General features: G+C 45.0%; 1 non-coding gene across 1 annotated transcript; it reads right to left on the minus strand.

Annotated features, from left to right (window-relative positions):
* Window positions 1-133,495: 133,495 nt before the first annotated feature.
* Window positions 133,496-133,570, minus strand: Trnat-ugu (transfer RNA threonine (anticodon UGU)). Its single transcript has one exon. It is a non-coding gene; the product is annotated as a tRNA-Thr (tRNA).
* Between the last annotated feature and the right edge of the window lie 10,609 nt (window positions 133,571-144,179).

Here is a 144,179-nt window from a genome sequence, read left to right on the forward strand (position 1 = left end):
TTACAGTTTGTTGCAAAGTGCTCTCATTGTCAAGAATTAGATTATTACAGTCTCGGAAATTTGCGCTTCATTTTAAGCAAACCCAAGTTTTCCACGCATCTCAATTTTTAGAATGTCATATTTGGAAATTTGTGGTAGGGGGCCATACTACTTAGGCCATCAGTGCCTAAGCTCACACACTACTTAATCTAACTTAAACTAACTTACGCTGTGAACAACACACACACACGTCCGAGGGAGGACTCGAACCTCCGGCTGGGGAAGCCGCGCGGACCGCGACAAGGCGCCCCAGACCGCACGGCAGTGTCGTATTTCCCAATCTATGTGCCGTAAGGCGATATAATTTTGCGGGGACATTCAGTGCTGTACGTATATACTGTCTGCAAAGTATGTTGCGTATGCAGTTAAGAGGTTAGCAGTAACAAATCAGAACGTCATGTGGGATGTTGATTCTTTACTGCATGACATTTTAAACGGAACGTAGTTTTTCACTCTTCTTAATGTCTATGACGTCATATCTCCCGGACCACATGATACGATTTTTCAGGTACGGTCAGTGGTATATCTGGATGCTGTCTGCATACTGTGTTCCGAATAGAGTCGGCAGTAAAGCTACCAGGTATAATGCTTAAGTACTACTGCGGGAGCAGTAAAAATGTTGTAAGCGATAATCTTTCTTTCATTCATCATTTTGTGGGATTGAGCAGGCAGGCTAGGAGGGGGACAGCAGCAGGGATAGTTGAGTACAGGTTTGAAATTAAATAGCGTGTAAAATTTTTTGAAAGTTACTAATGGCTCTCATTCTTGAATACAGGATGAGTAAACTTACTCTGCCTCAAGACACACACACACTTTCTTAGTACAATACTTGTCTTCTTGCATTACAATTTTGATACAACGTTATACCACTTAATGATAACATTATGAGAACATGTTAAATTTCTTAATCAGTCAATAATCGCGCGCAACATTGAGAATAAAATATCTGTTGCTCTGGAATCCGTTAGCCAACCAATCCTCAACTGGTATTGGTTTCCGGGTTTTGAGACACTCGCTTAGTAATGGAGATTAATGTTAGATGTGTTGGGCACTGTTGCTTGTCAAATGACTTGTGGTTGGATTTTAGCTTCCTCTGTGACCCTCAAATCCTGTATAAAGCGCCACGCACAAATTTCACGAGCACGCTTCACTTTTGAACAACACAGTGTTGGGTAAGAGGCCCCCTTCTCCAATTCCGTTGGAGATAAGAGCGTCTTACTCATAGCTCCTTGGTGTGGGGATCCATTGGGTTTGACTTCAGTTCCACGGTGGCAGTGATTGAGGGAACCCTGACCCCTCAACGGTACACAACGGATATCGTTGATGCTCATGTGTTACTTCTGACGCAACAGTATTGTGGTGTCATTTTTCAACAGGACAATGCTCGCCCACGCGTGGCACTTGTATCTATATGGAACACCTGCGCCATGTGGAGACACTCTCGTGGGCAGCAAGATCCCCAGATCTCTCCGCGATAGAAGATGTTTTGTTACGAGCCCGAGCGCAAACTTCCTACAAGCACCAATTACAACAACTCTGGACCAGTTTGTCTTAGGGGAGGATTCAACACCTTTATGATACCCTTGTCAACCAAATCAGTGCACGTATCCAGGTCAGACGAGGCGCAATGTCATACTGAACACTGGTACTTCCCTGCTCAAGTAAGAAATTTAACATGTGTAGTTAATAATCAGAAAATTGCTGTCAAATGTATGACACCTCTTAATGTGAAGACTAATCATAATTATGAAATAACTTTATCAAGTGGAGATTGGCACTCGTCAGTTACAGCATAAAAAACAAATGTATTAGCCACAGTCCAACCAAAGGCAAAAATGAAAACTATACAGATATGGGTAAAATGCATAGCTCAAGGTGTTGAGAGGGATGCATACACTGAATGTAACAATGGATGATTTTTGTCATTACATTGCTTCATTGAAAATAGTTGTCTGTTTTTCATATTCAGATGATTCATGCCAGCACTGTATGGATTGTATCCTTTTTTGGTAATATTTATGGCATATTACATAAAGGAGCCCAGTTCATTGAATTTTGGCAGTTTTTTTAGAGTTTTTTTGTCATAAAGTAAGTGGGCTCATATTCTCAAGCTTTTTTTTTTTAAAATTGAATCGGTCTTGCAATCACTGAAATAATACCAGATAACCTTTCGTCGTGTTAAGTTTCATTTTGCTTCCACTACCATTGTGGATACGTAACTTTTTTTGTTTGACAGACTAGACCTTTCGATGGTAGAGCACATACATGGCATATGTCTAAAAAACACATCAACCTCTAAATCGACATCTACAGTGCACACATCTCCCAACATACGAGAACTATAAAGGACTGAAGACAACAACTAAATATTGCACCATGCTGATAAAAGTTGGCATCACGAATCGGCTTGAAGACACAGAAATATTCGAACGTAAAAGCAATTCACCACATCATCTTCTCAATGGTCGGGGTTGAGTTAACTGATTCAGGACTTCCATCGAATTTTGTCGACCCCTTTCCCACCTTGGACAATAACTAAGTCCTAAAGCGTAACAGCCTGTTAAATCGCGTAACCTATTTTTCTTGAGTTACTACAGTAGTTCACTTAATTTACACTTTAAATAAACTATCACATAATTAATATAGTATTCACTGCAACAATAGTCATGTTTGTATGGTATTATCACATGTCTGTTATAGACGATGGTCAGAAGCGGTATGATAAACCTGGTAAGGGTTTTGCAGAATAGGTTGTGCTGAGTAATAATCGCCAAGAAAAAAATTTTGATACACTGCACCGTTTTCAAGCAAATTAGCATTGACGTCAGCCAATCAGACTGTTGCACGTGGAAATTCAAGCCGCCCTCCAGATACAATTACTGTCAGTTGCTTTCATAGGGCGTCAGGCTGCTAAGCCTTTGGCTTGGATTCGAACTTTACTGACGTCTTCAAATTTTCTTTGCTTATTAAAATAATTAAGTAATGTCTTAAATAAATAAATTCATTTCTCTTACTTGGCGCCCTCGACAATAGCTTTGTGTGTAAGGTCCGTTCTCATTCTTTTACTCCACCATGGGTATCTCTTAAAATGGAAACTTCTTTTATTGGACTTCAAAAACATATTTTAGTCACCGAAGAAATGGTTCGTACTAGACTATTTATGTGCTTCTCAAGAATAAGGAGCCTTACACCATGTCAAGATGAATTACAGCTGAGGATGAATTATAAAATAAAATGAAACAAATATTAAGTAATATCACTATATGGGTGAACAATAAATTTACAATGAGACGTACATTAAGCAAAATACAAATGATAATGACGGTTTGCCGTATAAATCAGCAGTTATCACACAAAAACGTCCGGTTTCGCTCGCTTCTAAAACAATAAGGTGCCGTCCCCCTCACAAAAACAACTGAGGGACGTAATTTTACATTTGTTTCTGCGTTTGTATCCAACAGTCGATACAACCGTCTATAGTACTTAACTTTCAAATTTGGAAATTTGTGGTAATGAGTTATAGGACCAAACTGCTGAGATCATCGGTCCCTAAGCTTACACACTACGTAATCTAACGTAAACTAGCTTAGCTAAAGACGACAAACACATCCATGCCCGAGGGAGGACTCGAAACTCCAACGGAGGGAGCCACGCGGACCGTGACAAGGGTCCTAAGACCGCGCGGCGACACCGCGAGGCACTTAACTTTCAATTAATAATTTATTTGTTTATTACGTTTCTCATACTTTGTGCGTAAAAACATCTCTTCCCGCAGATGTACCTTTAAACCTCCCAAGTAAAATTTTTGTATCGCTCTCCTCTTCGGTATTAGGAAACCACATTTGGCAACACCGACTCTGGCGGGTTTCTTGAATTTCCGCGCGAAACCACCTGATTGGCTAACTTCAGTGCAAATGAACTCTAAAACAGCGGAACGTCTCGAACTTTTTGTTTAACAATTACTTCTCACCTCTGCAACACCCTTACAAGCTCTTCAGACTATTTCCGACTACTCTGTATATATACAGGGTGATCCATTTAAATGTTTCAGCGCAAGTATCTCTGGAGGAATATGGGAATCAAGAAAGTGAATACAATGAGACATTCTAAAACGGAAGCATTTAATATTTTCAACGCAAACATAAGTTTTTTTTTTTAAATGTACGTCTCATATTATTTCTTACGCAATCAATAATATGAAAAATCACAAAAAGGATAGCGTAGATTGTACTACGACACGTCAATCGTATCCTAAGAAATTGCAAAGTGACATTGGCGCTTGAAATAAACGAAATACGTCGCTACCGTGAAGCAAGAGTTGCAAGTGTGAGCCCCACATTGTTCGTAATCGCTATATGACTGACGTACTACGATGCAAGAAATGCTGTATCTATTACACTGTTATTAAGTGGACTGGAAATAATACAGATATAGAGTCACACAACTACGTACAACACTAATACGTGAAAATATCGTTTACCCCTCTGTTAGATCCTCGGTCAGCAAGTAATTATACACTCCCGGAAATTGAAATAAGAACACCGTGAATTCATTGTCCCAGGAAGGGGAAACTTTATTGACACATTCCTGGGGTCAGATACATCACATGATCACACTGACAGAACCACAGGCACATAGACACAGGCAACAGAGCATGCACAATGTCGGCACTAGTACAGTGTATATCCACCTTTCGCAGCAATGCAGGCTGCTATTCTCCCATGGAGACGATCGTAGCGATGCTGGATGTAGTCCTGTGGAACGGCTTGCCATGCCATTTCCACCTGGCGCCTCAGTTGGACCAGCGTTCGTGCTGGACGTGCAGGCTGCGTGAGACGACGCTTCATCCAATCCCAAACATCCTCAATGGGGGACAGATCCGGAGATCTTGCTGGCCAGGGTAGTTGACTTACACCTTCTAGAGCACGTTGGGTGGCACGGGATACATGCGGACGTGCATTGTCCTGTTGGAACAGCAAGTTCCCTTGCCAGTCTAGGAATGGTAGAACGATGGGTTCGATGACGGTTTGGATGTACCGTGCACTATTCAGTGTCCCCTCGACGATCACCAGTGGTGTACGGCCATTGTAGGAGATCGCTCCCCACACCATGATGCCGGGTGTTGGCCCTGTGTGCCTCGGTCGTATGCAGTCCTGATTGTGGCGCTCACCTGCACGGCGCCAAACACGCATACGACCATCATTGGCACCAAGGCAGAAGCGACTCTCATCGCTGAAGACGACACGTCTCCATTCGTCCCTCCATTCACGCCTGTCGCGACACCACTGGAGGCGGGCTGCACGATGTTGGGGCGTGAGCGGAAGACGGCCTAACGGTGTGCGGGACCGTAGCCCAGCTTCATGGAGACGGTTGCGAATGGTCCTCGCCGATACCCCAGGAGCAACAGTGTCCCTAATTTGCTGGGAAGTGGCGGTGCGGTCCCCTACGGCACTGCGTAGGATCCTACGGTCTTGGCGTGCATCCGTGCGTCGCTGCGGTCCGGTCCCAGGTCGACGGGCACGTGCACCTTCCGCCGACCACTGGCGACAACATCGATGTACTGTGGAGACCTCACGCCCCACGTGTTGAGCAATTCGGCGGTACGTCCACCCGGCCTCCCGCATGCCCACTATACGCCCTCGCTCAAAGTCCGTCAACTGCACATACGGTTCACGTCCACGCTGTCGCGGCATGATACCAGTGTTAAAGACTGCGATGGAGCTCCGTATGCCACGGCAAACTGGCTGACACTGACGGCGGCGGTGCACAAATGCTGCGCAGCTAGCGCCATTCGACGGCCAACACCGCGGTTCCTGGTGTGTCCGCTGTGCCGTGCGTGTGATCATTGCTTGTACAGCCCTCTCGCAGTGTCCGGAGCAAGTATGGTGGGTCTGACACACCGGTGTCAATGTGTTCTTTTTTCCATTTCCAGGAGTGTATTTACCCTGGCCGATGATATTCGGTTTTCGTTACCGTTATGTCCAGTCTAGTACTGTAATAGAGATCAATGAAGTACAAACGAGCAAACCCTTTCCTTATTTTTCACTACCGTTACTATGTGACTGGACGTCTGTATTGTTACCACGCCACTTACAGCATTTTTTGCAACGTAATCCGTCAATCGTATTGCAATAATAAGCAACATAGGGTTCACACTTTCATCTCATGATGTACGAGTGTTTGAACTTAAATAATTGCCACTATTTATTCGCAACCGATACAAAAGAGTTACCTGTTTGCACCTGTTACTGTCCTTCAGAGTAGTCACCAGCGTTGTGTAGACCGCGTTGCCAGCGACGTGGAAGGCATAGGATAACGTTAGCAGAGCCTGTTCCGTTGATGGTGCGAATCTGTCTGTAGAATCTCTGGAACAGTTCTGGAGAGAATGCCACCAAGTGGTTCCTTCATCTTTGGAATCAAAGTCACAAGGACTTAAGTCCGGGGAGTATGGTGGGTGGTACAGTACTTCCCAGTCCCATCGACCGAACAGAGCAGCCACAGCTTGCGCTGTATGCGCCCGCGCACTGTCATGCAAAATGATGGCTGGGTTGCGCAGAAAGTGTCGCCACTTCTTTTGCAAGGCCGATCGCAGGTGATGCTCCAAAAACGAACAGTAATACGACTTAAGTCCTTGTGACTTTGATTTTATTCTGAATATGAAGGAACCACTTCGTGGCATTCGCTTCAGAACTGTTTCAAAAATTCGACAGGAACTATGCTGCTCCATTCGCACCATCAACAGAGCAGGCTCTGCTAACTGTATACTACGCCTTCCACGGGTTCTACACAACGCTGGTGGCTACTTTGAAGGTCAGTAACAGGTGCGACCATGTAACTCTTTTTTAGCGGTTGTGAATAAATAGTTGCCACTATTTAATTCCAACCCTCGCACAATGCCGGCCTGTTTCGTTTATTTCAAGCGTCAACTTCACTTTCTAATTGACGTGTTGTGATGCAACCAATTCCATTCTTTTTGTGATTTTTCATATTTTTTGTTGCGTAAGAAACAGTACTTGGTATCCATTAAAAAAACCATTAGTGTGTTCAATATGATATTTGCTAACATTTTAGAATGTTATTGATTGGCGACTCCAGCCGGCCGAAGTGGCCGTGCGGTTAAAGGCGCTGCAGTCTGGAACCGCAAGACCGCTACGGTCGCAGGTTCGAATCCTGCCTCGGGCATGGATGTTTGTGATGTCCTTAGGTTAGTTAGGTTTAACTAGTTCTAAGTTCTAGGGGACTAATGACCTCAGCAGTTAAGTCCCATAGTGCTCAGAGCCATTTGAACCATTTTTGATTGGCGACTCCATGTTGTCCTGTGCACTACGACCAGATAACAGGTATACTTGAAAAAAGAGACAGCATTGGTCGTATATTTTTTACTATAGCAAAATCGATTTTCTGTCACTGCGTGACCATCTTCAGTGCTATATTGTATAACTTAAATTAGGATGCACTGTTGTCACTAAGCTTACGGCAATCACATTGAGTCTATGTGATTGCCGTAAGCTTAGTGACAACAGTGCATCCTAATTTAAGTTATACAATATAGCACTGAAGATGGTCACTCAGTGACAGAAAATCGATTTTGCGATAGTAAAAAATATACGACCAATGCAGTCTCTTTTTCAAGTATACATTTTAGAATGTCCCATATTTCTTACTCTTATGAGCCCCTGCCTTACATTCATACCCGTGAAAGTCGTTTATCAATATCAATGGTTGTTCCAGAGATATTTACGATGAGACGTGTAAATTATTCCAAGCTATCATAGAATCTATTTCGATAATATTAGTCCATCCATGCTCCATATAACTTTTGTGTTTCATAAACTTTAACAGAACGACTATTTGCAGAATATTTTTATGATGAACTGGCTTTTTTTAATTTCTTCATAGTAGTCACAATTAGTCGTCATTCAGTGCATATGGCATTTACTTTAACATCTATGCCCTGCAAATTTTCGGTTCACAACTTCTATGTAAATATCGTAAACACTCTGGCAGACACTTTTTTCGGCAGTTTTCACCTTGTAAATCGTTACCTTTGTAAATAAACGTCCGAGTCGCCGAAATACTTGGGGGCGGCTGTTGTGTGTGTGTGTGTGTGTGTGTGTGTGTGTGTGTGTGATATCCTTGGCGTAAGCTCAGGGACCGATGACCTTACAATTTGGTCCCATTACAACTTACCACAAATTTCCACTTTTCCTAAGTAGAGAAATTGTTAAAACTTTCCTGGCGGTCGGCGAAATTTGCGCTTCTTGGATAGCAGTCAATAGTACAATAAAAGAACTTACGATTTCCCGTGTAACACAAAACTACTCCGATTCTTATTTTTGGAAGCTACTTACATTGTTGTAATTAATTTTTAGTTGAATTTACAGTAAAATACTTCTTTTTCTTACATCATTTTCTACTATAGGGAACCTCCAGCCCAAGGTCTTTTCGGTAATGTCAGTGGACATCGAATGAAGATCATAACATAACTTCAAAAGTCAACAGCTAACTGTGGATGAACCTGTCTGCTCTAAACCGATATCGGAGCTAATTGCCGGTCGGAGTGGCCGAGCGGTTCTAGGCACTACAGTCTGGAACCACGCGACCGCTACGGTCGCAGGTTCGAATCCTGCCTCGGGCATGGATGTATGTGACGTTAGGTTAGTTAGGTTGAAGTAGTTCTAAGTTGTAGGAGACTGATGACCACAGCAGTTAAATCCCATAGTGCTCAGAGCCATTTATTTCGGAGCTAATTATCACTAATAAACAGCATTATTTGGAAGCTGCAGGTTGCTGTTGTTACTTGATTGTAAGAGTTAACTCGTAAACCATGTAGATTTTCTGGGCGATTCGTTACTGCAAGTACCAGACAATCACGTGACTGTGACGTTGCTGTAGCCACAGAGCCACGTTTCTTTCTTGCCGGTATTTATACGTTTTTTGCAACAGTTTCATGTTCTGCCGTATGTGCGTGCTGACAGCTGGCGAGATAGCTTGCACGAGAGTGTCAAACATTTTTGCGGAATAAAGCCGAATGCAGACACAGAGAGAGGGAAGTCAAATGGTGGGCTAATGGAGACGTATAGTCGGTCTGCGGCACGTGTTAGCGCTTGTTGCTTTTTGGCAGCGGTGCGAATATTGACGCTGGCGGTGGCAGCGTTGTGCAGGGGAGGGGCGAAATGCAGACGCGACCGTGATTTACTACCGAAACGCACAGCGCCGTGCTGGTGGGGATTTTGTCTGCACGTGCGAACAAAATATACCGCGTGCTGCTCCGCAACACGGAATTTGGACTCCAGCTGTTGACAGGGTGGTAGGGCATTAGCTGCCACTTAAACATAAAATTAATTATGATGTTTATTGATCGGTATCGCAATATAATGTAATAACAACTAGATGACAACCGGTTTTGGTTGAGTAATAACCGACCCAAAAATTTTGAACACCATATAATCATTTTAGGCAACGCCCTTGCCGCAGTGGATACACCACTTCCCGTGATATCACCGAAGTTAAGCGCTGTCGGGCGTGGTCGACACTTGGATGGGTGACCATCCAGGCCGCCATGCGCCGTTGCCATTTTTCGGGCTGCACTCAGCCTCGTGATGCCAATTGAGGAGCTACTCGACCGCATAGCAGCGGCTTCGCTCAAGTATACCATCATAACGACCGGGAGAACGGTGTGCTGCCCCCACGCCCCTCCTATCCACATCCTCAGCTGAGGATGACACGGCGGTCGGATGGTCCCGGTAGGCCACTCGTGGCCTGAAGTCTCAGTCCTTTTTTTTTATCCAATCATGTTATAAAAAAATGAAAGTAATAAAAGTCCTGCATTGCTTGCAGTGCAACTGATACATAGTTGTTTTCTGTTTATTTCCGTAGACCTAAATCAGCTTGCCACCCAACTGCCATCGTTTATCATCTGATTCATTAGAAATGGATTGTGAAAGCCTGCGACACTGAAAAAATGTGCTTTTTTATAAGTAACTTTTCTCCTACCAGTCACTGTTTTATTTTATTTATATTCCACCCGACGCATTACGTGAAATTATTCTCATTTTCAGGTGCTGTTTACCATGTAATTTTTCGTTCTGTTATTGACGTCTGAGGTTGTGCATCGTACTTTTCTTTTTTGTGGTCCATTTACGCAGAGTCTCGTACATATTAACCACCATACGCAGTTTTCTGTGGTCAGTATACATCGAGAACGACGGAGTTACATACAAGTTGACAATTATTGAGCTATACGAAAAGAAACGTAAACTGATTACAAACTACGGCGTGCACACAATTTATTCAACATGCAAACGCCACTACGGATATTCGGTTCAAATGGCTCTGAGCACTATGGGACTCAACATCTTAGGTCATCAGTCCCCTAGAACTTAGAACTACTTAAACCTAACTAACCTAAGGACATCACACACACCTATGCCAGAGACATGATTCGAACCTGCGACCATAGCGGTCGCACGGTTCCAGACTGTAGTGCCTAGAACCACTCGGCCACCCCGGCCGGCACGGATATTCGGATTTAGGTTATGACACGTTGGATACGCCTGCCATCATTGGCGATGATATGGCGCAGCCGAATAGGGAAATTCTGCGTGAGCCGCTGAAGTGTCTGAACATCGATGCTGTCGATGACATCCTGAATTTCTGTTTTCTGCTCAGCAATGGCTTTTGGTTTGTTGCTATAAACCTTGTCTCTACTATAGCCCCACAAAGAAGGAGTCGCACGTGTTCAGATCAGGAGAACATGGCGGCCGATCGAGGCGTACGCCATTGGTCTCTGGGTACCCCAAAGCTAGAATGCGGTCCCTAGAGTTCTCCTCAAGGACATCTCACTCCTGCTTCGATGGGGTCGAGCTCCGTCTTGCATGAACCACATCTTGTCGAAATCAGGGTCACTTTGGATAATGCGGATGAGATCGTCTTCTAAAATCTTCACGGGCCGTTCCGTAGTCACCGTGCCATTTAAGAATATCGCACCGATTATCCTGTGACAGCGCATTGCACACCAGGCAGTCACCACCTGAGAATGAAGAATCTTCTCGGTCGCCAAATACAGATTCTCCGACGCCCAAATGCGCCGATATTGCTTATTGACGAACCCATCCGAATGAAATGGCTCTGAGCACTACGCGGCTTAACTTCTGAGGTCATCAGTCGCATAGAACTTAGTACTAATTAAACCAGAGTAACCTAAGGACATGAGACACACATCCATGCCCGAGGCAGGATTCGAACCTGCGACCGTAGCGGTCACTCGGCTGCAGACTGTAGCGCCTAAAACCGCACGGCCACTCCTGCCGACCATCCGAATGAAAATTTGGAAATTTGTCATTAGTTCTGTGGGACCAAACTGCTAAGATCATCAGTCCCTAGACTTACACATTACTTAATCTAACTTAAACTAATTGACGCTAAGGACAACACACACAACCATGCCCGAGGAAGGACCCGAACTTCCGACGATGGGTTGGTGGGGGGGGGGGGGGAGGAGGGGACCCGTGCGAACCGTAGCAAGGTGCCCAAGACCACACGGCTACCCCGCGCGGCCATCCGAATGAAAGTGGGCTTCGGCGCTAAACCAAAGCACAGTGCGCACACTAGTTCCTATCAAGCCTCGCGGAAAACGGCGCGGTTTCAATGTCCTAACGCAAACCGTTCAGAAGTTATGACGACTTTATTTCGTATAGTTCAATAATTGTTACCCTGTAAACAAACAGTTTTGTGTGTGTTAGATTCTGCACAAATGGATCACAAGAAAGTCAACAGGACAATGCAGAACCTCAAACATCAAAAGAATTATGAAAAAATGGCATTGTACACAGAGAAGAACGCACTTGAAACCTTGAATGATTTCCGGAAACGCATCGTTTAAAATGTAAGCAAAAGAAATAGCGACTGGTAGCAGAAACGTTATTTGAAAACAAACACATTATATACCACGTAGTTGTTATTACTTTGTATTGCGATCAAGACGAATAAAATTTATAAATTATAATACAGATCGTTGTGTCTTCCTCACCTGACAATGTCGGGTCATACAAACGGAAAACTGTTTTTACGCGTTTCTCTGTTGTGACGTTGCTTAATAGCGGTCTCGTAAAATTGTAGTTTTATTTTTGGATTAAGACGTGTCTATGCTGTTGACGTTAATTCTTCCCAAAAAGTCACATGCAGTCTTCCACAGTAAGCAACTTAATTATTTTTATTGTGATACAGTCATACGCTCACGAATTATCATGTTTCTGGAAAATGAAAACCTGTAGCAAAAAAAAAAAAGGTGATTCCGCGAAAAGAGTAATCTTATGGAACACAGTTGTTTAGGGTTGATAAAAATATGGAGAAATGCATGTTCGAACTTAATTGCGGTACCTAGACAAGCCTGCAGGTTGTTCTGTTGCATTTGACCAGGAACGGCACGAGTGTGCAATGGCTTCAGTGCCTTGTGTATGTCAGTCATAATCAGTTCTGTGTAATGGTGAGTGCATTATATCGGAGCTAAGAAACGACAAACGTGTGAAAATTGTTGGGGTTGGTAAGGTGGGTGCTTTCGTAATCAAACTAGCCGAAGTATTTGAGGTTTGAAGAAGCAGCGAATTGCATAGAGGAAAAGCGGCAAAAGGTCATCCGATATTTAACAATGTGGACGAAAGTGAGTGTTAAGCGTCCTTGACAGTCTGTTATTGGACAGCATTGTGACGAAAAATAAGAGGACGACAGCTGCAAATGTCACGACAGAACTCAATGCGAATACGCTACGTTATCAAAAGTATCCGGACACCCCCAATTACATACGTTTTTCATATTAGTGCATTGTGCTGCCACCTGCTGCCAAGTATTCCATATCACCGACCTCAGTAGTCATTAGACATCGTGAGAGAGTAGAATGGGGATCGCCACATAACCCACGGACTTCGAACGATTGGGTGTCACTTGTGTCATACGTCTGTACGCGAGATTTCCACACTCCTAAACATCCCCACGTCCACAGTTTCCGATGTGATAGTGGTGGAAAAGTGAAGGGACATGTACAGCACAAAAGCGTACAGTCCGACCTCGTATGTTGACTGACAGAGACCGCCGACAGTTTAAGATGGCCTTAATGTGTCATAGGCAGGCATCTATCTATACCATCACACAGGAATTCCAAACTGCATGGGGATCCACTGCAAGTACTATGACAATTAGGCTGGGCTGAGAAAACTTGGATTTCACGATCGAGCTGCTGCTCATAAACCACACATCACGCCGTCAAATGCCAAATGACGCCTCGCTTGGTGTAAGGAGCGAAAACAGTGGACGATTGAATAGTGGAAAAACGTTGTGTGGAGTGACGAATCACGATACACAATGTGGCGATCCAGTGGCAGGGTATGGATATGGCGAATGCACCGTGAACGTTATCTGCCACTGTTGGAGAGCAACTTGGGAATGGCGATTGCTTCTTTCAACACGATAGAGCACCTGTTCGTAATGCCCGGGTTGTGGCGGAGTAGTTACACGACAATAACATCCCTGTAATGGAGTGACCTGCACAGAGTCCTGACCTGAATCCTACAGAAGACCTTTGGGATGTTTTGCACCGCCGACTTCGTGCCAGGCCTCACCGACCGACATCGATACCTCTCTCCTCAGTGCAGCACTCCGTGAAGAATGGGCTGCCATTCCCCAAGAAACCTTCCAGCACCCGATTGAACGTATGCCTGGTAAGGTGTGATCAAGGCTAAGGGTGGGCCAACACCATACTGAATTGAACCATTACTAGTGGAGGGCGCCACGTACTTGTAAGTCATTTTCAGGCAGGTGTAGGGATACTTTTGATCACATAGTGTAGGTACACGATTTGGAATTCCAAAATCACTCATCATTAATAGGTATGTTCATTACAAAAATATGTGGTGTCGGAGCCCTAAAACCTGTACTACGGAGCGATGAAAACAACTCGTTTCGTCGTATGAGTGTTGTTTGTTGTGTAAACTATCATACTCAGAGGGAATAATAAGGGATGACGGCTACCACCTACCACATTAGAGAAAAACGTTTTTCACTACATGGTAGCTCGCCTGTGTAAGCTTCTAGCAGATGAAACGGAAATAGTACGAGAGTCATGCATTCTCAAAGAAGTTGTAACAGCCAGTGTTTTTAACAGAAGCCTAATTACGCAAATTCTCAAGATATACAAAAAACAAGCAAGGAAAGAAAAGTTTATTACGTGAAATGTTATGTCGGTATTACCGAAAAATTAGTGCGCACTTAACCTAAGCAGTGCAAAATAGAATTTCGAACTGCAGGTCAGTGACGGTTTAAACTGAACATACGAGTAAAACTGTAAAAAGTGAAAAAATTACTATGTGAGCTGATGTGTGCAGATTACACTGCGTAGTATGCGCTCGTTTTTCTGCAGGCCAAACTGATCGGTATGTTGTTACTAGAAACAAGGAGCCACAACACTGCTTTTGGTCATAATTTGCGGAGCACAATACGTAAAGTTAGACATATTAGAAGTGTGGTGTCACCGCCAGACACCACACTTGCTAGGTGGTAGCTTTTAAATCGGCCGCGGTCCGCTAGTATACGACGGACCCGCGTGTCGCCACTGTCAGTAATTGCAGACCGAGCGCCACCACACGGCAGGTCTAGAGAGACGTACTAGCACTCGCCCCAGTTGTACAGCCGACGTTGCTAGCCACGGTTCACTGAGAATTACGCTCTCATATGCCGAGACGATAGTTAACATAGCCTTCAGCTACAGCTGCTACGACCTAGCAAGGCGCCGTATTCAATTGCTACAATATTTCTGTATCATCAAGAGCAATGTTCTACAAATGTGGATTAAAGTTAAGTATTCCAGAAGCTACGTACTTTTCTTTATAGCATTCATTACGTATCCTGTTTCAGACCTCACGCCAGACTGCTTGAGTTTAACGCGTGCATTTCGGCCTTCTCTAGCTATACAACAAGAAGAATGGAAAATATAGTATAAACGGACGTTTAAGGAGCTGGACAAACTGATGAACGAACAGTCCGAATTTAAATACAATAACTTTTTTTACTCTTTTTAAAAGCGATTCATGATTGATGACTCATGATTCAGTAAAACAGGTAGCTTATGAGAGATGAGTAATTTTAAAACAGTGCGATAATGTGTGAGACCCTTACCAGTACAACATCTATGTACTTTGTTGTAGGATTATGATCTCTGAGTGACATTGTGTTCGGGCACGCAATAAAGAACTGAAGGCGTCTGTCAAAATTTTATGTCTAACCCACCAGAGACACCTATAGAATTTTGAATTCATCAGTACTACATCTACATCTACATCTACGTCCATACTCCGCAAGCCACCTGACGGTGTGTGGCGGAGGGTACCTTCAGTACCTCTATCGGTTCTCCCTTCTATTCCAGTCTCGTATTGTTCGTGGAAAGAAGGATTGTCGGTATGCCTCTGTGTGGGCTCTAATCTCTCTGATTTTATCCTCATGGTCTCTTCGCGAGATATACGTAGGAGGGAGCAATATACTGCTTGACTCTTCGCTGAAGGTATGTTCTCTAAACTTTGACAAAAGCCCGTACCGAGCTACTGAGCGTCTCTCCTGCAGAGTCTTCCACTGGAGTTTATCTATCATCTCCGTAACGCTTTCGCGGTTACTAAATGATCCTGTAACGAAGCGCGCTGCTCTCTTTTTGGATCTTCTCTATCTCTTCTATCAACCCTATCTGGTACGGATCCCACACTGCTGAGCAGTATTCAAGCAGTGGGTGAACAAACGTACTGCTTGTACGTCATCTGGCATCTGCTTTACCGACGATCAACATTATATGATCATTCCATTCTAAATCACTCCTAATGCGTACTCCCAGATAATTTATGGTATTAACTGCTTCCAGTTGCTGACCTGCTATTTTGTAGCTAAATGATAAAGGATCTATCTTTCTGTATATTCGCAGCACATTACACTTGTCTACATTGAGATTCAATTGCCATTCCCTGCACCATGCGTCAATTCGCTGCAGATCCTCCTGCATTTCAGTACAATTTTCCAGTGTTACAACCTCTCGGTACACCACAGCATCATCTGCAAAAAGCCTCAGTGAACTTCCGATGTCAACCACCAGGTCATTTATGTATATTGTGAATAGCAACGGTCCTATGACACTCCCCTGCGGCACACCTGAAATCACTCTTACTTCGGAAGACTTCTCTCCATTGAGAATAACATGCTGCGTCCTGTTATCTAGGAACTCCTCAATCCAATCACACAATTGGTCTGATAGTGCATATGCTCTTACTTTGTTCATTAAACGACTGTGGGGAACTGTATCGAACGCCTTGCGGAAGTCAAGAAACACGGCATCTACCTGTGAACCCGTGTCTATGGCCCTCTGAGTCTCGTGGACGAATAGCGCGAGCTGGGTTTCACATGACCATCTTTTTCGAAACCCATGCTGATTCCTACAGAGTAGATTTCTAGTCACCAGAAAGGTCATTATACTCGAACACAATACGTGTTCCAAAATTCTGCAACTGATCGACGTTAAAGATATAGGTCTATAGTTCTGCACATCTGTTCGACGTCCCTTCTTGAAAACGGGGATGACCTGTGCCCTTTTCCAATCCTTTGGAACGCTACGCTCTTCTAGAGACCTACGGTACACCGCTGCAAGAAGGGGGGCAAGTTCCTTCGCGTACTCTGTGTAAAATTGAACTGGTATCCCATCAGGTCCAGAGGCCTTTCCTCTTTTGAGCGATTTTAATTGTTTCTCTATCCCTCTGTCGTCTATTTCCTACTACAGTAACGGTAGTTTCAGTTAGACACATGGCACATTCCATTTCTAAAATTCTTAGGGAATTCAGTATTTCGAGATCCAAGTGTCAAGAGCGTGCTGATAATACCAGACTTCAGGCGTCACCTGTCACCACGGATAACGCAGTGGCCGACGACCTTCACTAAACGACCGAGAGCAGCGGTGCTTGAGTCGAGTTCTCAGCGCCAATAGAAAAGCAGGAGCACGTGAAATAATTGCACAAACCAATGTGCGACGTATGACAAATGTATCCGTTAGGAGAGCGCACTGAAATGTGGTGTCAATGGGCTATGGCAGAAGACAACCGACGCGAGTGCTTTGTTAACAAGACGACATCGAACGCAGCGCCTCTCGTGGGCTCCTGACCATACCGGTTGGACTTTAGACAATTGGAAAACTGTGGCCTGGTCAGATGAGTCCAGATTTGAGTTGGTGAGAGGTGATGGCAGGATTAGAGAGTGCCGCAAACCCCACGAAGTCATGGAACCAAATTGTCAACAAGGCAGTGTGCAAGCTAGTGGTGGCTCCATAATTGTATGGGATGTGTTAACGTGGAGTAGACCGGGTCCTCTGGATGTTCGGCTACTTATAGACCATTTGCAACTATTAGTGGACGTCATGTTTCCAAACAACAGTGGAATTTTTATGAATGACAATACGCCATTTCACCAGGCCCAAATTGTTCGGAATTTCTCTGCAGAACATTCGTGACACGTTGAATAGTTTGGCAGTCCAAATCACCCGATATGAATTCCATGTAACATTTATACGCTATATCCGAGAGGTCAGTTCGTACACAAAATCCTGCACATAAAACGCTTTCACAGTCATGGACGGCTACAGAGGCAACATGGCACAGTATTTCTACAAGGGATTTCCAACGACTAGCTGAGTCCATGCCACGCCAAGTTGCTGCACTACACCGGACAAAATGAAGCACGACACGACAATCGTAGCATCTGAGCTGGTCTGATGTCAAAACGAATGCATGATGTACAGCGAAACATAAAAAGTGTAGGCATGTCACAAAATATTTGTTGCACTGCTGAAATGCGTGCACGCAAAATGTCTGTATTTAATGCTTTGTTAATGATTTCGTATTTTCCAATATCGGTAACGGTTTGAGAATGAACGAATAGTTGGGAAATAGTCACTAATAAATACGTTATTTGCAACTCTTGACATGCACCTTAATTGTCATGTCCATTATAATTATCCGGGCTGTTATGCCGGCCGGCCGAAGTGGCCGTGCGGTTAAAGGCGCTGCAGTCTGGAACCGCAAGACCGCTCCGGTCGCAGGTTCGAACCCTGCCTCGGGCATGGATGTTTGTTATGTCCTTAGGTTAGTTAGGTTTAACTAGTTCTAAGTTCTAGGGGACTAATGACCTCAGAAGTTGAGTCCCATAGTGCTCAGAACCATTTGAACCATTTTGTTATGCCGTGGTCGGTTGATGAATTCTGTGTCGATTCCCAACGTTTCGTCTCCGACTGCGGGAGACATCTTCAAGGGGGTCCGTAGCTCAATGGAAGGTCCAACACACCCACTGGCTCGCTACTGACTGACTAGTAGCGAGCCAGTGGGTGTGTTGGACCTTCCATTGAGCTACGGACCCCCTTGAAGATGTCTCCCGCAGTCGGAGACGAAACGTTGGGAATCGACACAGAATTCATCAACCGACCACGGCATAACAGTCCGGATAATTATAATGGACATGATATTTCCAACCGTGAGAGTCTACATTTTAGTATAAACCTTAATTAATAAATTACAAATGCGTTTTTCGTAGAGGCGACGTATTTTCACGAAATTTCAATAATCACCTTTCTCCTCTGATTATAAACATATTTTGCTGTCGCCATCTTCCGCACGGAGACATGATCAGAGTAATAAAAGAAGAGATATCTCGTGCAGAAATATTTAAGTGTTCACTTTTCCCAAGTGGCGTCAGAGAGTGGAACGGTAGAGAAGTAGTGTGAAGGTGGTTCAAAGAACGCTATCCGAAGCCCTCATGTGAGAACTGCAGAGGAATTGTCTAGATGTATATGTAGAACAGGTCGTCCGTCGTCTACGGTTACGTCATCAGTCTGACAAATGGCTGCTCGAAGCATGCACAGTGCCACAGATACATGCCAGTGAGGGTAGAGGGCTGGGAAAAGGGGGGGGGGGGGAGCAGCATTATTCTATACAGGACGGTCACCTGGGGCCATTATGCGACCTGTGTTGTAATCGAAGGCACCTGAGAGTTGTGGACTACGTAACTGTTATCCAGTCCCACCCGCAATCCTTCCTGCCAGATGCTTTCCCTGACACCAATAGCATCTTCCAGCTGGATAACAACTGTCCCGTGCCTCAAAGCAAAAGTCGTGCCACGGTGGTTCCAAGATCATGATAGCGAAGTAATGTTGAGGGCTGGTCTACAAATTTCGCGTGATCTGAACGTTATGGAACATATCTTGCAAGCTATTGGCTGCCAGATTCTCGCCTATAAATCACCCGTCCGAAATTTATAGCAGTTGCGTGACCTACGCGTTGAAGTGTGGAGCATCATATGCCCCCAGAAATTACAGAAACACCAAAGACACAACACATTACCGAGCCTAACGAGGCGTACGGAAACCACTGGCATTGAAAACAGCTTCCAGTCGTGTCGAGATGGATAAATACAGATCCTGAATGGTTTTCAACGGAATCTTACGGCATTCTCCCGGCAGAAAACTGGCAAGTTTAGGTAACAATGATGGAGGTCGATAGTTGTCAGGCATCCTTCCCTCCAAAGTACGCGACAAAGGCACAATAATATTGAGTCGTGGTGTCTGAGGTGGCCAGGAAAGTTGCAAAAATTCATAAAACCAGACCTGGGAAGTTAGAGCTATGTCGTCTTACAACACAACATCACCACTGGGAAACAAGCATTGGGGAACACGCATTGTACCACAGGATGGATCTTCTCGGTAGTCGGGTGGCAGAATAAATGAAGGTCAGATTCGCACCTTACATGAGAGTTTTATGCATCACAATGGGAAGGTGAATATGACAAATAACTTAATTCCGCAGTAATGAGCAAATTTGCCTATCAGCATGTCATGCAAAAAGGGGTGACAATCGACGATAATTAACACACTGATCCTATTATGCATGTTTGAGCAGAAGGTGAACCAAGCAGTGAGAGGCGTTTTCGTTTGGAATTCAGAGGGACGAGGGCAGAGGTAAGGCCGCACTACAGGGGGTACCATTGAAACCACTTAAAGGGGTGTCCCAGGCATAAAGTCAACGACTGACCTGGTGACTCAGACACGGAGAGCGGGTGTAAGAGCCCATCTGAGGGAGGACAGAAAAAAAAGCTTTTAGAAAACTGCATTTCGGAATTCCAAATGGATACGAAACAAGACCAGTGTCGCATTTTCGATCCAGCAAGTGTTACACATGTGAGACAGCCAATGTATGCATTTAGGCGTCTGGAATGGACACAAATGTCCGATTAGAAGAAACGCGCTAGGAAGGAGAAAAGATCCAAAGTTTCGACGCAATTTAACGGTATGGAGCTTGCGATTGGTAGAGAGAGTTTCCTCCAAATTAAGAGGAACGCTCCTATTGGTCAAGAAAAGCTGTGACGTGATGAACGAAAGAACCCAGGTGGGGAAACAGATCGGCTATGAGTGAGACAAGACAGAAATTTTCGTGGACTCTTCTCTGAAATGGCGTCAAGTGCAGAACAGAGCGCATAACGTACGATGCAGAGGAGGAATTCGTGTGAACACTGCGTTCACAGCGACTTATATCCAGCTAAAAATTAGCTGTAGCATCATTTAGCTCCAACAGTGGAGAAACGAACCAGCCAATTAGTTATCTGTTCTTACGAGAACTGAGAGAGCACTACAGGGCTATTACAAATGATTGAAGCGATTTCATAAATTCACTGTAGCTCCATTCATAGACATATGGTCACGACACACTACAGATACGTAGAAAAACTCATAAAGTTTTGTTCGGCTGAAGCCGCACTTCAGGTTTCTGCCGCCAGAGTGCTCGAGAGCGCAGTGAGACAAAATGGCGGCAGGAGCCGAGAAAGCGTATGTCGTGCGTTCAGTGCGAAACTTGTTTTCAGTGATGAAGCAACATTTTTTCTTAATGGTGAAGTGAACAGACACAATGTGCAAATCTGGGCGGTAGAGAATCCTCACGCATTCGTGCAGCAAATTCGCAATTCACCAAAAGTTAACGTGTTTTGTGCAATCTCACGGTTTAAAGTTTACGGCCCCTTTTTCTTCTGCGAAAAAAACGTTACAGGACACGTGTATCTGGACATGCTTGAAAATTGGCTCATGCCACATCCGGAGACCGACAGCGCCGACTTCATCTTTCAACAGGATGGTGCTCCACCGCACTTCCATCATGATGTTCGGCATTTATTAAACAGGAGGTTGGAAAACCGATGGATCGGTCGTGGTGGAGATCATGATCAGTAATTCGTGTCATGGCCTCCACGCTCTCCCGACTTAACCCCATGCGATTTCTTTCTGTGGGGTTATGTGAAAGATTCAGTGTTTAAACCTCCTTTACCAAGAAACGTGCCAGAACTACGAGCTCGCATCAACGATGCTTTCGAACTCATTGATGGGGACATGCTGCGCCGAGTGTGGGAGGAACTTGATTATAGGCTTGATGTCTGCCGAATCGCTAAAGGGGCACATATCGAAAATTTGTGAATGCCTAAAAAAACTTTTTGAGTTTTTGTATGTGTGTGCAAAGCATTGTGAAAAAATCTCAAATAATAAAGTTATTGTAGAGCTGTGAAATCGCTTCAATCATTTGTAATAACCCTGTATAATGTGCACACCATATGCGTGTATATCGCCACATTCTAAACTACGGATGAGAACATGTTCTCTCACATAACGAGAAACGTAGGGAAAGTTTCTGATAGAAAATTCAGCATAGGTGTAATTAGTTTTATAGGAATTTCAGCGGAAGAGAGCGGCCTAGGAGACGACAGCTCATCGCAACTTTAGGTAAATACCGCGTGCAGAGGCGTAAACGTGTTGCTTCACCAATTTGCATCCACTGTAAACTCGAGCGACCTACGGTAATCTTTTGCTCAATTTGTCACATAACTAACCACCCACTGTCGACCGGATTGTCATCATAAAAACAGTACCGAACTGGAATTTTAATAGTACTGACCAATATGATAACGTGAGTGTAAGAACAATTTTGTAAAGAAACTTCTAGTTAAGCTCTAATATTGTCGTGTTTAGGATAATTTAACCTTCTGAAAGTTAATATTTAATACTGTCGTGTTGTAAGATTATTTCTATTTTTGATGTTGACGAGACGCGTTATCCTGACAACTGTTTTTGTTGCTGTCACATTGAAAACTGTGTAAAAGCGTATATTTCTGTGCTAATATTGCGACATTAAACATGGCATTTAAACTTACACAGTTGTCTTCAACCCTAGAATAAGTAAGCCACAAATAAGGCACCTTACACGGTCAAAATGGGCACATAACCCCTTATCAGTACTGCGACCCTGCCGAGTGACAATGGGTCCAATGGAATACTCTCAACATATTTCAGTCCTGCGTTATAAACTCGGCCAGAAGTTGAAAACACTGTGAAACGAGACTCATCCGACCAAATGACTTTCTTTCATAATTCTGTTCTGTTCTGTGGTTTAGGTACCACGTGTTCTTGCTACGGGCATTTGCATCACTGATGAGTGGGTTTGGAATTCCAGCTTGCCCTGTAATGCCCTGGTTATGGAGCTTCTTTGATACTGACTGTGTTCCAGAGTGCGACATTCTGCAGTGAAGTTTGCAGCTGCTAGACAAGTATGTGCCTAGCAAAATATAGGGGAGGGAAACGATCCACCTTGGTACAGCTAACATATTAGGAAGTAGTTGACAAAGCAAAAAAAAAAAAATTTGCACAGTCGTTTTAAACGTAGTCACTGTCCCACTGACAAACAGAAATAATCTGAAATGAAAACAGATATCAAAAGGTCAATGAGAGATTCTTTTAACGAATTTGAAAGCAATACCTGCAGATTATAAAAACAGACCCCAAAAAATTTTGGTCGTACGTAAAATCTATGAACGCTACAAATAATTCAATACCTACTTTTGCTGAGGGTACTGGTAATGTAACTGATGATGATAAAAACAAGGCCGAAATTCTGAATCTACCTTTCAAAAACTCGTTTACGGTAGAGGACTGCAGCACCATTCCCCCTTTCAATCATCGAAATAACGCAAGGATGGCTGACGTGGTGTCTAGTGTATCTTTGATTGTGAAACAGTTAATACCTTAGACGCCAGAAAGGCATCTGGCACAGACGGTATCCCCGTAAGATTTTATGTTGACTATGCTACAAATATAGAACCATTCTTATCCATCATCTATCAGACAACATTGGAACAGCGGAAAATTACATGGGACTGGAACAATGTCCAGGTCATAGCAATCTATAAAAATGGTAGAAAATCGGATGCACGTAATTCCCGGTCAATTTCATTGACATCGATTTGTTGTAGAATCATGGAACATACTTTGTGTTCAGACGTAATGACCTTTCTAGATCCTGAGAAGCTCATCTGCAGGAACCACCACGGTTTTAGGAAACAGCGGTCATGCGAGACGCAGTTGCACATCTTTGTGCATTATATTCAACAAGCTCTAGTTACCGGCTCCCAAGTTGATGCCATATTCCTCGACTTTCGAAAGGCGTTCGACTCAGTTCCACACTGTCGATTGCTCCAAAAAGGGCGCACTTACGGCCTATCCGATGACATATGCGGTTTGATAGAAAGTTTTCTAACAGGCTGGGAGCAGTATGTCGTTCTGAGCGGGGTGACTTCAACAGAAACAAGCGTGAATTCAGGTCTGCCCCAAGGCAGTGTAATAGGTCCGCTGCTTTTTACGATTTACAGACACGATCTGGTTGATGGTATTGACAGCGGCATTAGACAGTTTGCCGATGATGCTGTAATCTACAGGAAAGTAGTATCACACGAAAGTTGTGAACAAATCAATGAGGATTTGCAGAAAACAAATCCGTGGTGTAATGACTGGCAGTTATCTCTCAATATTAGTAAGTGTAACCTACTGCATATAACAGGGCTAAAATCCCCATTAAGAGTACGAAATAAATGCCCAGTCTTTGGAAGCAGTAACATCCGTCAAGTATCTGGGTGTTACTACTCGAAATGATCTCAAATGGGATGATCACATTACAAAAGTAACGGACAAGGTGAACTCTAGGTTGCGGTTTATTGGTAGAATCCTGAAGCGACTCAGTCCTTCAACAAAGGAAACAGCTTACAATACGATAGTTCGTACAGTCTTAGAGTACTGTTCGTCTGTATGGGACCCTTACCAGTTGGATCTGATTCAAGAGATTGAGAATGTCCAAAGAAGAGCGGCAAAATTCGTGACTGGTTCATTTAATCGCCGTGAGAGCGTTACAAATCTCATAGAAAGTTTTAAGTGGGACTCACTTGCAGATAGACGACGCGCTAAACAGAAGGGACTGCTCACTAACTTCCGAAATCCAATCTTCGCCGAGGATGTAGAGCGTATATTATTACCAGCAACTTTTAAATCACGCAGTGATCACCATTCAAAGACAAGGGAAATTAGAGCTCGTACTGAGGTGTTCAGTCGGTTTTCCCTCGTGTGAACTGCGAGTGGAACAGACGGGGGGAAATATGAGTTTGGCGCGAATTGTGCCCTCCGCCACACACCGCTTGGTGGCTAGCGGACTATATATGTAGATGTAGATGCCATCCTCTTGTTTTTCGTCAGAATCCCCTTCAATGACCGTCAGTCACGATCACAGTTCAAAGTTTCGCCCGCTTTGTGACTTATCGGACGATGTTTCTCCGCTTTCCCCATACGCCGTAGACGTCTTCGACACGGTGCCTCTCGATACACCAAGCACTTCACCTACCTCGGTTACGTAAGCACCCACCATACCAGCACCCCTAATTTGCCCATGTCTCAATTCACGTCGCCTTGACGGAATGCACTCAGAACTACACAGAACACTGTTCTGACCAGGACATTGCACAAGTACCGTTAGTGGTCAAATACAGCATCGCAAACTGTACACCCATTAATGTTAAAGACTGTATTTCTCAAATACAGAATGGCAATCTGTATACCCACTAATGTTAAAGACTGCGTTTCTCGTGGTATTACCATATTTTTGTCTAAGCCCTGTAACTTGGAAGTATTTTTATGCAGTTCGGTTTTACCTTGCATTCTTGACTGAGTCGTGAGACTTATACCACAGAAATCAAGGTTGTGGTTGTTGAAGCCGGCCGGAGTGGCCGAGCGGTTCTAGGAGCTACAGTCTGGAACCACGTGACCACTACGGTCGCAGGTTCGAATCCTACCTCGGCCATGGATGCGTGTGATGTCCTTAGGTTAGTTAGGTTTAAGTAGTTCTAAGTTCTAGGGGACTGATGACCTCAGAAGTTAAGTCCCATAGTGCTCAGAGCCATTGTGGTTGTTGAAAGGTGACATTTGTTGGGAAGCAAAATAAGAGTTGCGACCAAGAGTGTCCTATTTATCACTGAACTCAGAGAGGGTACGCAGTTTTAACATCCAAACTAAAGAATACAGTTTAATGTTCTTTCGAAAAACAAGGTCATTAGATGTAAAGTACCACTTCGTACAGTATCAGGGTGGGTAGTGAAATGATTACCAAATTAAGCATCTGGGTATTTAGCTTAAGTGAAACAGGAAATTTGCAGAAAACAGAGAAATGGACAGCCACACGAGAATCTGAATTCACCTCCTCCAAAAGATTCAATTCTTTGCAAATGGCCTCCTCCGCTGACAGTCTGAGCTAGAGTAAAATACGGTATGGTCAGGCATATCAGCTTCTGCGTATTTCAGTATGTCCCTCGTCACTGGATACTAAACTTATAAATTTCATCGCTGAACCATCCACTAAGTAGCATGTATTTCCGTTCGTTTTATAATCTATTTTTCCGTGAGCATTGGAAGCTCTTACGGGTCGAAATCGCGATTACAGAAATTGAGAAGACTTCTGCAGCAACTTTTTTTTCCCTTTGTCAAGGAAACGACTCTTTTCTTCCCGAGCTTCATTAACAGTATTTCGTCGACGAAAAATCTGACACATCTTTGTGCAGCGAAAATTTTGTGTGGCAGTTTCAGCGTCCAGTCCGCCACATCGTCTCTCTCTCTCTCTCTCTCTCTCTCTCTCTCTCTCTCTCTCTCTCTCTCTCTCTCGCTCTAGCTATCTATCGCTCTCTTCCCATCTCTATTATCTCTCCTCTATTCCTCATTAACTCTCTTATTCAGTGCCTTTCACTTTCACTCAAACACTTTCTCACCCTTATTTACTCTCTGCCAGTCACGCACTTTTTCTCTCTCACTCACTTTTTCTATCACTCACTGTCTTCTTCCTTGCTCCGAATTAACATTCATTCCCTATCTCTGTCTATCTTAAACTCTTCGTTCTTTCTTCTCTCTTTGTGGCACAGGGAACTTTTTTTATTTGAGTCCGCTGCCCCAGTCAGCTGCTGCGCGTGCAGATTCGGACGGGCCCGAGAATTCTGCGACGAGTTATTCGCGCACAGCGGCTGGTCCGGGAGCTAACGATGTTAGCACGGGGCGTTGCCTAACGAAGCTGGCAACTTCTGCCGCGCTGGCGCCTCCGCAAAGACCTGCCCTGCCCTCTGAACTCCCGCTGCATTTCGGCCTCCCTCTAAATGCGCCGCTCTTTCCGCTTGAGAAAATAAGAGTACCGAGTCCACGTCGTACTTTGTAGCTGTGAACGTGGGGGTAATGGAGAACTTGCGCTGAAGAAATTGAAGGGAGTGGCAAGTCCACGTTACTTTTGAAAGGTATTCACGCAGTAAATGCAAATCAACTCAATTTTCTTTGTAAATGTCGAAAATCGTTTTCCTCCTGTCATATAGTTGTGCCATTGCCAAAGCTGCTGGATTTAGGACAGGAAGAGGAGCTAGAGATCAAATTCTTAACATTCGGTGGATTATGGAAAAAGCGAGAGAATTCCAGAAAGCCGGCCGCGGTGGTCTCGCGGTTCTAGGCGCGCAGTCCGGAACCGCGCGACTGCTACGGTCGCAGGTTCGAATCCTGCCTCGGGCATGGCTGTGTGTGATGTCCTTAGGTTGGTTAGGTTTAAGTAGTTCTAAGTTCTAGGGGACTGATGACCACAGCTGTTAAGTCCCATAGTGCTCAGAGCCATTTTTGAATTCCAGAAAGACGTGTTCAAAAAATGGTTCTGAGCACTATGGGACTCAACATCTTAGGTCATAAGTCCCCTAGAACTTAGAACTACTTAAACCTAACTAACCTAAGGACATCACACACACCCATGCCCGAGGCAGGATTCGAACCTGCGACCGTAGCGGTCCCGCGGTTCCGGACTGCAGCGCCAGAACCGCACGGCCACCGCGGCCGGCAGAAAGATGTGTACCTCTGCTTTATTGACTACGCCAAAGCCTTTGACTGCGTCGATCACAACAAATTATGGAACGTACTGAAAAACATGGGTGTACCAGATCACCTCATTCATCTGATACGGAGTTTATACCTTGACCTAGAAGCCACGGTGAGAACTATGTATGGAACAACGAAATGGATAAAGATTCAGAAAGGGGTCCGGCAGGGCTGCATACTATCACCGTACTTATTCAATCTGTATGCAGAACATGTTATGAGGAATGCGAGGCTAGATGAAGGAGAAACAGGAATTAGAATAGCTGGAATAAATGTAAACTACCTCAGGTACGCGGATGATACGATCCTGTTGACACAAAGTGAAGAAGAATTGAGAGCACTCTTACTGAAGGTGAACGACGAAAGTGAAAAGGCCGGTCTTATGCTGAATGTGAAGAAAACGAAAATTATGGCAACTACACCTACCAATTCGTGGGATATAGCAGGAGAAACCATGGAGGTAGTGACCACATTCAGTTATCTCGGTTCCCAGATCTCTGCTGATGGCGACTGCAGCCATGAAATCCGGAGACGCCTGTTGCTCGGTAGACAGGCGATGTCAAACCTTGACAAGGTTATAAGGTCCCGAGATATAACACTAGCAACAAAGATCCGTATTGTGAGGGCTATGGGGTTTCCAGTTGTGATGTATGGATGTGAGACCTGGACCATTAGAAAGGATGAACGGCGAAGAATTGACTCCTTCGAATTGTGGTGTTGGAGGAAACTTCTTAGTGTTCCATGGACTGCAAAGAGAACCAACAGATCAATATTGGAGCAAATTAAACCAGAATTCTCCCTGGAAGGTCTAATGTTAAAACAAAAGCTGACCTACTTTGGACACACAATGCGAAGGCATGCCTCGCTGGAAAAAACATTAATGCTGGGGAAGATTGAAGGAACTAGAAGACGTCAGAGGATGAGATGGATCGATGACATCACAGAAGCAATGTGGTCCAACCTGGAAGGTCTACGGGAGAAAGTGCAAGACAGGAAAAAGTGGCGTGATTTGGTTCATGGGGTCACGAAGAGTCGGAACCGACTAAACGAATAGAGAAAGAGAGAATAAATATTTCAGATCATATATCCACTACATGGTCTCGAAATGGTCCCACAGCACAGGCCTACATACGAGGTGAGTCAGCTAAGACAGGCCATCCCACATATATCCAGAACGAATAAATCTATCGACGTGCGGTTTTCAACAAGATATAGCGGACAATATGGCGAATTTCCTGGCGTTTTCAAGTAATTTTCATCGAATGAAGACACCGACTTCGTTTTCTTCTAATGCCACTAAGTCCTGTCTTCTCTGGCATTTCAAAGAAGCTTCTAAGAGAACTTCAACGACATAACATCTATGAGATTTGATCAAATAGTATCGAGATAACAGAGCCATAACTATTGTCCTGCAATTTTGTACCAAATGTAAACAAACACGTAACTCAGGTGCGGTTCTCGTGTTTTCCTGTGCGCAAGAGGCCCCTCAGTCTGTGTTCTGCTGTTGTAGCAATTACAGGGTGTTTCAAAAATGACCGGTATATTTGAAACGGCAATAAAAACGAAACGAGCAGCGATAGAAATACACCGTTTGTTGCAATATGCTTGGGACAACAGTACATTTTCAGGCGGATAAACTTTCGAAATTACAATAGTTACAATTTTCAACAACAGATGGCGCTGCAAGTGATGTGAAAGATATAGAAGACAATGCAGTCTGTGGGTGCGCCATTCTGTACGTCGTCTTTCTGCTGTAAGCGTGTGCTGTTCACAACGTGCAAGTGTGCTATAGACAACATGGTTTATTCCTTAGAACAGAGGATTTTTCTGGTGTTGGAATTCCAACGCCTAGAACACAGTGTTGTTGCAACAAGACGAAGTTTTCAACGGAGGTTTAATGTAACCAAAGGACCGAAAAGCGATACAATAAAGGATCTGTTTGAAAAATTTCAACGGACTGGGAACGTGACAGATGAACGTGCTGGAAAGGTAGGGCGACCGCGTACGGCAACCACAGAGGGCAACGCGCAGCTAGTGCAGCAGGTGATCCCACAGCGGCCTCGGGTTTCCGTTCGCCGTGTTGCAGCTGCGGTCCAAATGACGCCAACGTCCACGTATCGTCTCATGCGCCAGAGTTTACACCTCTATCCATACAAAATTCAAACGCGGCAACCCCTCAGCGCTACTACCATTGCTGCACGAGAGACATTCGCTAACGATATAGTGCACAGGATTGATGACTGCGATATGCATGTGGGCAGCATTTGGTTTACTGACGAAGCTTATTTTTACCTGGACGGCTTCGTCAATAAACAGAACTGGCGCATATGGGGAACCGAAAAGCCCCATGTTGCAGTCCCATCGTCCCTGCATCCTCAAAAAGTACTGGTCTGGGCCGCCATTTCTTCCAAAGGAATCATTGGCCCATTTTTCAGATCCGAAACGATTACTGCATCACGCTATCTGGACATTCTTCGTGAATTTGTGGCGGTACAAACTGCCTTAGACGACACTGCGAACACCTCGTGGTTTATGCAAGATGGTGCCCGGCCACATCGCACGGCCGACGTCTTTAATTTCCTGAATGAATATTTCGATGATCGTGTGATTGCTTTGGGCTATCCGAAACATACAGGAGGCGGCGTGGATTGGCCTCCCTATTCGCCAGACATGAACCCCTGTGACTTCTTTCTGTGGGGACACTTGAAAGACCAGGTGTACCGCCAGAATCCAGAAACAATTGAACAGCTGAAGCAGTACATCTCATCTGCATGTGAAGCCATTCCGCCAGACACGTTGTCAAAGGTTTCGGGTAATTTCATTCAGAGACTACGCCATATTATTGCTACGCATGGTGGATATGTGGAAAATATTGTACTATAGAGTTTCCCAGACCGCAGCGCCATCTGTTGTTGACAATTGTAACTACTGTAATTTCCAAAGTTTGTCTGCCTGAAAATGTACTGTTGTCCCAAGCATATTGCAACAAATGGTGTATTTCTATCGCTGCTCGTTTAGTTTTTATTGCCGTTTCAAATATACCGGTCATTTTTGAAACACCCTGTAGATAACATACTCATAAGGCTATTGATACATCCACAATACATGAGACAGTCGAAAAAGTGAACATCGCTTGTGGCGAAAGTCGCCTAACTGTTAGAGTAGCGCTGCAGTTATATGATGAATAGTATCCAGACATTACGAAGTACTCGCGATCTGTCTTTGGAAAGATATATATACCGCATATTAAAAAAATACCAGTTTAATTTTATCCATATTTTGTAGCTTAAAACGTGACAGGATTCAAAACATGGAGGTATGAATTAAACAACTCGTCACTTGTGACACTGAAAAGTTGACTGAAGGCGTTGTTTAATTCATACATAAAAAAAACCCTAGAACCCTGAAGTGCGGAGTGTAAAAAAAGGGAAGCAAAATAATAAGCGCAGATAATCAAAGAAATGTAAATCTCATTTCAACAGCAGTACCACAAATGCAACGGGAATCGCGGAAGTACGAGAAGGGTCAACCAAAGAAGTATTCTGCGAACACTACATTCCATAGTATTGCATCCTCTTCACACTTCTAAAAGTGGTTACAGTTCTGAGAATTTCATCTGCGAAAAGTGCAAAGTGATGCAGCACATCTATGCAAAATTACATTTAAGAAAGAAGCATCATTTACAAACCCTCTAAGGCAACGTTAGCAGTGCGCACTAATCGTCAGTTGAAAGGCCGCTCTAACTTGGGGTATATAAATGCCCTCAACTATTTCTGGCTCCTAAGACATTCTGCTGTCACAGTTACTGGAAGGCGTACCGCTGAACATAACGCAATTAGTGTGCTGCCAACTTGATAGACGTCCCTCCCATTCCACACATGTAATGAGAGACCCTCTGATGAGAACTTAGAAGGGCATTGGAGCGGTTTTGCAGGAAACGCATGTTTATCTACACACTCGACTTCTATACTTATTATCCGTGGCGAAAATTAAAAAGAGAGATCTGTCAGCACGACTCCCGATGGCATAAAATGCCTTATAACACGGGTATGTGCTGCCGTTAACTCCAGAATCATTTTGCAGAGAGTATAAATGCTCATAGTCAACATTTTCAACACTTGTTATGATAGCTGTGATGATAAACGTACAAACAGTACTTGAGTTCAAATGTTCAAATGTGTGTGAATTCTTAAGGGACCAAACTGCTTCGTTTATCGGTCCCTAGTTTACACACCACTTAAACTAACTTAAACTAACCTATGCTGACAAGGGAACCTCCCCATCGCACCCCCCTGAGATTTAGTAATAAGTTGGCACAGTGGATACGCCTTGAAAAACTGAACACAGATCAGTTAAGAAAATAGGAAGAAGTTGTGTGGAACTATGAATAAAATAAGCAAAATATACAAACTGTGTAATCCATGCGCAAGACAGGCAACATCAAGAATAGGCCGAGCTCAGGAGCGCCGTGGTCCCGTGGTTAGCGTGAGCAGTTGCGGAACGAGAGGTCTTTGGTTCAAGTCTTCCGTCGAGTGAAAATTACAATTTTTTATTTTCAGACAATAATCAAAGTTCAGGCACTCACACATAATCAACTTCGCTCTCCAAAATTCCAGGACATGTTCAGATTTTCTTGGACATATGCAGGATTTGACGGTCTACACACGGAAAAATTTGAAAACGTTAAAAACATATGTTTTGACAGAACACAGGGAAAACTGTGCGACTGTGAAACTGTTGCATTCATTTGTTGCAGTGTATATGACAAACTCTTATGTTCTCATCACTTTTTTGGGAGTGATTATCACAGCCACAAGAAAACCTAAATCGGGCAAGGTAGAAGAATCTTGTTACCCATTCGCGAAGTGTGCAAGTTAGTTGGGTCGACAACATATTCCTGTCATGTGACGGACATGCCATCACCAGTGTCGTATAGAATATATCAGACGTGTTTTCTGTGGAGAAATCGGTTGACCTATGACCTTGCGATCGAATGTTTTCGGTCCCCACTGGAGAGGCACGTCCTTTCGTCTACTAATCGCACGGTTTTGCGGTGCGGTCGCAAAAAAAAGACACTAACTTATTACAGTGAACAGAGACGTCAATGAACGAACGGACAGATCACAACTTTGCGAAAATAAAGAAAGTACGCTTTTCACTCGAGGGAAGACTTGAACCAAGGACCTCTCATTCCGCAGCTGCTCACGCTAACCACGGGACCACGGCGCTCCTGAGCTCATACTATCCTTGATGTTGCCTATCTCGCGCATGGACTACTCAGTTTGTATATTTTGCTTATTTTTTCGTAGTTCCACACAACTTCTTCCTGTTTTCTCGATTGATCTGTGTTCAGTTTTTCAAGGCCGATCCACTGTGCCAACTTATAACTAAATCTGAGGGGGGTGCGATGGGAAGGTTCCCTTGTGAGAACAACACACAGGACTCGAACCTCCGGTGGGAGGGGCCGCGCAATCCGCGACATGACGCCTCAAACCGCGCGGCCATTCCGCGCGGCAGTACTTGAGTTATGCGTCTGCTCACCCTTTATATAAATGGGCAGGCGTTTGTGGAACGTCTTCTTCAGACAGCAGGACACACATTTCGGCGTTGTTACCACGACACTGTTCCATCGACTCTCATACACGTTATGAACTCTTCTTTCAAATGCCACAGAAGAAAGCATATAGTTTTATAGCTTGGTGAAAACCACATATACACACACCAAAGAAGTTTTGGATCACCTCGGAACGTGTACAGAAAATTGGAATAGGGCTAAACATAAACACCATTTCCGCCCTTTTTGTTACTCATGAAAACCACACATTGCATGTCGTACCACCATACAGCGAGACCTTCAGATGTGGTAGTCCAGACTGCTGTACAAACCGGTACCTCTAATACTCAGTAGCACGTCCTGTTGGATTGATGCATACCTGTGTTCGTCGTGGCATACTATCTACAATTTCATCAAGGCACTGTTAGTTCCTCAAAAGCGATTAAGCGTAGATCCCTCAGAGTGATTGGTGGGTCATGTCGTCCATAAACAGCATTTTTCAATTTATCGCAGGCATGTTCGATAGGGTTCATGTCTGGAGAACATGCTGGCCACGACGTCATTAACCTGAAGGAAGTCATTCACAAGATGTGTACGATGGGGGCGAAAATAGTCGTCCATGAAGACGAATGCCTCGCCAATTTTCTGCCGATATGGTTGCACTATCGGTCGGAGGATGGCATTCAGGTATCGTACATCTGTTACGGCGCTTTCGACGACCACCAGCGGTATACGTCGGACCCACATAATGCCACCCCAAAACAGCAAGGAACCTCCAACTTGCTGCACAGGCTGGACAGTGTGCCTAAGGCGTTCAGCCTGACCGGGTTGCGTCGAAACAGGTCTCCGATGATTGCCTGGTTGAAGGCATATGCGACACTCATCGGTGAAGAGAACGTGAGGCCAATCCCGAGAGGTCCATTCGTCATGTTGTTGGGTCCATCTTTACCGCACTGCATGGTGTCATGGTTGCAAAGTGGACCTCGCCATGGATGTCGGGAGTGAAGTTGCGCATCATGCAACCTATTGCGCACAGTCGTAACACGGCGTCCTGTGGCTGCAAGAAAAGGATGTTCAATAGAACATGGTGGCCTTGCCGTCAGGGTTTCTCCGAGCCATAATTCGTAGGTAGCGGTCATCCGCTGCAGTAGTCGCCCTTGGGTGGCCTGAGCGAGGCATGTCATCGACAGTCTCTGTATCACCTCCATGTCCGAACAACATCGCTTTGGCTCACTACGACACGCCTGGACACTTCCCCTGTTCAGAGCCCTTTCTGCCATAAAGTAACAATGTGGATGCGATCCAACCGCGGTATTGACCGTCTACGCATGGTTGAACTACAGACAACACGAGGCGTGAACATCCTTCCTGGAGGAATGGCTGGAACTGTTCTGCTGTCGGACGCCCTCCGTCTAATATGCGCTGCTCATGCATGTTTGTTTACATCTCTGGGCGGCTTTAGTGACATCTCTGAACCGTAAAACGGACTCTGTGATACAATATCCACAGTCAAGAATTCTGGGAACCGGGGTGATGCAAAACTATTTTTGAAGTGTGTATGAAAGGTGTGATTGGACCCTAAGATGTTATGTTTCAATTTTCGGAATTTCCAAGGAGTTCAGTCCACTTAGCTCCTAGTCTCGTGGTGACGTCATTCTTTGACAGTACTTACCACCTGCTGTGTCTGCATGAGTTTCTGTTGAAAATACCTCATGGACTTACAGGAGCCTTTTCTAAATCCTTTTTAACCTGCTGGCCCCTGGGTATGATTCTGAGTTGTCCTAAGTATGTCGTAGTTTTCTGAATGAGTCTTGTTATCGAGAGTCTGCGATTATGCCCATAAAATATAAATCTGCTTTTTCTCAAGTCTGCCGCAATATTCATAGATTTTCATTAGTTTTGCGGGATTGTAGTCCGTATACATCTTCTGTTTTTTTTTTTTTTAGAGTTTTGCGTTCTTCTTTTAACATCTACATGGATACTCTACACATTTAAGTGCCTGGTAGAGGGTTCATACAACCAACTTCAAAATTCTCTATTGTTACACTCCCATATAGCGCGCGGAAGGAACGAACACCTATACCTTAACGTACGAGCTGATTTGCCTTATTTTATCATGTTGATTGTTTCTTCCTAGATAGATCGGTGTCAACAAAATATTTTCGCATTCGGAGGACAAAGTTGGTGATTGGAATTTCGTGAAAAAGATTCCGCTGCAACGGAAAACGCCTTTGTTTTAATGATGTCCACCCCAAATCCTGTATCATTTCACTGAAAGTCTCTCCCTTGTTTCGCGATAATACAAAACGTGCTTCCCTTCTTTGAACTTCTTCGATGTACTCCGTCAATCCTATCTGGTAAGGATCCCACACCGCGCAGAAGTATCCTAAAATGGGACGGACAAGCGTAGTGTAGGCAGTTTCCTTAGTAGATCTGTTACAATTTCTAAGTGTCCTTCCAATAAAACGCAATCATTGGTTAGCCTTCCCCACAACATTTTTTACGTGTTCCTTCCAATTTAAGTTGTTCGTCATTGTGATTCCAAGGTATTTAGTCGAATTTACGGTCCTTAGATTTGACTGATTTATCGTGTAATCAACGTTTAAGGGATTCCTTTTAGCACTCACGTCGATGACCTCACTCTTTTCGTTATTTAAAATATCTTCAAGATCACCTTTTCTGCGGAATGTAAGCCGTTCGATAGCGCACTAGACTTCAGGTTTGATAACTGTTTCACAGTGTTTATGGACAAATCTTTTTTGTTGTATATTTTACCGTAAGCTTCCATATGCTTTTGTGTCCGATTTATATGTACATATATCTGTATGCACAGAATATAATTTTAAAAAAACGAAAATATGGAAGCTATGACAACTTTTGGCCTACACACACGACGCAAACTTGGTTTCGGAAAAGAACTTTACATCTCTCCCAGTAACATGTAACTGAAGGTTTGCTTAAAAAATTGGAGACAGGGCTATAGAGGTGACGTTTCTTTGGTTGAAAGTATAAAATAACTTTTTCTATGATCTCTAACAATGACGTTTCTGTTCCTATTCTCTTAATACGTGTCCTGCGCATTCACTAGGCTTGATTGAGCACCACACTACTTTTGAGTACATTATGGGCCTTTACACTCAAACGGGAAAGTAAACCCCGTGTCTTTACAGCTTCAAGAAGTCAAAATATACAATAAATGCAGAAAATAACAACCGCCATCTTCGGTAAGGATTGTGATACTTCGAATCATGGTTTGTCTCACTGTGCATAATATTCTGTGTTGCCCTTGTATGCTAGCAAACGAACTGCAGCTGAGGCCAGTAAGCTTACATATTGTTCTCAGCAGCATGGATGAAGAACGGCCTTTCTGCCTCACCCATCAAGTAATCGCAAAGAAGAAATCGAGTAGTTGAAAAGAGCCCACAGAGATTTCCCAAGAGATGGCTAATGTGACTGCTGAAGTAATAAAAGAATAAACTGATTTCTATGCGGAGGACATATATGATCTAGTATGGCAGTTAGATTTTTATAGAATTTTGTGGTAAAACAAGACACTATAAATATGTAACATCCTTTTGTCATCTCTAAAAGCTTTCGAGGAAGTAGCAAACAAACAATTTTTCAGATTAATGGGTGCGACATGTAGGACTGGAGAGATATATCATTGGGATTCCAGAAGAATATTATTTGAGTAACTCCAAAGTTGCAACGGCATTTAGATACAACCATCCGGACTGATCCTGCATCCGAGTATTAAACCAGCATAGTGTGCACGAAAGGACCTGTCAAATAATGATTAATTTACCTTTACGAAAGGTAAAGGCAACACACTGGAAGTTCGTTAATAATGGTTGCTAATCAAAAAGAGACGAGAAAAACCATGACTGTTTCAAGTAATCGATCAACCTATATTAGTCGTTTGCCCGTACGTAATGTTGGAAGATGCTGGGTATCCGTTGAAAAATACATGTGTGATATAGGTAAAGACTAATAATGTACAATATGCACCAGAAGTAGGAAATAAGAATAATGAGAATAATGGAAGAGCGAGAGAGAGGATCTCGGCTTAAATAGGCGAAGAGTGCAGTCCTTGCCTTCTGCAATGTATCCTGTATCGAAGAAGCTATTAAAGAAATAAAACAAAGGTTCAGAAACGGGGCTAGACGGGATTTTATGACATATGAAGACCTACTGCATGAAGGCAGAATATCGATAAATAAAGACAAAGTAATTAGGAGCAGAGAAACGAGATTAGCAACTAATTTATATATCGTAGGTGTTGACTGCATGCCCCTGAGTATTCGCGTCCGGTGTGACACCTAAAGGCTAAGGATGACACGGCGGCCGGTCGGAACCGTTGAGCCTTCAAAGCCTGTTCGGACGGTGTTTGTTTGTTTACACATATACTTCAGAAACAAAATAACGCTTCAAGAGCGCGACGTAAAAAATAGGTCAGGAGAGAATGTTTCTGATAAGGAAAGTATTCACTGTTTCAAATGTGGGATTTAATCTGACGGATAACAGTTCCTGGGTGCATTACGTGTTCCCCCCTTTCCCCAGCATTGTAGGACATGGTCATTTTGGTGGTCAAGGTGTTACGGTGTGGGGACGCATAACGTTGCATGGTTTTACTGACCTCCAAATCTGTGAACACGGAACACTGAAAGCTCAATGTTATTGTAACACTGCACTTCTCCATGTGCATATACCTTGGGGATGTATTCGCCCCTCCTCTCCCCATGGGTATCTACTGAGGCTGCATTCGGCGCTGACTTCATTTCTATGGGTGACAACGTGCGACCGCGCCCACCACTCACTCATGGTGGAGGAACTCTGAGAGCGAGAGGAAATTCGGCGAAAGGACTGGCCTACCCGTTCCCCCGACTTAAACCCCATCGAGAACCCGTGGGATGCGTTGGGGAGACGCATTACAGCCCGTCTACACGCACCAACGACAATCCAGCAGTTGTCAACGGCGACGGTGGAAGAATAGAACGCCCTACCACATGAATTCCTTACCCAGCTAGTGCACAGAATGGAAGCACGTTGCATGGCATGCATTGCCGTCCATGGCGATCAGACGCGCTGTTAAAGACCATACCACGCGTTTTGTAATGCCCAGGGGACCACCATACATCGCGGTGGCAACTAAAAGAAATGAGGCGAATAGAACTGACGTTTTTATGAAAGAGGACACTGACGTCTATAAAAGAAATGAGCTGAATGGGACTGACATTTTTATTGAAAGAGAACAGTGACACATTGTGTGATCAACTAGAGCGGTTCTTTATATGTATGGTCTAAGTTAAGGTATGTTAGTTGGCAGTGACACATCAGACGAAAACTACTTTCTTCCGTAAGTTTTGCACCGCAGTATAGAAGTAGATGAATAAACATGGCGTTGCATCTTTTTGAAAATCTGAACAAACCCGTTACACGAAAAATACATACCACAAAAATACTGCCGGTATTTATTACAAACGACTTTAGGACGCACTGCTTTTCTCACGTTCACTCTATGGTCTGCACAGGTTTCTGTCTTTTTTTCTGTTCAATCCAGTTTTTATGCTGTTCACAAAGAGCAACACCTGCTAAATGTTTCACCCAAGTTAAGGCGGTAGAGGCATAGACTTTTCTGGATGCACATCTGACCAAAAAGGGCTGGAGTCGGAGTTTTTTGTTAGTTCCACCTTTCTTCTGCTGCACATACTTATTTACTTCTAACCAAGAGGTGAAATGCCAGTATTATTGGATTTAGATGTAAAAATGTTTCACTTTAAAGAAATTATTTCCTAAAATTTTCCATTCCCTTCATCAGCGCCTTGGGGTTTGAATTTCCAACAATACATAAATAGGCGTTTTTATCGTATTGATTTAGCTTCGAAAACGCATTCATGAGGAATTGTTTCCATAAAAACATTTCATCCCCAATATCAATATCGACATCTCCGGGGTTAAATTCCAAAAACAGTGAAAAATGTGTTTCTAACTCAGAAGCCACTTCTTATAGAAATATTTTAATTAAACTTTTCAACCACTTTTTCACTTACGGGTTGAATTTGCAAAACACTGAAATATTTATTTTTTTATTTCTAGCTGGGAAGTCGAATTGTAGTTTTCGTATATGCTGCTTTAAAAATGTTAGTTCTTTAACCAGGATCTATTTTCAAAAGTATCCTTCAGCTCCTATTTCACTCCCATGGGGGATAAATTTCCAAAAAATGCTGATACATTTCTTGCTTTGCTTCTGAGTGTGAACTCTAATACCAGTTTTCGTACTTACAGCTGCAAAACTATCTTAATAGTTCTATATTTTCCAAAAAACTTCTAATCCCATATTTCACCCCCTCCCCCTTAAGGGTAGAATTTCGAAAATCCCTTTATCAAATCAACACCGTCTCGAAATTTCAGGCTTCTATGCTTAGATATTTGGGCTGAGTCAAGACGAGTGTGTATGTGTATATGTACATACCAACTTTTTTGGATTCAGCTGTAAAAATGATTTAATGTAGCGAAATATTTTCATAAAAATATTCATTCTCTATTTCACTGCCTTGGGGCTTTATTTACAAAAATACATGAACTTGCATTTTTTTTTAAATTTCTAACAGGTAAGTCAAATACAAATTTTCATTGATTTAACTTCAAAAATGCTTTAATAAGGAAATATTTTCATCCCCAGTTTCTCTTTCTTAGGGGTTGAATTTCTAAAAAAAAAAGCGAAACAAATCTTTTTATTTCTAAGTCGAAAGGCAAATACCACTTTTGTATAGATTTTGTTTTCCAAATGCTTATATATATGCCCTCTGCATGCATACCCAGGGCATACTCGACTGTTGATCTTCGCCGCTGAGCTGAGCACACTGCTGATCTCCGCTCCACCCTCACACACAAACACCCTTCCGCCACGTCGCGGACTCAGTATTCAGCAATGCACCCGGTGGCCGGCGCTTAGTTGCTGGCGGGCTGGCGGCAACAGCTTGCCACCGTCCCGTGTTACCCCAGGGGACCTCCCCCAGGCGGGGGCCAGAGGCCGCAGTGGAATGGATTAAAAGCGTCGCCCCGCCCCAGGGACGGGCCTAAACTGGTCCCATCTGGAGACGCCGGCCGCATAACAGATCTCTCCCAGTAACGGATGGCAGCTCGGAAAGGCCCAGAGACGGAACAGCGTGACGCCTCGCCTGCAGTCTGTAGACGTGGCGGAACGAAGAGTCCTTAGCGACTGGGAAAACGCGCAGGTGTCCTCATTTTCCAATTACGGTCGTTGGATCGACGCGCGAAATATGCAGGGTGGTTATAATTAAACTTCCCCTATTTAACACATTGTTGTTGTTGTTGTTGTGGTCTTCAGTCCTGAGACTGGTTTGATGCAGCTCTCCATGCTACTCTATCCTGTGCAAGCTTCTTCATCTCCCTGTACCTACCTACATCCTTCTCAACCTGCTTAGTGTATTTATCTCTTGGTCTCCCTCTACGATTTTTACCCTCCACGCTGGCCTCCAATACTAAATTGGTTATCTCTTGCTGCCCCAGAACATGTCCTACCAACCGATCCCTTCTTCTAGTCAAGTTGTGCCACAATCTCCTCTTCTCCCCAATTCTATTCAATACCTCCTCATTAGTTATGTGATCTACCCATCTAATCTTCAGCATTCTTCTGTAGCACCATATTTCGAAAGCTTCTATCCTGTTTTTCTCTAAACTATTTGTCGTCCATGTTTCACTTCTACACAGGGCACACTCCATACAAATACTTTCAGAAATGACTTCCTGACAGTTAAATCTATACTCGACGTTAACAAATTTCTCTTCTTCAGAAACGCTTTCCTTGCCGTTGCCAGTCTACATTTTATATCCTCTCTAGTTCGACCATCATCAGTTATTTTGCTTCCCAAATAGCAAAACTCCTTTACTACTTTAAGTGTCTCATTTCCTAATCTAATACCCTCAACATCACCCGACTTAATTCGACTACATTCCATTACCCTCGTTTTGCTTTTGTTGATGTTCATCTTATACCCTCCTTGACACTGTCCATTCCATTCAACTGCTCTTCCAAGTCCTTTGCTGTCTCTGACAGAATTACAATGTCTTCGGCGAACCTCAAAGTTTTTATTTCGTCTCCATGTATTTTAATACCTACTCCGAACTTTTCCTTTGTTTCCTTTACTGCTTGCTCAATATACAGATTGAATAACGTCGGGCATAGGCTACAACCCTGTCTCACTCCCTTCTCAACCACTGCTTCCCTTTCATGCCCCTTGACTCTTATAACTGCCATCTGGTTTCTGTACAGACAGTTTTAATCTGCCAGGAAGTTTCATATCAGCGCACACTCCGCTGCAGAGTGAAAATCTCATTCTGGTTTCTGTACAAATTGTAAATAGCCTTTCCCTCCCTGTATTTTACCCCTGCCACTTTCAGAATTTGAAAGAGAGTATTCCAGTCAACATTGTCAAAAGCTTTCTCTAAGTCTACAAATGCTAGAAACATACGTTTTCCTTTCCTTAATCTTTGTTCTAAGATAAGTCGTAGGGTCAGAACTGCCTCACGTGTTCCATCATTTCTACGGAATCCAAACTGATCTTCCCCGAGGTCGGCTTCTACCAGTTTTTCCATTCGTCTGTAAGGAATTCGCGTTAGTATTTTGCAGCTGTCACTTATTAAAGTGATAGTTCGGTAATTTTCACATCTGTCAACACCTTCTCTCTTTGAGATTGGAATTATTATATTCTTCTTGAAGTCTGAGGGTATATCGCCTGTCTCATACATCTTGCTCACGAGATGGTAGAGTTTCGTCAGGACTGGCTCATTATATCACGGAAACTAATTACCATACGAGTAACAAACTTTGTAGTGTTAATCCAGTTCCAACTAGGGCCACCAGGTTCCGTGATCAGTCACCGTGGTTCATAGCCTCACACACCTGACCAGTCACAGTGCACATGAGCTTGGACAAAAGGAGAGGGCGTTGTTGGGGAAGGTCTATTATCAAAACAACTGTAATGCTGCAGCTGCACTTCGAGAATATTCAACAATTACGGAAGGGTCCTCTTTCTCCACCTGCTGTGCGGAGCACGATCAAGCAGCTCGAATGAACTTGTAATGGTACTTGAATTACGTAACCATTACGGCACCTCACCTGAACCTTTCGATACCAGCAATATTCTACTGTGTTTCTGTAAAGTAGTTGACATATTTCTGAGACAACACTCAGATTTGATTTCATTAATTTAGAGGTACTTTGATACATCGATATGTCTATATTACAATGATATTATTCGTATGTGTATTCTTTCTTTTGTCATTGTGATCTTTGACGTACTTGTAACTCGATTTTTGGGTGCGTAAACGATTATTAGTTAGTTAGAGGCGGACCCTGAAAAAGTCAAGTCTTGGACGTCATGTTGGAAAGACGCATATTGTAGTCAGCTTATAAAATGTAAACTTTAACAGTGAGGAATGCTCAAGTATGTTTTGTATTGTGAAGTGATGTTTTGTGTGTTACGTGATATAGCAACCAAAGCAATAAAAAAGAAGTGTAACTTAAATTGGGAGTGCTGATTACTTTTTTACACCACCATTGTCCTGCAAAAGTGTAATCTTCAAGAATGGTTTGTGAAGCGCATCTACAAAACTTTTGAATATCGCAGAATAAAACCTAGGCGTCTTTGCATCCGAGCTTGGAATCATCACCACCTAGATTTTCGACTATAGAGCCATGATTTTACGACGAGACCAACGTGGGAAACACGAGAAGATAAGTGCCTAGTTTATTTATTATTACATGAAATGACTTCATTAACTGTGCTCTAAAGACACCTGCCACATAATGACTTTGTTGCTGCCAGAAATGCAGTATTTAGCTGCGTGAGCAACACCACAATCATTATTAAATTTTGACATTTTTTGTGGTAGGGTTGTTAACAACTGGAGAACAGGGCGTCGCTCCGGGAAGATGCCGACCACTGGTTACACCACAGGTGTTTGATGAAATCGCTATTGCTATGGCAGACAACGTCGTGCGAAATTTCTGATTGTCAGGCAGTGAGCGTGCTGTGTCACGACAGTTGAACATCCCGTGGTCTTGCACCGAAGGTACTTCGAACCATTCTCAAGTGGTATCCGTACAAGATCCATATCGTACAGCAGCTTGCACCACAGGATGCACAACGCCGGCCGAAGTGGCCGTGCGGTTAAAGGCGCTGCAGTCTGGAACCGTCAGACCGCTACGGTCGCCGGTTCGAATCCTGCCTCGGGCATGGATGTTTGTAATGTCCTTAGGTTAGTTAGGTTTAACTAGTTCTAAGTTATAGGGGACTAATGACCTCAGCAGTTGAGTCCCATAGTGCTCAGAGCCATTTGAACCATTTGATGCACAACGACGTGTTGACTTGGCTCTCCACTTTCTCGTAAGGATTGAAGTTGACCAGGGCTGACCCTGGACCATCTTACAGACAGACGATGCCCACTTTTCTCTGACGGGTGAGGTGAACACACAGAATTGCGGACTGTGGGGATTTTCCCCTCCAGTCACTGTAAAAAATGGCTCTGAGCACTATGGGACTTAAATTCTAAGGTCATCAGTCCCCTAGAACTTAGAACTACTTAAACCTAACTAACCTAAGGACATCACACACATCCATGCGCGAGACAGGATTCGAACCTGCGACCGTGGCGGTCGCGCGGATCCAGACTCTAGTGCCTGGAACCGCTCGGCCACCAAGGCCGACCCAGTCACTGTACATGAAGTTCCGGCGTGATTGTCACTGTATTATTATTTATTTTATTTAGCGTATGGCTAATACAGACATATCATGATATTACATATACATATGTACATATTGACACACAAGAAACTTAACTTTGTCTTTACAACTGAATATCCAGTCCTTCAATCCAGCGCACTGCATCTGGAGTTGCTAGCAAAAAGTCCTCTTTGGCGCCGTGATAGGCTCGAATCCTGCATTCACTGACAGTGTGGTGAACAGTCTGGTATGGAGCCCCGCAGTCACAAGCTGGATCAGGCAGCTTCTTCCACTTAAAGAGAGCATCCCTGCATCGTCCATGGCTGGTACGGATTCTGTTGACAGTAGACCAGGTCTTGCGTGGTAAGTCGAATCCACTTGGAAGTTTAGCACCTGAGAAGATGTTATGCAAGTGCACATTTGTCACTGCTTCCCACCGACCTTTCCATTCATCAAGTGGTTTGAAATTCTTAGCAACCATGTCAGCAGCATCGCACAGAGTTGGATGACGTGATTTCCGTCTCTTGCAATTTAAAAGTGACAGGTCGCTATGTACGGGTATGTTAGAATTCCTGGAGATCTTGTGGAATTCTCTCATAAGGGCAGTACATCTGCGTAGATGAGGAGGCATTATACCGGTTAACAGTGGAAGCCAATAAACTGGAGTAGATCTGATTGTGCCAGATATTATGCGGATTGTCGTATTCAGCTGGGTATCAACAAACCTTGTATGATGACTATTCATCCAAACAGGTGAACAATACTCAGCACTTGAGTACACCAAGCACAGAGCTGAAGTTCGCAGGGTGGTTGCTGAAGATCCCCAGGTAGTTCCGCATAGCTTATGGACGATGTTGTTCGAGTCCTCAGCTTTTGAGCTAAGTTAAGAAGGTGTTGTTTGAAGCATAGTGTACGATCCAGGATGACACCAAGATATTTTGGGTTCCAATTGTAACGAAGAATTCTGCCTCTGAAACTTACTTCCAGTTTTACGTTCGCCAACTGGTTATTTAGTTGGAAGCAACACACTTCTGTTTTACTCACACTGGGTTGGAGTCTCCAGATTTTGAAGTAACTGTCTAATGCAGACAGGTCATTGACTAAAATCTCTTCTGTTGTCTTCATTTCCTGGTGTTTGACGGCTAGAGCCAGGTCATCGGTATAGCAGTATTTTCTGGACGAAGTGTCAGGTAGATCAGATATATATACACTACTGGAAATGGAAAAAAGTACACATTGACACCGGTGTGTCAGACCCACCATACTTGCTCCGGACACTGCGAGAGGGCTGTACAAGCAATGATCACACGCACGGCACAGCGGACACACCAGGAACCGCGGTGTTGGCCGTCGAATGGCGCTAGCTGCGCAGCATTTGTGCACCGCCGCCGTCAGTGTCAGCCAGTTTGCCGTGGCATACGGAGCTCCATCGCAGTCTTTAACACTGGTAGCATGCCGCGACAGCGTGGACGTGAACCGTATGTGCAGTTGACGGACTTTGAGCGAGGGCGTATAGTGGGCATGCGGGAGGCCGGGTGGACGTACCGCCGAATTGCTCAACACCTGGGGCGTGAGGTCTCCACAGTACATCGATGTTGTCGCCAGTGGTCGGCGGAAGGTGCACGTGCCCGTCGACCTAGGACCGGACCGCAGCGACGCACGGATGCACGCCAAGGCCGTAGGATCCTACGCAGTGCCGTAGGGGACCGCACCGCCACTTCCCAGCAAATTAGGGACACTGTTGCTCCTGGGGTATCGGCGAGGACCATTCGCAACCGTCTCCATGAAGCTGGGCTACGGTCCCGCACACCGTTAGGCCGTCTTCCGCTCACGCCCCAACATCGTGCAGCCCGCCTCCAGTGGTGTCGCGACAGGCGTGAATGGAGGGACGAATGGAGACGTGTCGTCTTCAGCGATGAGAGTCGCTTCTGCCTTGGTGCCAATGATGGTCGTATGCGTGTTTGGCGCCGTGCAGGTGAGCGCCACAATCAGGACTGCATACGACCGAGGCACACAGGGCCAACACCCGGCATCATGGTGTGGGGAGCGATCTCCTACACTGGCCGTACACCACTGGTGATCGTCGAGGGGACACTGAATAGTGCACGGTACATCCAAACTGTCATCGAACCCATCGTTCTACCATTCCTAGACCGGCAAGGGAACTTGCTGTTCCAACAGGACAATGCACGTCCGCATGTATCCCGTGCCACCCAACGTGCTCTAGAAGGTGTAAGTCAACTACCCTGGCCAGCAAGATCTCCGGATCTGTCCCCCATTGAGCATGTTTGGGACTGGATGAAGCGTCGTCTCACGCGGTCTGCACGTCCAGCACGAACGCTGGTCCAACTGAGGCGCCAGGTGGAAATGGCATGGCAAGCCGTTCCACAGGACTACATCCAGCATCTGTACGATCGTCTCCATGGGAGAATAGCAGCCTGCATTGCTGCGAAAGGTGGATATACACTGTACTAGTGCCGACATTGTGCATGCTCTGTTGCCTGTGTCTATGTGCCTGTGGTTCTGTCAGTGTGATCATGTGATGTATCTGACCCCAGGAATGTGTCAATAAAGTTTCCCCTTCCTGGGACAATGAATTCACGGTGTTCTTATTTCAATTTCCAGGAGTGTAGGTTGAACAGTAAGGGTGAGACAACTGATCCTTGAGGCAATCCGTTGTTCAGCTTCCTCTCCTTACTTACGTTGCTTCCAGTGATTACCTGGAACTTCCGATCACTTAGCATGCTGTTAATCAGTCGAGCCATCGTTCTGCAGGGTATGATGCGGAGAAATTTGTAGATAAGGCCTTCCCTCCACACAGTGTCGAAGGCGGCAGTTAGATCAACAAATGCCACAGATGTTTTCTGCTTCATTTGGTATCCTGACTCTCTGAAGGATGTGAGAGACAATACTTGGTCGCAGCAGCTGCACCCTGGTCTGAAGCCTGCTTGATCAACTGGAACGTTCTCTAAGCGCTACTTATTCTGTTATATATTAGCCCTTCAAAAAGCTTGTAGCAGCAGCTGAGTAGGGTGCTGTCACCGTATGGTATGGCTTCACGGCTATATTCATCATTGGCCCATTCTTTTTGGAACAGGTTGGCACTCAAGGACCAAAGACGTGCAGTGTGGCTGGCCAGCGTTACTGTGATATGGTTCGCCAGAATGGCATACCCGTCCCACGGGAGAAAGACGCACTGAACTCAAACAGTTTTCATGTTGCTATTCCTCACTGCACATCGCTCGTGAAGTTCACTTGCTTCTCCGAAACTTGGAAATGAGCGAATTATCAGCCGATCGTTTCCAAATGCTTGGCCTACACGATCGCCCGAGCTCACTCGGTGAGATTTCTTGTTATGGGGCTACCTGCAGGACGGGGTTTACCGGGGGAACATTCATTCACACATGTGCTGATCTGAAGCGCAGAATATCAACACAGGTCGCCAGCATACCTATGGACACGCTTTGTTCAGCTGTGTAGAATACAATCCTGCCCTTTCAGACTCTTCTGGACACTAATTGGCACCATATTGAGCCGCGTTTGCAGCAGCTATAGTATCGGCTTATAATGATGTGATGTACCGCAGCAGCACATTAAGAGTGTTTCAACTGAAGTGATTCTGTATTATTTCTCTTCCCTATGACCTTGACATTAATACTACAAAGTTTCCGTGTTATAACCTGTTAAATAGGGAAAGTTTAATTATAACCACCCGCTAGCTCTATAATGAAGATGCAGTCTGTTGTAAAATTTTCGATTCCTTTTTTTTTTTCTCGACACTCCGCTTCCGTAACTAAGTGTGAGGGCGACTGATTGCCGTCTGCAGCTCGAGGTCGTGCGGTGGCGTTCTCGCTACCCGCGCCTGGGTTCCCGGGTTCGATTCCCGGCGGGGTCAAGGATTTTCTCTGCCTCGTGATAACTGGGTGTTGTGTGATGTCCTTAGGCTAGTTAGGTTTAAGTAGTTCTAAGTTCGAGGGGACTGATGACCATAGATGTTAAGTCCCATAGTGCTCAGAGCCATATGAACCATTTGATTTTTGACTGATTGCCATGCAGGCGAACTGGTTTCGATTCCCGGTTCTGCGAGGGGTTTTTCCTTGCTGGGAGGACTGGTACGGTGTCCACTCGGCCTCGTGAGGGTGACACGGTGGTCGACCGGTACCGATTAGGCCGCCTAGGGGCAGACCGCAGATCTTACCTTTACCTTTATCTTTGGGTATTAGGATCTTCCTGAAAACCGAAAATCGCCTGTATAGGAAATCAGGACATCAATATCGATTCCGCAGATAACGATCGTGTGAAGTCCAACTCGCTATTTTCGTCAAAGGGATCCAGAAGGGCGTAAAAACTGGAGCGTTCAAGTTTATGCCGTGTTCCGGGATTTCAAGAAGGAGTTTGCTCATTTCCGCACTGTTTGGTAGTGAATAAACTATAAGTGCACGGAATATCAGACCAGCTTTGTGATTTTATTCCTTGCAAAGAGAACACAGCATGTCATTCTTAACGCAGAGAAATCTTCAGAAGTAAAAGTACGAGTAACTTCAGGCATACCACGACGAAGGGTTGTACGACCATTGTTGTTGACAGTAACAGTATTAAATTAGTAGTAGTAATAGCAGTTTTATTTGTGTGTAGTCCACTTTTTACAGGAATATTGCACATGTTTTGCTATAAAAATTTAAGAACAACCAAAATAACGTTACCCAAATATAAAGGCGCTTACATACGAGTACACACTGATTCAGCTGCCCGTACCCAGGAGTTTTATGAAACACGCAACGCCTTCATAAAACACGCTTGAGATTTTCGTATTCTCTGACTCAGTACATGCAAATTGTTAACCCAACAGAAAACATTAACAGGACAATTCTATATGAAATTTTAGATATATAGATTTTTTTCCTGGGATACGATTTCGTTAGAGGCCGAATTTTTGTAATTATTCAAGGAAAACGCAGAAAAGTGTGGTTCAGACACGTTTTTATCGAATAACTCGAGAAGCTTAGCCTTCAGCGAAAACGTATCCCGGCAAAAAATTTAACTACATTAAATATCCTAACAACAGGCCCTATTCAATTTTTTGTGCGAGTAATCGTTCCCACGTAACGAGGGAGAGTATAAGAAAATATTATGCACTGTTTTTGAAGGCGTTGTGTGTTGCATAAAACCTATAGATATGGGCAGCTTAAATACCCAGCACATGCGCAGTTTTTGACAAGGATGGCTTTGATTTTGTGAAAGGACCCATCCCGACACCTGACTCAAATGATTCAGGGGAACCACTGGAAACCTAAACCAGGAAGAAGGGAAGTTGCAATGCTAGAAAAATCCCACTAAAAGCGGAAACACCTTTAGAGGATCCAAGTGCGGTGCTGCAACACAGGCTGATCCCGAATACATTAAGCACGAATACGTCGAATGTCTTTTTATGATTATACTATTGGTAAAGGGTCACATCAATTAGACAGTTGAGAGTATGCTTACGATTCGACTGAAAATGGAACGATCACATAAAACTAATCGCAGATAAGGATGTTTACAGATTGAGATTCATTGAAAGAAATGGTTGGAGGTACAGTCCACATATGAAGGAGGTAACTTACACAACATTCTTTCGAACGATCAGTATTGCTCGTTAGTCTAGGACCAATACCTGATAGTACTGACAGAGAAAACAGAGAACTTCCAATAAAACGCAGTGCGCATCGTCACAGCTTCCTTTAGTGAGAGGCTATGTGTTAGGGAGATGCTCACACTATAGCTGTAACACACGTTGCAAGATGGACATTGTCCATTACTGGTGATAAGGGGGACTGCCATCGCACCGCACCTCCCCCCCTCCCCCCCCCCCCCTCCCATACACACACAGAGTTAGTGGTAAGATGCCACGTTGGATAGCCCGTCAAAAACTGAACACAGATCAAGCATGAAAACCGGAAGAAGGTATATTGAATTATGAAAAAAGATGCAAAGGAAACAGTGAACGGTCCATACTTAAGATTTTTTACATAGGGCGGCGTGTAATGATAGTGGAGGGTCTTGGTCATGAGGTCACGGTGTTGGACTGCAAAGAGAGAAATCCAGCTTCATATCTCACTCATGCCTCGTCTTTTTTTTTCCACTAAATTCTGACCTATCCGTCCGATCATTGACGAGACGTCGCTGTATTCAAATTTGTGTTTGTATCGTGCTACAACGTCAGGCTGCAACAGCGACGTATAACGGAGAGACATCTATACGTACGTACCTCCTATTTGTTTTACACAAGTAAAACATTTTATGACTATTGCTTTCCGTTCTGGAAGTTTTCACTCTAGGATCCCTTCTTTGTAACATAATTCACTCCCGTTTATTTGTTGTTTTCATTGCTGTGAGAGGTAAGTTAGGCATCTCGCCTGCTCCGACAGTTCATCACATTTGCTTGTATAACCGATGTACAGCACGACAACTGCCAAGACTGCCCCTCTTCTAACAGCCGTGTACCGCAAGTCTCTAGAGGAACGGAAGGTTCCAAATGATTGGAAAAGAGCACAGGTAGTCCCAGTCTTCAAGAAGGGTCGTCGAGCAGATGCGCAAAACTATAGACCTATATCTCCGACGTCGATCTGTTGTAGAATTATAGAACATGTTTTTTGCTCGAGTATCATGTCGGTTTTGGAAACCCAGAATCTACTATGTAGGAATCAACATGGATTCCGGAAACAGCGATTGTGTGAGACCCAACTCGCTTTATTTGTTCATGAGACCCAGAAAATATTAGATACAGGCTCCCAGGTAGATACTATTTTCCTTGACTTCCGGAAGGCGTTCGATACAGTTCCGCACTGTCGCCTGGTAAACAAAGTAAGAGCCTACGGAATATCAGACCAGCTGTGTGGCTGGATTGAAGAGTTTTTAGCAAACAGAACACAGCATGTTGTTATCAACGGAGAGACGTCTACAGACGTTAAAGTAAACTCTGGCGTGCCACAGGGGAGTGTTGTGGGACCATTGCTTTTCACAATGTATATAAATGACCTAGTAGATAGTGTCGGAAGTTCCATGCGGCTTTTCGCGGATGATGCTGTAGTATACAGAGAAGTTGCAGCATTAGAAAATTGTTGCGAAATGCAGGAAGATCTGCAGCGGATAGGCACTTGGTGCAGGGAGTGGCAACTGACCCTTAATATAGACAAATGCAATGTATTGCGAATACATACAAAGATAGATCCTTTATTGTATGATTATATGATAGCGGAACAAACACTGGTAGCAGTTACTTGTGTAAAATATCTGGGAGTATGCGTGCGGAACGATTTGAAGTGGAATGATCATATAAAATTATTTGTTGGTAAGGCGGGTACCAGGTTGAGATTCATTGGGAGAGTCCTTAGAAAATGTAGTCCATCAACAAAGGAGGTGGCTTACAAAACACTCGTTCGACCTATACTTGAGTATTGCTCATCAGTGTGGGATCCGTACCAGATCGGGTTGACGGAGGAGATAGAGAAGATCCAAAGAAGAGCGGCGCGTTTCGTCACAGGGTTGTAACCGTGATAGCGTTACGGAGATGTTTAACAAACTCAGGTGGCAGACTCTGCAAGAGAGGCGCTCTGCATCGCGGTGTAGCTTGCTCGCCAGGTTTCGAGAGGGTGCGTTTCTGGATGAGGTATCGAATATATTGCTTCCCCCTACTTATACCTCCCGAGGAGATCACGAATGTAAAATTAGAGAGATTAGAGCGCGCACGGAGGCTTTCAGATAGTCGTTCTTCCCGCGAACCATACGCGACTGGAACAGGAAAGGGAGGTAATGACAGTGGCATGTAAAGTGCCCTCCGCCACACACCGTTGGGTGGCTTGCGGAGTATAAATGTAGATGTAGATGTAGAAGAACAGGCACGTCAGTGACCAGCTAGACGGTTCATAAATTTGTGGAGAAAAAGGGGCACGAGGTAGATTTGATCCCGTACTCCCGCTTTGCAGTCCAAGAACGTCAGCACACAACCACGACGCCACGGTTCTTGCGAGTCGCTTGAGGTTGTACATCTTGAGCTTGAACCATTCACTGTTTTGTTTATTTTGCTTCTTTTTTTTTGCAGTTCAATGCACCTTCTTCTTATTTTCATTCTTGATCTGTGTTCAGTTTTCGATGGAGTATCCACTAGTCCGGCGATGCGATGTGGCAGTTTCTCTTATGAGATTCCATGAGCCTACCAACATTTGTCTGACGCACCCTTCATGTCTGCAATGAGGCTGTGAGGATGTGACAGTGCTACACGAGGTACCTCCGTCCACTCCTCACTACCACCACCACCACCACCACCACATGTGGCTTGCACATTATACAGGGGTGGAAAAAATACGGAAACACCAAAACAACAGAACATTACCGTACCTAATACGATCTAGGAAAAAAAATTGTCAGTTGTAACAGCTTCCAGTCTTCGCGGAATGCATACACACTTTCACGCTTTTAAAGGGAATCTTACACAATTCTTCCTGTAAAATAGCGTCAAGTTCAGGTAAATATGGCGGAGGTGGACAGCGATCAAGCAACCTTCTGTCCGAAGTTCAGCACAGAGCCTCGATAATGATGAGATCTGTTGAGTGTGGCGACCAGGGAAGATCCAACTATTCAACCCCGTGCTCACAAAACCAGTCCTGGACGCTGCGAGGTGCATCAACACGGCCATGTCGCCTTGGAACATTGCGGAGAAAACGCTATACCGCGCAGTTCAAAAATGGTTCAAATGGCTCTGAGCACTATGGGACTCAACATCTTAGGTCATAAGTCCCCTAGAACTTAGAACTACTTAAACCTAGCTAGCCCGAGGCAGGATTCGAACCTGCGACCGTAGCAGTCCCGCGGTTCCGGACTGCAGCGCCAGAACCGCTAGACCACCGCGGCCGGCTATACCGCGCAGTAGATGCCATCAGTCAAAATAATGACATAATCCTTGGCGGTACAGCAAACTTACAGAGTAGACAGGGGCAACGCCATACAACGTGGTGGCTTCCCAAATCAGTACGGTACCCTCGCCATGTCTCACTCTTGGGACGTATACTCGCCCAGATCTGGGAACAGTGTGAAACAATTCCGACCAAATGACTTTCCTCCGTTGCCCCATGCTCCTGGTTTAATGGCTTCGGCACCACGCTTTACTGTTACGCGCATTTGCACCACTGATGTGTGGTTTTGGAATTCCATATCGCCCGGAAGGTTATGAAGCAACCTTCATGTTGTTTCGATGCTGACAAGGTTTGCTAGAGCGACATTCAGTTTCGCAGTGACTTTTCCCGCTGACATGTTCTCATTTTTCGTCACAAACCTCTTCAATGAACATCCGTTGGTTGGTTGGTTGATTTCGAGGAGGGGACCAACCAGCGGAAGGCAGCCGTACCCTTTCAAAGGAGCCAGCCCGATATCTGCCTGAAGGGGTTTCCCTAATCACGGAAAACCTAAATTATTGTGGCTGCAGGCATGTTTGAATCCTCGTCCACCCGTATGCGAGTCCAGCCTGTTAACTACTGCGCCACCTCATTCCATTGAACATCCATCACGATGACTCAAACATACACTTTCGTCTGCGTTGTGACTTACGGGATGAAGTTATTCGCTGTCCCTGCAAAGGGTATAGATCCTCGATACGGTGCGTCTTGAAAAACCAAACATTTCGGCTATCTTAGTTCTGTAGCAAGTTTCAGCTAGTAATAGCGAATACCCTGTTCAAGAATCACAAGAGGAGGAGGCATACTTGGAAAAGGCCGGGAGATACGGGAAGATTTTCAATTAGATTACATCATGGTCAGACAGAGATTCCGAAATCAAATACTGCATTGTAAGGCGTACCTAGGAGCAGATATAGACTCAGATCACAATATAGTAGTGATGAAGAGTAGGCTGAAGTTTAAGACATTAGTCAGGAAGAATCAATACGCAAAGAAGTGGGATACAGAAGTACTAAGGAAAGACGAGATACGTTTGAAGTTCTCTAACGCTATAGATACAGCAATAAAGAATAGCACAGTAGGCAGTACAGTTGAAGAGGAATGGACATCTCTACAAAGGGCCATCACAGAAGTTGGGAAGGAAAACATAGGTACAAAGAAGGTAGCTGCGAAGAAACCATGGGTAACACAAGAAATACTTCAGTTGATTGATGAAAGGAGGAAGTACAAACATGTTCCGGGAAAATCAGGAACACAGAAATACAAGTCGCTGAGGAATGAAATAAATAGGAAGTGCAGGGAAGCTAAGACGAAATGGCTGCAGGAAAAATGTGAGGACCTCGAAAAAAATATGATTGTCGGAAGGACAGACTCAGCATACAGGAAAGTCAAAACAACCTTTGGTAAAATTAAAAGCAACGGTGGTAACATTAAGAGTGCAACGGGAATTCCACTGTTAAATGCACAGGAGAGAGCAGATAGGTGGAAAGAATACATTGAAAGCCTCTATGCGGGTGAAGATTTGTCTGATGTCATAGAAGAAGAAACAGGGGTCGATTTAGAAGACATAGGGGATCCAGTATTAGAATCGAAATTTAAAAGAGCTTCGGAGCACTTACGGTCAAATAAGGCAGAAGGGATAGATAACATTCCATCAGAACTTCTAAAATCATTGGGGGGAGCGGCAACAAAACGACTATTCACGTTGGTGTGTAGAATATATGAGTCTGGCGATACACCATCTGACTTTCGGAAAAGCATCATCCACACAATTCCGAAGACGGCAAGAGCTGACAGGTGCTTAACAGCTCATGCATCGAAGCTACTTACAAGAATAATATACAGAAGAATGGAAAAGAAAATTGAGAATGCGCTAGGTGACGATCAGTTTGGCTTTAGGAAAAGTAGAGGGACGAGAGAGGAAATTCTGACGTTACGGCTAATAATGGAAGCAAGGCTAAAGAAAAATCAAGACACTTTCATAGGATCTGTCGACCTGGAAAAAGCGTTCGACAATATAAAATGGTGCAAGCTGTTCGACATTCTGAAAAAAGTAGGGGTAAGCTATAGGGAGAGACGGGTCATATACAATATGTACAACAACCAAGAGGGAATAATAAGAGTGGACGATCAAGAACGAAGTGCTCGTATTAAGAAGGGTGTAAGACAAGGCTGTAGCCTTTCGCCCCTACTCTTCAATCTGTACATTGAGGAAGCAATGATGGAAATAAAAGAAGGGTTCAGGAGTGGAATTAAAATACAAGGTGAAAGGATATCAATGATACGATTCGCTGATGACATTGCTATCCTGAGTGAAAGTGAAGAAGAATTAAATGATCTGCTGAACGGAATGAACAGTCTAATGAGTACACAGTATGGTTTGAGAGTACATCAGAGAAAGACGAAGGTAATGAGAAGTAGTAGAAATGAGAACAGCGAGAAACTTAACATCAGGATTGACGGTCACGAAGTCAATGAAGTTAAGGAATTCTGCTACCTAGGCAGTAAAATAACCAATGACGGACGGAGCAAGGAGGACATCAAAAGCATACTCGCTATGGCAAAAAAGACATTTCTGGCCAATAGAAGTCTACTAATTTCAAATGCCGGCCTTAATTTGAGGAAGAAATTTCTGAGGATGTACGTCTGGAGTAGCATTGTATGGTAGTGAAACATGGACTGTGGGAAAACCGGAACAGAAGAGAATCGAAGCATTTGAGATGTGGTGCTATAGACGAATGTTGAAAATTAGGTGAGTGATAAGGTAGGGAATGAGGAGGTTCTACGCAGAATCGGAGAGGAAAGGAATATGTGGAAAACACTGATAAGGAGAAGGGACAGGATGATAGGACATTTGCTAAGACATGAGGGAATGACTTCCATGGTACTAGAGGGGGCTGTAGAGGGCAAAAACTGTAGAGAAAGACAGGGATTGGAATACATCAAGCAAATAATTGAAGATGTAGGTTGCAAGTGCTACTCTGAGATGAAGAGGTTAGCACAGGAAAGGAATTCGTGGCGGGCCGCATCAAACCAGTCAGTAGACTGACGACAAAAAAAAAAATAAAAAAGTTACGGATGCATCGACTATATGAGAGCACACAATTGCGCATATTTGGATGCACTTAGCTCCAACATAATGCACTCACAACTACACAGAATACTGTTGGAACGTATTAAGGACATTGCACAGATGCCGTTCTTCGTGAAACACAACTCCACAGTCTGTAGGGCTCTCTAGCATATCCATTTATGTCGACCATTCAATTCTCGCAGTGTTTTTGCCCAACGGCTGTACCAGTAATAGAAGACGTTTTTGTGGACATTAGGCGTGTTTCTATTCATAATACTTCGGTATCTACTGAGGACCCATACTAAAACGACGTTACTTTATTTTCAGACGTTGACTTGACTCGCCAACCGAAGCGTTCTTTTTCCCAAAACACAGTATACTAAGCCAGGCATATTGTTGTGAATATTCAGGCTGTGTACTAGCAGAATACCTCCAGTATACAGCAGGGCAGGTCACGCACGTAGTAGGGGACAGTATTGTTACAGTGGGGACATGCTCGACTGGAAACGCAACTGGAGGTGTGTGTGGAGACGGCGGCAAAGCCTTCAGGGGAACGCACACGTGTGGGAAATGTCCCGAGGCGTAGAGAAGCATGTGTGTGTGTGGGGGGGGGGGGGGAGTATATGGGTCTGGAGAGAGGGTGCGGGACCGTGGCATTAGCATGTTATTGACTGCTGGCGACAATGGGACGCCCGGTGGCACACGTGCGACTGAGACCACGTGCGGAGGATTTCGCACTCCACGTGAACGTGCGTCCGCTGCAGCCGCGCGAGAGGAGAAGGGTCGATACACGTGGCTCCGACCCGTATTGTGAGATCCCCAGTCTCCGTGTATCGAGCGACTCCGATTTCGATTTCGTAGCTGTAGGCACTTTCAGATATCGGTGGACTACGGTGTGTTCGTCGTACTTCTAAAATGAGGAATATTCTAGAGACAATTTCGTTACAGCAGCAGTTGGTCTCGTCTTTATAATAATGTGTGAGGCGCCCACTACCTGCAGTACGGCTCAGGTTACATCTGTGTACGAGAAGGACAGCAGAAGTGATCTACAAAACTACCGTCCTACACCCTTCATATCGATTTGTTGCAGAATCATCTGTGTATGTATAGAAGACTGTAACCCACCTCCTCTTAACTATAAGCTGCACCTTGACCTGAAATATTTTATAAATCTTGAGAATTATAACTCTAAAAAGATTCTCTGATCAACAAAAAATAAATATAATAAAATAATTAATCAAGATATCCTGATTTGCACAGAAAAATTTTCAGTGTAAGTGAAACACTTTACTAATAAGTTATATCTTGAACCTCTTCCTATAATTCATGCCACCAGCCGCGGTTATACGATTGATACAAGTGAATATTATTGGTTAAAACAGTTGTTTATATTTTTAGGGTTAAAATATAAATTTGTAAGGTGTAATGTTAAAATTTATTTGTAGCTCTTTTTATGAATCTGTGAAATTTAAATAATAAACTACAAAGAAAAAGTGAATAAACAAGCAAGAATAAAACTTTTAGAAACAAAAAATATGAAATTTGAAAATTTATAAAATTAAGAAAAAATAAACGATTCAAATATTTAAAGAAAAAAAAGAAAAAAAATCACAAACACTACCAAAAAAAAAAGAAACGCGGCCACGTATAGAAGACTGTACGTCTATTTGCCTTTTGTTTGGCCATAACTCATACAGATCAACAGTTTTATTCCGATGTTGATGAAATTTTGCACACTTTAGCTTCAAGACAAGAGGGAGATCACTCTCTACATAAGATTACGCAACTTGACTTGAAACATTTCGAAATGACTCGAAAAATCCTCGAAGAGCACTTGATCGATTTGCTTCATAGTTCTTAACCGATTTACTTCAGATTTCTACATTAACATGAAACAACGAAGAAAATTGACAAAAAAGTCAAATGTCTAACAAGCGGAACATGTCGTGGTGAAATGACTGTAATCCTATCGCTAGAATAAACTACAGCGGAAATAGGAGTCATGTAGATAGTACCATCAAACGTCATTAGATCGCGGGACGGGCGAACATTCGAGAATTCTGCAGAAAAATGACTCCAAGCTTTCATTTACTGGTTAGCTGTCTTTGTTACATATGACATATGAACTAGCAGATATTTTAGTACGTGTATTACAGTTATTTTTATTAATAAAATTCACAGTGCCGTACAAACGCCAAGACAGGTAGTGTATATATTACCGACAAAGGTAAGGTGGCCGAGAAGATCGAACACAATTCGAGATTTCCCAAACTGTTACGTAGACTGTCGGAACAGTTCGAGTCCTGTTCAAACACAGCCCTACTTGAAGAAGTGGTAACTGTCCTGAAATAACAGAAGACGAATTCTCCAAAAACAAAATGAAATACATAGTGCAAAATGTAATACCAGACGGCGCAACTTACTGCCTTTTCACGTAGCACATTTTCAGAGTAAAAATATTTTTTGCGGAAAATCAGGCGTCTGGTAATGGTAGAATTCGATATTTCGCAGTTGTTGTGGTGCACATTATGCATAACAGATATATTACTTTAATTTGTAATTTAAAAAGGAATCGAAGCACAATGTATTGAGCAATTGTTACTACTAAACTTTTGAGTTACGTTTGGTAACCATTTTCAGAACTGGAAATCTAGAAATCCATTTAATGAATGCCTCAGATGAAGACTAATTATTTCATCGCATTCCTTTGAAGCCCAGTGATTCAAACATGCCCTTCCATTCAATGTGATAACAGTTTCCCATCGGGATTGCAGTCACCATGAGTATCATCAGTTTTGCGTTGCAGGTACCAAATACCCCGAGCAATGCTGGGCTCTGCAGCTAATAGGACATATTCTGATCTCAAATGTAATGAGATATCTCGAAGAGGGCGACCTTCTCCTTGTCAACCAACACGGATTTCGAAAACATAAATCATGTGAAAACCAATTCGCATTTTTCTTACATGACATCCTGAAAGTCATGGATCAAAACTGCCAGACAGGTGCTGTATTTATCGATTTCCCAAATGCGTATGACTTAGTACCGCTCCTATGCTTATTATCAAAAGCACGAACGCATCGGGTATCAGACGAAATTTGTGACTGAATTGACGATTTCTCGGCAGAGAGGACACAACATGTTACTTGGATGGAGAGTCAATGATAGGTGTGGAAGTAAATGCTGATGTGCACCAGGAAAGTGTGTTGAGTCCCTTGCTATTCATGTTGTTTATTAACGACCATATTAGGACTAACCCCAGACTTTTGCCAGATGATGTAGTTCTGTCCTTCAGTTTGAAGTTGCTCTCCGTGCTAGTCTATCCTGTGCGAACCTGTGCATCTCCGAGTAACTACTGCAACCTACATCCTTCTGAATCAGCTTACTACACTACTGGCCATTAAAATTGCTACACCACGAAGATGACGTGCTATAGACGCGAAATTTAACCGACAGGAAGAAGATGCTGTGATATGCAAATTATTAGCTTTTCAGAGCATTCGCAGAAAACTGGTGCCGGTGGCGACACCTACAACGTGCTGACATGAGGAAAGTTTACAACCTATTTCTCATACGCAAACAGCAGTTGACCGGCGTTGCCTGGTGAAACGTTGTTGTGATGCCTCGTGTAAGGAGGACAAATGCGTACCACAACGTTTCCGACTTTGATAAAGGTCGGATTGTAGCCTATCGCGATTGCGGTTTATCGTACCGCGACATTGCTGCTCGCGTTGGTCGAGATCCAATTACTCGTAGCAGAATATGGAATCGGTTGGTTCAGGAGGGTAATATGGAACGCCGTGATGGAGACCAACGGACTCATATCACTAGCAGTCGAGATGACAAGCACCTTATCCGCATGGCTGTAACGGATCGTGCAGCCATCTCTCGATCCCTGAGTCAACAGATGGGGACGTTTGCAAAACAACAACCATCTGCACGAACAGTTCGACGACGTTTGCACCAGCATGGACTATCAGCTCGGAGACCGTGGCTGCGTATACCCATGACGCTGCATCACAGACAAGAACGCCTGCAATCGTGTACTCAACGACGAACCTGGGTGCAAGAATGGCGACATCGCGGTGAACGCACTTTGGAATCGTGTATTCGTCATCGCCATACTGGCGTATCACCCGGCTTGATGGTATGGGGTGCCATTGATTACACGTCTCGGTCACCTCTTGTTCGCATTGACGGCACTTTGAACAGTGGACGTTACATTTCTGATGTGTTACGACCCGTAGCTCTACCCTTCATTCGATCCCTGCAAAACCCCACATTTCAGCAGGATATTCTACGACCGCATGTTGCAGGTCCTGTACAGGCCTTTCTGGATACAGAAAATGTTTGACTGCTGCCCTGGCCAGCACATTCTCCAGGTATCTCACCAACTGAAAATGTCTGGTCAATGGTGGCCGAGCAACTGGCTCGTCACAATGCGCCAGTCACTACTCTTGATGAACTGTGGTATCGTGTTGAAGCTGCATGGGCAGCTGTACCTGTACACGCCATCCAAGCTCTGTTTGATTCAATGCCCATGCGTATCAAGGTCGTTACTACGGCGAGAGGTGGTTGTTCTGGATACTGATTTCTCAGGATCTATGCACCCAGATTGCGTGAAAATGTAATCACAGGTCAGTTATAGTATAATATATTTGTCCAATGAATACCCGTTTATCATCTGCATTTCTTCTTGGTGTAGCAATTTTAATGGTCAGTAGTGCATATTCGTATCTTCGTCTCTCTCTACAATTTTTACTACTCCCCCCCCTCCCACCCACTTCCCTAGAGTACTAGATTTGTGCTCCTTTGATGTCTTAGCAACCGATCCCTTCTTTTAGTCAACTCCTGCCACAAATTTCTTGTCTCCCCAATTCTGTTCAGTAACTCCTCATTGAGTACATTATCTATCCACTTAATATTCAACGTTGATCTGTAGCATCACATTTGAAAAGCTTCTATACTCTTCTTGTCTAAATCGTGTATCGTCCATGTTTCGCTTCAATGTATGGCTACACTCCAGCAAATACTTTCAGAGAAGAGTTACTAACATTCTGTTCTTCAGGAAACGCTTTCCTTATCGTTGCCACTCTAAATTTTATATCCTCTCTACTCCGGCCATCATCAGCTATTTTGCTACCCAAGTAGCAAAACTCATCTACTACTTCAAGCCTCTCTTTTCTTAATCTAATTCCCTCAGCATCCTCTGATTTAATTCGATTACATTGGATTATCCTTGTTTTGCGTTTGTTGATGTTCAACTTATATCCTCCTTTCAAGACTGTCCAATCCATTCAACTGCTGTTCTATGTCCTTTGCTGCTGGTGAGAGATTTACAGTGCCACTGCCAAACCTCAAAGAAGTTTTTATTTCTTCTCCTCAAATTTTAATGCCTACTTTCAATTTTTCTTCGGTTGTTTTACTTCTTAATTATTAGTGCATAGCTTGAATAACATTGGGGATGGGCTACAATCCTGTCTCACTCACTTCACAGCTACCGTCTATATCTGATACTCCTAGACTCTAGTAACTGCCGTCTTGTTTATGTACAAGTTGTAGGTAGCCATTCGCTCCCTGTATTTTACTCCCAGTATCTCCAGAATTTCAAAGAGAGTATTCCAGTCAACAGTGTGAAAAGATTTCTCCAAGTCCACAATTATTATAAATATGCCTTTCCTTAACCTACTTTCTAACAGAGATACCTACATTTCCCTGGATTTTCCCCCGATTTTCCCGCAGGTCGACTTCTACCAGTTTTTTCATTCTTCTGTAAAGAATTATGCAGCTATGTACAACGAATTATAGTCCAAACGAAGCTGTACAAATATTCAGCCAGACCTTGGTAAAATTTTAAAGTGGTGCACAGATCGGAGACTTATTTTAAATGATGAAAAATGTAAAAGTGTGCACTTCACAAAACGAAAAAATTTAGTATTGTCTGTGTCTCAGTTCAGATCTGCAAATTAATATTAATACCTTGGTGTAACACTTGGTAGGGACACGAAATGGAATGATCATATAGCCTCAGTCGTGGGTAAAGCAGGTAGAGGTCTTCGGTTTATTGGCAGGATACTGGGGAAAGATAATCACTCTAGAAAGGGACTGCTTACAAATCACTTGAGATGGATGGTTGGCTTGTGGGCGTTTAAGGGACCAGACTACAAAGGCCATCGGTCCCTAAATCACTTGTGACATCCATCCTAGAGTACTACAGAGGTACTAATTAGTACAAGCAGGCGATAATGGACGTATACGGAGAAGGGCAGCAGAAATGGTATGGTGACAGGTTTGTTTGGCCCACGGGAGAGTGTCACAGAGATGCTGAACAAACTGAACTGGCAGACAGACTGAAACTATCCTGAGAGACTCTATTAAAAATGTTTCACAAAAGAGCTTTTCATCATGACTAGGAATATGCTACAAATCCTCTAATATTGCTCCCATACAAAACGTGAGCGTCTTGAAAGGAGGATATAAGATGAACATCAACAAAAGCAAAAGGAGGATAATGGAATGTAGTCGAATTAAGTCGGGTGATGTTGAGGGAATTAGATTAGGAAATGAGACACTTAAAGTAGTAAAGGAGTTTTGCTATTGGGGGAGCAAAATAACTTATGATGGTCGAAGTAGAGAGGATATAAAATGTAGACTGGCAATGGCAAGGAAAGCGTTTGTGAAGAAGAGAAATTTGTTAACATCGAGTATAGATTTAAGTGTCAGGAAGTCATTTCTGAAAGTATTTGTATGGAGTGTAGCCATGTATGGAAGTGAAACATGGACGATAAATAGTTTGGACAAGAAGAGAATAGAAGGTTTCGAAATGTGTGCTACAGAAGAATGCTGAAGATTAGATGGGTAGATCACATAACTAATGAGGAAGTATTGAATAGGATTGGGGAGAAGGGAAGTTTGTGGCACAACTTGACCAGAAGAAGGGATCGGTTGGTAGGACATGTTCTGAGGCATCAAGGGATCACCAATTTAGTATTGGAGGGCAGCGTGGAGGGTAAAAATCGTAGAGGGAGACCAAGAGATGAATACACTAAGCAGATTCAGAAGGATGTAGGTTGCAGTAGATACTGGGAGATGAAGAAGCTTGCACAGGATAGAGTAGCATGGAGAGCTGCATCAAACCAGTCTCAGGACTGAAGACCACAACAACAACAGGAAACGTGAGGGTAAGATTAATTACAGCAGAGACAGGGGCGGTTAAGCAATCGTTCTTTCCGCTCTTCATCCGCGCATGGAACGGTAGAAAGCCCTACTAACTGGTACACTAGGACATACCCTCTGCCATACACTTACAAAGGTTCGCACACATATATGTACGTGCAAGAGTGGAACATCTTGATAGAACTTACAGCATATATAGAAACAACTACTACGATGTAATACACAAAGTAACTGATGGAAATACGCAATGAGAGGAAAATAAATGACACTTTTACTCAATGACAAAAATTACTCTTAAGTCAGAGCGAGTCATACTGATCCTCTGGAGACTAAAAAAGGCGGGACATGATTCTTAACAGGCTGCTTGATCACCACGGACGGCTATGCAATGTGCTCCCATCCTGGCCCCAAAGTTCTTAAGGTTGCTGTGTGGTTTGGCGTTCCATTTGTCCAGCAGCGCGGTTGGCAAATACTAGACGGTCGTTGGTGCATGTGGACTCCCCAATGCAGTCCACAAGTGCTCGTTGGGATTTAAGCTGGGGCGACGCAACCAGTCCATACGCCGATAAACCTGTCGTACCAAGAGTTCCAGCACCTGCGCTGTCAGTTGTCACCAGAAACGATACTTGGCTCGGATTCCACGTTGAACTGTGGGTCCCATTTCACAGGATTCAGAAGTGGAGCAGGTTAGGGACACGCAAGTAACCGAAATTGCATCCAATTGTAGGACGTGCACCAGGACGTTGAGCACATGAAATTATTATTATTATTATTGTTGTTGTTATCGCTATTATTGTTACCAATACTGTAGTGGACTGACAAGACAGCCAGTACACAGTGACGGGTAACCGAAAGGCACGCGTACACACACGCCGACTGGCGTGAAGTCTGGAACAGGATAAGTTATTAATGCACTAAAGAAAAGTACGTAGCGTCTGTTTACTTAACTTTTAATTCCATCATTGTGGTACATCGCTCTTGGTTATACAAGTGAGACTCTCTCCAGAAATGGTTAATGGCGCCTTGCTAGGTCGTAGTCATGGACTTCGCTGAAGGCTATTCTAACTGTCTCTCGGCAAATGAGAGAAAGGCTTCGTCAGTGTATTCGCTAGCAAAGTCGTCGTACAACTGGGGCGAGTGCTAGTCCGTCTTTCTAGACCTGCCATGTGGTGGCGCTAGGTCTGCAATTACTGACAGTGGCGACGCGCGGGTCCGACATGTACTAATGGACCGTGGCCGATTTAAAGCTACCACCTAGCAAGTGTGGTGTCTGGCGGTGACACCACAAATACAAACGAAATCCGTGCCGAAAAGCATCCCTGAGAAGACGCACATGGGGAAGAAGTACATCGTCTCAGTAATACTGACCGATGAGTGTGCCGTTTTCAAAGATGCCCAAGCAACATTATACCTTCCCACACTGTAACGCTTGGAGCACCGAAACGGTCACGTTCGACAAATTCTGGACGTGCCCTCATCTACATCCAGGAACATTGTCTGATGACCAGAATGAGGCATCGCCATATTGTGGAGCAAACACAGCATAATTCCATCAGATATGCCATGTGAAGGCAAGAAATTGACTCTCTACAAGACTCTTTGTCATTGGTCCGAGAGTAGAGGTAGCCAGACTAGTAAATTATCCCATTCACAGACTGCCATCAACACCAGAACAAGAAATCTGTTATATAAATGCTGAATCTGCAGCTGTCATTCAGGTTATATAAAACGGAGAGAGGGGAAAGAAAGGCAAGAAAAGGGACTAATGATACCAGCTGCATCCGGATGTTATGGGGAATCATCGCTGGCGAGTGAAAATCTGTGCCAGACTGTGATTCAATCCTCGGATCTCATGCCAATCTATTGCGCCATCCGCACGAAGTGTTTTTTTTTTTTTTTTTTTTTTTTTTTTTTTTTTTTTTTTTTTGCAATTGCTTGGATTATCTTGGCACGCTTCTAGGCTGACCCATTTATCCACCTAGCGCCATCTATCTGCAGTCCTTTTCCATGTCCTCCATGCTACTTTCAGATACCAGCAGGAGGTCGGACATAATTGTGCATCTGCATGGGGGACATGGACAGGCACTATGGATACCTGGCCCTAGGTGGGAATGTGGGTCGGCCGATAGTCTTGCCGAGACAGTCCTCATTTTTTTTTTGTCGTCAGTCTACTGATTGGTTTGATGGGGCCCGCCACGAATTCCTTTCCTGTGCTAACCTCTTCATCTCAGAGTAGCACTTGCAACCTACGTCCTCTATTATTTGCTTGACGTATGCCAATCTCTGCCTTCCTCTACAGTTTTTGAACTCTACAGCTCCCTCTAGTACCATGGAAGTCATTCTCTCATGTCTTAGCAGATGTCCTATCATCCTGTCCCTTCTCCATATCAGTGTTTTCCACATATTCCTTTCCTCTCCGATTCTGCGTAGAACTTCCTCATTCCTTACCTTATCAGTCCACCTAATTTTCAACATTCGTCTATAGCACCACATCACAAATGCTTCTATTCTCTTCTGTTCCGGTTTTGCCACAGCCCATGTTTCACTACCATACAATGCTGTACTCCAGACGTACATCCTCAGAAATTTATTCCTCAAATTAAGGCCGGTATTTGATATTAGCAGACTTCTCTTGGCCAGAAATGCCTTTTTTGCCATAGCGAGTCTGCTTTTGATGTCCTCCTTGCTCCGTCCGTCATTGGTTATTTTACTGCCTAGGTAGCAGAATTCCTTAACTTCATTAACTTCGTGACCATCAATCCTGATGTTAAGTTTCTCGCTGTTCTCATTTCTACTACTTCTCATTACCTTCGTCTTTCTCCGATTTACTCTCAAACCATACTGTGTACTCGTTAGACTTCATTCCGTTCAGCAGATCATTTAATTCTTCTTCACTTTCACTCAGGATAGCAATGTCATCAGCGAATCGTATCATTGATATCCTTTCACCTTGTATTTTAATTCCACTCCTGAACCTTTCTTTTATTTCCATCATTGCTTCCTCGATGTACAGATTGAAGAGTAGGGGCGAAAGGCTACAGCCTTGTCTTCCACCCTTCTTAATACGAGCACTTCGCCGGCCGCGGTGGCCGTGCGGTTCTGGCGCTACAGTCCGGAACCGCGGGACTGCTACGGTCGCAGGTTCGAATCCTGCCTCGGGCATGGGTGTGTGTGATGTTCTTAGGTTAGTTAGGTTTAAGTAGTTCTAAGTTCTAGGGGACTTATGACCTAAGATGTTGAGTCCCATAGTGCTCAGAGCCATTTGAACCAATACGAGCACTTCGTTCTTGATCGTCCACTCTTATTATTCCCTCTTGGTTGTTGTACATATTGTATATGACCCGTCTCTCCCTGTAGCTTTCCCCTCATACTCCACGCAATTGCGATACTGTGTCCGGGTGGAGCAATGGTTAACGTAACTGCCTAGTAAGCAGGAGGTCCCCGGTTCAAATCACGGTCCGGCACACATTTTTACTCGTCGCCAGTGATTGTGCACGAAATCCCGATGCAGCTGACATCAGTAACCTCTTCCGTTCCTCTTCCTTTATCTCCCTCTTCACCTACTAAACAAAAGCCGCGTTAGGGCTGGTGCCTTATCCAGGAACCATGGACTGTCGCCAAATGGCGTTGCGTTTCCCGATGAAACGAGGTTCCGCACTACCTTAAATGACCAGAGTCAATCTGGGGAGAGTTACCATTCTTCTACTGTTTTGTAGAGACAGAGCGTCATGGTATTGACTGACATCGGGTATGATTGTACGCCGAACCTTGTAGACGACAGCCTGACGCCACATCGTCACCTGGTGGATCTCCTGCATCCTCATGTGCTCCTCTCATGCGCCAGTATCGCGGTGCCATTTTTAACATGACAATGTTCGTCCACACGTGGCACGAGACTGCATGGAGGCTCTGGGTGGTGTCGAGGGGCTCCAGTAGGCAGCCAGTTCCTCAGATCGGTCCCCAACACAACATGACCAGCTTGGTCGTCTACTTCGTCCCAGTGCCAGTAAACAGGATATATAGGTTCAGTTACATCGGTTGTGGTCCAATTTCTTCAGGAGAGGATACAACGGCTTTACAAACCCCTCCAAACTCCTCATCGTGCCCCCTTCAGATTTAGTGGTAATAGAACCACTGGACAACCCGTCAAAAACTGAACACAGATCAAGCACGAAAACAGGAAGAAGATGTACAGAACTGTAAAAAGAAGAACAAAATAGAAACAGTGAACGGCCCAGGGAGAGAACAGCAGTATACGAGGTGCATTCAACTTGTAAGGCCTCCGATTTCTTTTCTGATTAACTACTCACCCGAAATCGATGAAACTGGCGTTACTTCTCGACGTAATCGCCCTGCAGACATACACATTTTTCACAACGCTGACGCCATGATTCCATGGCAGCGGCGAAGGCTTCTTTAGGAGTCTGTTTTGACCACTGGAAAATCGCTGAGGCAATAGCAGCACGGCTGGCGAATGTGCGGCCACGGAGAGTGTCTTTCATTGTTGGAAAAAGTCACTAGCAGCCAGGTCAGGTGAGTAGGGAGCATGAGGAATCACTTCAAAGTTGTTATCACGAAGAAACTGTTGCGTATTGTTAGCTCGATGTGCGGGTGCGTTGTCTCGGTGAAACAGCACACGCGCAGCCCTTCCCGGACGTTTTTGTTGCAGTTCAGGAAGGAATTTGTTCTTCAAAACATTTTCGTAGGATGCACCTGTTACCGTAGTGCCCTTTGGAACGCAGTGGGTAAGGATTACGCCCTCGCTGTCCCAGAACATGGACACCATCATTTTTTCAGCACTGGCGGTTACCCGAAATTTTTTTGGTGGCGGTGAATCTGTGTGCTTCCATTGAGCTGACTGGCGCTTTGTTTCTGGATTGAAAAATGGCATCCACGTCTCATCCATTGTCACAACCGACGAAAAGAAAGTCCCATTCATGCTGTCGTTGCGCGTCAACATTGCTCGGCAACATGCCACACGGGCAGCCGTGTGGTCGTCCGTCAGCATTCGTGGCACCCACGTGGATGACACTTTTCGCATTTTCAGGTCGTCATGCAGGATTGTGTGCACAGAACCCACAGAAATGCCAACTCTGGAGGCGATCTGTTCAACAGTCATTCGGCGATCCCCCAAAACAATTCTCTCCACTTTCTCGATCGTGTCGTCAGACCGGCTTGTGCGAGCCCGAGGTTGTTTCGGTTTGTTGTCACACGATGTTCTGTCTTCATTAAACTGTCGCACCCACAAACGCACTTTCGACACATCCGTAACTCCATCACGACATGTCTCCTTCAACTGTCGATGAATTTCAATTGGTTTCACACCACGCAAATTCCTAAAACGAATGATTGCACGCTGTTCAAGTAAGGAAAACGTCGCAATTTTAAGTATTTAAAACAGTTCTCATTCTCGCCGCTGGCGGTAAAATTCAATCTGCCGTACGGTGCTGCCATCTCTGGGACGTATTGACAATGAACACGGCCTCATTTTAAAACAATACGCATGTTCTATCTCTTTCCAGTCCGGAGAAAAAAAATCGGAGGCCTTAGAACTTGAATGCACCTCGTAGAATTAGCAACGGCGTCGTGGTTAAGGTCCACGGTTTCCAGGCGTCGTATGGACAGTTTGCGAGTGCAGGTCACATATTCAGAGTTCGCTACACTACTTTAACGAGGCCTTCACTGGCAGGGGGCCTGGGGTTGACTCACGTCCTCAACAGCGAGCGGGCATTTTACCTAAGGACGATGCGGCTCGCATGGACCGCGACCAACAACAGTTTGACAGGGACGCTGCTACAGACTGTCGCGCCGAGAGATCTTCGTCCACCGGTCGCCGTGGGCCGCATAGCTCCGTCTCTTGCCAACATCCGCGATTTTCTGGTCGAACTGAGTTACATGACAGAGGATCTACAGGCGACGAGGGCGCCGAGCACGAGAGATTACTACCGCATCTATCAGGCACGACAACCCCGCAACAACGTCGAACAACAACACACAACCACCCGCTGGACCAGGGTGTGGCGAGCCGTCCACACCCCATACCTGCGCACGTGCGCCCGTTCCCCGTGGTGAACGGCAAATTAGCCACACGCCAGCGCCGCAATTCCATCCATATCAATGACGACCCTTTGTGTCCGCACTGTGCCGTCGTCGATTCGGACGCGCACCGCCTAACATGTGCTGTGACAGGCAGATGCTGGGATCTGGCGCTCCTGTTACGATCACGCCACACAGATACCACTTTCCCACTACAAGAACGAACGCCGTCAACTGGCTGACGGGCATGGGGCTGTACTACATTTTGCAAGCGGCTCCCGAAAACGTTCTGGACTTGTGGGTCCACCTGACAACAACTCATGAAGCTTTCCGCCACCATGCATTGTACTGCACACGACTATCGAACAATTTAGGCGCATTATTCAGGAATCCTCCTGCATATTGGAGCGTTCCGAGTACTACGAGGTGCATCCAAGTACTAAAGCCTCCGACTTTTTTTTTCTCCGGACTGGAAAGAGATAGAAACATGCGCATAGTTTTAAAATGAGGCCGCGTTCATTGCCAATACGTCCCAGAGATGGCGGCACCGTACGGCAGATGGAATTTTACCGCCAGCGGCGAGAATGAGAACTGTTTTAAATACTTAAAATGGCGACGTTTTCTCTTCTTGAACAGCGTGCAATCATTCGTTTTCTGAAAAAAAAATGGCTATGAGCACTATGGGACTTAACATCTGTGGTCATCAGTCCCCTAGAACTTAGAACTACTTAAACCTAACTAACCTAAGGACATCGCACACATCCATGCCCGAGGCAGGATTCGAACCTGCGACCGTAGCAGTCGCGCGGTTCCGGACTGAGCGCCTAGAACCGCTAGACCACCGCGGCCGGCGCCGTTTTCTGAATTTGCGGAGTGTGAAACCAATTGAAATTCATCGACAGTTGAAGGAGACATGTGGTGATGGAGTTATGGATGTGTCGAAAGTGGGTTCGTGGGTGCGACAGTTTAATGAAGGCAGAACATCGTGTGATAACAAACCGAAACAACCTCGGGCTCTCACAAGCCGGTTTGACGACATGATCGAGAAAGTGGAGAGAATTGTTTTGGGGGATCGCCGAATGACTGTTGAACAGATCGCCTCCAGAGTTGGCATTTCTGTGGGTTCTGTGCACACAATCCTGCATGACGACCTGAAAATGCGAAAAGTGTCATCCACGTGGGTGCCACGAATGCTGACGGACGACCACACGGCTGCCCGTGTGGCATGTTGCCAAGCATTGTTGACGCGCAACAGCAGCATGAATGGGTCTTTCTTTTCGTCGGTTGTGACAGTGGATGAGACATGGATGCCATTTTTCAATCCAGAAACAAAGCGTCAGTCAGCTCAATGGAAGCACACAGATTCACAGCCACCAAAAAAATTTCGGGTAACCGCCAGTGCTGAAAAAATGATGGTGTCCATGTTCTGGGACAGCGAGGGCGTAATCCTTACCCATTGCGTTCCAAAGGGCACTACGGTAACAGGTGCATCCTACGAAAATGTTTTGAAGAAAAATTCCTTCCTGCACTGGCACAAAAACATCCGGGAAAGGCTGCGCGTGTGCTGTTTCACCAAGACAACGCACCCGCACATCGAGCTAACGTTACGCAACAGTTTCTTCGTGATAACAACTTTGAAGTGATCCTCATGCTCCCTACTCACCTGACCCGGCTCCTATTGACTTTTGGCTTTTTCCAACAATGAAAGACACTCTCCGTGGCCGCACATTCACCAGCCGTGCTGCTATTGCCTCAGCGATTTTCCAGTGGTCAAAACAGGCTCTAAAGAAGCCTTCGCCGCTGCCATGGAATCATGGCGTCAGCGTCGTGAAAAATGTGTACGTCTGCAGGGCGATTACGTCGAGAAGTAACGCCAGTTTCATCGATTTCGGGTGAGTAGTTATTTAGAAAAAAAAAAAATCGGAGGCCTTAGAAGTTGAATGCACCTCGTAGAAGGCACATTTAAAAATGATACACGGCACACGATTAATCCTCAGAGGAAACGGTCTAGAGGGAGCCCCCTTACATTCACTGCGCGAAGACAACTCGGAATCTTCTGGTAGCGGTTGTAGGACCCCTTTAAAAAAAAGTTGGTCACAATGTTGGCCTTCCAAGCGGGGGAGCCGTGTTTAAACCTGCCCACTGGCAATTTTTTCCCATTTTGGTTGTATTCAAATGTCCCTTTTCAACTGCAAGGTGTAAGGAAGGGACCTACAGTGACAGCTGATTCTGCACAACTACTCTATTAGCATCCGAAAGGACGTGGCTTTCGAATGGGAACCGCAAACGTTTTATGACAAGGCGACAAGTCAACCGTATCCTGCGCCGGAGAACACGTGTGGTATGTCATACACGGCATCAGTGAAAGTGCGTGTGCAATATGAAAGGAATCTCTTACCGACGCAGTCCGCAGCTCGTGGTCGTGCGGTAGCGTTCTCGCTTCCGACGCCCGGGTTCCCGGGTTCGATTCCCGGCGGGGTCAGGGATTTTCTCTGCCTCGTGATGAATGGGTTTTGTGTGCTGTCCTTAGGTTAGTTAGGTTTAAGTAGTTCTAAGTTCTAGGGGACTGATGACCATAGCTGTTAAGTCCCATAGTGCTCAGAGCCATTTGAACCATTTTTTCTTACCGACGCAGCTGGTTGTACGCCTGATAAGTCAGTGAGATATGCCTCCTTGCACGATTTACGTGTTCCTATGAAGGTGAATGTCATCACTTCCGAAAAAATGATGAAAACATAACAGTTTGCCACGTACGCTGCAACAAATGAACGCACCAGTTTTACAATCACACAGTTTCTCGGTGCGTTGTCAAAACATGTTTCTAACGATGTTGAAGTTGCATTTCGTTTCGGAACTTCTGTCTCTTGAATTACATTGTTTTAACATAATTGTACTTCACACCCGTTTATTTGTTGTTTTCATTTATGTGAGACGTCTATGTGGTGCCCCGCCTGTTCTCACTATTCACCACATTTACTTGCGGCGGTAATGCCTCCTTACCTCATGACTCATATTCTGCAACCAGTGTATAGTATCACTACTACCAAGACTACAGAAAGAGAGCAAACATTTTAGTGACCAGCCGGACAGTTCATAATGTTGTGAAAAGAAATAAATATCCCGAGTAAGTTTTGAACACGGTTCGTCAGCTTTACAGTCCAAAACCATGACCACTTAATCACATCGCAACGGTTGTTCAACTTCTCTCGATATTGCACTTCTTAATCTGTTCAGTGTTTTTATATTGCTTTTTTCTTTTCGCAGTTCACTAGATATTCTTCCTGTTTTCATGCTTTATGTATGTTCAGTTTTCGATGGGCTACTCACTGAGCTATCTTATCACAAAATCTGAGGGGGTGCAGGGGGGGGGAGGGGGCGGCGGCGTTTCCATTGTCAGTGCGTGCATCTAGCTCAGAAATGGCGAAACATCATAATAATAAGTAGACTAATACTAACAAATTATTTGTACAGTAAATTTGATTTGATTTGTAAACACTGAAATAATGTAGTCTACCCTCCCAACTCGTTAGGTTTCATGTCGTTGCCTCCTATGTTTCTCAGTACTCGACCTTTTTTTTATCAAGTATCACATAAATAAATTTTCCCTGCTGCATTTTTCGTTCTGACTTTATTGCTAATCCCAGTGACGACTATAGAGCGGGTTTAAGTAAGAGATAAAACATGGCTCTGAGCACTATGGGACAATCTCTGAGGTCATCAGTACCCTAGAACTTAGAACTGCTTAAACGTAACCAACCTAAAGACATCACACACATACATGCCCGAGGCAGGGTTCGAACCTGCGACCGTAGCAGAGGCGCGGTTCCAGACTGTAGCACCTAGAACCACTTGACCACAGCGGCCGGCTTAGTAATAGATAGTCTGATTCACGAAGAAGGCTTGTATATCTCGATACATGTTATGAACAAGTCATTCGGTCGTACATGGGTGAGATTGCTAGATCCTGGTACAGTTCTGAGATTTCCCCTTCGTCCCAAACCCACAGCCAGCCCTGCAACTGAAATTTGATAAATTTTGATGTTCAACTTTTAAATGATGCCATTCCCTTTCGTAATCTTGCTGACTTTTTCTGACATTACAAAAATTGTTGCGCAAAGTTAGTTTCTCCCAAACGTGAGAAAGTGGACTGTTGTACAACATCGTCATGCGCCTTGGAAAAAAAAAATTCTAATGAGATTAGAAGTACTGCAATCCACACGCTCTCGTCAATACTGTACTTCATCGTCGAACTGTTAGGTTACTACTCCACTACACGCAAATAATCGTGAAGCGAAATCATATTAACCAGTTATAAGTTAAATACGAGGGTTGGAACTTTAATAGTGCCGAATACTTACTTACGTCTCGCACAAAATAGATATATGTTTCAAAGTTTTACTAACCTTCAAAGTAGTCACCACTATTGTATATAACTCTTTACCTGCGATGTGGAAGTCGTAGGATACTCTTACCAGTGCCGGTTTGGTTGACAGCTCGAGCAGCGCGGTCTATTGCCCGACGAATTTGTAGCAGTTCTTAAGTGAATGCCGTCAAGTGTTTCCTTTAGTTTAAAAATCGAGTTGAACTTACAAGGGCTTAAGTCAGGGGAGTGCAGTAGGTGGTATAGCAATTAGCAGCTTCATCAGTCAAACAAATCAGTAACAGCTTGCACTGTACGTGCTTGAGCATTGTCCTGCAAAATGTGGTCAGGTCTTGCAGAAAGTGTCATCTCTTCTATCTCTAACCTACGACTACCTTAGAGACAGCAATGATGACAGTTTCTGCAGGACCTGACTGTCATTTTGCAGCACAATGCTCAAGCAAGCACAATGCAAGCTGTTACTGATTTGTTTGACTGATGGGCTATACCACCTACTGCACTCCCCTGGCTGAAGCCCTCGCGAGTTCAACTCGATTTCTAAACTAAAAGAAACACTTTATGCCATTCGCTTCAGAACTGCTACAAATTCGTCGGGCAATAGACCGCGCCGCTCGAACTGTCAACACAAATGGCACTGCTAAGAGTATCCTATAACTTCCACATGGCTGCCCACGGGTTATACACAATGGTGGTGACTACTTTGAAGGTTAGTAATACTTTGAAACACGTATCTATTTTGTACGAGCTGTAAATAAATAGTTGCCACTAGTGAGGTTCCAAATCTCGTATACACTGACGAATAAAAGTATCGCAACACCAAAAAGAGTCGTGTGAGATAAACAAAAGTTAATAGGCATGTTCCGATAACTGAAAAATGAGGTCTGTTTAAATTTCGCTCCAGTCGCATAAATCGCGCTAGTAGCGCCAATGTGGGGATGCAAATCAGTTTCGCCTTAAATACTCCCTGTAACGGTCGAGAACGTTAGTTACCCATGTGATTGGGCGTAGAGAGTTATGTTAGTCAAAACTGCCTTTAGGGTGACAAAAACGCCATTATAATCATCTCACTGAGTTTGAACGAGGTCGTATAACAGAACTACGAGAAACTTTGTGTTCCTTCTCTGATATTGCAGAAAGACTTGGAAGGAATGCAGTCGTCGTACATCACAGGTAGCATCGGTGGTCAACAGAATGTGCGGTTGCAAGAAGACTAAGGTATGGACGGCCACATGGCACTGTCCAGAGGGAAGAAAGTCGTGTTTGGCATATGGCTGTGCCTCATCGTACTGTGTTCCGGACCACGTGGCACCATCCAGAGGGAAGAAAGTCGTGTTTGGCATATGGCTGTGCCTCATCGTACTGTGTTCCGGACCACGTGGCACCGTCCAGAGGGAAGAAAGTCGTGTTTGGCATATGGCTGTGCCTCATCGTACTGTGTTCCGGACCACGTGGCACCATCCAGAGGGAAGAAAGTCGTGTTTGGCATATGGCTGTGCCTCATCGTACTGTGTTCCGGACCACGTGGCACCATCCAGAGGGAAGAAAGTCGTGTTTGGTATATGGCTGTGCCTCATCGTACTGTGTTCCGGACCACGTGGCACCGTCCAGAGGGAAGAAAGTCGTATTTGGCATATGGCTGTGCCTCATCGTACTGTGTTCCGGACCACGTGGCACCGTCCAGAGGGAAGAAAGTCGTGTTTGGCATATGGCTGTGCCTCATCGTACTGTGTTCCGGACCACGTGGCACCGTCCAGAGGGAAGAAAGTCGTGTTTGGCATATGGCTGTGCCTCATCGTACTGTGTTCAGGACCACGTGGCACCATTCAGAGGGAAGAAAGTCGTGTTTGGCATATGGCTGTGCCTCATCGTACTGTGTTCCGGACCACGTGGCACCATCCAGAGGGAAGAAAGTCGTGTTTGGTATATGGCTGTGCCTCATCGTACTGTGTTCCGGACCACGTGGCACCGTCCAGAGGGAAGAAAGTCGTATTTGGCATATGGCTGTGCCTCATCGTACTGTGTTCCGGACCACGTGGCACCGTCCAGAGGGAAGAAAGTCGTGTTTGGCATATGGCTGTGCCTCATCGTACTGTGTTCCGGACCACGTGGCACCGTCCAGAGGGAAGAAAGTCGTGTTTGGCATATGGCTGTGCCTCATCGTACTGTGTTCCGGACCACGTGGCACCGTCCAGAGGGAAGAAAGTCGTGTTTGGCATATGGTTGTGCCTCATCGTACTGTGTTCCGGACCACGTGGCACCATCCAGAGGGAAGAAAGTCGTGTTTGGCATATGGCTGTACCTCATCGTACTGTGTTCCGGACCACGTGGCACCGTCCAGACGGAAGAAAGTCGTGTTTGTCATATGGCTGTGCCTCATCGTACTGTGTTCCGGACCACGTGGCACCATCCAGACGGAAGAAAGTCGTGTTTGGCATATGGCTGTACCTCATCGTACTGTGTTCCGGACCACGTGGCACCATCCAGATGGAAGAAAGTCGTGTTTGGCATATGGCTGTGCCTCATCGTACTGTGTTCCGGACCACGTGGCACCATCCAGAGGGAAGAAAGTCGTGTTTGGCATATGGCTGTGCCTCATCGTACTGTGTTCCGGACCACGTGGCACCGTCCAGAGGGAAGAAAGTCGTGTTTGGCATATGGCTGTGCCTCATCGTACTGTGTTCCGGACCACGTGGCACCATCCAGAGGGAAGAAAGTCGTGTTTGGCATATGGCTGTGCCTCATCGTACTGTGTTCCGGACCACGTGGCACCATCCAGACGGAAGAAGGTCGTGTTTGGCATATGGCTGTGCCTCATCGTACTGTGTTCCGGACCACGTGGCACCGTCCAGAGGGAAGAAAGTCGTGTTTGGCATATGGCTGTGCCTCATCGTACTGTGTTCCGGACCACGTGGCACCATCCTGAGGGAAGAAATTCGTGTTTGGCATATGGCTGTGCCTCATCGTACTCTGTTCCGGACCACGTGGCACCGTCCAGAGGGAAGAAAGTCGTGTTTGGCATATGGCTGTGCCTCATCGTACTGTGTTCCGGACCACGTGGCACCATCCAGAGGGAAGAAAGTCGTGTTTGGCATATGGCTGTGCCTCATCGTACTGTGTTCCGGACCACGTGGCACCGTCCAGAGGGAAGAAAGTCGTGTTTGGCATATGGCTGTGCCTCATCGTACTGTGTTCCGGACCACGTGGCACCATCCAGACGGAAGAAAGTCGTGTTTGGCATATGGCTGTGCCTCATCGTACTGTGTTGCGGACCACGTGGCACCGTCCAGAGGGAAGAAAGTCGTGTTTGGCATATGGCTGTGCCTCATCGTACTGTGTTCCGGACCACGTGGCACCGTCCAGAGGGAAGAAAGTCGTGTTTGGCATATGGTTGTGCCTCATCGTACTGTGTTCCGGACCACGTGGCACCATCCAGAGGGAAGAAAGTCGTGTTTGGCATATGGCTGTACCTCATCGTACTGTGTTCCGGACCACGTGGCACCATCCAGACGGAAGAAAGTCGTGTTTGGCATATGGCTGTGCCTCATCGTACTGTGTTCCGGACCACGTGGCACCATCCAGACGGAAGAAAGTCGTGTTTGGCATATGGCTGTACCTCATCGTACTGTGTTCCGGACCACGTGGCACCATCCAGACGGAAGAAAGTCGTGTTTGGCATATGGCTGTGCCTCATCGTACTGTGTTCCGGACCACGTGGCACCATCCAGACGGAAGAAAGTCGTGTTTGGCATATGGCTGTACCTCATCGTACTGTGTTCCGGACCACGTGGCACCATCCAGACGGAAGAAAGTCGTGTTTGGCATATGGCTGTACCTCATCGTACTGTGTTCCGGACCACGTGGCACCATCCAGACGGAAGAAAGTCGTGTTTGGCATATGGCTGTGCCTCATCGTACTGTGTTCCGGACCACGTGGCACCATCCAGACGGAAGAAAGTCGTGTTTGGCATATGGCTGTGCCTCATCGTACTGTGTTCCGGACCACGTGGCACCGTCCAGAGGGAAGAAAGTCGTGTTTGGCATATGGCTGTGCCTCATCGTACTGTGTTCCGGACCACGTGGCACCATCCAGACGGAAGAAAGTCGTGTTTGGCATATGGCTGTGCCTCATCGTACTGTGTTCCGGACCACGTGGCACCGTCCAGAGGGAAGAAAGTCGTGTTTGGCATATGGCTGTGCCTCATCGTACTGTGTTCCGGACCACGTGGCACCGTCCAGAGGGAAGAAAGTCGTGTTTGGCATATGGCTGTGCCTCATCGTACTGTGTTCCGGACCACGTGGCACCGTCCAGAGGGAAGAAAGTCGTGTTTGGCATATGGCTGTGCCTCATCGTACTGTGTCTGCAGCAGCAATCTGAGCAGCAGTTGGCACCACAGTGACACAACGAACTGCCGTAAAACTTCAAGGACAGATCCGAACCAGTCCCCCGTAGCGTGCATTCCACTGACCCTGTAAGTAGGCTGTTTAGGCTTTCTTTATGTAAGTTTGCTGTTTATGTTTTTTATTGGCAACGTTACATAGCACTCTGTATGAAAATCACTGGCTGTGCTGTGTGCAGTATGTGGCTAGTTTGCATTGTTGTCTGCCATTATTGTCATGAACTGCTATAGCTGGATGCGAACAGCGCGTAGCGCTGGGCAGTTGGAGGTGAGCCGCCAGCAGTGGTGGACGTGGGGAGAGAGATGGCGGAGTTTTGATAATCTGTAAGACTGAATGTCAATTATGAATATTAAGGTAAATACATTGTTTGTTCTCTATTAATATCTTACATTTGCTAACTATCCCTATCAGTAGTTAGTACCTTCAGTGGTTTGAATCTTTTATTTAGCTGGCAGTAGTGGCGCTCGCTGTTTTGCAGTAGCTTGAGTAGCGAAGATTTTTGTGAGGTAAGTGATTTGTAAAAGGTATAGGTTAAAGTTAGTCAGGGCCATTGTTTTGTAGGGGTTATTGAAAGTCAGATTGCGTTGCGCTAAATAATATTGTGTGTCAGGTTAAGCACAGGCTTGTATAATTGTTCTAAGTGGACGTTTCACATGTAAAATTGTTCAAGGGGACGTTTCAACCCCAAACCATCGCCATTTGCGACCTCAGTGGTGTCAAGTAAGAGCTCATGGGAGGGTAGCGTGGAGGTCTGTTGTGTTCTCTGGTGAAAGCTGCTTCTGCCTCTGTGCCTATCTGTTTGTTAGGAGGAAGCAGATTGAGGGCCTGCAACCAACCTGTCTGTGTGCTAGACATACCTGATCTAGACCTGGAGTTATGGTCTGGGGTGTCATTTCGTATGACACCAGGAGCACCCTCGTGGCTATCCGACGCATCCTAAATGCAAATTTGTACGTCAGTCTGGTGTTTCGATCTGTTGCGCTGACGTTCGTGAACAGAACATTTCGAGGTGTTTTCCAACAGGATAACGCTCTCCCACATAACCGCTGTTGTAGCCTAACACGCTCTACTGAGTGTAGACGTGTTGCCTCGGCCTGCTCGATCACCACATCTGTCTTCAATCAAACACATATGAGACGTCATCGAACGACAATTCCACTGTCATCCCCAAACAGCATTATCTGTCGCTGTAGCGACTGACCGAGTGCAACAGGCATCCCACAAAGTGACATCTGGCACCTGCCCGACATAATGCGTTAAGGTGTGCATGCTTCTGTTCAACATTCTGATGGCGACACCTGTTATTAACGTACCGGTGTTTCACATTTGCAATGGTCTTAACCTGTTATCTTGCAACGTTAAACACATAAACACTTTATGTAGACAAACGTATTCCCGAAATCTCATTACTCTTCATTAATTATTTCCTAGTGTTGCGATTTTATGTCGCATCAGTGTATTTAGGAATGGAAGCTATTCGAAAGTCATAGTATGTCGCTTGGCCAAATGCAATGCTTCAATGATGGCCCAACGCCAACGTTCACCAGACGTGGTTCCAAGTTACTTTTCTATTTGCAAATATTGAAGTAAATCTTAAAGAGAGTTGTACAGGCGTAGATTAAAAACGCATTGCTGAGGAAGCTGAAAAGTATCCTCACGATACAATCCTGAAGTGTTTCCGGGATTGGAAAAGGTGCTGGCGTAAGTGTATAGTATTTAAAGGGAACTATTCTCAATGTGGTAACACTGATGTGAACGAATAAATAAAATTATTACTCCCGAAAACATACATTTACTTATTTAGCATTGCGTATCTCAATCAGTCAAATTCAAATTATCCACTGAATGCGAATTTCGTATCAACTGCAATAGGTGTAGTTATATTACCTGACTGGTACGTATGTAAATTTATGCTTGACCGGGACACGAACCCAGCTTTCCCACTTATCCCAAGTGGTCGCCTTAGACATTATGGCTATCCGTGTACATTCTCATTGCCTAATCCAGAGCCTTCGCATGTCACTTTCGACTTCCTTGTATGGTAGCCTTACATAGGTGTAAATCATATGTGGCTACCTTGTAGGATCAGATTGTTGTCCGCCAGTCTGTTAAGACCCCTTTTTCTCAGGAACAGAGAGACGTATTAAGTTAGAATTTACGACAATTTTTAGGGTCTACAGTCCCTTGGCGATGTCAAAAGTTTCAGCTTCTTCTTCAATGCAAACGAGATAAGATCATTTATGCTCACTTACATTTTGGTAATCGCTAATTGCCGGCCGTGGTGGCCAAGCGGTTAAAGGCGCTACAGTCTGAAACCGCGCGGCCGCTACGGTCGCAGGTTCGAATCCTGCCTCGGGCATGGATGTGTGTGGCGTCCTTAGGTTAGTTAGGTTTAAGTAGCTCTAAGTTCTAGGGGACTGACAACCTCAGATGTTAAGTCCCATAGTGCTCAGAGCCATAATCGCTAATTTACTCATCAAAACCTATACACATAGTATCTGTAGACGTTACTAGCTTAGCAGCCGCTGCTTCTCTCGCTTCTGCATATTAATTACGTCAAAACTAAGATTATAAGCATATATTAGCCCTCATGAAAAGTTAATGTATTAATAAGCGTTTATTTTTTGTGCAATTCGACAAAGTCAATCTGTTATGGTGACTGTTAGAATAGCTTTATTTGATTTCGTTCATAAATTTCGACTCCTTCTGAAGTCTTCACGCTAATTAAGGCTTCTAAAGCACGGCCTTTTCCGAATGTACTTCTGACCAAAAAGCGATTCTGGTGGCTGAAGTTCAAGGTTTCTGTTAATCATGCCATTGCTTTCTTGTGGTTGTATTTCCATACAAACTTTCATTACTTAACAAATAATTCGTTATATCTAACCGAGAAATGAAATACTGTACCAAATGTAGCCTTTTTTTAACACAACGAAACATTTTCTTAAACATTTTCATAACGTATTTCACCAACATGATCGGGGATTTTCCCTGCCTCGAGATGACTGGGTGTTGTTGTGTCGTCTTTATCATCATCATCATCATCATCATCATCATCCTCATTCATCCCCATTACGGTCGGAGGAAGGCAATGCCAAACCACCTCCGCTAGGACCTTGGCTAGTACGGCGGTGTGGGTTTCACACATTGTCCCCTACGCTCCTCCGAGTATGGGACTTCATCATCACCACCACCCCCATACGGGTTGAATTTCAATTTGTAACGGAGATACCAAATGCAAATTTTCATATATTTAGCTGGGAAAAGACTTTCGTAAAGATTAATTTCATAAAACGTTCCAACCCCTATTTCACACCATGGGGTTGAACTCCCAAAAACAATAAAAGACTTTTATTTCTAACCAGTTTTCATACATGTATGTTTAATAATAATACTTTAGCAGTTCATTAATAATGATTTATTTTCAAAACAGCTTTGACCCACTGTTTCCTCCCCTAGAGGCTGAATTTCTAAAAATACTAAGTAATGTACTTTTTTAATTCCTGACTGAGAAACCAAAACCGAATACTAGTTTTCATAGTTTTATCTTCAAAACTGCCTAAATAGCGAGATATTTAAAAAAAAAATTTATCACCTATTTCACCGATTTTAGAAGAGGAATTTGGAACAATCCTTTCTTAAACGGTACCTACAGTATAAGATCAACTAAACTAAACTCCCTCCGAACAGGCCTTGGAGATCCCAAGGGGCCGACCGATCGCCATGTCATCCTCAGGCCTCAGGCTTCAGTGGATGCGCATGCGAAAGGGCATGTGATCGGTACAACGCTCACCCGTCCGTTGCCAGTAATCGTGACTAAAGTATAAAACCAACACCCTCTCTAAATTTCAGGTTTGTGTCCTTGGCTGTTTCGACTGGGCGATAGTGAATTACATACCCCCCCTGCGGGTTGAACTTCGAAAAATCAGTGAAATACGTATTTTTTCGTACCCAACCAAGAAGCCGCTGACTGAACGAGTCAGTCACGACGTTGTCTTTTGTATATAGATGATTAAGTCTCTACGGAAACGTCATAACGAGAATCCTATTCACATTTTTCTGTTCTTTTTTTTTTCTCCAATAGAGCCTCAAATGCTGTATCAATATTTTTTTTCAGGGAATTATCAGCAGTCGACACATGTTTCAAAAAACTCATTCCGCTCAACTGCGTTGACTAGATCTTATTAGTACTACTAGTTACGGCCGGAAAAGATAGTACTAATAAAATCCATTTAATACAGTTCAGTGTCATGAGATTGAGAAATTGAGTGCTGCAGTTGCAAAATGATTTACGCCTTTAGAACTTCGGATGCACCACAGTAAAAATTTCATCCGTGAAATCGAAAAATACATAGGAAACGTCCAGCTGACACATATCACCCACGCGTTGACAAAACTCTGTCGACAAGCGCGATGTGGCCAAGTATTGCCGCTTGGCCCCCTGTTGTTTCGTCACTCTCTCTCTCTCTCTCTCTCTCTCTCTCTCTCTGTCTCTCTTTCCTTCGACACCCTCCATCCACTGACAGAGGCCCGTGGGCCAGCGCCCAGCGGCAGTAATTACAAGCCGCGCCGTGCTAAGCGGCGGTAATGAAGGGCCTTCGTTAGCGGCAGCCGACACTTGCTGCCGGCCGTCCACTCCAGCTCCAGCTCCAGCATCCGCCGCCATCGGCCCGCACGCCTCCGGCGCCTGGAGCGCCGCTCGTGACCGACAAGCGCGCTTTCTAATTGGACGACGCGCGCGCCGCCGTTTTGCACCAGAACTCGTCTTCCGAGTCTCTCTGACCCGTACCAAAAGCCAACATTTATCCCGAAAACTCTCTGCGTCCACGAAACGACAACTGCTGTTGAAAAATCCACTGAATATCAGTGGGCAAAGTTCAGTAGCATCGTACCATTCGCTTTAGACACGTACGTGCCGACTACTATTCTGAGAGATGGAATAGACAATCTGCGGCTCGACACCCGTGTTACAGAACTGGTCCGAAAGCGAAGAGAGCTCCACTGCAAATTTAAACGTAGCCGCCGGCCGGGGTGGCTGAGCGGTTCTAGGCGCTACAGTCTGGAACCGCACGACCACTACGGTCGCAGGTTCGAATCCTGCTTCGGGCATGGATATGTGTGATGTCATTAGTTTAGTTACGTTTAAGTACTAAGTTATAGGGGACTGATAACCTCCGATGTTAAGTCCAGTAGTGCTCAGAGCCATTTGAACCATCTGGATGAGGTGGCACTGACCCGCCTCGAAACTGGACACTGTCCTCCCTTGAACCATTTAAACGTACCGGGATGGTTCCTTTGAAAGGGCATGGCCGATTTCCTTCCGCAGTCTTCTCTAATCCGACAGGACCGATGGCCTCACTGTCTGGTCCCCTTTCCGTAATCAAACAATCAACCAAGCTAGAGAGAATCAACACTTGGTGCAGAAAGTGGCAGCTGACCCTCAGCATAAAGAAATGTAACGTATTGCGAATATACAAGGTGAGTCACCTAACGTTACCGTTGGATATATTTCGTAAACCACATCAAATACTGACGAATCGATTCCACAGACCGAACGTTAGGAGAGGGGGTAGTGTAATTGGTTAATACAAACCATAAAAAAATGCACGGAAGTATGTTTTTTAACACAAACCTACGTTTTTTAAAATGGGACCCCGTTAGTTTTGTTAGCACATCTGAACATATAAACACGTAAATAGTGCCGTTTGTTGCATTGTAAAATGTTAATTACATCCGGAGATATTGTAACTTAACGTTGACGCTTGAGTACCACTCCTCCGCTGTTCGATCGTGTGTATCGGAGAGCACTGAATTACGTAGGGATCCAAAGGGAACGGTGATGGACCCTAGGTACAGAAGAGACTGGAACAGCACATTACGTCCACATGCTAACACATTTTTATTGGTCTTTTTCACTGACGCACATGTACATTACCATGAGGGGTGAGGTACACGTACACACGTGGTTTCCGTTTTCAATTACGGAATGGGATAGAGTGTGTCCCGACATGTGAGGCCAATAGATGTTCAATGTGGTGGTTGCACGCAATTGCAATCTCTGGCGTTATGAATGTCGTACACGCCGCAGGACATCTGGTGTAATGTCGCCGCAGGCTGCCACAATACGTTGTTTCATATCCTCTGGGGTTGTAGGCACGTCACGGTACACATTCTCCTTTAACGTACCCCACAGAAAGAAGGCCACAGGTGTAAGATCAGGAGAACGGGCTGGCCAATTTATGCGTCCTCCACGTCCTATGAAACGCCCGTCGAACATCCTGTCAAGGGTCAGCCTAGTGCTAATTGCGGAATGAGCAGGTGCACCATCATGCTGATACCACATACGTCGACGCGTTTCCAGTGGGACACACTCTATTCCACTTCGTAATTGAAAATGGAAACCACGTGTGTACGTGTACCTCACCCCTCATGGTAATGTACATGTGCGTCAGTGAAAAAGACCAATAAAAAGGTGTTAGCATGTGGACGTAATGTGTTGTTCCAGTCTCTTCTGTACCTAATGTCCATCACCGTTCCCTTTGGATCCCTACGTAATTCGGTGCTCTCCGATACACACGATCGAACAGCGGAGGAGTGGTACTCAAGCGTCAACTTTAGGTTACAATATCTCCGTATGTAATTAACATTTTACAATGCAACAAACGGCACTGATTACGTATTTGTTTATATGTTCAGATGTCCTAACAAAACTAACGGTGTTCTATTTAAAAAAACTAGGTTTGTGTTAAAAAACATACTTTAGAACATTTTTTTATGGTTTGTATTAACCAATTACACTAGCCCCTCTCCTCACGTTCGGTCTGTGGAATCGATTCGTCAGTATTTGATGTGGTTTACGAAATATATCCAGCGGTAACGTTAGGTGACTCACCCTGTATTGGGTTTTCGGAATTTTACGTTACAAATTATAGCGGGGTGTAGTACATAATATTCTGAACAGGAGGCCTACGTATGCAACAGGGTAGTCACGGTGAAAGGTGATTACATCGGACCGGCGGATGTCATTTGATGCCCATCCTGCCTGGTTCGGGCCTCACCCACGTGTCTGTTACAGAAACACGGTTGAGTACACGTTTGCCGGACATACCGACATGATCCTACTGAATGGCGAAGCTCACTGTAGTGGAAGAATTGCTTGTTGCCTTTGTTGAGATCGCTCTTGACAACGTCTGGTTCCATCGCGTATCCTTTCTGCCACAATTATGCAACGACTTCGACAAAGGGGTCCTTTCTCCATCAGCAGGCGTGACCGTGGTGCTCCAAACAGACGCGACGCACCCGAATTCGAAGAGGCCGTAGTGCATCACGTTGAAGAGAATCCGTCAACGAGTACACAAGTGATTTCTTTGGCTAGTAGTGAGTGTAACTCTAAAACAAGTGATGGATGCTGTCATGCCTAATCAATTACTTGTTAAAGTAGTCGCGTTACCAATATGTTTTCAAAACGTTGTAGCAGCTGTTTCCGGACATCGGTTCCAATTCAAAATATATTTTACTGATTCTCCTCTACCGGTCCTAAAAGTTTTCAACGGGAATTTTCGGACACCCTGTGTACCCAGAAAGGACCATTATTGTATCATTACATGACTGCAGAAAAATCGCTGGAAAGATTTACTTGCATATAGTATCTGGGTGTGCATGTACGGAGATACCAAACTTAGATTCATGGAAAGAACTACGGGCAATGTAGTCCATCCACAAAGGAGGTAGGTTACAAAATCCTCGTTCCATCAATGGTTGAATATTACTAGTCAGTAAAGGATCCGTCCCAGACAGGACTGATAGAGTAGACAAATAAAATCCAAAGAAGAGCAGCACGTTTCGCTACGGGTTCACTGAGCGTGCGGGAAAGCATCACAGAAATGGCCAGTCGAATCCTGTGGCAGTCGGTGCAAGAGAGGCGCCCTATGTCCCAGTATTGTCTACTGTTAAAATTCCGAGAGTCTGCGTTTCTGGAAGACAACCAATATGTTGCTTCATCCCACGTATATCTCGCGAAATGGGAATGCAGGTAAAATGCCCACATGGAGGCATACCGGCAAATCGATACGGGAAGGGAACAGGAAAATGGGGCAGTGACACTGGTCCACAAAGTACTCTCCCCCACACACCGTAAGGTGACTTGCGGAACATTGAGGCAGATGTAGATGTACTGTCGACAATGACGAGAAATACGCCGGAGAGGAACTAATCACTCTGTGTGCAGGTAAGAATTTAGGCTTTTGCAGCCACTAAATGGAATGGAATGAGCCTACAAAAAGGCAGAGACTCAGCTCCGTTTCACAGCATGGTCACTGTAATCGGATGCATACGTAAAGTGAGTAGTGGCGTGGCAATTGCATTGGCAGTTGGAAACCTGCGACGAGGTACAAGAGGGAGCTGGCTCTGGAATATTGCTGGCTGTTGTTGGTGCCAACCGGGGTGGCCGAGCGGTTCTAGGCGCTACGGTCTGGAACCACTAGAGCGCTACGGTCGCAGGTTCGAATCCTGGCCTGGTCATGGATGGTTAGGTTTAGGTAGTTCTAAGTCCTAGGGGACTGATGACCTTAGAAGTCCCATAGTGCTCAGAGCCATTTGAACCATTTTGTTGTTGTTGGTACAAGACGCCAGTCTGTCCGAATGGCGAGCTGAATTCATTAGTGTTGTGAGTCGACGCCCACCAGGGTAGGACAAAATTATGCAAACGCAGCAAGAAATGCGGGCTTGAACGTAAATGCAGATGCTATTCAAGTCTCTACATTGTGCTCTTATTCTTGACCACGAACGGCACCTGTGTAACATACTCAATACGTACATTGTACTGTGCAGTTGTATGTCGACTCTAAGGAAATGCGACCGTGGGGGGAATTTTTGTTACGGTGGGCGCTTCTGGAACGAAGGTAGTCGACCTGTCTCGTCTTAAGAAAGACGTACAGCAAATATAAACAAGATATAGGCAAAGCGGAAAAACATCGTAAGTCGAAACGTAACGGCAGTATCTGTTGAGTGATTGTGACTGACGCGCACTGAAGAAGACTATAAAGAAAAATAAAGGGACGACAGCTGCCAAAGTCACAGCAGAACTGAATGTCACAGTCGCGAATATTGTCAGCACAAGCCACTGTACAGTGCATGGCGAAGTGTAATTTTTTTTTCAGTATTACAGATTTTCTGCTCTATTCCATTCGTAGAGCGAGCGAGATAGAAATTACCATGTGACTTTATGCGAGCCCTAATCTCCTTTTTCTGACGATCCCTACGCGAAACGCACGATGATGGCAGCATAGTGATCGCTTGGTCTTCTTCGCACGCAGGTTGTCTAGATTTTCCCAAAAGGGTTTCTCGAGATTTACGTCATATTTCTTCCAAGGATTACCTTTAATGCGACATTATTTCCTATTGCTAGCCATACTGCCGTTGGTACGCCTTTGTGAAAACCTACTTGTTCAAGAAATTTCCTGGCAGATTACAACTGTCTGCCGGACCGAGACTCGAACTCGGGACATTTGCCTGTCACCGGCAAGTGCCTTACCATCTGAGCCACCAAAGAACAACTCACGATCCGTCCTGACAGCTTCAATTCTGCCAGTGCCTAGTCACCTACCTACCAAACTTCACAGAAGCTCTTCTGCAAACCTTGTAGAAGAAACGATATTACGGAGACATAGCTTATCCACAGCCTAGAGGATGTTTCCAGAATGAACTTGAACTCGAACTCGGGGCCCTGGTAGCTCAGATGGTAGAGCGCTTGCCCTCGAAAGGAAGTGGTCCCGATTTCGTGTCTCGGTGCGGCACACGGTTTTAATCTGACAGGAAGTTTCATATCAGCGCACACTCCGCTGCAGAGTGAAAATCTCATTCTGATATCATCCCCCAGGCTGTGGCAAAGCCATGTCTCCACAATAACGTTTCTTCCAGGTGTGCTAGTTCTGCAAGGTTCGCCGGCCGAGGTGGCCGAGCGGTTCTAGGCGCTACAGTCTGGAACCGCGCGACCGCTACGGTCGCAGGTTCGAATCCTGCTTCGAGCATGGATGTGTGTGACGTCCTTAGGTTAGTTAGATTTAAGTAGTTCTAAGTCTAGGGGACTGATAACCTTAGAAGTTAAGTCCCATAGTGCTCAGAGCCATTCGAACCATTTTTTTTCCTGCAAGGTTCGCAGAAGAGCTTCTGTGAAGTCTGGAAGGTAGGAGACGAGGTACTAGCAGAACTGAAGGTGTGAGGGTGGGGTTGTGAGCCATGCTTGGGTAACTCAGATGGTAGAACAGTTGCCGCGAAAGGCCAAGATTCCGAGTTCGAGTCTCGGTCCGGTCGACAGTTTTGCCAGGAGGTGTCATATCAGCGCACACTCCGCTGCAGAAATTCCCAAAAAATATCTGATCTAATAAATACCTGAGTATTGGACACATTTTTCACTTGATTGCCATAATTCTGATATTATTATCGATAGTGATGTAATTAATTTCTGTACGAAGTTTTATTGGCATATATGTATTAGTTTCAGAGAAAATTGTACTTAGAGCAAAAAATTATGTATTTTCGGGAAAATACATTTAAAATTTTGGATACGAACTGTTCAACCTACATATGAAGTTAAAAATCGCCAGTACAATAGCTGTCATCGTCGCGGGTTTCAGTATGCTCCAACTTTCGTTTGGAGGCCCTCTCTTGAAATTTGCCGCCTTTTGTCATTTGTTTAGCACTTTTCTCAGACTCGTGTACATTCAGTTGGTCAACCTGACAGAAGCGTGTCCTTTATGGTCGGTCACCCCTAGTTCTATGCCCCAGTCTCTGCAAGCTCAAGGCCTGTTGACTAGCTCATCTTTGAAACAAAAACACTGCTTCCATGACGCCAGTTTCTAGGCTTCTGTGGCCCAAAAATCTATTTTAGGCAAGAGTTCCCACACACAGCTACTGAAAATTTCGTTGGGGCTTTCAGATCTCCCATGTATGCATATGGCATGTAAGTTTTGCGAAGAGTCTATGGATAGATTTTGTAACATCTACTATTAACATTGTTAGGGGATGCTTGTGTGTATATACATCACCATTACACTAACCATCTGACATTTAAACTGGATGGAGACCCTCATCTATAGCAGTCCTGTGAAAGAAGGTGGCTTACATAATTTTCTTCATTTCTTCTAAATTATTAGTATTTTTCTGTATTATTCTGCCCATACTTACGATCTATACAGGTAAAATATAAACACAGTAAGACTGTTCTTGAAAATCAAACGTCTCCTTCAAATCACTGCCACTCTTAAACCATGAACACAACGCTGAACTGATGTTATTACCCACACTCGCATAGCACCGTTGTCGGAGAATAAATGGAGCAAAGACAGAGGAAGTCCACTGCAGCAGGGATAAGCCCACATGATTTGACAAAAAGGATGTGTGTCGCTGTTTAGAAAATTCTCTCACTTTCCTATCAATTTACTACAAACATAAAAAAGGATATATATTCGTTTTCATGAAGGGCTGGAATATAACACAAAAGTATAAAAACAAATTCGTTATTTGGACCCATTTTCTGTTCCTAGTTCCCTTGAATTGTTCCGCACATCTCTGGTGCACTTCAGTAGGGTCTATACCGACGTGTTACTACCCTAACAGCGCGTCTCTGGAATCTTTCGGTGTCTGTTGTCATCCCTGCTTGGTAAGGACTACAAACACTGGAGACAGTGCGGGAGGGTGGAGAAAGTGGCCAGATCGGGAAAAACTGCCCCTAACAGTGCTACTACCTGCCGAGTTGTCGTCAGTAAAACATAAAGACGAAATTAAGATTCGCATGATCTGCCACTGCCAAGTAAAGCAGATAGATGAAATTTGAACCGTGTATAGAGGAAGCTGCTGCAGCATAGTACACATTTACGTCTACATCTACGTGGTTACTCTGATATTCATAATAAAGCGCCTGGCAGAGGGTTCAATGAACCCCCTTCAAGCTGTCTCTCTTCCGTCCCACTCTCGAACGGCACGTGGGAAAAACGAGCACTTAAATTTTTCTGTGTGAGCCCTGATTTCTGTTATTTTATCGTGATGATAATTTCTCCCTATGTAGGTGGGCGCCAACAGAATGTTTTCGCAATCGGAGGAGAAAACTGGTGATTGAAATTTCATGAGAAGATCCCGTCGCAGCGAAACACGCCTTTGTTTTAATGATTGCCACTCCAATTCACGTACCATGTCTGTGACACTATCTCCCCTATTTCGCGATAATACAAAACGAGCTGCCCTACTTTGTAGTTTTTCGATGTCATCCGTCAGTCCCACCTGATGCGGATCCCACACCGGACAAGCGTGGTGTAAGCAGTCTCTTTAGTAGACCTGTTGCACATTTTAAGTGTTCTGCCAATGAATCACAGTCTTTGCTTTGCTGTGCCCACAATATTATCTATGTGATCGTTCCAGTTTAGGTTATTTGTAATTGTAATCCCTAAGTATTTAGTTGAATTTACAGCCTTCAGATTTGTGTGACTTATCGCGTAATCGAAATTTAGCTGATTTCTTTTAGTACTAACGTGAATAACTTCACACCTTTCCTTATTCAGGGTCAACTGCCGCTTTTCGCACCATACAGATATCTTATCTAAATCATTTTGCAAGTCATTTTGATCACCTGATGGCTCTACAAGACGGTAGATGACAGCATTATCTGCAAACAATCTAAGACGGCTACTCAGATTGTCTCTTATGTCGTTAATATAGATCAGTAACAATAGAGGGCCTGTAACACTTCCTTGGTGAACGCCGGATATTACTTCTGTTTTACTCGATGACTTTTCGTCTATTACTACGAACTGTGACCTTTCTGAAAGGAAATCACTAATCCAGTAGTCGCACAACTGAGGCGATACTCCGTAGGCACGCAGTTTGGTTAGAAGACACTTGTGAGGAACGGTGTCGAAAGCCTTCTGGAAATCTAAAAATATGGAATCAATTTGACATCCCTTGTATGATCAGAATCTCTTTGGGTTTTCTTCCAGATTTCGAGACAGAATGTCGTTGTGGAAATTATTAAAAGCATCTCGCATTGAAGTACGCGCCATATTTCGAACTTCTGTAAAACTTTGCCAGTCTTGTGTTCTTTTAAATTTGGCATGCTTTTTTCACTGCTTTTGTAACAACGAGCTGACCTTTTTTTTGTACCATGAGGGATCAGTACCATCACTTATTAATTTCTCTGGTATATATTTCTCAATTGCTGTCGATACTATCTCTTTGAAAACGTTCCACAACTTTTCTACACTTACATGATCAGATCGGAAGGAATGAAGACTGTCTCTTAAAAATGCGTTAGGACCATTTTTATCAGCTTTTTTAAATAGATATACTTTGCGTTTCTTTTTGATGGTAAGTGAAAGAAACACGCAATCATACGAAGAGAAATGACCCTTTTATTCAAAGACCATAATTACACTTAAGTGATCGCGATTGATGATGGTCCCTTGGACAGTACAAAAGACGGGAAATGACTCGTAAAAGGATGCGTGCTCACCACTGTTGGCAATGCCTGCTCTCAAACCAGATCTTCATCTATTAACAGAAATACTTCGCAAGCGCATGGTGCGTGTTGGAAGATGCTTCCTTAGTAGGCATTTCATTTGATCCGACCATGTAGGAACGACCAACACTCGGGCAGTACTCAAGAATCGGACGCACAAGTGATCTAAGACTGTCTCCTTTACAGGTGAATCATACTCTCCTAAAATTCTACCAGTGAACCCAGGTCGACTATTCGCCTTCTCTACTATAAAAACTTAGATGCTCGATCTAATTCATATCAAGTCAAAATACTTAATCGATACAGCACACTAGTAATGCTGTATTCGATCGTTAAGGGATTCTTTTCCACACTCATCAGCAATACATTCGGAGCAAGCTCCCATTCACAGCAACTTTCGTCTACCTTGTATCCTCATAAGGTCAATAATTCAACACCACAGCGTCATCAGGAAACAGCAGTAGACAGTTGCTCACACTGCAGCTCATATGATTTATGTACGTAGAGAATGTTAGTGGTCGTGTCACACATCTTTGTGCCACTCCTGACGATAACTTTGTGTCTGATGGACAGTCGCCATTGAGGGCAACTTACTGGGTTCTGTTACTGAAGAGCTCTTCCAACCGCCCGCTTACCTGGGAACCTAATCTGTATGCTCTGACCTTCGTCGACAGTCATCTGTGGAAACACTTTTCGGAAATCTAGGAATATGGATCTGCCTGTTGTCCTCCATACATGGTTTGCAGGATGGAAAGTGCGAAAAGGGAAAGCTGAGTTATGCCTGAGTGATCCTTTCTCAAACCGGGCTGAATTGTGGACAAAAGCTTTGCCATCGCAAAGTAATTTATTGTATTCGAACTCGGAATGTGTTCCAGAATTCTACATCAAACCTTTAAGAGTGTTGGTCTGTAATTTTGAAGGTCCGTTCTTTTACCCTTCTTACATACAGTAGTCACTTGTGTATGGCACTTTGAGCTGGGCGAAAGATTCTTGATTAATCCGAGGGTTGTCCAGAAAGTAAGTTCCGATCGGTCTCGAAGTGGAAATCACTGGGAGAATCCGGTAAAGCTTCGCACAGATGTGTTGGGCAGTGGCTCTAGTATGCCTGTCGATCGTGTCGCGTCGCTCTTTTCAGTTCTGAGTGAACAGTGAGCACGTACAGATGTGTAGGGAATAGTGTATCCCGACAGGTACGAGGGCCTGGTTAGAGATTTCGCCTGTGGCATGCAGCCCACATAACACAACGGTCGAGCAGTTCCTTCTGTATGCCAAGTAGGGGCAATGAAGACGCTCCTGCAGAGTTTCCGATGAGAAGTGTTTGATCACACACAATACAGTCCGTAATTGGCTCTCCCTGAGCCTCGTCTCTGCTCACAAGTAGCGCTGGCTATGAAGACAAAATTTTTCCACAGACAGCGAGCTAGAGACCAGTGCAGATAACTTGGCGAAATCACAGGCGGTTGCTTTCCATGTCGAGGATATTGGAAAGTTGGGACAACACTACGGCAACACTAGAAGTTGGAACTGCAGCTATGTAGAGAAGTAGATGGAAGGTGTACTTAACTGTTGCAAAAAAAATTTCTGGTTTTCACTGTGGTTGCCATTTCGCGACCGATCGAAACTTACTTTCTCGACAATCCACGTATAAGCTAGAAACGGACGAATGCCGTAAAGCACTCTATTTAAAAGCAAACTGGGATTCCATCCCGACCTGGCGACGTCATTGTTTTAAAGCCTTTCAGTTTCTTCTCTGCGCCAGGGATGCTTATTACTATGTCCTCGATACGAAAGTCTGCTCGATGGTCAAACTACGAAATGTTCTTGCGATTTCTTGCGTGAACGATTTCTTAAACGCTAAATACAAAACTTCAGCTTCCATTTTCTTGTCTTATGTTGCTACAACAGACTGTTTAACGTGTGACTGGAAGGAAGTCTTCGACCGGCTTAGTAATTTTACGTAAGAGCAAAGTTTTATTGAGTTTTCGGTGAGGTTTTTGCTCAGTTATAACGGTTGCTGTAGGATTCGTGGATCGATCTTTCTACAGAATCACGAATTTCTACTTAATTTTGCCCGTCGTCATTTGGGCGTTCTCTTTTAAACCGAAACAACAATATTCTTTGCTTCCTCACCATTTTCCGAATTTCGTTAGTTAACCACGGCGTGTCTTTCCTGTCCTTAATCCATTACTCGGAACGTACTACTTTACAGCCCGTTACCAACCTTAGCAATAATTCCTCTATGTCCACCATATTTCAACTTAAGAGATTTTCTATCTATTGGTTCAAAAAATCGATTTTTTTAAAATAGCATTTTTGGATCCATAAAAGTGTGTAGAATCGACCCCTGAAATTGTTTTTCCGAATACGGAACGGAAAAGTTCGTTATTCTCGGTTAACCAAAAAATGCACCTGCCTGAAATCGGCCTTTTTCGCGCACCAGTTTTTTTCTTTCGGAGATCAAGTTATTGTACCGGTGCGTGGGAGGAAACACACAAAATTCAAATCAAAGTTTGAACGCGTGTGTTCGGAAGTTAGCTCCCAAGCGTTTGCATTCTGGTGCGAAGACTGTGGAGACTGCGACTTTCCTGGCAGTGAGCAGCTTCAACGAAGGGTATTCAGCAATTCTGAAGACTATGACAACGATGGACGTCACCCTGGGACTCTATTCGGCGCAGTTCGCCAAGCATTCGGACGACCACCGGATTCAAGAGACCGAAAACCGCTTGTCATCGGCCGTACGAGCGGCTCTGGAGCTGCGCAGGATGGCCCAGATAGAGCAGAACGCCCTCTATGAGGAGGAGGGACTAGTTTATGGACCCGGAATAGCGGATTGAACGTAAGTTGCATAATATTGCATTTATATATAGTCAAAGCTTCAACGCGTTTTTCTCGAAATGACTTTTTTTTTTATCGCGCGGTATGGTAACTTCAAATCTACTGAACCGATTGGCATGATTCTTTGTTTCCGACGAAGCTAACTAAATTGTCTAGGATTTTTACCCCTTTTACTCCGATCCATAAACTATAAATATTTTTACTAGGCCGACGAAATCGAAAAATCGACGGAAAAACCCTTTTTTCCAAATGGCTGCTATTTTGTTTCCTATGGTCCAAATAACTTAAGCGACCTACAAATAATCTTATATAATTCACTAACGTCAACTCAATTTTGATTTCAGACGAGCCGGCTGACCTGTAACATACCGCGCGTGGAGGTCTACATCGAAATTTTGTTTCGTTCCGACGGCACTTCCACCTCTGCTCTTCGACATTTCCAGTCGAAAATCTTCCAGTATGTAGAGGAAACATCTATAACAATTTTGACCAAATTTTACATTGATATCTATAAACCATCCCGAGAAAAAAATTCCCAAAGAACATGATTTTCTGGCCAAAGAAAGTAAACCTCCCTGTAATTATGTCCATTCATTGTCTGAGGGGATCTTAACTCCTGTTTATCTACTACTTCTACCAAAAATACTCTCCTTATATTATTGTCTGATTTATTAACTTTAGCAGCAATCGTCATGATATCCCTGTCTCTATACTGACATCACGGTAGGCTGTTCCATTGCTTTACCAACGTGGCTGGCAACAGCTCTATGGTTGCGGGTGGATGTGGACGTGCTGTAGTTTGTCTCTTTAACGCATTCCATAGTGCTCGACGGGGCTTATATAGGGGGAACGGTTATGTCAGTCCATGAGCCAAATATACTCTCGTTCCATGAGCTGCTACTCTTGCGCAGTTCGAAGCGGTCGTGCATTGTCATTCGTAAAAATGAGGTCAGGGCCGAATGCATCGCTGAAAAGACTTACATCTGGAAGTAGTGACCCAATAACCTTTATCGGCTGTTACACTGCGTTCAGCTACATGGAGGCCACTACGCCCATGCTTCCCGCAGCATAACTGCTGTACCACTGAAACGAACATTTTCAACAATGTTACTGGGTGCATTACATTATTGCACGTTTCTCCATATGCGGGTACATCCAGCATTGTTGAACATGACCGTTTCATCTCTGAATCATTGATGCCGACATAGTGTCCGATCGCCCTGTGTAACTAACGGTACTTAAAACCAGATCAGCTGTATTACATTTGGCTCGGTACAAAAATCCAGTAGCAAATAGTTTACTGCATCCGCTTAGTATGCTTTCTGACAATAAGACTTGAAAATGTCGTACAAAATATGCACAAAAATTAGAGCAACCATCGTGGTCATCTGTTGTGATGGAAAACGCGACTGAGGTGGTAAAAAATATTCAGGTCCCTTATTTTGCAACAACACAGCGATTTCATGTACCATTTAATTCGCTGAAAAGAAGAGTTCTGTAAAGAGACATACACTGGGTGATAAAAACATTATGGGAAATTTGTGGAGTGTTCAATAAAGGCCGACAACAGGAAGTCCTTGACTATGTTTTTGAAAATGAAAAGTGATTGTATGGAATTACAGTGAACTCTTTACAGCAGTTAGTAACCTAGTTGGCAGACGGGAACAAAACACCAAATCGTTTTAACAAACAGTAGGAGAGGGCGGGCAAAGACGGCATCCTAACATTGATCTTAGAAAGCCTCCGCAGCTAGAAGAGAAGCTGTTAACAAGGTCAACGTGGACTATGTTCTTTGATATCCTTAAAACAGTGAACGAAAAACAATGCCGAACTCCTAATCGTATTTATAAAGTGGATGAAACCGTTGACATTTCAGTCCAAGAGAAGCAAATTGTTTACCCTTAAAGACAGACGCGAAGCCAGTAGTGTTACTTAAGTCTAAAGAAGATTGATATCCACATCGGGGTATATATGTCCACAATGGCCACATTACTACGTTACGTTGTGAAACATAGTCCCTATCTAATGCTTCAAAAAATGTGTATGGGCTCCATTGGTTATATAATCTGTTAGACATAAATATACATTCTGGTACCTTATAATATGTAGATTCAAGGTATGTAACTGCAAAGTTTCCACCGGTAACCAAGGTTTCGTGAAAATTCAGTATCCTTTAGAGTTCCTATTTTACTATCGGGTTCTTCCTCTCTGTTACAGCCATCATCTTACATTTATCAAGATCTATACAGTGTCACTGTTCACTATAATAAGTCAAATGCTGAGATGGTGATGGTCGAGTGGGATTTCTGGTCTCCCTTGATGGCCATTAATCAGCTTGTAATCAATCGACAATTGTCACCGTGTTGTCACTTGGACCATAATGGATAGTTTTAGCTGCCCTACGAGATGCAACACCAAAATCTGTGACCTACGAACAAGGGTTGGAATAATTTTCCCGCTGAAATTTACAAAATATTATCTTTCTTTCTTTGTTACTGAAATATAAAAAAAATGAATTTTGTGTACAAGATGGTCACTGTGATTCGCCTCTATGAAATCAGTGCAATATGTTCTGTGAAGTGTACAAATTTGAAGAAAGGCGGATACTAACAGGAGTGAAGCTGTGAGCGCAGCTCGTTAGTCGTGCTTGAACCGTTCAGTGGGTGTAGGAGCACTAGGAGCGCAAGGTGGCGTAGTGGGTTCGAATCCTAGTCGTGTACAAACTTTTAATATCTTTGAAAGCTTCAATAGATGAATGCAGCACGTTGGTGGAAATATTTCTATCAATGAAACGTGGCAAACTTGAACGCGTTATGGAGTATCCTGAATCGTTTGTGTGCAGCTCAGTTATTAGCTCCTGTCAATGAAGCACAAAGTTCTAGGTTCAAGATCCAGTCCGTTGAAAAGTTCTAATCGTTAAGGAACTTTGGAGACAGCATCCCTCTGGGTGGAATTATATCACTATTAAAATCAGGCAATAGAAAATTATGTGACCATTACGGAACTATAAATCTTGTTTTTCGTTGATTAAAAATTTTGGAGAGTATCATAGACAAGACGTTGCGGAGGATAATTGCACCTGTGCTGGTTCAAATGGTTCAAATGGCTCTGAGCACTATGGGACTTAACATCTTAGGTCATCAGTCCCCTAGAACTTAGAACTACTTAAACCTAACTAACCTAAGGACATCACACAACACCCAGCCATCACGAGGCAGAGAAAATCCCTGACCTCGCCGGGAATCGAACCCGGGAATCCGGGCGTGGGAAGCGAGAACGCTACCGCACGACCACGAGATGCGGGCACCTGTGCTGGAAGAATAACGGGAGTTTAATTGATCTGATCTTAGCAACAGCAAGACTATTCGAGAAATATATGGCAAAAGGACAAAAGCGTCACACTGGTCTTTCCAGACATAGAGACAGTCTAGGATAGCATACCAAAATCCAAAATCTGGGAACATTTAGATAGGAACGATTTGTGTACCCAAGGTCCTGACAGAGATGGTGAAGGAGCTCTTAGAAAATATGTCAGCTGTGTTCAAGAAGGAAATGGAATGAGCAAACGTGGAGTCCAATGGAAGAGTGCCTTCTTGCCACTGCTCTTTCTCACTCTGATGGACGATAACATAAAAAGGGTTAACATAAAAAGTTTAAAGGAGCGCTACGGACCTGAATTAAAGGCAACGGCGTTCGTTGTTGATACAAATTAAGTCTAAAAACCTGAGAATATGGAACAATGACTTTATATCGAAGTCAGCGAATCAAAGAATGTAGACATGAAGGTATGCAGACAAGGAGAACAGTCTAAGCTACAGTTGAATAAAAGACCTCTGGAAAATTTACAACATTTCCCATATCTGGGCTGTATGATAGACTGTAAAATCTTAACTCAAAGTGAGGTTCTCATAAAGCTGACAAGTTTTATATCCAATTAAAGTTCCTCCTTCGTGACAACCAGATACAACATATGGCAAAACTAGCCACCTTCAGTACCTACTATATTCCTATTTTTACCTACTCACTGGAGATTTATGCTCTTACAGATAGAGAGGAGAACCAAATACAGGCTGCTAAAATGAAGATTGTTAGGTGTGTGCTCGGGCGAACAAAAAGGGATATGTACATTAAGTACTGCAGTGGCAAGACACAATAAATACCTTCAGTATGCGATACCAATGGTAAAGGTACCGAAGACAGTACCACAGAACTGGAGTTACTAAACACGGTTTTTTCCGAAACCCGTCATCAGAAGAAGACGAAGGGAATATTCCAGAATTTGAATCAAGAAAAGCTGCCAACAAGAGTAGCTTAGAAACAGATTTCCTCAGTGTAATGAAGCAACTGAAATCACTAATTAAAGAAAGTCTTGTGGTCCAGGCAGCATACCGGTTAGGTTTCTTTCAGAAGAAGCCGACACCATAGCTCCATACACATACGACCACTTCCTCGACAAAAGATCCATTCGCAAGGACTGGCAAGTTTCACAGGTCACGCCGATACTCTTGAAAGGAAACGGGAGTACTCCGTTGAATTACACATCCCTATCACTGACGTAGATTTGCACTTGGATTTTGGGCTATATACTGTTGTCTGATATTATGAATTAGCCCGAGGAAAACAATATATAAACAAATAGCCAATTCAGAGAATATAATTCTTGTGAAACACAGCTAGCCGTTTATTTCCATGAAGCTGTGAGTGCTATCGGCAGGGGATCTCAAATGGATTCTATATTTTCAGAAGGTTTATGATACCATTCCTCACAAACGACTTCAAACCGGATTACGTGCCTATAGAGTCTCATTTGTGAGTTTGGATTTGTCATCTGCTGTCTCTCAGTTCCTGGTACCTCTCGAACAGTCATTGAGTAAAACAGAAATGATACCTTATGTTACCCATGGAAGTGATGTACACCTTGTGCTGCTGCTAATGTACATAAACAATTTAGGAGACAATCTGAACAGGCGTCTTAGACCGTTTGCAGATGATGCTGGCATTTACCGTCTAGTTAAGTCTTCGTATAATCAAAACAAATTACAGAATGATTAGGACAAGATATCTGTATAATGGCCAAAAATGGTAACTGACCATCAATAATGAAGACTGTGAGATAATCCATACCTGTACTAAAACGTATCAGTTAAGTTTCGGTTACACAGTTCATCAACAGTCACGCAAACCTAAAGGCTGTCATTTCAGCCAAGACCTGGTCTTGCGGTAGCGTTCTCTCTTCCCGCTCACTGCGTCCCGGGTTCGATTCCCGGTGGGGTTAGGGATTTTGTTCCCTGTCTCGAGATGATTAGGTATTGTTCTGTCGTCTTCATCATCATCATCATCATTATTCATCCCAATTACGGTCGGAGGAAGGCAATGGCAAACCACCTCGCCAAGGACCTTGCCTAGTACGGCGGTGCGGGTCTCCCGCATCGTCCTCTGCGCTCCTCCGAGTATGGGACCACCTCCTGCTTCTCCTCCTCGTCCTCCTCCTCATCACCATCACCATCACCATCATCTAAGGATTACAGTTACGAACAACTTAAATTAAAACGATCACATCGGTAATGTTACAGGAAAGGTGCACCGAAAATTCCATTTTATCGGCAGAACGCTTAGAAGTTAGAACAGCCGTCCTAAGGAGACTGCCTACACTACGATTGTCCGAGCTTTTCTGGAGTACTGCTCTACGGTGTCGGATCCTTACCAGGCAATACTGATGGACGACATCGAAAAATGTCAAAGGTGGCCAGGTGAATTAGTAGTATCGTGAAATATAGGAGGGAGTGTCACAGATATGATACGTGAGTTGGGATGGCAGTCTTTAACCCATTGATGGTTGGTTGGTTGTTTCGGGGAAGGAGACCAGACAGCGAGGTCATCGGTCTCATCGGATTGGGGAAGTACGGGGAAGGAAGTCGGCCGTGCCCTTTGATAGGAACCATCCCAGCATCTGCCTGGAGCGATTTAGGGAAATCACGGAAAACCTAAATCAGGATGGGCGGACGCGGGATTGAACCATCGTCCTCCCGAATGCGAGTCCAGTGTCTAACCACTGCGCCACCTCGCTCGGTTTTAACCCATTGACTTTTCCCCATAGTCGACCCTAAATTTTTCACATAGTAGATCCTACATTTACTATTAATTTCTATCTAAATCATCATATTTTTATATAATTTATTTGATAGGAATTCTTTATAAATCTAACCTTCATAATTATTGAAATGGTGAGGAGTGAAGACAACAGCGTTTTAGAAGTTTTTGGTGGTTTGGTACACACGAAAAAAAGAGCCATGTGCAACGCTACCAGATGTTTCTCACACTAACGTGGAATACCACTTATCTTCTTCTTTGCTTTGCATACTACACTGTTCCTGCAGAGTGTTTTCTTGATGGGACTGGGTGGGAGGGGATGGAGAGGTTAAACGTATGATAACAACTGTGTATAGCGTGGAAAATATCGAAAGAGATCGGGCGTGTTGTACACCATAAAATAGATCGATTTCTCAGCTTTCCAAAGGCATATATCGTGTGATGCCACCTATTAAGAGAGAAGATGAAAAATAAGAAGATGATCCAGAGCCGGCAATGTAATAACTTTCTCCATCGAATGCGAAAGTATTTTGGTAACGTCATCCTACTTAGGGAGAATAAATATCATCGTAATAACGGAAACGGGAAAGTTCGTAAGGAAAGGTTACAGTTTCTGTTTTTCCTGCACTCTGTTCGAAGTATGTGTATGTTTTCTACGAATTTTCTGGATCATTGGTTTGTGAAAGAATGATGTGATAGGGGATATCCTTAGCATTATCCAAATTAGCATATTACAAAAAAGAACATTAAAATGACGTAAAATGATACAGAAAAATTGCAAAGTACGAGGTAATCCCAAAAGTAAGGTCTCCTATTTTTTTTGTAAGTACATAGACCTGTTTATTTCTACAATGGTTTACATCAGTTTACAGCATGAACATTTGGCTATTTTCAACATAATCACCATTTATGTCGATGCATTTTTGCAGATTCTGTGGCAGTTTTTGTATGCTCATGTCATACCAGCTCGCCGCCATGCTGTTCAACTCGTCGTCGGAGCTGAATCGCTTTCCGGCCAAATGTTCTTTTAACCTAGGGAACTGGTCGCCAAGTCAGGACTATAGGGTGGGTGGCTGATTATGTTGCACTGAAACTGTTGCAGGAGAGCAACGGTTTGCCCAGCGATATGTGGGCGAGAGTTGTCATGGAGAATGTGTACGCCCTTGCTCAACATTCCTCTTCACCGGTTCTGAAATGCCAGTTTGAGTTTTTTTTTTCAGTCTCACAGTACTTGTCAGCGTTAATTGAGGTCCCAGCGATCCAGCTCCGACAACGAGGTGAAAGAACAGGTTCATAAGTTTCTGAACAGCATGGCGGCGAACTGGTATGACATGGGCATACAAAAACTGCCACAGCGTCTACAAAAAATGCATCGATAGAAATGGTGATTATGTCGAAAAATAGCTAAATGTTCATGCCGTAAACTGATGTAAACCATTGTAGAAATAAATAGGTGTATGTACTTTAAAAAAAATAGGAGACCTCACTTTTGGGAGTATCGTATTAATTTGTAGACGTGTGTAACGTCGGGGCTGCAAGAACGAGAAAAGTGACACAGCACGTAACGCGGTCGGAAGTGTTGTCGCTGTCCTCTATGGCCGCTTACTCCGTGCAGAACCCCCACCGCCAGTCTCACCGCTGAGCGGGCGAACAAAACGCCCTAATGTGGAGGTGCGGCCCGCGAATGACCACTCGGGGGCTCAGCGTTTCGCCAGGTGGCTGGCAAGGTTGCTCGGCTCTGAAATACGGGCCTCTTTATTAGCGAGCTAATGTGACGAAAATCCCTAAGCCGGCAGAATTTACAGCCACTCCCGCGCCCGCGCAACGAGGAGGCGCTGAATATGCAGCGCAGGGCCGCCGGGAAGGGCTGAATTAAGGGCCCGGCCCGGCCCAGCTGCGGTCGCCCTTTATATACGGGGCCCCGGCCGTTCCCTTGAGCCGAGGGCCGACCCACTGCAGCCCTCTAGTCCGTCAGTTGCGCGTGGCAAGTAGTGCAGGGGAACACGTGGCCGACTCGCTGGAATTGTGTACTGATGAACGAGGAAATGAGGCAAGTGAAGGAGAAAAGGGTCAGCTGTAGGCGTGACGTCCCGCCCCGCGAAACGGGGTCACTAATGCAAACGTATACAGGGGTTCGACAAAAATACGGAAGCACTGCGAGGAATACTGGCTCGAACAGCGAAGTCTGCAGTGTGATCAGCTGTATTCGATCACGAATGGCACCTGTGAAATGTCCTCAGTGCACTGCAAATGTCAGTCGTGAACACAAAGGTGTTCTGTGTACTTGTGAGTGCATTACGTTGCAGAGTACGCGAAAGAACTTGCCCCCCTTCTAACAGCCGTGTACCGCAAGTCTCTAGAGGAACGGAAGGTTCCAAATGATTGGAAAAGAGCACAGGTAGTCCCAGTCTTCAAGAAGGGTCGTCGAGCAGATGCGCTAAACTATAGACCTATATCTCCGACGTCGATCTGTTGTAGAATTTTAGAACATGTTTTGTGCTCCAGTATCATGTCGTTTTTGGAAACCCAGAATCTACTATGTAGGAATCAACACGGATTCCGGAAACAGCGATCGTGTGAGACCCAACTCGCTCTATTTGTTCATGAGACCCAGAAAATATTAGATACAGGCTCCCAGGTAGATGCTATTTTTCTTGACTTCCGGAAGGCGTTCGATACAGTTCCGCACTGTCGCCTGATAAACAAAGTAAGAGCCTACGGAATATCAGACCAGCTGTGTTACTGGATTGAAGAGTTTTTAGCAAACAGAACACAGTATGTTGTTATCAATGGAGAGATGTCTACAGACGTTAAAGTAACATCTGGCGTGCCACAGGGTAGTGTTATGGGACCATTGCTTTTCACAATATATATAAATGACCTAGTAGATAGTGTCGGAAGTTCCATGCGGCTTTTCGCGGATGATGCTGTAGTGTACAGAGAAGTTGCAGTATTAGAAAATTGTAGCGAAATGCAGGAAGATCTGCAGCGGATAGGCACTTCGTGAAGGGAGTGGCAACTGACCCTTAACATAGACAAATGTAATGTATTGCGAATACATAGAAAGAACAGTGGGGCACTAGAGTTCACGTAATTTAATTGTGACTAAGACTGGAGTGCCAGCTGGCCTTGCTAGTAATTGTAAGTCTGTTTTAATATCTTAATAGCAGGCAATTCTCCTTAAGGTTATTGATAAGATTGGCGATATTGGTTGTACCTTGCCTGTGTAGTTCATCCGTAGTGGGGTAAAAGCAGTGTGCCTTTTTATTAGTGAGTAATTTAACCTGTTATTTACTATCTTTTGGTTGTTGTTTACATTGTCCCTGCGGACCTGTTCTGTGCGCTTGTTAAATGTTACAGGTAGCTGGCTGGTGTTTTGGAGTAAGCGCTACCTTTCCACCTGTGGGTACCGGGGCTGTTAAATCCTGGGTAGCGGGAGGTGACTCCGGGTCGAAGCTCGAGAAGTGGGTCTTGTACGAACTGCCGCCTTCCGCCTTTCGCCTTGGCTTCTCCAAGTTAAGTCTTCGTTCAGCTTTCGAGCGACCTAGTGTCACTCCTCGCTAATTAATTCTGGTTCTGTCAGAATGAAATTTTCACTCTGCAGCGGAGTGTGCGCTGGTATGAAACTTCCTGGCAGATTAAAACTTTGTGCCGGACCGAGAGTCGAACTCGGGACATTTGCCCTCCGAGCGCAAGCGCTCTACCATCTGAGCTACCCAAGCACGACTCACGACCCGCCCTCACAGCTTCAATTCTGCCAGTTTCAATTCTGGCGCTAATTATATTTACTTGGGTATTTATTACATTTATTAAACCTTGTCTCATGAGCAACATACGATTCTTAAAGCTTGTTGCTGTGCTACTCTTAGTAAGACTTTTCGCTGACTAATTGTGTTACTGGGTCCTGGAGCCGAAGTTTGAAACTTTAGTAAACCTTAGTGATCTTGATTGACTCTTGAGTGTAAAGCTTCCCACGCCCGGGTTCCCGGGTTCGATTCCCGGCGGGGTCAGGGATTTTATCTGCCTCGTGATGACTGGGTGTTGTGTGATGTCCTTAGGTTGGTTAGGTTTAAGTAGTTCTAAGTTCTAGGGGACTGATGACCTCAGGTGTAAAGTCCCATGGTGCTCAGAGCCATTTGAACCATTTGAGTGTAAAACAAGTGCCTTTGTATTAACTTCATCCTGCTATTTATTGGCTGCATCTCTGGCAGATTGTTAGTTAGGTAAATGTTTTTGAGAACATCAGTTCTCAGTGTTCGAAGACTAGTCAGAAATATTGTGTGTCTTAATTTAAACCGTCTGGCGCATAATTGCCAGTGGTTTTAAATTGTTTTTAATATACGAGATAGACTTTGTTTCATAAAAAGACATTAGTAGCAGATTCACTAAATTCTTGTGACTTACTATTCTTATTGCCTAAAGTAATCAGGATTGAGATATTGTTGTTTCAAAGCAGTTTGTTGATATGATTGTTAAATAAAACGAGTGATAATAGAAGGGGTTCAGTCCATCCTATTGTTTCCCTATTCCCTAGTAAAAGAACGTTTCAGATAGCAAGTAAGAAACTTGCTGGAACGTTGCTGGAGAACGTCGCACTGACTCGGCTGTCAACACGAAATGATTCTATCATCGAGATGCGCCGAGAAACCTGCATTCTCGTGTAACCATCCGTTAACTCATAACGCAGATGAAAGTGACTGCTCAGTGGGGCGACAGACGCTCACTGGAGAGGATTGTTACGAAAGGTAAGAGTACTACAGCTCTAAAGTTCACTGTGGATCTGAATATGGCACTCGCGAATCCTCTTGGTACCAGAACAACGCGAAGGGAACTCCATTAGTAGAGAATTTCAGGGTCAGTCAGAATTGCAAAGTCTCTCACCAATGCTGCAAATGCCTCAACAGGAGAAGGTCGTGCTGAAGCCAAAACTCTTGAACAATGAAGCAATGGGAGAATTTCAGTTTTTCGGATAAGTCGTGTTCCACAGTGTTTCCAGCTGGCGAAGTCTACGACACGGGAGTGAAACAAATGGCGTCGGTCGAGGCTGCTTTAGGCAACCACACACTGTAGTATTCCATGGGCCCATGGACTGCACTGCAAGGTCGCTTTTACTGCCGAAGATTTTTTGACTCTTTTAGCTTATCAGGTCCATACTATGCTATACTGTTTGTTCCCCAGTGGAGATGCTGTGTTCCAAGGCTATAGGGCCCCTGTTCGAACTGCTCTCATAGTGGAGGCCTGGTTTTGTCAGCATGGGGATGAATTGTCGCACCACCCCTGACTGCCACCGTCACCGGATCTGTATATTATTTAATCCTTGTGGTCTAATAATAATGTCATGTAATAATGGATGTAATGTAATGTAATAATGGATTATATGTATTGCTCAACAGAAATTAGGAAAAGAATTGCAATGGCAAAAGAAGGATTCAAGAGGAAACAGAAATTACCTTGTGGATCACTAAATAAAGACCTGAGGAAAAGACTTGCCAAATGTTACATCTGGAGCGTTGCACTACATGGTGCGGAGACCTGGACATTGAGGAAGGAAGATGAAGTAGATTGGAGGCACTTGAGACGTGGATATGGAGAAGAATCAAAAAAGGGAAATGGGAAGACCGTGTAAGGAATGAAGAAGTATTAATAAGAGTTGAAGGAGAAAGTAACATGTTGAAAGTTATCAGAAAGAGAGAACGGAACTGGATAAGGCAATGTTTGAGGAGGGACTGTTTATTGAAGGAAGGAATAGAAGGAGAAGGGGAAGAGGAAAAAGAAGATATCAAATGCTGGACAGTATGAAAGGAGACAGATATTCAGAAATGAAAAGACTGGCTACGTACAGACAAAAGTGGAAGGGGCTTAACCCATGACAAGGCCTGCCGTAAGGCAGAATACCATACTACTGCTACTGTGGTCTACTTTTGGGAGAAGTGTTCGTGGTCGCTATCCACCTGCATCATCATTACCTCAGCTTGCCACTATTTTGCAGTAAACCCGTACAGGACCAGTATTTACCAGTTCCAAGACGACTTGAGGCTGTTTCAAATGACAACGGTTTTCCTTAATCGTCGTATGGCAATGAGTTGCGTTATCGGTGTCTCCATATTTTTGTCCACCCACTGTACATCTGTATCTACGTCCTTAGTCTGCGAGCTACTGGCTGTACATGGCAGGTGGTGTATCCGATTGCTTCACACGTTAGGATAACTTCTCGTTTTATTAGCGTATCGTTCGCGTGAATAATTACAAATCCAGTACGTCTCCGCGCGCTGTGATGTGTGTACTAGTTCCATCGCGGCCGGTACAGGCGTGATACATGGGTTGCTCAAGTGTAACTCTAGATTGTTCTCCTAATACTGGTTTTTGGAACTTTGTTAGGCTTCCACGGATTAGGTGGTGTCAGCTTTCTCAGCATTCCCGTCACGCTTCCGGCCAACCCAGATTAGCGTCCATCGTCCGTTACAAAACAGACACCGTTTATGATACAGTATCTGTGTCTATATACATGTTGTATGAAAAATAGAGACCTTGGCCAAAACTGAGCACTGAATTAAATTAAATGACAAGTGAAGATTTATACCAGACTAGGACTCGAACACGGACCTCCCGCTTTATATAAGCCGTCATCTTAACCACTTCGACCATCCAGACACGCTTCCTGTCCAACCAAAATTCTCAACTTGTCCCATACTACACATTCACCGTCCAGCGACCATTATCCTCATTGCTCACAGCTTAATTCCTTCAAGTGTTCGGACACAGTTTGCACCCGTGCTGGATCTATCATAGCTGTCAAGGCACACATGCATTATTGTATGTGTGGTGTCTGTTCTGTTGGACAATGTCTGACAGAACAGATGTTTTGTCTCGATTTTGAAAATTATTTGGGTTTCTTTTGTGGTTTACAACTTATATTACAGAAAAATTCTTAACCATACTGACTTTAACAAACATGAATTAAGCCTTGCACATAATTATTGTGATTGCATAGTACCACATCTTTCCTGTATACCTTGAAATTACGCCTTTGTTGGTTCGCTGCCAGTCCATCTGGAAAATCAATCAGCTATTGTATACCTATTTGCTTCGATGTTAAGTAAGATCTCCTCCAGGTCCGCAGGCTCCTATGAAATAGAAATGTTATACTAGCCACGCGAGCAGTGGCATGACTGTAAAGTAAAGTATCAAAATTCAAGATCTTGTAGCTCGTGGATGTTACGTTTTCTCAACTGCCTAGCACGCTAGAATTGCTGTAAATGCTGCACTATTTGACACAGGGTGATTACAATCACGAAATGAAAGTATTAACAGTTTAAGTTAAAAATCCATTTCAAAATTAATAACACGTTATACGGTCGTGCTGACCTGGAAGACCCTCAGAGATCTTACAGTAACGACAGAGAAAGAGCGCCAGAGAGAAAAGGTCCAGGAGAAAGACGCTATCGCAATGGCACCCCTATACAGGGTGGTCCATTGATCCTGACCGGGCCAAATATCTCATGAAATAAGCGTCAAACGAAAAAACTACAAAGAACGAAACTTGTCTAGATTGAATGGGAAACCAGATGCCGCTATGGTTGGCCCGCTAGATGGCGCTGCCATAGGTTCAAAATGGTTCAAATGGCTCTGAGCACTATGGAATTTAATTGCTGAGGTCATCAGTCGCCTAGAACTTAGAACTACTAAAACCTAACTAACCTAAGGACGTCACACACAGCAATGTCCGAGGCAAGATTCGAACCTGCGACAGTAACGGTTGCGCGGTGCCAGACTGTAGCGCCTAGAATCGCTCGGCCACCCCGGTTGCCATAGGTCAAACGGATATAAACTGCGTTTTTTTAAAAAAATAGGAACCCCCTTTTTTATGACATATTCGTGTAGTACGTAAGGAAATGTGAATGTTTTAGTTGGACCACATTTTCGCTTTGTGGGCGATGTAATAGTCACAAACATATGGCTCACAATTGTAGAGGAACAGTTGGTAACAGGTAGGTTTTTTAAATTAAAATACAGAACGTAGATACGTTTGAACATTTTATATCGGTTGTTCCAATACGTTACATGTACTTTTGAGAACTTATCATTTCTGAGAACGCATGCTGTTACAGCCTGATTACCTGTAAATACCACATTAATGCAATAAATGCTCGAAATGATGTCTGTCAAACTCAATGCATTTGGCAATACGTGTAACGACATTCCTCTCAACAGCGAGTAGTTCGCCTTCCGTAATGTTCGCACATGCATTGACAATGCGCCGACACAAGTTGTCAGGCGTTGTCGGTGGATCACGATAGCAAATATCCTTCAACTTTCCCCACAGAAAGAATTCTGGGGACGTCAGATTCGGTGAATGTGTGGGCCATGGTATGGTGCTTCGACGATCAATCCACCTGTCATGAAATATGCTGTTCAATACCGCTTCAACCGCACGCGAGCTATGTGCCGGACATCCATCATGTTGGAAGTACATCGCCACTCTGTCATGCGGTGAAACATCTTGTAGTAACATCGGTAGAACATTACGTAGGAAATCAACATACATTGCAACATTTAGATTGCCATCGATAAAATGGGGGCCATTTATCCTTCCTCTCATAATGCCGCACCATACATTAACCCCCATGTCGCTGATGTTCCACTTGTCGCAGCCATCGTGGATTTTCCGTTGCCCAATAGTGCATATTATGCCGGTTTACGTTACCGCTGTTGGTGAATGACGCTTCGTCGCTAAATAGAGTGCTTGCAAAAAATCTGTCATCGTCCCGTAATTTCTCTCGTGCCCTGTGGCAGAACTGTACACGACGTTCAAACTCGTCGCCATGCAATTCCTGGTGCATAGAAATATGGTATTGGTGCAATAAATGTTGATGTAGCATCCTCAACACTGACATTTTTCAGATTCCCGATTCTCGCGCAATTTGTCTGCTACTGATGTGCGGATTAGCCGCTACAGCAGCTAAAACACCTACTTGGGCATCATGAATTGTTGCAGGTCGTGGTTGACGTTTCACATATGGCTGAACACTTCCTGTTTCCTTAAATAAACCGAAGCTGTGAAGGCGTAAAGCGAGAATTCCAGATTCTGCTTTGTAGGGGTTCAGTATATCCTATTCTCTTATTTGATGCACGTCTCACGCTACTTACCATTGTTCTGAGATGGGAAGCAAGAGTGCTTTGTTAGCAATGGAGTCTCCCAGTATCCTAGCAGGGAACTGAATCCGGCCGCGTGTTTTACCTGCGAATAAAGTAGAACATTCCTTCTCTCACTCTCACATATTGTTACACAAAGGTATTCGTATGGGTCGATTGAATGCAGTTACTTTCATAAAATACCTAACAGCTTGCGCAGCGAATTGAATGCGATCGACCATAAAAAATTAATCACCATTGTGACAGATGCTAGACTGAGATTCTTTGGAAGAATACTGAAGAACTGTAGACCAACAACAAAGGAAGTAGTTTACCATTCACTCGTTCGACCAGTACTTGAATATTGCTCGTCACTACGGGACCCGCATGAGATAGGACTGACAGAGGGAATAAAGAAGATCGAAACAAGGGCTGGGCGTTCCGTTACAGGTTCATTTAGTAGTAGTCAAAGGGTCACGGGGATGCTCCGCTACACACCGTAACGTCGCGGCGTGCAGATTTAGGTACCAGTTATGGTTCACTCATGATGCTGTCACAGGATATTCGATTTTTTAGCGTTTCTTAGGTATACAGTTGTACTTTTCTGAATACTTAAGGCAAGTTGCCAATGTCTGCACCACTTTGAGATCTTATGAAGGTTGGACTGAATAGCTGTGCAGTCTTATTGAGGCAGTTCTTCATTATAGTGCATCCTCCGAAAGATGTTTGGAGATTGTATTTATAATGTCTGCAAGGTCATTAATACTTAACGTATTAATGACCTCAACTTTGGGAACGCCTGAGGTTACTTTTGCATTCATGAAGCAGTCTCCATCTAAGATAACATGTCATCTCTTACTTCAGCAACTTAGCATCCCTGTTACACAGTAGTTCGCAATCTAATCCTAATATAGCTGAAGAACTTCGCGGTAAATGATAACAGCCGAACAGTTGCAGGATAAAGTTTATTAAAATCCTTGACCACGGTTACGGTATACCTAAATATACCTTCATGAGAAGTAAGATACACCTAAACAGGAAGACACTTTCATTAACAAAAACTTAGCACCATAACTGAGAAAGAAAAAACACTTGTAGCTGAAGTCAAATGGAGATGATGTTTTCACTAATGACGACGCCTTTGGCACGATTGTTTCATGTATATCTTCTGCAGGATGTGATTTTAGTAAGTGACTAAGAGTTTTTGTGCTTGTAATACTTTGGTAATTTACTACAAGTGTACTTTCTTTCTCAGTTATGGTGCTAAGTTTTTGTTAATGAAGGTGTCTTCCTGTTCAGGTGTATTTTACTTCTGATGAAGGTATATTTAGATATACCGAAACCGTACTCAAGGATTTTAATAAATCTTTATCCTGCAACTGTTTGACTGTTATCATTTACCGTGAAGAATTTCAACAGTTGCTGTTTCAGACATATTTAAAAATTTGAAATAGTTGAAGAAGATTGCATTCGAGCCGCTGCGACATTTAACGAATTAAAAGTGTGTTATACGGCGCGTTTGTTCCAAGTTACTGTATACTACCAGTTTTTTTAATGTTTTCTAACTCCTGAAGCATCCTGCATAAATATGGTGGTAACAGGGTCCTCAAGCTTCTGAATAATCTGATGTTGATGAAAATTATTTGCTTACCTGTGTAAATTTCAACACTTCTGAGTGACACATACAACCATAATCCTCACTCATGCCGTAAAATACTCCTGGATTTTGGTCTCTTTATTTCCCTGATATTTCTCATCATGTCTTCTGAAACTTTTTAAGCACATAAAATTTTACTCTTTTAGCCCAAACCGTTTGTTATTTGTTATTAAACAACGGATTTCATATCCTCGCCTTCTGTTTTTGTTTTGGTGCCTCCAGAGGCCCCCATTTCTTTCAAAAATCTTGTGTGTAGTCCGTGGGGGAGATTGAAAATGTCTTAAGTAACACCTATAAAAATAGAAGTAGGTAGTTATAAGGGTTGATCAAAAAGTTTCCGTTCGAAGGTACACAATCCATAATCAGGAAAAATCGCCATGAGCATTGAAGCAATCGTCCCAAAGATACTGTTTCCTGCTGCGTGAAGAAATCCATAACTTACATGTAAATTGAAAGTGGATGACTGCTATCATCTACAGCGGGACCTTAAGCAGAATCATCGGCGAGGAGCGAAAATGTTTACCAAGCCGTGATTCCAACCCAGAATCCCCAGCTTACAAGGCGAAGGAGGCTGATAACCAGCCTGCGGTTACCGCACCTGCCTAGTAAGCATGAGATCCTGAGATCGAATACCGGTCCAGTAAACATTTTCGCTCGTAGCCGCCGATTCCGCTTAATGTCCCGCTGCAGTTAACAGCAGTCATCCACCCACAATTCACATGCAGTGTTAGCTGTTGGATATGCGTGGTGCCTGCATTCAAAATAGGTTCATAACTGCCTGCTGCACATTCGTGACCGACGGGAATTGTTGCACCTTCAAAGCCTGTTTTGTTTTCAACGTGCTGCACAACATTTTCAACACAACAAACTTCGGCGACCGCTTGATTTCCCTAATGCTCTCCCCCCATTTGAAAAGTACACCAGACCGAGATGGCTGCGAAAATTATGCAACTGTGTCAGGCTAATGCAAATGACATCTTCAGCCGAATAATAACGACTGTCCACTGTCTGGACTGACTGTCCACTGTCCCAAATCCATGATGGATCGACAGAGATATTTTTTCTTGGTTCTTCTTGGTTGGAAGCCATTGCACGTAAGGCATTTCCAGAATGACAACGAGGCTGTTTTCAAGGTGAAACATTTCCTGAGCAGCCAAAATGAGTTCTTTATTTTATAATTTATTTTATGTGTCTAGTCCTTTTGACCAAATGGAGGAGCAAGTCTCCATGTCCATGGAATGAGACAGTGTATGAATGTCATGTCATAAAAGTTAATATGTTAGACGTAAGAAGCAGAGTGTATGTGTGTATGTCTGTGATATCCTCACAAACCCCTGGATAAATTTCAAGCAATGTTGTTGTTGTTGTTGTGGTCTACTGTCCTGAGACTAGTTGATGCAGATCTCCATGCTACCCTATCCTGTGCAAGCTTCTTCATCTCCCAGTACTTACTGCAACCCACATCCTTCTGAATCTGCTTAGTGTATTCATATCTTGGTCTCCCTCTACGATTTTTACCCTCCACGCTGCCTTCAATGCTACATTTGTGGTACCTTGATGCCTCAGAACATGTCCTACGAACCGGTCCCTTCTTTTTGTCAAGTTGTGCCACATACTCCTCTTCCCCCAAATTCTATTCAATACTTCATCGTTACTATGTGACCTACCCATCTAATCTTCAGCATTCTTCTGTAGCACCACATTTCGAATGCTTCCATTGTCTTCTTGTCAAACTATTTATCCATTCCGTTCAACTGCTCTTCCAAGTCCTTTGCTGGCTCTGATAGAATTACAATGTCATCGGCGAGCCTCAAAATTTTTATTTCTTCTCCATGGATTTTAATACTTACTCCGAAGTTTTCTTTTGTTTCCTTTACTGCCTGCTCAATATACAGATTGAATAACATCGGGGAGAGGCTACAACCCTGTCTCACTGCCTTCCCAACCACTGCTTCCCTTTCATGCCCCTCGACTATTATAACTGCCATCTGGTTTCTGTACAAATTGTAAATAGCCTTTCGCTTCCGGTATTTTACCCCTGCCACCTTTAGAATTTGAAAGAGACTATTCCAGTCAACATTCTCAAAAGCTTTCTCTAAGTCTACAAATGCTAGAAAAGTAGGTTTGCCTTTCCTTAATCTTTCTTCTAAAATAAGTCGTAAGGTCAGTATTGCCTCACGTGTTCCAATATTTCTACGGAATCCAAACTGATCTTCCCCGAGGTCAGCTTCTACCAGTTTTTCCATTCGTCTGTAAAGAATTCGCATTAGTATTTTGCAGCTGTGACTTATTAAACAGATAGTTCGGTAATTTTCACATCTGTCAACACCTGCTTTCTTTGGGGTCGGAATTATTATATTCTTTTTGAAGTCTGAGGGTATTTCGCCTGTCTCATACATCTTGCTCACCAGATGGTAGAGTTTGGTCAGGACTGGCTCTCCCAAGGCCATCAGTAGTTCTAATGGAATGTTGGGTACTCCCGGGGCCTTGTTTCGACTCAGGTCTTTCAGTGCTCTGTCAAACTCTTCACGCAGTCTCGTATCTCCCATTTCATCTTCATCTACATCCTCTTCCATTTCCATAATATTGTCCTCAAGTACATCGCCCTTGTATAGACCCTCTATATACTCCTTACACCTTCCTGCTTTCCCTCCTTTGCTTAGAACTGGGTTTCCATCTGAGCTCTTGATATTCATACAAGTGGCTCTCTTTTCTCCAAAGGTCTCTTTAATTTTCCTGTAGGCATTATCTATCTTACCCCTAGTAAGATAAGCTTCTACATCCTTACATTTGTCCTCTAGCCATCCCTGCTTAGCCATTTTGCACTTCCTGTCGAGACGTCTGCATTCCTTTTTACCTGCTTCACTTGCTGCATTTTTGTATTTTCTCCTTTCATCAATTAAGTTCAACATTTCTTCTGTTACCCAAGGAGTTCTACTAGCCCTCGTCTTTTTAACTACTTGATCCTCTGCTGCCTTCACTACTTCATCCCTCAGAGCTACCCATTCTTCTTCTACTGTACTTCTTTGCCCCATTCCTGTCAATTGTGCCCTTACGCTCTCCCTGAAACTCTGTACAACCTCTGGATCTTTCAGTTCATCCAGGTCCCATCTCCTTAAATTCCCAACTTTTTGAATTTTCTTCAGTTTTAATCTACACTTCATAACCAACAGATTGTGGTCAGAGTCCACATCTGTCCCTGGAAATGTCTTACAATTTAAAACCTGGTTCCTAAATCTCTGTCTTACCATTATATAATCTATCTGAAACCTGTCAGTATCTCAAGCATTCTTGTATGTATACAACCTTCCTTTATGTTTATTGAACCAAGTGTTGGCTATGATTAAGTTATGCTCTGTGCAAAACTCTACTAGGCGGCTTCCTCTTTCAGTTCTTAACCCCGATCAATATTCACCTACTATGTTTCCTTCTCTCCGTTTTCCTACTATCGAATTCCAGTCACCCATGACTATTAAATTTTCGTCTCCCTTCACTACCTGAATAATTTCTTTTATCTCATCATACATTTCTACAATTTCTTCGTCATCTGCAGAGCTAGTTGACATATAAACTTGTACTACTGTAGTAGGCGTGGGCTTCGTGTCTATCTTGGCCACAATAATACGTTCACTATACCTGCACTCCTACTTTTTTTATTCATTATTAAACCTACTCCTGCATTACCCCTATTTGATTTTGTGTTTGTAAGCCTGTATTCACTTGACCAAAAGTCTTGTTCCTCCTGCCACCGAACTTCACTAATTCCTACTATATCTTACTTTAACCTATCCATTTCCCTTTTTAAATTTTCTAATCTATCTGCCCGGTTAAGGGATCTTACATTCCACGCTCCGATCCGTAGAACTCCAGTTTTCTTTTTCCTGATAACGACGTCCTCTTGAGTAGTCCCCTCCTGGAGATCCGAAAGGGGGACTATTTTACCTCCGGAATATTTTACCCAAGAGGACGCCATCCCCAGTACTCCCATTAAAACCACCACCAAATACTGGCTCAGATGAAACAATGCTGCTTAGCGATACGTGACAGTAAATCACAATAGCACCAAAGAAGGCATGTAGTGGCTCGTATGAGTGTTACTGAACCATCGTTGTAGTATATTATGATCCAAAATAATGACACCAATTTATCCATACAGTAAAGCTGCACGCCCTCTGGAAAAATTACGGCCATAGTTTTCCCTTTCTTTCAGCCGTTCGCAGTACCAGAACAGCAAGGCCGTGTTGGTTAATGTTGCAAGGCCAGGTCAGTCAATCATCCACTGTTGCCCCTACAACTACTGAAAAGGCTGCTGCCCCTCTTCAGGAACAACACGTTTGTCTGGCCCCTCAACAGATACCCATCCGTTGTGGTTGCACCTACGGTATGGCCATCTCTATCACTGAGGCACGCAAGCCTCCCCACCAACGGCAAGGTCCATGGTTCATGGGGAAGATTTCAAGCAAACTTGGCACTAAACCAGCAGGCATCATGAGTATCAACACAATGGGCCTTATAACCTCCTAGGGCCAGTAGAAGCAGAGGAATACACCTGGAATGTAAGCTTGCATGCATGACAAGCATGTTGTGTGGAAACAGTACAGCCTGCCAACTGAACCTGCTCTGTAGGGCAGCCCATATGTCAGGGGCAAGAAACAGGTTTCCAGTTTCCAACATGTGGCTGCCCTGCTTGAAACATGTGCTGGAGTAGTACTGACCTGCTCCATCGAATTGTTATGCATGGTGGCCTGTATGTGAGGGGCAGATAAATGGATTTCCTGTCCTGCATGACAGGCATGTTGTGGGAGTAATACTGACCTACTTCATTTAACTGTAATGGAGGGACTACATATGCCGATGAGCGTGGCTTGAGACATGTTCAAATGGATAGAGGACGAGATGCACAGAGCTAAGGGCAGGAAAGTTTGAAAGAGTATTCATCCCAGTTCCAACTACTGGGCACCACATACTTGAACAGGCCCCAATCAGATTCCATACCATAGGCGTTCACATTACTGTGGACAATAACCTTCTGCTATCTGTCTTTAACATGTGATAAGAACAAGCTGCAGGCTACTCTTCCTATTCCACGAAAGGTCCAGTCTCTGCAGTAACATTTTGTGGTCAGTACATCAAATAGCATTAAGCATAGTGTTCTCAACTTTTTGTTTAAGCCGTCCAGTGCCTCACATAGGAAAGAGAAAATAACATTTTCACTTACTAAGCCCGTTATGAAACAAAACTGTACGTTTGACAGAAAATAATGGTAAAATGAAGTGATCTATTACGATATACACTCGTATACAGCCCTTTAAGTAACTCTAGCAAACGGCACAGAAGTGAAACAGCTCTAAAATTGTCTGCATTGTCCCTTCCTACATTTTTATTAAACGGTTTGACTGCTGAGTCCATGAAAGTGATCGTTCCTAAAGGAACAATTACAGGTCAGTATTTTAGCACTGCGCTATTGACCCCATAATACCCATAAGAGTACATAGTCGTCAGAGATTTAATTATTGACTCATTTCCCTTTTGTCCGTATCACTGAGGTGCATTTCAGATAGTAGTCTTGGAAAGCCATTTTCTAAGGAAATTAAATGATTCCTCGCAGAAAGTTTTTATTTAAGTCGCCTGCTTTATTTAGAAAGTTATTTTTAAGTGCCGTACATGTATATGACTTGCCAGTAGCAAAAACGTTTGTACTACACACTGACGTTATATCCTCGGCTTTGTGCTGTTAGTCCGACACTTTCTTCACGACTAATCATGTGGTCTATGTTTCATTCTGAGGATCAGCTATTCTATTTGCAGACCACATGCTTTGTGACTTCTAATAACACTTTTAACCAGCTTTTGGTTTGTTTGTATTGGGCTACTGCAGCTCGATTGTCACTATTTCTAAGGTTTTCATAAATGCCCACTTTGCTCTTCAAGATATCCTTATCCCGTCAGCCAGCCATTTAAGTTGCTTGCCCGCTCTAGCACCCTATTTAAAACGTTTTACGAGGATTGTCCAGAACGTAAGTTTCGATCGACCGCAAAATGGAAACCCAGTGAAAACCATAAACGTTTTATTTTCAACAGTCAGGTGCACCTTCCTCCTACTTCTCTACATAGTCGCCGCTCCAACTTCGAGTTTTGTCGAAGTGTTGTATCAACTTTCTATTATCCTCGTCATAGACGCCTGTGCTTTCGGCCAGTTATCTGCACTAGTCTGCAGCTCGTTGTCTGTGGAAAAATTTTGTCTTCATAGCCAGCGGTTATTATGAGCAGAGATGAGACTCAGGGGGAACCAGTTACGGACTGTATTGTGGGTGATCAAAGACTTCTCATCGGAAACGCTGCAGAAGCATCTTCATTGCCCCTGCAGTGTGCAGCCGAGAATTGGCATGAAGAAGGAACTGTTCGACAGTTGTGTTACGTGGGCTGCATGACACAGGCGAAATCCCTAACCAGGCCCTTGTACTTGGCGGGAGACGCTATTCCCTATGCATCTTTACGTGCTCACTGTTCACTCAGTACTGTGAAGAATGACGCGACACGATCGACGGGCATACTAGAGACACTGCCCAACACATCTGTGCAAAGCATTACCGGATTTTGCCAGTGGTTTCCATTTCGCGACCGATCGGAAGTTACTTTCTGTACAACCCTCGTAATGGGCAGCAATTTTCTGAAAGGATGAGACATATGTTGTGGAACGCATTATATTTATGCTCTATGTTATCAGAACATTGCACATTCCGTTACCCTTCTTCGAGAATGAGGTATAAAAAAGTATTCCGTAATTAAGGACTCTGACAAGTCGTCAAACGTATTGGAAAATGTGTCGCAGTGAAGGATGAACTTGTACAGAACACCATCAATACGTTTCATAGTTGTAGACTGATCTTTTCAAGGTCGTAACTAAAACTTTATGACTACTCTCGTAGCGGCCTAATCGGCGACGTGTGGAGAGCTCGGAACCTTACAGTAGCTGCTGAGTCCGGCTGTGCGTGTTAGTACAGGTATGTATGTGTGGGCGTGCGCGTGTGTATGTTCCGCACGCAGGCGGGCCACGCGAGATCGGCGCCGAATTCAGACGAGCCGATTCCACACACGACGCATCCGGGACCAATCGCGCTGCGCAGCCCCGCTCTGCCCCGGAATTGAAAAAGAGACGCCACCCCACCCCACCCCGCCCCCACCCACACTCCCCTACTTCTACCCCTGGCTGTTGCTCCCCACGGGAGATATCGGCGCTGCAGGAATGGCAACGACCGCCAGATGTGTTGGAGGGAATTCAGCGGCGTGTAGAATTCCTCGCTAGCTGTGGCAGGCGTCAGGGTCATGTCTGGACGCCCGGATGTTGGAACGGGGGGGGGGGGGGGGGGAGGAGAAGCAGACGGAACAGTCAGTGGCACATTTCTTTCATTAAAGTTGCTATGTAGTCAAGCCTAATAAACATTATGAACTTCGTATACCGATACCTGTCGACATCTACATTTGCAAGTGGAGAAGCCCGTATAAATCTATGTTTATGAAAATGTCATACTTCATTCATTGCGATTTACACAGAGGCGACACGTCGTGCATCATAGATATGCACATATACAAACGGCGTTATTATCACGTACACAAGGTATAAAAGTGAACTGCATTAGTAGAGTTGTTATTTGTACGTAGATGATTCATGCGAAAAGGTGTCCGACATGATTATGGACGCACGACAGGAATCAACAGACTTTACATGCGGAATGGTAGTTCGAGTTAGCTGAATGGGACATTCCATACCGAAATTAGTCAAGGAATTTAATATACCGGGATGAATGGCACTATGGGACTTAACATCTGAGGTCATCAGTCCCCTACAACATAGAACTACACTCCTGGAAATGGAAAAAAGAACACATTGACACCGGTGTGTCAGACCCACCATACTTGCTCCGGACACTGCGAGAGGGCTGTACAAGCAATGATCACACGCACGGCACAGCGGACACACCAGGAACCGCGGTGTTGGCCGTCGAATGGCGCTAGCTGCGCAGCATTTGTGCACCGCCGCCGTCTGTGTCAGCCAGTTTGCCGTGGCGTACGGAGCTCCATCGCAGTCTTTAACACTGGTAGCATGCCGCGACAGCGTGGACGTGAACCGTATGTGCAGTTGACGGACTTTGAGCGAGGGCGTATAGTGGGCATGCGGGAGGCCGGGTGGACGTACCGCCGAATTGCTCAACACGTGGGGCGTGAGGTCTCCACAGTACATCGATGTTGTCGCCAGTGATCGGCGGAAGGTGCACGTGCCCGTCGACCTCGGACCGGACCGCAGCGACGCACGGATGCACGCCAAGACCGTAGGATCCTACGCAGTGCCGTAGGGGACCGCACCGCCACTTCCCAGCAAATTAGGGACACTGTTGCTCCTGGGCTATCGGCGAGGACCATTCGCAACCGTCTCCATGAAGCTGGGCTACGGTCCCGCACACCGTTAGGCCGTCTTCCGCTCACGCCCCAACATCGTGCAGCCCGCCTCCAGTGGTGTCGCGACAGGCGTGAATGGAGGGACGAATGGAGACGTGTCGTCTTCAGCGATGAGAGTCGCTTCTGCCTTGGTGCCAATGATGGTCGTATGCGTGTTTGGCACCGTGCAGGTGAGCGCCACAATCAGGACTGCATACGACCGAGGCACACAGGGCCAACACCCGGCATCATGGTGTGGGGAGCGATCTCCTACACTGGCCGTACACCACTGGTGATCGTCGAGGGGACACTGAATAGTGCACGGTACATCCAAACCGTCATCGAACCCATCGTTCTACCATTCCTAGACCAGCAAGGGAACTTGCTGTTCCAACAGGACAATGCACGTCCGCATGTATCCCGTGCCACCCAACGTGCTCTAGAAGGTGTAAGTCAACTACCCTGGCCAGCAAGATCTCCGGATCTGTCCCCCATTGAGCATGTTTGGGACTGGATGAAGCGTCGTCTCACGCGGTCTGCACGTCCAGCACGAACGCTGGTCCAACTGAGGCGCCAGGTGGAAATGGCATGGCAAGCCGTTCCACAGGACTACATCCAGCATCTCTACGATCGTTTCCATGGGAGAATAGCAGCCTGCATTGCTGCGAAAGGTAGATATACACTGTACTAGTGCCGACTTTGTGCATGCTCTGTTGCCTGTGTCTATGTGCCTGTGGTTCTGTCAGTGTGATCATGTGATGTATCTGACCCCAGGAATGTGTCAATAAAGTTTCCCCTTCCTGGGACAATGAATTCACGGTGTTCTTATTTCAATTTCCAGGAGTGTACTTACACCTGACCTACCTAAGGACATCACACACATCCATGCCCGAGGCAGGATTCGAACGTGCGACCGTAGCAGTCGCGCGGTTCCGGACTGAAGTGCCTAGAACCGCTCGGCCACCGCGGCCGGCTATACCGGGATCGGTAGTGTCAAGAGTGAGCCGAGAAAACCAAATTTCAGGCGTTACCTCTCACCACGGACAAGGCAGTGACCGACATCCTTCACTTAACGACTGAAAGCAGCAGAGTTCCCCTAGAGTTGATAGCGCTAACAGACAAGCAACACTGCTTGAAATAACGATAGAAATCGATCTGGACCGTACGAGGAACGTATCCGGTAGGACAGTGCGGCGAATTCGGGAGTTAAGCGGCTGTGACAGCAGACGACCCACCCGAATGCCTTTGCTAGGAGCACGACAGCGCCTGTACCGCCTCTACTGGGCTCCTGGCCACATCGATTGGATCCTGTAGGACTGAGAAATCGTGCGCTGTTCAGATGAGTCCTCATTTCAGTCGGTAAGCTGAAGGTAGAGTTCGAGTGTGGCGCAGTGCGACGAAACTATGGACCCGAGTTGTCAACAAGGCATTGTGCAAGCTGGTGTGGATTGTGTTTGCATGGAACGGACTGGGTCCTCTGGCAAAACTGAATCGATCACTGACTGTAAATGGTTCTTTCCGGCCACTTCGAGGCCATTTGGAGCCATTCATGGACTTCATGTTCCCAAAGAACAATGGAACTTTTGTGGATGACAATGCGTCGGGTCACCGGGTCACAATCAAAAAAATGGCTCTGAGCACTATGGGACTCAACTGCTGTGGTCATAAGTCCCCTAGAACTTAGAACTACTTAAACCTAACTAACCTAAGGACATCACACACATCCATGCCCGAGGCGGGACTCGAACCTGCGACCGTAGCGGTCGTGCGGTTCCAGACTGTAGCGCCTTTAACCGCTCGGCCACTTCGGCCGGCAGGGCCACAATCCTTCGCGTTTGGCCTGAAGAACATTCTGCGAATGCGCCCACTTTGCCAGAACTCTTACGGGAATAGTTACCTTAGTTGGAGCGAGTAATGAGTGAATGGGGAAATATCCTTTAGAAACATTACGGATGTAATTTGTGAACAGTTGGGAATATGGGCGTCACGGGCAGGGTGCAAGAGATAAGTACCTGCAATCGCGCTATCCTCTGTGCCCTGAGTGGCTCAAAAGCATAGAGCGTCTGCCATGTAAGCAGGAGATCCCGGATTCGAGTCCCAGTCGGGGCACACATTTGCAGCTCTCCCCATTGAGGTATATGAACAACACCTGTTGGCAGCTGAGGGTTTCGATTAATTATCATTGCATTCTGGAGAGTTGGAACGAATGACATGGCCACCCACATCCCCCGACACGAATCTCATAGATTATTTTGTGGGACATAATCGAGAGGTCAGTTTGCGCTCAACATCTTACATTTGCAACGCTTTCGTCACTATGGACGGCTGTAGAGGCACCATAGCTCAATATTCCTACAGTGTACTACCACCGAATCTTCGAGTCCGTGCCATGTCCAGTTACTGCACTACATCGGCCAAAAGCATGTCCGGCACGATATTATTTGGTATCCCCCGACTTTTGTCATCTCAGTGCACATTGCTGTTTATATTTTATGTCATAAGGATAGCCGGCCAGAGTGGCCGAGCGGTTCTAGGTGCTACAGTCTGGAACCGAGCGACCGCTACGGTCCCAGGTTGGAATCCTCCCTCGGGAATCGATGTGTGTGTGATGTCCTTAGGTTAATTAGGTAGTTATAAGGGACTGATGACCTCAGAAGTTAAGTCCTATAGTGCTCAGAGCCATTTGAACCATTTAATAAGAATAATTTCGTAGCTTCAACAGGAAATTATGTAAATGCATTTTCGCTGACTTTTCTTGCATATGTATCGGTTCCCTTACATAATATCTTTACCGAAGATGTACATAAATATGGTCTTTGCCTTTGTATGTAATCTTTGCCGTCTTGCATTTGGCAGGAAAACAAATTCAGGAAGGGAGTCTTATGAAACTTTTTGTGAGAAATTTATCTCTTTGTGCAGATATATAGTTAGAATTTTGAAGCTCACACATTTTGTGAACGAGTCTTGTGAGGGAATTAGAGTACTGAAGATATACAGGAGAATCTGGGTGGTTAGTGAATCAACGAATATTTTAGTCTCCGAAATTGTATATTTCTTCGTACAGGTAAAACCGTCGGATATTATCATATCCTAGATAAGAGACTACGAAGCCGCCATTGAAAGAACGATTTAAATACAATGTCATTAGTTTCATATTTGTGTGCACGTGATTTCAGTATCATTCTAAAGAATTGATATCCGTGCTGTGGATATGTCGTTGTACATACAGTATCGGAAGAGGCATGTTACAGTATACAATTTCATACAGTCGTTAAAGACACTACTTGATTCACCAACAATCTTCAAATGTCACAAAAATATGGTTTTTGCTTACAATTAAACAGACAGTAAAGTACAATTTCAATCACTGATTTTGTCGTACTACATAGATAAAAATATGCTGGAGGGAGAAGGAGTGGACGATGAGAAGAGTGCTAACATCAGGGAGAGGAAGAGGAGTAGTAATTTTATGTTTTCTAAAGACCTCTACGTCACAAATCTGCCTTATATTGCTTGTTAAATTAATCTTTCTGGGATTGGAAGCTCCTGCTGATGATTTTGTCGTATTTGTGAATTAAATTTGGGTCATGCAAACTCTAACTCTCTCCGTCCGAACAGGCTTCGGAAATCCGAAAGGTACGGACCAATCGCCGTGTCATCCCCAGCCGACTGATATCGTCGAAGGCAGTATGGAAGGGCGTGGGGTTAGGAGACCGCTCTCCCGGCTGTTGGTTTTTGTGAACTGAAGCTGCTGCAACTCGGTCAAGTAGCTCCTCAGTTGGCATCACTGAGCAGAGTGGATCCAGGTAGGTCAACAGCACACACTGTCTGGATGGTCACCCATGCATCTACATCTACATCTACATCCATACTCCGCAAGCCACCTGACGGTGTGTGACGGAGGGTACCTTGAGTACTTCTATCGGTTCTCCCTTCTATTCCAGTCTCGTATTGTTCGTGGAAAGAAGGATTGTCGGTATGCCTCTGTGTGGGCTCTAATCTCTCTGATTTTATCCTCAAGGTCTCTTCGCGAGATATACGTAGGAGGGAGCAATATACTGCTTGACTCTTCGGTGAAGGTATGTTCTGGAAACTTTAACAGAAGCCCGTACCGAGCTACTGAGCGCCTCTCCTGCAGAGTCTTCCACTGGAGTTTATCTATCATCTCCGTAACGCTTTCGCGATTACTAAATGATCCTGTAACGAAGCGCGCTGCTCTCCGTTGGATCTTCTGTATCTCTTCTATCAACCCTATCTGGTACGGATCCCACACTGCTGAGCAGTATTCAAGCAGTGGGCTAACAAGCGTACTGTAACCTACTTCCTTTGTTTTCGGATTGCATTTCCTTAGAATTCTTCCAATGAATCTCAGTCTGGCATCTGCTTTACCGGCGATCCACATTATATGATCATTCCATTTTAAATCACTCCTAATGCGTACTCCCAGATAATTTATGGTATTAACTGCTTCCAGTTGCCGACCTGCTATTTTGTAGCTAAATGATAAAGGATCTATCTTTCTGTGTATTCGCAGCACATTACACTTGTCTACATTGAGATTCAATTGCCATTCCCTGCACCATGCGTCAATTCGCTGCAGATCCTCCTGCATTTCAGTACAATTTTCCATTGTTACAACCTCTCAATACACCACAGCATCATCTGCAAAAAGCCTCAGTGAACTTCCGATGTCATCCACAAGGTCATTTATGTATATTGTGAATAGCAACGGTCCTATGACACTCCCCTGCGGCACATCTGAAATCACTCTTACTTCGGAAGAGTTCTCTCCATTGAGAATGACATGCTGCGTCCTGTTATCTAGGAACTCCTCAATCCAATCACACAATTGGTCTGATAGTCCATATGCTCTTACTTTGTTCATTAAACGACTGTGGGGAACTGTATCGACCGCCTTGCGGAAGTCAAGAAACACGGCATCTACCTGTGAACCCGTGTCTATGGCCCTCTGAGTCTCGTGGACGAATAGCGCGACCGTCTTTTTCGAAACCCATGCTGATTCCTACAGTGTAGATTTCTAGTCTCCAGAAAGGTCATTATACTCGAACACAATACGTGTTCCAAAATTCTACAACTGATCGACGTTAGAGATACAGGTCTATAGTTCTGCACATCTGTTCGACGTCCCTTCTTGAAAACGGGAATGACCTGTGCCCTTTTCCAATCTTTTGGAACGCTACGCTCTTCTAGAGACCTACGGTACACCGCTGCAAGAAGGGGGGCAAGTTCCTTCGCGTACTCTGTGTAAAATCGAACTGGTATCCCATCAGGTCCAGAGGCCTTTCCTCTTTTGAGCGATTTTAATTGTTTCTCTATCCCTCTGTCGTCTATTTCGATATCTAGCATTTTGCAAGTGCGAACTATGTCAGATGCTGCTTAGTTCTGATTTATATGAAGTGAACTGGTGTGACCACCGCAATACTTCCGTTGGCAACGGATACACAAGGTGATGTGGAATTGATTCTTCTTAGTGAACAGGAGAACTGCACGTCAAACAAGACTCTGGAAAACGTGGTTTCAGTGCACCAATTGGCTGCTGTCATTTGATTGTGCATGAGTAGCTTGTGCGTGCTTTGCCCCGAATAGTTGACTGTATCATTTCATTAGATTGCAGTGAGTGATAGGAGCAGACGTCTTTAGTGAGCAGCTGAATGCAACACAAAGTAGTGCTCACGATGAAATAGCTAGTGTGCCTCGTCGGGTAGTACTTTGAAGAGCCGTTGTATAATCTCAGAATTGGTGTTTGGTACCCAGTGTGTAGTGCAGAACTGTAACGCTGTTCTCTCACTGAACTCTTAATGCTAACTGTTATGTTCATAAAGTGTTGAAAATATATGTCGTTCAAGCCACAGACAATGAATAAATATGTGGGTCCAGCATGAGATTTTTCACTCTGCAGCGGAGTGTGCGCTGATATGAAACTTCCTGGCAGATTAAAACTGTGTGCCCGACCGAGACTCCAACTCGGGACCTTTGCCTTTCGCGGGCAAGTGCTCTACCATCTGAGCTACCGAAGCACGACCCACGCCCGGTCCTCACACCTTTACTTCTGCCAGTATCTCGTCTCCTACCTTCCAAACTTTACAGAAGCTCTCCTGCGAACCACTTGCCCGCGAAACGCAAAGGTCGCGAGTTCGAGTCTCGGTCGGGCACACAGTTTTAATCTGCCTGGAAGTTTCACATTAGCGTACACTCCGCTGCAGAGTGAAAATCTCATTCTGGAAACATCCCCCAGGCTGTGGCTAAGCCATGTCTCCGCAATATCCTTTCTTTCAGGAGTGCTAGTTCTGCAAGGTTCGCAGGAGAGCTTCTGTAAAGTTTGGAAGGTAGGAGACGAGATACTGGCAGAAGTAAAGCTGTGAGGACCGGGCGTGAGTCGTGCTTCGGTAGCTCAGTACAGTTCGGCGCTAGCGGCCGTGCGAAGCGGAGGTCCGATACTTCCGCCTGTGCGGCGTGTGCGAGTGTTTGTTTACTTGTGGACTTAGTCTGCGCGCGGGCTAGTAACAACGATCATGGCGAACAAGTACAGGAAAACTACATTACGATTCAATTTCTGCAAAGACTACGAACGACCAAAGGCTTTAGCAGTGGAACGATTCATTCGAGAGGACGTCAAGATACCGCCAAACGATATTGTCGGAATTCATCTGTCCATCGTTAGTCCCACGGTGTATGTTAAGATGGTAAATGACGCGGCGTGTGAGAGAATTCTACAGGCGACAAAAGCAGGTCTCCGATTTTGCCATAGTGACGGGAATGTCGGCACGGTAACTGTAGAACATGCTGGTCTGGGTGTACGGACAATACGTGTTTTTGAGCTGCCATTTGAGCTCCCGGCTGACGAAGTTATCGAGGATTTTAAGCCATACGGCACGGTACATGGTCACACAGCAGAACGCTGGACACAATTCGCCACGTACCCAGTTCTTAACAGAGTGCGACAGATCACTATTGATCTTCAGAAGCATGTACCGTCCTATCTGACAATTGGTGGTTGTCGGGCGGTGGTGATTTACGATAGTCAACCACGTACATGTTCTGGCTGTGGCCAAGAGGGACACCTCAGGTCGAACTGTATGCAACGGCGGATTACGTAACTGCCTTCAGATGTGCGGGAGCCGTCGCCGGCGATGACAGTACTACCGATCACCTATGCCAAAGCCCTCACTGTGTCCGCTGATGACCGAAAAGACAGCACTGGTGGAAGATCAAGATGGCACTCTCCGAAACCTTGTAGCAGACGTCGGGATGACAGAGGATGCTGCTCCATCGAGCATACAATCTACGGCGACAACATCAGATGAGACCGAGCTCCCACCAAGCACACCGATAGTACACGAAGCAGTTCCAGCCACTACGGATGCTGTTCCGTCTGGAACGCACTCTGTGACGACAACATCAGTTTCGACCGAACACCCGCCAAGTACAACGATGGGACTCGAAACACTTCCTGTTCCTACGGATGCTTTTCTGTCGGGCAGCCGTGATTCCCTATACTCTGAGGACACGGAAGGAAGATCACGCAAACAACGTTCCCCGAAAAGGAGGAAACGACGGCGTCGCACGACATCTCCTAGGGATGACTCCCCTTGCCCCGACGACGATGTGCCTGTGGACCAAGACGACACAACAGCTTCTACGAAACAGGATGAGGCAATGGAAACTGTTCGATCAGACCCGCAGCGGTCTGTCACATTGACGGTACCGGGACGTGGTGATGCTGAAGAAGAATCACAACCACTTGGCTCTCCAGACGCAGAAGCTGTGGCAATGGACACGAATATATCACTGCCTGCAACGATGTGGTATGACGATATTGAGGAGGCGCCGGACGTCATACAGAGGCAGCCGGCACTCACGAAGACGGCCTAATAATTGCTGAAGGTGAAGGGGGAGGGGCGAGAGAACGTCTTCTAACTCAGCCCCCAGCGCCGATGCAGGGAGATGGTGTTGCGCATCGACAGAGTGGGATTCAACGCCATGCGAACCGTATTGCGTCATTAAATATCAATGACGTGCGTTCACCGGTCAAAATACACCTACTGAAGGGAACGATTTGGGCATCTGATGTGGATATTGATTTGCTGCAGGAAGTCCACATAGCTGCACTCCCATACATTGCAGGTTACCAATCCTATTCGTCACATGGAGATCACAATGGGAGTGGGGTGGCAGTTTACGTGCGAGATGGCTTCCCAGTGGAAAACGTGTGTTACCTGCCGTCGGCCAGGGGAATAGCTTTCACGACGTTTGGGACACGAATCATAAATCTTTATGCACCGTCGGGAAACAATCGGCGGCGGGAAAGGGCGCGATTTTATGCAGAAGACATTGCCCCACTTTTCCATGGACGTTATGAATGTGTAATAATTGGTGGAGGTTTCAACTGTGTTCTCAGCCAGAAAGACCAATGGCCGCAAGCAAACATCAGCCAAGAGTTGCGAATCGTTGTCAACGACCTTGTACTTAGTGACACGTGGGAATTACGACATGGAGATGCACCGGGATACACCTATGTTACAAGTCATTCGGCGAGCAGGTTAGATCGCATTTATATCTCACGCGCTCATGCAAATGATGTCCAGGACGCGGAACGCTGGCCATTGGCATTTTCCGATCACAGCGCTTACATCTGTACGGTGCTTCTTCCCCGTAGAGAGGTGTGGAACAGTAAGGCCCCGTGGAAATTAAACATTCAACATCTACATGATCCTGAATGCCGTCACCGGATCGTTGAGACATGGACGATGTGCGAGCGAAGGGTTGGAAGGTATGCGACGAAGCTTGATTGGTGGCTGACTTGTGCTAAACCGGCGCTTCGCCGTACGTTCATCTCATATGGCAGGGAGATGGCAGAATGGCGCCGCCGTACGACCGACTTTTATTTTGCAGCGCTGCGCGACCTGGACGATGGTCCGCCGGGACAGGACGTCAAGATCGAACGCAAAAGGATAAAAGCTAAACTAGTGGCTTTAGCTCGGAAACATCTTCAGGGAACCATGGTGCGCCCCAGATGTCACGATACGATACTGCACGAGATTCCTTCCATGCACCACGTCGTGAATGAACGAAAGCACCGACGACGCGTTTTGATACGGGAATTAATTACCCGCGAAGCCCGAAGAGTGACGCGTCAAGCGGACATTGTCTCTGCATTCGTCGACCATTACCAACACATCTATCGGGAAGAAGCAGCCCCTGTCGATGACCTCGAACGTATAGCCACGTACGTCTCCCGTACACTGACGGTGGACGCCGCGGGAACCTTACTGGAAGCCATTAGCTGTGAGGAAGTACATGATGCGATCGCAAAGGGTGCGTTGAATCGGTCGCCAGGCATTGATGGACTTCCTGCTGAATTTTATCGAGAATTTCGCAACGAAATGGCACCGCGATGGACGGAAATGTACAACGAGATGTTAAATTCCGATGCGCCTATTCCACCGGCTTTTATGGAAGGCCTCTTGGTGCCAGTACATAAACCGAAGCCAGGAATTACGGTCACACATTATCGCCCCATCACCCTGCTTAATGCCGACTACAAGATCTTTGCACGGTTTCTAGCGTCCCGATGTCGCATGTTAATTCGTAGCGTTCTCTCTCCAGAACAGACGACACCGGGTGAATCGGTGAATGTGCAAACAGCTACTGGCGAATGCCGTGATGTGATAGCGCTGGCGGAGGAGTGCCGGCTTAAAGCGGCGATGGTGGCGGTTGATTTTGACAGTGCTTTTGATAAGGTGCGCCACAACTATCTGTACGCTGTACTGGAACAAATGGGATTTCCAGACCGTTTTACTGGTCTCATTAGAAGGATTTATGGGGGCGCACAATCCTTGGTACAGGTTAATGGGCGTATAGCGGGGCCCATTCAGATTCGACGATCCATTCGGCAGGGCTGCCCTCTTTCGATGCTGCTGTTCGCGATAGCGTTGGGACCATTAATTGGGAGGCTCACAAATTCTCTTTCTGGGATAGAACTGCGGGGCTACACCTTCAAATGTCGTGCCTATGCGGACGACCTCCTGCTGCTCGTTCGTTCTGAAGAAGAGGTGAAGACGGTCCTTGAACTGTTGTTGGACCACAGTGTGACGGCGGGTAGTGCAGTGAACATGAACAAATCGGCAGCAATGCCTGTTGGAAGGTGCCTTACGCCGGAAGAAATCAGTCCGTTTCCTTATGTGCAACGATTCCGCTATCTCGGCATAGACTTTACCTCATCTGTAAAACATACTGCGGCAGTTAACTACCGACGTATTTTACAGACAACACGTACCATGGTCCGACAACATCTCCTACGGCGCCTTGATCCTTTGCAGCGAGTCGAATATCTGAACACTTATGTGGTTTCTCGAATGGTGCATATTTCGCAGATCCTGCCCCTACCACTCACGCTCGGACGTCGACTTCAATCAGCATTAGGCTATTTTGTGATGATTGGATCGCCCCTCAAGGTGCGATACACAACGCTCACGCTCCCTACGGACAAGGGTGGACTCGGACTTACGAATGTTCACTGCCGAGCGACGGCGCTCCTTCTAGCCACGATGTACAAGCAATGGCGTAGCGGGCGTGATTCCCTTACATCCCACCTACTGGATCTCCTAGTTCCAGCGTCCCTCACACCTCCGGTAGCGGTGGGCAACATTACGCCACATTTTGCGCATGTATCAACATTTATCGTGGAACTTAGTTATATCAGAGACGAGCTTCCGCGCACGAGACCACCGTGCGCGAAGGATTTTTATGTTTGGCTGCAACAACGGATAAGTCGTAATGTCATTGAACTCAAACACCCCAAGTTGCATTGGCCGAAGATTTGGCGACATGTGCACCAAAAATTCCTTCCTACCTTCGTTCGGGCACTGTGGTTCTCTGTCACCTGTGGCAAGTTCAACACCAACCAACGACTCTATGCAATTGGACTAGTGGACACTCCGTTATGCCCGAAATGTCGCCAAGTGGATGACGACCATCACCGCTTAACTTGTATCGCGGTGGAGGACGTATGGCTCCTAGGAAGACAGATGGTGGCTTGCTACCTCCGTGTGACCCCGAAACATATTACACCTGCTTCCTTCTTACATCCGGAGAGTGACTACTTTCCGGCGACTAAATCACACTCGATCATCTGGGTCAAAGGTTGGACGATCGCGTACCTCTATGGGGACGCTGCCACGTCGCGACTCGACTTTTGGTATTTCTTGCAGCAAGCCCACAATGAGGTTCATAGATGGTCACACTATCGGAAAACCTTTGCCAGCTATCTTCAGGCAGTCTTCCTCGACCCCCCACGCAGTTGGGATGTGCCGGGTGCAGTCGGTCTGCACATTTGACAGCTGATAATGAACCTCACGCTTCTCTCACCGCTCCATATATACTGCTCATACTATACCATGAAATGATCTACATGTTCCTATTAACAGAGTGATCTTTATGGAAAATAAATAAATAAAAACGACATCCCTGTTCCTTTACATTTGTGATTTGTTTTACAATGATTTTTTTTGTTTGTTTTTGCAATAAAAAAAAGTTGGTAGAGCACTTGCCCGCGAAAGGCAAAGGTCCCGAGTTCGAGTCTCGTTCGGGCACACAATTTTAATCTGCCAGGAAGTTTCAAATATGTGGGTGTTTACAGCAAGGCGGAGCTACAGCTCACAGCGCATTGTCAACCTCGTCATGGCTGCAAGATGTGCTGGGTGAGGAGAGGACATTCAGCATAGGCAGTTCAGACTCCTGGCCATCTAGATTGTCTGATATCTCCGTGATGTTTACCTATGAGGCAAAGTAAAGAGTCACGTCCACTCATATAATTCTCATACACAGGAAGAGCTGTAGCAGAACACTGGCTGTTGGCTGAGCCAGAGCTTTTACGCCTGTTTCCCAGTGTGATTAATGGAGCACAGCGCTGCATCGACATCAGCGGTGACCTTATTCAGCATCTTCTGTGATGTCTGTTAATAATGATCAGTCTCGCACCAGTTTTACTACAAATGCTTTCCGGGTCAGTTTTATTTTCCTTATCCTATACAATGTTACACAAACAGTGTTCGAAGCACTTGATGAGTTAAAGAGACTATCTCAAACGACCTTCCCTCTCTCTGTTATCACCCTCCCCCTCCTCCTCGCAACTCTTCTCGCCTCTCCTCACCTCATTCCTTCCATCCCATTCTATCCCGTCCCTTCCCATCCCATCTTATTCCATCTCATTCCATCCCATTCCATCTCATCCACACCCATTTCACCTCCTCCAATCCTGTCACATCCCATCTCATCTCTTCTGATCTCATTTCTTACCACCCCTTTTCATCTGATTTCTTACGATCTATTTTCATCTTATCTCTGACCATCTCTTTTCATCTCATTTCTTACCATCTCTTTTAATCTCATTTCTTACCATCTCCCTTCATCTCATTTTTACCATCTCTTCTCATCTCAGTTCTTACCATGTCTTTTTACCACATTTCTTAGCATCTCATCTCAGTTCTTCCCATGTCTTTTCATCTCAATTCTTACTTGTTACCATCTCCTCTCTTCTCTCCTCTGCCCCCTACCCCCCATCTCTCTCTCACTCTCTCTCTCTCTCTCTCTCTCTCTCTCTCTCTCTCTCTCTCTCACACACACACACACATACACACACACACACACACTCACCCAGCCGGTCGGCCGGAGTGGCCGAGCGGTTCTAGGCGCTACAGTCTTGGAACCACGCTACCGCTACGGTCGCAGGTTCGAATCCTGCCTCTGGCATGGATGTGTGTGATGGCCTTAGGTTAGTTAGGTTTAAATACTTCTAAGTTCTAGGGGACTGATGACCTGAGAAGTTGTCCCATAGTGCTCAGAGCCATTTGAACCCCCCCCCCACCCGCACACACACACACCAAGAAAAGATGGTTCAAAATGGTTCAAATGGCTCTGAGCACTATGGGACTCAACTGCTGAGGTCATTAGTCCCGTAGAACTTAGAACTAGTTAAACCTAACTAACCTAAGGACATTACAAACATCCATGCCCGAGGCAGGATTCGAACCTGCGACCGTAGCGGTCTTGCGGTTCCAGACTGCAGCGCCTTTAACCGCACGGCCACTTCGGCCGGCCACCAAGAAAAGAACCCGACCGTTTAGGTGATTGACAGCAAGCAGCTAGAGCCAAAAAGAGAAGACGATAACATGAAATGTGACCTGTGATCTCCTTTTTCGCAAACACCCAGCGACAACCACACGCTAATTAAGCCCGCCACAGCAGGACTCGAGATGATTAGCACGTCACCTCGCAACAACAGCGCGCCTCGCGCAGAACGGGTTTGGTGCGACAATTGGCTCCATTTGGCGAGACCGTCCATCCGCGCAGTCGCGACAGAATGAAAGATTCAAGAACGCCATTCAGCGGCGGCGGAGTCCGACTAATCTGTCACATTGTGGAGTCGGCGTGCAATTACTCTTTTCATAAACTAATAACGTCCGCTCTTTTTGCGCAGACATCGGGCACAATGGCGGCCTACAAGAAGCCCGGACCAGGCCGGCCGTGCCTCGTTAGCGACAATGCGCCCACCGGCGGAAAATTGGGCGCCGCCGTCTGTTTAGCACTCGCCGTAATCCACTTGCGCGACTGGACTCATTAAAAGGACGCCATTATTCCCCGCCGACGGACAATTTCTGCTGTCGGCAAACTTCTCCAGCACTGGCAGTCCTGTGCCGGGACGGTTCAGCGTCAAGTGGATGCTGGGAGTCGTTTCCTCTCACCGAAATTTTCCACTGCATGTTGTAGTCACTTAGTCTTCTGTTATAGATGATGATGATGTTTGGATTGTGGGGCGCTCAACTGCGCGGTTTTCAGCGCCCTTACAAATTCCCAATGTTTTCTCAGTCCAATCTTGCCACGTGCATGAATGATGATGAAATGATGAAGACAACACAAACACCCAGTCATCACGAGGCAGATGAAAATCCCTGACCCCGCCGGGAATCGAACCCGGGAGACCGTGCTCGGGAAGCGAGAACGCGACCACTAGACCACGAGCTGTGGACTTCTGTTATAAGTATGGAGATGGTGTGTGTTCTCTCGGACATGTCCATCGATGACCATGCAGCTCTCTAGAATGAAATTATAATTAAATCAATACCTTAAGCTATCGACAGACGTTGATACACATCAATGGGGACGGTTGAAAATGTATGCCCCGACCGGGACTCGAACCCGGGATCTCCTGCTTACATGGCAGACGCTCTATCCATCTGAGCCACCGAAGGCACAGAGGATGGTGCGACTGCAGGGATTTATCCATTGCACTCTCCCCGTGAGACCCACATTCCCAATTAATGTCCACACACAACATTCGTAGTCCCCCCTGCCCACTACACTCATTACTCGTGGCAATAATACCGAGTGCAGTAAGAGTACGGGTAATGCGTGTGCATCCGCGCAGAAGGAGAATGTAGCCGGTTAGCCTTAACTATATGGAGATGGTATCTGTTCTTTCGGACATTTTCAACTGACCCCGTTGAAGTATATCAATGCCTGTCGACAGCTTAAGGTAGTGATTTAATTATCAATTGCACAGTTCAGTCTATGTAAATGCTGTGGTTGAAATCGCAATAATAGTTTGTTGTATCTCTTCACTACCCATTGATTGTGATCAAGTACATTTTTAATTTTCCTCCCTTTCTACAGTCCTTCCAGTACACGTATATAGCAGGCAAAATGATCCATTTCATACATGATCAACTGTACGATCTACAGTGGCGGGATCAGGATGTGTCATTTCGCTGCATATCATGGTTCTTGGGATTTTGGGGATAGGAACGAGTAGACAAAAGCACCAAGAAGGCCTGCAAGGAACATGGCGTTACACAGTGTGCCACTCCGCTACAGGCTGTCATCTCGCTTTTGGACCGCAGTTCCACGCAATAGTGAGAGCAGAACTTGCTGGGGGTGGCAGCCAATAAACTGCAGCTGATGAAGGCAGCTATCAGGCTGTGACGTCCGTCATGTGAGTTACTCCGATGGGATGAAGTGGGCCGGCCGGGGTGGCCGAGCGGTTCTAGTCGCTACAGTCTGGAACCGCGCGACCGCTACGGTCGCAGGCTCGAATCCCGCCTCGGGCATGGATGAGTGTGCGATGTCCTTAGGTTAGTTAGGTTTAAGTAGCTCTAGGTTCTAGGGCACTGATGACCTCAGGAGTTAAGTCCGATAGAGCTCAGAGCCATTTGAATCATTTGGATCATTTGCACGAAGTAACACTGACCCGTCTCGAAACTGGACACTGTCCCCCCCTGACGTAGGGTACGCACACTACGTAGTACCCGTGGCATGCAAATCACAGTACGTCACATTTTAATTGAGGGCTTTTGATATCGTTATAAGCGCACAAATGCAAATTTAGGTGGGGATCTGCCCTCACGAGACGAGTGCGGTCAGGTTTTAAAATATTGTGACATATCTGGACCCCGGCCTTAGGTATTAGGCAGGAGACTTCATTGTGTTACACAGCGGTTGACTCATCTCTTCTAATCGAGCGATCCAACAGCTGCAGCTATCTGATATCTTGTTTTACGTGGCACGGTGTCCGCCCCACGGTAGCTGAGTGGTCCGCGCGACTGAATGTCAATCCTGAGGGCCCGGATTCGATTCCCGGTTGGGTCGGAGATTTTCTCCGCTCACGAACTGGGTGTTGTGTTATCATCATCATTATTATCATTTCATCCCCATCGACGCGCAAGTCGCCTAAGTGGCGTCAATTCGAAAGACTTGGACCCGGTGAAGGGGCTACCCGACGGAAGGCCCTAGCCACACGAGATTTACATTTTACATGGTAGAGTCACATTACTGTGGCCACAGCCTGTGTTCGACATCAACGTACAATAACCACTCACAGAGTTCAGGTGCCGGCATAAAGCGTGTAGGGTGGGGGGGTGGGGGGTGCAGAAAACAGTGCAGTTACCGTCGTAATGCAGAAACGGAGCGATTTGTCTGACGTTCAGCGGCGTGATAACTGGCTTTTGAGTCGAGGGTGGAAATATTTCTGAAAAGGCTAGTTTATAAACTGTTCGAGTGCCGCAATAGTTAAAGTATACCGTGGATAGCAAAATGGCACCATCCAGAACTGACGCCGAGACAACTGTGGTGCATCACAGGCCATAAATGAGAGGGGAGAACAACGCCTGCAAAGGTGTGTACGGGCGAACAGACGTACAATTAAATAAAAATATGGCGTTTCAGTATTTGATCGCTATTCTTCATTTTCAATGGCCGGTTTCGGGCTAGCTGCCCATCTTCAGATCATATATTGTCGTTATTGTATAACTCCAGTTATGACAGCGGACCGTTTGTTCTGTACGGACAAGCTACTCTGTAACTGCAATATATGATCTGAAGATGGGCAGCTAGCCCGAAACAAGTCATTGAAAATAAAGAATACCCCAGTTCCTCCTGAGCAGCCATAGCGTACGGATCTCCGTGCCGGCACGTTCACAGGAACTCAGTCCGTCAGTCCACCTGATGATGGCGACATGTATGATCGCCGAAATACTGTGCCCGTTGGACACTGTAGACCGGCAGTACACCCGTGGATATTTTGAAAACATAACTCATTCAATTAACTGAATATATAGAAAAATTCCTTCTTTTTAACAGTTACTTTTACTACAAGGGTTAGGCAGAATCATTTGTTTAAATAATGAATTTAAGAGATACAGATATATGAACAATACTTTTGACAAACCTGGTAATTACTTTGGTATTAAATAAGGGCTGGCTTTGCTCATGTTTTCGAATGGAGCCAGATAAATACTTTAAGGATCCTAGTATTTCTTCTACCAAATTTTTATAGTTAGTATATAATTTACGTTTGTTTATAAATGAACAATAGAAATAGTCACGAAACAATTACTCATTTCACCCTACAACAAAAGATATTAACTAGGAATAGTGAAAATAAATTAGGAAATTGATAAAACCCTCCGTCACACACCGTCAGGTGGCTTGCGGTGTATGGATGTAGATGTAGATGTAGATCAAAGACTGAAACGCCATATTTTTATGTAATGAACGATCGCGGAATTCCCATTAAGACAATCATGTCTAGGTTTGATAGACGTACAATTGATGAGCAACTGACCGCCTAGATGAACAAAGGGGCTGCCAGTAGCGTCTCCTCAATGACCATTCAGCGAACGTTGCTGCACTGCATATGGGCCTCCGCAGAAGGCACCTTGACCGTGCACCCACGCCAACTACTGTTGATCAGCAACGAAATCTGGAATTTGCAAGCCAATACAGCAACTACGCGTCCGCCGAGTGGCGACAGGTGGCTTCATTAGATAAATCGCGTTTTATGCACCATCGCACAGCAACAATCGTTGGAAAGGTCCAGACCGGAAAACGGGGCGTTATGGTCTGAGGGATGTTTTCGTGGCATCCCATAGGTGATCTGGTTACTCTAGAAGGCACAGTGGATCAACACCACTATGCATTTGTTCTTGGTGACCACGTCCAGCCCTACATGGAGTTTAGTTTTTCCTCGGAACAATACCATCTTTCAGCAGGACAATGCAACATGTCACACATCTCACATTGCACCTGCGTGGTTCGAAGAGTACCGGATGAGTTTACCGTACTCCCTTGGGCACCAGACTCCCATAACCGAAAAACCGAATGAAGAATCGGTGGGACCTCCTCGATTGGGCTGCTCGCGGTATGGATTCCCAGCCGACAAACCTATAGTAGCTGGCCATGGCATTGGTGTTAGCTGGGAAGGCATGAAGGGCGCAAGGAGGCAGGTTATGCCTCAGGGTCACCTGCTGCCACCGACTGTGTATCCATTCCTACTGCGGATGGCAACGACCTTGTCACAGTGGATACACCGGTTCCCGTCAGATCACCGAAGTTAAGCGCTGTCGGGTGTGGCCGGCACTTAGATGGGTGACCATCTGGGCCGCCTTGCCCTGTTGCCATTTTTCGGGGTGCACTCAGCCTCATGATGCCAATTGAGGAGCTACTCGGCCGAATAGTAGCGGGTCCGGTCAAAGAAAACCATCGTAACGACCGGGAGAGTGGTGTGCTGACCACACGCCCCTCCTATCCGCATCCTTTTCTGAGGATGATACGGCGGTCGGATGGTTCCGTTGGCCACTTGTGGCCTGAAGATTGAGTGCTACTGCGCATGAGGCATCAGTGAGATCCAGGTGCTCAGTGGACGCTAAAATCTCCACCTCATCTTCAGATCCAGAACTGGAAGGCAGTGGTGGTGCTGGGGCCACTGGAGGTTCTTTTTTAGCAGTCCTCCTCTTCTTCGTTTGCTTACCCTCTCGCTTCTGTTTAGGGGCTTGGTGGGAGGACTTCTCCGAAGTAGCTTCAGGCATTGGGGAAGACCGTGAAGCTCTTTGTCCAGCAGCTTTTGGCTCCTTTAGCCGTTGGCGAGTATTCGCTGTGGCATTAGTGGAGACCTTGGGAGAGAGGGACCCAAGGGACCCCTTCCACACAAGAGGAGCCACAGGAGGCTGTTGCTTCTCCGGCCGTTGGGAGGGGCCGATGGCCCTTTGTTCCAGGGGATATTGCTGGGAGCATCAGAATAAGATTTGCCCCCTACCTTCCAGAAACTCACTGACTCTTTTCCTGCACTGCACGTCCCACACCAGTCCTCACTCTCTCTCTCTCTCTCCCTCTCTCTCCGTGTGTGTGTGCGCGCGGGCGCGCGCGCGCGCGCACGTGTTTTGTCTGTTCTTTATTTTTTTACTTGCAGTTCCATTTCAAACATTTTGCGACCTCTATTCACACACATTTCAGTACATTTTAGCACGAGTGCTAAAGATGTTGCTGTAATCCGTCCCTCGCCACCATATGATCATGGCTGTGGACCGCCTCACTATATCCGCCCATCTCTTTCTGGTTGTCCCTGGTGGTCTGTTTCAAGTTATCATTTCAGAAAATACACTCTAAGACAAAAAGACGATCGACCAGGAAGGAACTATCCGAATGAGGCGAAAATCAGTAGATGTAATGTACATGTACAGAGAAAAAAATGATAACCTGAAACCGAAAATTAATCTATGTATTGTCAATGGGTCTGAAACTTATATCACTCATTAAAAATCTGTTAGTTAAGACTAAACTTGAAACCTATAATGATCCGTGAACGGAAAATATTGAGAAAGATCTTGGACCAGTCCACTAAGAGAATACGGGAAGGCGCAGAAAGAACGAGGAACTGTACGACCTGGTGAACAGTCCGCAGAAAATGAGACCGCAAGTAACAACCGTAGCAGGGCACATTGCCAGGAGTTCAGACATGTGCAGGGTCTAAACTGTGCTCATGGGGAGACCTGATCGAACTCGTCCAAATGGAAGACCAAGGAAGCGATGGGAGGATCAACTGAGGAAGGATCTTCAGCAGCTGAGTGTCCATGAGAACTGGGTCCGACGTTCACAAGATCACCCACCATTTATGTGGCAACACTGTTTGGTCAGAGCATAGCCTTCAGGGATCGTGAACGCCAATATGTACATATTTATACTCAAAATTTGGAGGCATTAGAAATCAGAAAGCTCTCAAAAAACAAAGGCAGCTGAGGGTAACTGAATTAAATTAGGCGACGCTGGGTGAATCATTTTAAGAAATAAGACAGTGGAAATGGTATGTGAGTTTTTTTAGTTGAGCAGCAGAGTAAGTGGCCATGGCGGAAGTACAGATGGTATGAAATGCAGACAGGAAAATAAAAAAAAAAAAAAATCAGCCGATGTGAGCAACAGGAACTTATTCATATTGGATATAAACTTCAGTGTTACGAATTCTCTTCTGATGGTATGCCTTAGACGAAAGTCAAATATGTAGGACAAATAGCACAGCCAAGAAAAGAAAAGACGCTTTTGAAATGTGTAGCTACAGAAGATAGCTGAAGAGTGGATGGGTAGATCGGATAGCTAAAGAAGAGGTGCTCTACGGAATGGGGGAGAAGAGAAATTTATGGGACAACTAGACTAAAAGAAGGAACCGGTCTGTAGGACACTCCTGACGTATCAACGAATAGTAAGCTTGATAATGAGGAGACCAAGGCATGAAAATAGCGCCTGCCGCGGTGGCCGAGCGGTTCTAGGCGCTTCAGTCCGGAACCGAGCGACTGCTACGGTCGCAGGTTCAAATCCTGCCTCGAGCATGGTTCTGTGTGATATCCTTAGGTTAGTTAGGTTTAAGTTGTTCCAAGCTCTAGGGGACTGATGACCTCAGATATTCAGTCCCATAGTGCTCAGGGTCATTTAAAATTGTTAGCAGTTACAAATCGATATGGCTTGCAGAGATGAAAAGGTTTGCACAGGGTAGACTACCTTCAAGGACGTAGTATGATTGTGTGTGGATAATATTGTGCGGTGACGAAAATCATAACAGCTTACGTCACATTCACTGGCTCGAAGTAAATTTGACAACGTTAGTAAACGCGAAACGCCTGAAGTCCTGCAGACTGGCACAGCCGTGAGGTCGTGCGGGTAGTACAGCTCTGCAGGGGAACCAGGCAGAGCCAGCCAGAGGCTATTGAATTAGAGGCGGTGGGGTCGAGTCATTACGGGCGATTGTGGCAGCGGCTGATTTAATGGCCGCTGCGATAATTACTTCACTAGGAGGGGGGTCTGGGGGAGGGGGCGGCTGGGGGCCGGTATTGGCGTTCCCACGGGAGGAGTTTAGGGTGTAAGTGTGCCGGGGGGGCCGGGGGGGGGGACGTACGATAAGCGATTCGTGCCCTTGTGTCCCGTGTTCGAGCCCCGAGAGTGGCGGAACTGGAGAGACGAACGCACTGCTGGCGTTATCTTTTTGTGTAGAGAGTGAGGCAGCGGAGACATTCCGTTCAAAATCTATCGACTACGGTTATAGCAAGTAGGCTGTTTCAAAAGGAATACTAATTATTCCAGGAGGAGGTAGAGTATACTGATTGGAGTACTATATTAGTAAGAATCTATCCCGGATCCCAGCAGCAGTTCATTTGTCTAAATGTTTACAGGGGCTACACATAATCAGAGCTTTTAGCGACTTACAATAAAATTTAATCACAATCTCAAACTCTTTCTAACTTTTTTGTCACTTACATTCTTAACGTCAAATACGAGGGTAATCCCAAAAGTAAGGTCTCCTATCTTTTTGTAAGTACATAGACCTGCTTATTTCTGCAATGGCTTATATCAGTTTACAGCTTGAACATTTAGCTATTTCTTCCACAGAATCACCATTTCTGTCGATACATTTTTGTAGACGCTGTGGCAGTTTTTGTATGTCCATGTCATACCAGCTGTTCAGAATGTTTTGAACCTCTTCTTTCACCTCGTCGTCGGAGCTGAAACGCTTTCCGGTCAAATGTTCTTTTAACCTAGCGAACAGGTAATAGCCACTGGCCGCCAAGTCAGGACTATAGGGTGGTGGGTGATTATTTTCACTGAAACTGTTGCTGGAGAGCAACGGTTTGCCGAGCGATGTGTGGGCGAGCGTTGTCATGGAGAATGTTGCTGAACATTCCTCTTCTCCGGTTATGAAGTGCCAGTCTGAGTTTTTTTCAGAGTCTCACAGTACCTGTCAGCGTTGTGGTCCCAGCGATTCAGCTCCGACGACGAGGTGAAAGAAGAGCTTCATAACTTTCTGAAGAGCATGGGGGCGAGCTGGTATCATATGGGCATACAAAAACTGCCACAGCGTCTACAAAAATGCATCGACAAAAATGGTGATTATGTCGAAACGTAGCTAAATGTTCAAGCTGTAAACTGATGTAAACCATTGTGGAAATAAACAGGTATATTTACTTTTAAAAAAGTAGGAGACCTTAATTTTCTGATTACCCTCGCACATTCTAAGACAAGAAAGTATGACGTACCACCATCGAACTATCCGAATAAGACAGAAATAGGTAGTTGTGAAGCACATGCACACTCAAACCGATTAAAATTTCAGAAAACCTGTGTGACTTATTCAAGCCAAAGAGGTTCACCAATTGAGCAAATCAAGAACGCGTTGGACCACGTGTGATCCCTTAAGCAAGCAGTTATCAGCTTGACGTCAACTGATACTCGGTGATGTCCTCCTGAGTGATATCGTGCCAAATTCTGTCGAAATGCGCGTTATATCGTCAAAAGCCGATTAGAGGCCTCACGCATAATTCTCCGAATGTTCTTACCTGGGGAGCGATCCGGTGACTTTGATGGCCAATTTAGGGCTTGGCAAATATTAAGACAAGCACTGGATCCTGTCGCCTTAGATTATTGTCGATGTACCGCTGTGCAGTAAGCGGGAGGCGTGACGGCGATAAGTCCCTGCAGTCGCGCTATCCTCTGTGTCCTCGGTGGCTCAGATGGATAGAGCGTCAGCCATGTAAGCAGGAGATCCCGGGTTCGAGTCCCGGGCGGGGCACACATTTTCAATCGTCCCCGTTGACTTATGTCAACGCCTGTATTCAGCTATGGGTATTCATTTAGTTGTAATTTCATTCTAACGAGCTGCATGGTCACCGATGATACCTGTTCTTTCGGGCATGTCCAAAAGAACAGATACCATCTTCATGTGTATACACAGTGGTTTTCCTATAAAATGGAATGGTACCCCCAGACCATCATAACCGGTTGTCGGACACTGTGGCGGCTGTCAGTCAGGTTGTTACGCCACTGCTGTCTAAGGTGTCTCCAGACACGTCTTTAATCGTCATCGGGGCTCAATCCGAAGCGTGACTGGTCACTGAAGACAATTATGCTCCTGTAAATGAGATTCCAGACCGAAGTGGTGTCTGCAGACGACCCAGACTGCAGTGGGATACCAACCTCAATGGCGCCCGTTATACGGCCCGAGAATCGGGAGTGATCATCTGGGCTGACGTTTCATTTCACAGCAGGACTCATTTGGATGCCATCCGCGGCATCCTTACAGATGATGATGATGATGAGGTTTGGTTTGTGGGGCGCTCAACTGCGTGGTTATCAGCGCCCGTACAATTATCCAATCTTTGCTCAGTCCAATTTCGCCACTTTCCTGGATGATGATGAAAATGATGAGGACAACACAAACACCCAGTCATCTCGAGGCAGGTGAAAATCCCTGACCCCGCCGGGAATCGAACCCGGGACCCCGTGCTCGGGAAGCGAGAACGCTACCGCGAGACCACGAGCGGCGGACGGCATCCTTACAGTCCAGCAGTACATCGACGATATTCTACGGCGCCTTCATGCCAAGAAATCCTCGGCTTACATTTCAGCAAGATAACACCTGCCCGCACACGTCGAGGGTTTCTACTACTTGTCACAACGCGGGCGAACATGTATATTCAGTGATCGTGACTGACAGTCTCTGAAGAGAACTTTCACGAAACAGAACAGGAGGACAGTTGCAAATGTCCCTGCAGAACTTAATGCCGTACTAGCGAACCCTGTCGGAACGAAAACGACAGATTTATAGCTCCAAAAGCAGGGAATTTTAGGACTCGCTGTAATTCCAAAACCACTTATTAGTGACGCTAACGCTTGTAACAGGAAATCGTGATGCCGAAGCCATGAGCGGTGCCCTTGGAGCAATGGAAGGATCTCATTTGGTCGGATCAGTCTTTTTTCACCCTGTTTCCAAGTTCTGGCCCATTTTATGCACCAAGAAAGAAGGATAGTGGGGACGAGGTCGCCGCACAGAGTGGCCGCGCGGTTTAAGGCGTCATGTCACGGACTGCGCCGCCACTCCAGCCGCAGGTTCGAGCCCTCCCTCGGTCATGGATCTGTGTGTTGTTCTTGATATAAGTAAGTTTAAGTTGTGTAAGTCTAGGGAAGCAGTTTGGTCCCTTAGGAATTGACACACATTTGATAATTTTCTCAGTCATCTCGTGATAGTCCATGGGGTGCCTGGTTACTCTTCACGGCAGCATTACTGACAAGGTTCAGGCCACCATTCTAGCTGATCAGGTTTATTCCATGGTACGTTTGTTGCCCAACAGTGATGCTGTGTTTCAAGACGGCATGGCCCCTGTTCACACAGCTCGATCGTCCAGAAGTGGTTTTGCGATAACGAGGATCAATTGTCACATTTCTCCTGGCCACCACAGTCACCATATCTCACTGTTATTGAGCCTTTGTGGTTAGTACGCAGTTAAAAGTGCGTGATAGCTATCCACCTTCTTTATCCTTAAAAGAACTTGTCACTAGTTTACAGGAAGAATGGTATAAGATTCCATACGGGACGCGTATTTACTCAGTCCGAGACGGGTAGAAGTTGTTTTGAATACCAACGCTCTTCCTTCGCCAATTACGCACGGTAATGTGTTGTGCTTTTGGTGTTTCCGTATTTGTGTACACTCTCTGTTTTACTTATCTTCTGAAACTCCCCGTGTGTGTTGTCTGGGTAAATCACCTTTAGTATCCGTCTTGTTCTGGATAAATATATGGGAGCGTTTAAAAGTGGGGAAACGTTTCAAGTACCGTGGTGAACTATTCTTACATCGGTAAGCAAGGCAGAAATGTGGAATAACTGCAGGGCAACGGAATAATCACGGGAAAAACCGATACTGACAGTAGATTTAGGTTAAAAGGTTGTTAATTATCGCATACATTTATTTCGGTGTTATTAGAAATGTCATAAAGCAGATGGCCGCCCATCTAGCGGTAATGTGCCATCGCCCCGGCTATTTTTCCAAACCAGATGACGTTGCTAGTCAAAATCCGTAGGGTTACGTTGAGGACGGGGGATCCACTGGCGATCAGAACTACTCACAGTTTTCCAAGGGCTACATTCCGATGTGCACTTCATGGTCAGTTAATGGCAGAATGACATATTCTGATGAACTGATAAATTTTTGCAAAGCAAATTGGTTTTTCAATGCACCCGTACTGTCTGAAATATATGTGGTTTCTTTTTTTT

The sequence above is a fragment of the Schistocerca cancellata genome, chromosome 12, assembly GCF_023864275.1.
Source record: "Schistocerca cancellata isolate TAMUIC-IGC-003103 chromosome 12, iqSchCanc2.1, whole genome shotgun sequence".
In the NCBI taxonomy this organism is placed as follows: Eukaryota; Metazoa; Arthropoda; class Insecta; order Orthoptera; family Acrididae; genus Schistocerca; species Schistocerca cancellata.